Source organism: Thunnus thynnus, chromosome 6 (genome assembly GCF_963924715.1).
Source record: "Thunnus thynnus chromosome 6, fThuThy2.1, whole genome shotgun sequence".
NCBI classification, from domain to species: Eukaryota; Metazoa; Chordata; class Actinopteri; order Scombriformes; family Scombridae; genus Thunnus; species Thunnus thynnus.
This window is the reverse complement of record NC_089522.1, coordinates 1,013,259-1,157,437: the sequence shown is the minus strand read 5'-3', so window position 1 is coordinate 1,157,437 and position 144,179 is coordinate 1,013,259. Positions and strand designations below refer to the sequence as shown.

Sequence of the window (144,179 nt, the reverse complement as noted above, 5' to 3'; positions counted from 1 at the left end):
AGAATGGAGAACATCAGGCAAAGATAAGAAGAGGTTGACAGGAGGGAGAGAGATGAAGAAAAGTGAAAAGAAAAACGAGGTGGGGGTTGACAGAGAAACTCTGCCTTTGAACTTTTCAAGGTCAACTCCTTTCATCTCTGTGTCGAGCCACTGCAGTAGGTTTGGGTTCCAAACCCCCACAACTCCTCCGGTCAAGCATGCAGAGAGGGGGCCAGGTCCCAGTTTGGGAAGCGGGTCTGTTGATGCCCCGAGGCATAGAGTCTCCTTCACCACCGCTTCTAGCAGACAAGGGCCCTGCATTAATCATGCGCAATGTGATAGTCCCAGCCCGTCCCCCTGGATGATGGCCTCTAAACAGACTGTGAGAGAGGGGTCCCAGCACACCTGTACTGCTGTAGGTGGACGTGGGTTCAAACTCATTGGGCACAGTCAAAAGAAAAAGAAAAGGGACAAGAGCAGAGATGCAGCTGAAGCATGCTAACACTGGCTGAAAATGCAATGCAGTGCTGTCTAGCCAGTGGTTAGTCTGACCTTCTAAGTTCAAACCAGTCATACTAGCCTGTGGCTATGCTAACACTAACTAGCCTGGTGACAGGCCAATATCATGAATGCTATGGTCATGAATAATGCTTGGTCCCTACAGTAGACCCTGTCTGATGAAATATTTTCCTCTGAAAATGTAGGAATGGTACAAATATTAAGTTATAATTGTGAGATAATGAGTCAAATCAAATTTTGACTTTATAAGTCAAAATTGAGTTACAAAGCAGCGCCACAGTTATCACTGAGGACACTGAAGTCATGTTCTCAGTACTGTATGAGGTACTACAATTACACTGAAATTACATATGATGAGTTTCCCTGCCAGAACTGTCTCAGTCACTAAGCTAAAACAGTGAGCATAGTGAATATTACCAATTAAACTTTTTTTTATTCATTTATTTATTTATTTTACAGGGACACTGCACATCAATCGACATCACTGTAAATGTGCAAGTGTTAGCCAAAAGACTCATTTGCAACTAATTTGTCTCATGACCAGATGTTAGATTTAGCCATTAGCATGGTAGCATGCTGATCTTTGCATTCAGTTCAGAGCACTGCTGTGCCTAAGCACAGCCTCACAAAGCCACTCGCTGTAGACTCTTAGGAAGATATTTACTAAGGATTTGCAGCACTTTATGAGGCACTAAATAATTAACTTGGGTTTGTCCTTATTTACTAAAGATCTGCACCAAGGTTTTGTGCCAGTAAAATCAAGTGGCAGGGCTAAAAGTTACATGTTTGGGCTCATGCGATATGCATTTTAAGGCAATCCTGTTCAGAAGTACAAAACATGGGAGCAGAGGAGAGAGACTGAGATAGCGATGTAACCGACCTGCGCAGTGGTATTTGACATGTTTTTTTTTCTTCCTTCATGCAAATATTTTAAAAATTATTTGTATGAAACAAATATTCATAAAAAAATTTTTTAAAAAACACTATTTGTGCTTTGCCGAATAATGTATTTGTATTCCTAACTATTTGGGAGCAGTGGGCAGCTGCACTTCATTCTTCAGGGAGAAAGGTTGGTCTGTTGTGCTGGCTCTCTGTATGTACACTTATCTCGTGCACACAGATGAACCAAAACATGGGAACAAATTATATATATCGTGTGTACGAATTAATCAAAACGAGGGAATGCAATAAATCTTGTGTGCACACCACAGCACTTCGAGCGCTAGATGTTATGGCCTTGATATATATACTTTTTCTGTCTATGGCCTTTTTCAGGGCACACAAAAAATATTTGTTGTTTATATCAAGAAGTAAATCTTAGATGATTTTGGTTTTAGTGCATCTTTCTCTGCCGTGCCACACTCCACTGTTTTCAACAACAACACAAATACAATTTTAAAAAAAACAAATCAATAACTTATGTTCCACCCACTGTGTTGTAAATGTGTCAAAAACATGATTGGGTCTATTCTCATGGAAATATGAAGCTATTTTTTGATGAGAGGGGCTGAGCAAATGTTGGTCCTGAATAAACTTTTATGTAAGAGGAGTTCAGCTAATTTGGTCGCATATCAATTAATGTAATGTCATCATTTTTTAATGGTGAGCAACAAGAATTCATGATGCATCCTGCATTAATTCATGCATTAAATCAAGAGTCATTTATTAGTTAAGCTTTACCGAAGTATATGACTTGTACCCTTATTATAAAGTGTTGCGGAGATATGTAGATAGGTGATGATGTCACTGAAGCGAACAGTACTTAAGTTGGTCTGTATTTATCAAATGAGTAAAATTTTTACCAAAAATCTCCTACACTTATTTATTATTTATTACTTTTAACTGACAACATCATATGTTCAGCAGAGCAGTAGAGACAGCGAGTGCTCTGTCTGTGTGTCTGCACTGGAGGCGTTCAGGTGCAGTGCTGAGCATTGATCACCCACATTTTAGAAGCGCTAAGTGCTCAATACACAATGGTTGCAGTTAAATGAGTAATACAAAAAATACACTTCAGGTTGCGTAAACGTAACCCGAAGTGTATTTTTTGGCCGCAGAGTGTGCAGGCTGGAAAACCAAACAATGTAGTAAAACATGCAAAAACTGATTATTCTTTGTGGGTTCATCACTACATGTAAGCCCTTTCACACTACATGTTGTCATTTGATCAATTGTTAATATAAAAGACACTGATCATTGCACCTTTAAGAGAGAGCTTAGTTCACTTCCACTATTTTAGGACAGTACAACTGACAGCTTTCATGATCACAGTATCACTTTCTTTACTATTGTGCTTCAGGTACTGGCAGTAGTGAATACATGAAAAGTCTTCTACCCTCATAGTGGGACGGGTGTGTCCTCATCTCAGTTACAGTGTGGAGAACATTTGATTTCAACGCCTTTGCCTCAACCTCAGTGTCTCACTGTAGGTGGATGAGTGAGACTGTCCTCCTGTCCATAACTTTACTCATTTACTCATCAAGTGTTAATTGAAAGGCATCAGAAGAGCAGTGAGTGAGAGCCAACACATGTCCACCGCTGTTAGAGCCGGTCAACCTACCACAGCCACTCTCCTAGCCTACTGGCTGCATTCTCTGAACACTCAAACATTGATACTGCACTAAATCACCTACACACAGACAAAAAAGAAGCTGACACACACAGGATTCAGCCTGCTCCCTTAACAAACAGCAAGTACATGGCTGTACGTTCTACACACAGGCACAGTTTACTTCAACCAACACTCACACAGGCATCATCAGGACAACACACAGCACACATTAATGAGTTAACTAGGAGAAACACAACTCTGCATTAATAATTCTCCACACAACAAAGGCAGAGGGGCCCCTATGACAGACCCTGTGGTCGGAGTCCACTGTATGTGTGTGTATGTGTGTGTGTGTGTGTGTGTGTGTGTGTGTGTGTGTGTGTGTGTGTGTGTGTGTGTGGTGCAGGCATGTGTTTGCTCTATGCTACACTAATTATAGGCCCAGACACACACACACATACTTTGTCCAAGACATGTGAGCTACTTATCAATGAGGATACAGGGTTGTCAGTTTGACTGTCCCTCTGAACCACATTATTGGTCATAAAGTGAACAAAACAAGTCATATGCATGGTGTAGTATTGCTGGCAGTCATGTGTCTCGCTGTGTGACATGTTTTTTTTTTTCTGCATTGCTTTAAATAAAATTTTGAGTCTATGGAGTTAAAACATTATTTATCTTAAAGTTATAATCCCTACAATTTGACTGCTGATTAATTTAAAGATTGCATAAAGTTTTAAAATGTCAGTGTTGTATTTTCAGTTTGTTGCACAAAAACAACTAATGCAGCTTTAAATTAAATAAAGATAGAATGAAAAATATAGCAGCACCCTACATACACAGGGTAATGTTAAGTACTTTACATAAAAAAGACATGAAATGAATAAAATAGTGCACTGAAAACAATACAAAAAAGTCAAGAAAATGAAAAAGCATAAGAAACAAGACTGAAAATTAAACCAAAATGTTTACATATTACACGTGAATACATGTTACTTGAGCGAACTCCCTCATAGTCATTACAATACTTCAACCTGCTATAAAAGAGGAGGGAACTAATTCTCATAAAAGGCTGATATGATAAACTGGAAAAAGCTGCAGTCTTTGTCACATGGCACCTCCCAAAACCCACCATCCTTGTCGCCACCAACAAACTATGCAGGTAGTCTACGGGAGGACAACGGCTATCAGCTGTCCATTCATGCTGCTTATTCACTGAGCCATCAATATATTGTATGAGGGACTGACAATTACAGAGGGAACATGGTAGCAGGCTGTTGTGCAGGTACATTGAGCCTGCTGCTTTCCAGGAGGAACGTCTCACAAACAGAAAACAAAATCAATGCAATCTTCAAATTAGCTTCATCCTGTTTGCTCTTAAAGCAGTTGTGGATATAATGAGAGTCCTCTGAGTGGAGCCAATGTGAGCAGACTGAGGGCGAACATATACAAATTGAATTTAATCCCATTTGTTTCAGTGTGAATAATCAATGCAAACATGCAAGAAGTGGAATGTGAAAATATGAGCCATCTATTCATCTGTCTCATATTAAGGTCATCTTAGCGTAATGGACTGGGACCTGGATGCGTGTCTTTCATTTCATTTGCATGAATTCCCATTATGAGAAAAGATGGCCTGATTGCATGTGTATTTCTCAATTATCAAATCAATTAGTCAGTGAGGCATATGACCTGTTACTGATCCTAAGAGGACTTACTTAATGGCTCATAACACACTTGTGTGGAAATTAGCATAGTAGAATAACTGTTATGTTTCCAGTGAAGCAGGTTGTAATTTTTTATGAAACAAGGTGCTACCATTACTTTGGACAGATGTTTAACAGACAGGAGCATCAAATTAACATGCCTTGAGCTGTTTCTATGGTTTTCTTTGCCTTAGCAGTTTGGCTGTCTGGTTGATTAACTAAGCCAGATTTGGCAATAATGAACCATTGTTTCACATGAAACACAAATAGAATTAAAAAGGAGACCTGAACTTGACCTCCAAGGTAGATTGTTAGTTTTAGGGTTGACCCCTCTTTGGCAAGAAATTTACATGAACATGTTTGGAATACACATGTGCTTAGCATCTATGGTGTCACCTTTAGGCTTCTGCAGCCACTCTGTGCCAGAGAACCAGCCTTAATCGTTAAGATTGTTGCTAATGTAGGAGCGATTTGCTTGGGATGACCAGTGGCCAAGGACCTGAATGGTTTGGTCTGAGATGCCTAGTCTGGCTGCTGTGGACGCTGCGCTGATGCGAAATGAGTGGCTAGAATAGAGTTCCAGAGATGCGCCTGAAATGCATAAGATTTGGTGTAAGTGTTTCTGGAACCAGAATCGATTGGCCATTTTTCCTGTTTCAGTGAGAAAGAGTGGGTGTTGAGGTGATGCCTTAGCGGCATACCTGGAGCTGATGTATTTGGTCAGCGGCTCATATGGGCTGAGATAGGATTCAAGGCGGAGCATGAATATGAGTGAGTCAGTAGTGTGGATGGTTATGTCAGATAGACTAGGGTGACACGAAGAATTATAAACCGATGAAGTCGACTAGTTTGATGAAGAAGTTAATTCCTGTTAAGTAGGTCTGGATGGTGGAGGACTGGATTTTTTGGATGGAATGAGCATGGGTGATGAAATTGCAGATGGACATGACGTCCAGAGAGTGTGCTTGGGGCGAGACTGTTAAGGATGACTTCTTGTGAAGCGTTAGAGAGGTTTGCCAGCTGTGGAGCTAATTGAATATTGTGGCTGAAAATGGTGGGATAGGCATTGGGTGAAGATCCAATTCTTGGGCCAAAGGTTTGAATTTATGGAATAAGAAGCGAGACAATGAATCAACAATGTTATTGTGATGACCAGGAATGTGGGCTGCCTGGAGGATGAACTGGTGTTGAGCTGAGAACAAGGAGAGTCTGCGCAGGAACTGCATAATGGCTAAAGAACAACCTTTGTTTAGAATTTCGACTGCAGCATTGTCGGAGTGGATAAGTATGGACTTCCTAGACCATTCTTTTTTCCGTTGCGAGTGGCAACACTCAAACAATATCAAACAGGCCTATTCTACTTTATACCTGGCAGATGTATTGCTGGGGACTCAAGGGAGTATCAAGTATGAGGTTCTTTGGATGAACAGTTCTCGAGATATATATAAAAATACTTCATAAACAATGTTGATGAGGTACTTTACAATATGCGAAGGACAAACATACATACAGACAGACAGACAGAGATTCCTTGCTTTATATAGAGAGATAATTTTTTTTGCAACTGTCTTCTGAATTCTACAGGTTGTGTATTGTGTACTTCCCTCTGGTCTGAGACTCCAGTCAGACTTGAGTATAGTCACGTGACTTGATTCTCCACTTCAGCAGCGACAACTAATGACTCTGGCTGCCAGAGACTCATCGATTTCTCTTCCACTGCCCCAGAGGCTGCTGGTCCCTGTCCTTCAAATGATCCATGATGGGCCGGGGCCACTCTGCAGCCCGGAGTGGCCTGCTGTCACAGCCAATGCTCAGGGACTATCTGATGAATTCTCTTGTCGCTTTAATTATGCAACCATTCACTCACTGACTCACTCAGTCTCTCAGTGTGTCCAGGGTTTACAGTTAGAGGACAGCTCTGGGAGGAGATAAACACGAGGGCAACATCAGGCAGGAAATGTAATCCGTCAGGGTTACGGTTGGTTGGATTCCCAATACATAAGACTGATTTTGGTCATTTACACTAATCCATTGTAGCTGACTATGGATGTTTGTTCTTACTTTCAAAGCTAGAGAAAAAGTTTTCAATCAGGAGTCTGTCATATTGATAATGATGGACATTTGTCACAGATTTGCTTCCACTATGCTAGATAGAAAAGGACATGCTGAACTTTTTTCTTACCATTCATGCTCATGTGTTAATGAATTTAACCTTTCACTACTGACTGTTCCGTCCGTGGGATGCTAGCACTGTGTAGAATTTTAATTGACTACAAGTCCTATGAAAGGTTATATGAATATGAACATGTAATATATGTGAAATTGAATGAAACAGAAATAATCCAGGCATCCAATGCATGGCAGAGTATATAACTAAAACGTAAATATGCTGTCCTCTAACCTTCATAGCAGTCTAGCTGTCCAACAGTATAATAAGTCTTCGAAAAACCTGAAGTCCAAATTAATTGCAAGGTTCTAACAACCATAGTCCATTTCTTTCACCTCTTTTGTTTTTAAGGGTGAAAAACCCGATGAACAGCCAAACCTAGATCGAGTTGCGAAGAGGAGTACTCCCAACATGCATTTTGCTAGGAAACATCCAATCACTGAGCTTGAAATTCAGTTATGCACTTCTGACATCAGGTGGAAGCTAACAATTGGACTGCTGAGAAAAGCGGTTACACAATCTGGAGCTTAAACAAATTTTCTGGAGTCTGGGTCCCTTTTAATGAATTCAGCAACTTTGGTGACATATTTTGTCCATAACTGCAACACTGAAGCATTCTGAATTTGCTGACCGGCTTCTAGAGGCAACCACCATGCCAAACTGACAGAAAATCAATGAATAAACCTGTGTTAGAAGACTTGCATGTTTCTATATTGAGGAGCATTGAGGATATCATTACAAGAAAAATGTGAAGTGAGAATTTACAGTGGGGAAAATATACTTAAAGATCCAGCAGTTCCTCCCACTCCACAACGCTGTAGATTCTAAATATACAGGTCCTCATATTCCATAACAAGACAAAGAGTCTGCAGACATGCTAGCATCTCTGAGACTATACTTAGGCACAGCAGTGCTTTGAGCTAAATTCTAATGTCAGCATGCTAAGACGCTCACAGTGACAAAGTATTGTACAAATTAAAGTTTTGATCTGATGAAAAGTCAGAAGATCATTAAAGTGAAGACAGTTCATCCTGAGGGGAACCTGAATATGTATCAATATGTACCAAATTTTATGGCAGTCTATCCACATTAAGACATTTCACAAAAACCCAAAATGTCAAATTCTTGATGGTTCTAGAAGAAAAGTCAATGGATCACCAACGTCAGTAGGGTTCATCCTCTGGGGACCAGGAGTGTCTGTAGAAAATGTTATGGTAACCCATTAAATTGTTGTTGAGATATTTTGGTCTATTTCGGTTTGATCAAAAATGGTGGACCAACCAACCTTAGAGCGATGCCACTAGTGTGGCTAAAAACACCCTTCATTCATTGTACATGCTGACAGATCTGCCACAGTCATTTGAAATGGTCTAATCTGTAGAAATCAGATTAGTTTTCTGCCAGAAAGAAAAAAATGGGGCGAAATCTATAACTTTTTTTAACAGAGGCACTTTGTATTTAAAAATCTGCACCCATAAACAAATTCAATCCAAACACATTCTATCAAGATTCAAATCAGTAATCAGATATTGCCAAAGTAGTTGGACAGGCATCTAGACAAAAAACCTCACTGGATACACAGCTGTATCCATGCCTTCATTCTGATGCCAGCAGATATCTTTTCAACTGCATATTTCTCACTCCCCATTTCCAAACAGTGCATTTTTACAGTATCTCTCTATAGTCACACATGCTGCACACATACAGACAGACTGCGGAGTAGACAAAGGTGAGGGAATTTTTATGAAGAACTATTGACTTTGCTTACGGAACACAAACACAAACACAAACACAAAGACTCTATGACAGTAACATCAAAGTCTTTTTACAGGATGGATCAGTGTGACCAGCTTCAGAATGGGATTACAGGCACACTGCAGCTCCTCTGAGCCTGAAAGAGGGGACAAACCGGCTTCTATCAAAACACACTGATACTTGACTGTGAAATGCATTGTTGTAGAGATCACACCTGTCATTTAAAACATTTCAGCACAGCTTGCTACAGCCTTGCTACAGAGTCAGACAGCTAGACATAACAGTCCTCAATTAAAAACAACTGATGAAAAAAAGACTTTCATTAAATTACATACAGTATGTCTTTTAGAACTGACCTGAATTAACGATTTGACATTTTGGTCAGATTTCAAACATACCTTTAATAGGCTTGTCGTTATTTTTTTTTTTTTTTTTTTTTAAACTGCTGTGGTAAGAAAAAACTACTTGATTGATCTTGATAAAGATTTCTTCAAACAAGCATAAATATCAGTGTGCTACAAAACATTATTTGACATTAAAGCTAGTGAAAAAGACAATAAAACTTCAAGATAAATATGCAAGATAAAACTAGACTATCTGTCTTTTGAAGAAATAATTCAGCATCTTGTGATATAACTTTTAGGTTTTTTCCCAAGAGAGATGATATGATTGATATCAATCTCATGTCTGTGTGTTAAAGATGGAGCTGATTAGCCTAGCTTAGCATAAAGACTGGAATGAGAGGAAGCTAACAGCTAGCTTGGTGCTGTCCAAAGTTCAAAAGCACACTTAGCAACACCTCAGACACATTATATCTTGTTTGTTTAACCTGTACACAAACAGAAATGAAAAAAAAACAAAAACAGACAGCTTGTGGTTTATGGTGAGTTACATGCTACATTGCCCACCCAGCTCTTCTGTGTAGCGTCTCCAGCTACAGCACAGGTTGCCAGAGACGATTACTATACCTAGAAAACCACTGTGATTACAAGATTTAGGTAAGCTGCATATGGTCACTGCACCAAGCTGTTGTTTACCCAGAGCCAGCACATGAGAGCAACATGGTGTTTAATCAGCAAGCTTTAGAGGTGTGTTTTTGAACTTAAGACAGAGCTAGGCTAGCTGTAACCTGCTTCTAGTCCTTATGCTAAGCTAGGCTGACCACATCCTGAACACCATACAAAGCATATTTCCTAAAAAGTTACATTACTCGTGCTATTCAAAATCCCATACATGTTGGTACATTGCATTTTTCCATACCTTTGACACATATTACCATAAAATTGACACTTTAAAATACAAGAGCTGAAAGGATTTGACAGCTAAGTTAGTAATGTCTCTATAAAGTGATGTAAAGTGACTTACATTTGGGGAAGAGAATATGAGGTTTTCCATCTAAAGGTTAAATAACCAAACTTCTGCTCAAGAACATAATTATGTGAATACACTGAGCATTCAGATATTACATTCCACTGGATCTTTACTAGACCTTTAATGTATATTGAAAGGATTTACCTTGTGTGCCTGTCAGCAAAACTGACTGGTCTTCAGCAGGGAATAAGTCTTATGGTTGAGAGTTATTTTTTTATTTTAGAAGAACAATGTGAATTTTTGCAAATATCGTTCAAGCAAATTTCAAACCTACAGCACCATATCTGACATGGCTTATTATCACATATGATTCCACCTGGCAAGACAAAACAAAGCCCTGCAATAGTTGTGTTTCTGATTGCTAATGCTCTTGTGGATGTGTGTGTGTGGGCAGAAGCCGTGCACTGCAGGCTTGTGGTTGTACTGAAACTGGATGTTGGCAGTGCTCCAGGTGGATGGAGGCTGAGCGACGCCTCGGCGCGCTGAAATATTGATTCAGAAGCTGAAGCACCCGCGGGCTATGGGCTGCATTTGGACAATGCATGCAGAACAGTGTAAAAGTTCAATACTTGCATCTGTGCACAGTGTTACATGGCTGTAACATTTGACTGAAGAAATGTTTGGTTGAGTGCCACCCTCAAACTGCATTGACACAGACCACCTCCCTTTACATTTGCACTGTGTCGGGTCAAATTAAGGTGTGATTTTCCACTGACATCTTTATACACATTATTCATACAGAGCCATTCAGAGCTTTATTGTCAGCCATTTTCTCTAGCTTGATGCCTACACCTCAGCTCAGGGAGAAGCTAACATGTTACAGAAACAAGAGTCGGATACCAGGGTTTAGTAGCTCTGTTTTAACCTAATTACCTTTGTATCTAAAAGTGGAAAGTTCCCCTACTTATAAATTGTTGCCTGTTTTACTTAACCTCAAAGTCCAACTGCTACAGCAAACATACGTATGTGCTCTGTAAATCACTTGTCCTGTGTCTTTAAAAAAAAAATAAGAAACCAAAAGGAAGACATTTATATTTTAGATTTTCTGGTTTCATGGTGCCCCATAGTGATACAGTGCTGTTATTCATCTACGTAGATGGAGAACAAATCATTGTGTACTTAGATTGGTGTTCAATCATAGGCAGAGCAGACAGTTACACTGAGCCTGATAGCGTCCTGCTACACAACACGAGAGCCACAGACTCTGAACAACAACCCACATTAGCTTTCCTGCTAAAGTCTCCTTCTTATCTAACCTACAAACATGAACACACATCTTGTCCTGCACCTTAGCTTGTTGAACGAGCCACCAAACAAACAATCATTGGGGAAAAGTGCACCGCTAATGTCAGTGAGATGCTGCAGTGGTCCTTACTCCCTCACTGTCCATGACTTGTAGCTACAGTAGTTTGTTTACTTTGTCTCTCATTCCCTACAGTGGAACACCTGCATTCAGCCTTCCAACTGATGTCAGCCTTGTATGTCGTTAAATAAGCTATGCTGGTGGAACGAAAAAAGGCGTAGTCCAACCACGAAGGCTTAGTGCAGCATCTAGACAGTAGACTATACTGTGTGTGGACTAAAGTAATCCTCTTTTAAGAAGCCAAGTGTTAAGTATTGTAATTTGATGGTGCCCTTACTCCCTGTATTATGGTAGACTGATGTACTGCACTGTTGTATTGTGTAAGGCTTACGTAAAGACATGACGTCACCACGCTCCAGTTGAGCGCCAGTTGTTCCGTGTGTTAACTACGGTGATGAGACGACACCATGACTCTCCATACCAGCTTGCACTTTATTGTTAAATAGATATGCCAAGAGGCTAAAGATGACCCAAGTATGTTCTACTTATTATCCATATGCAGCAGAGGACTGCGCACTCCAGTAAAAACATTAACACCAAGAGTTTTGGAACATTCTGGATGTATGAACTTAATAATTGGCTTTGCAAGATGAAGTTGTATTTTATGTGAAATATTTTATGAAGATTTCATATTAGGGATGCACAATATTGATGCATGTTGAGTGAAGTGGAGCCTGCAGAGGAAGCACCGGGACCATCAAGGAGAAATAGTCTGTCGAGGAGCTGCTATGTTGCACAGATAGGAAAGACTTCAGCTGACAGGATGTACCACTCTATTTGGAAAAAAAACCTTCTTCTTTTTGGTTAATAACAGTGGTTGGCAACCAGCGTATCAGGTGCATTACTGCCACCTTCTGCTCCGGAGTGTGGACCAGAGATTAAATCCTACACATTAATCCTGTCTGTCTAATGACCTCAAAGAAAACTCTACTGCTCCACCCACTTGGCAGGTTCATTGAAGTTTTAACACTGAGCTCCTTTACTCCAGTCTTCCTAAGTTCTTCCTTCATATATTGTCTTTCTTGATCATACTTAGTACAATCTATGATTGCATGCATGATAGTCTCAGCCAGCTGGAAAAAAATATGCACATATATCGATATCGGCCACAATGAGTTGGAAATATTGGCATATCGGATATCGGCAAAAAAATCCAATATCATGCATCCCTATTTCATATACCATCACCCAGAAACTAACATTAGCAAAAGCAGAGCCCTGACCAACCAAAGTACACAGCGCCACTTTACAGAACTTCCAGCCAACTGTAAGGCTGTTCTCCAATGCAGCAGACATAACTTTAGTAGCAGCACATCAGAGCACTGTTTTACTTTACTCCAGACCATGCAGGCAACCTTCTATTTCTAATAAAGAATTCTAGCCAGTGGTGATCAATAAATTGCATTAAATTCATTTTGTTACTTTCATACAGGTGGAATACTATATCATGTTTCCAAATGATTGCAGCTAACCTTTTTTTAATAAAAAAGCTGGGTACTCTCACACACATTTCTCTTTCATTTATTTATTTGTCAATTAGTAACCTTCATAGAGGCAGGTTTCCAGTCTCTATGCTAAGCTAGGCTAACACCAGGTCTTGACTCCAGCTTTATTATCTCTACAGGTGTGTAGCCATAAAGATACTTGATTTCTCCAGGTTTTGTGATATCCTCCTGTGACCTCCATCCTGAAGCAATGGAGGTAAATGGAATTTCCTTTTTGGTGTCCACAGGATTGAAATATTTTATTTTAAATTTAATTTTGGAAAGTCAGCAGCAACATCTGTTTCCAAAGTCAAGGTCCCAATTTCTCCATAATCCACTGGACACAATCAATCTTCATAAGGACCATTTCTTTAGTATAAAGTGGGTCCATGCAATGAAACTATTGAGAGAATCATAAAAATTACATTCATACACAACTAGTTTGTATTAGCAAATATGTGTTTTTATCAACATAATGAGAAAATGCTTACACTGTATATCATAACTCATAGCATCTTATTGTAGTTCTGTGTAGTATGTTCTTTTACCCTTTTCAACTTTTCTTTTTTTCACTTTTAACCATTTCCACTGCATGCATCGTCTAGATTTCATTCTATCCTATGGATATGGCTTTTTCTTATCAGCAAGATGGTAGCGGAAACCTTGCTTATTCAAGGGAACAGCTGACTCCCGCTCCAAACAATGAGGGACACCAGCAGTGTTTACCCCATACCAGAAGAACTGAGCCGCAGATACCGAGGCTGCAGAGCCGTCACTAAGCTTAAGGCTAAGCTAAAGGCTAAGCTAATGGCAAAACAGTGGCGGTACAAGCCCTCTATTCTACTCTTGTCAGTAGTGACGGGGAACGTGAAGTTGCTGGCTAATAAGACCGATAAGCTGGCTGCCCTGGTGAGGAACCAGAAGATCTACAGGGAGTGAAGTTTACTGTGTTTCATGGAAACATGGCTAACCGGCAACTCTCCAGATGCTAATGTGAATTTACCTGGATTGTCTACTATGACAGTGGACAAGGACGCTAAATCAAGTGCCAAGCGCAAAGGAGAGGGACTAACTGTTAAGGCGACTATCTGCTGTCAGGACATCGAGCTGCTGGTGGTGAGTCTCCAACCATATTATATGCCCAGTTCCTGCACGCCATTGTTGTTTGTGTGTACATCACTCCACGGGCGCACACTTAGATGGTGTATGATGTCACCCACTCCACTACTGCAAGGCTACAAACACAACACCCTGAGGCCTTCATTGCCATTTCTGGAGACTTCAGTCACGCCACACTAGACTCTACCCTCTCTGCCTTTTATCAGTTTATGAATTGCCCCACCAGAAAGAGCAGGACAATAGAGCTCCTTTATGCCCCTTCAGTATGCTTTCAACCTGAGCCTGTGACTGGGGAGGGTCCCTGTACTGTAGAGGACATTGTGTCTCATCCCAGTTCCAAAGAAGGCACACCCTAGTGTGCTGTATGACTTCAGGCCAGTTGCCTGATGCCACATATACTGAAGACCTTGGAATGGCTGCTGTTCCATCTCCTTACACCGCTGGTCCGCCTTGCATTCAACCCAATGCAGTTTGCTTACCAGGAGAAGGTGGGTGTAGAAGACGTCATCCTCTATCTGCTACACGGGGCTTACTCTCAACTGGACAAGGGGAGTGGTACGGTGAGGATCACATTCTTTGTTTTTCCAGCACCATCAACGCCATCCAGCCCCTCCTACTGAGAGACAAGCTGACAGAGATGAGGGGTGGACTCACACCTGGTGACCTGGATCACAGACTATCTCACAGGGACACCACAGTATGTCAAGCTGAGGGATTGCTCTCCCCTGTTTTGTTCACCTTTTACACTTCTGACTTCAAGTACAACTCTTGGTCATGCCACATGCAGAACTTCTCAGATAACACTGCAATTGTGGGGTGTATTAGTGGTGGAGGGGGAGTACAGGAGCCTGGTGGGGGACTTTGTAACATAGTGCAGGTTGAACCATCTGCAGCTGAACACCTCCAAGACCAAAGAGGCAGTTATGGACTTGGCCCCATCTGCAAGTGGTCTAAATTGAGGGAGTTGATATGTAGGTATTCAGGACCTACAAGTACCTGGGGCTGCAGCTGCATGATAGACTGGACTGGTCAGCAAACACTGACACTCTTTACAGGAAGGGGCAGAACTGGCTCTATAACCTGAGGAGGCTTGGGATCTTCAACGTCTGTAGAAAAGTCCTGCTGATGTTTTACAGGGTCCATGGTTGTCAGCATTTTCTTCTATGCTCTGGTGTGCTGTGGAGGCAAGAAGAGGGACACTATGCGGCTGGACAGGCTAGTGAGGAGAGCTGGCTCTGTGGTTGGCACGGAGCTGGATTCTCTTATGTCAGCAACAGAGAGAGGGACCCGAAATAAACTGTTGTCCATCATGGACAATGCCCACCACCCTCTGCACAGCACATTCACTAGACAGAGGAGTGTGTTCAGTGGCAGACTGCTGTCTCAGTCCTGCTCAACAGACAGACTGAGTAAGTCTTTTGTCCCCCAGGCCATATGACTATTCAGCTCCTCCCAGCGATGGTGGGGTGAAATTGAAATTGACTATCAGGCGTGATGCTGCCTTTCCGTTGCGACCCACACTCACCTGCATTCTGTCATTAGGCTGCTGGACTATCAGTTACTGGCTATGTGAGCCCCACATACAATTTGTATTTGTTTATATCTTTATCTCCAATTTGTACTTTATATTATTTACAGTAATTATTGTTCTTGCACTGTTAATCATCTTGCATTCGCCCTACCTCCATTGGCTCATACTCTTTTTCTTTTATTATTCTTTTATTCTTGTGTGTATTGGTGTTGTATAAGCTATCTATCTATCTATCTATCTATATTGAAAAACATAAATGCTGATTTGCAACATATTTTTACTACTGATTAATCAGTTGTTTATTTTTACAGTGAATTAATCAGCTGTTTGGTGTAAAATCTTCCATATAATGTTCAAATAACTTGTTTTATCCAACTAGAGTGGTCTGTAATGTAACATTGTAACTACTCACACAGCTAGTACAGTAAACATGCTAGCAGATTAGCTTGTTAGTGGTAGTGCTAGCTCAGCTAACCCCCGCTGTTCAGGCTGTAGTGGTCCATCAGGAGTCTCCTGCAGTGAATGTCACACTCGCTGGACTAAATTGTTGTCAGTAAACATAATCTACACAGAAATTATATTTCTTCCAAACTGTATCTGGCAAAGCAAATATATAAAGGAATGTATAATTCCAATTCATTCACTTGTATTGGGGTGGAGGCAAAAATTGCAAAACCTGGACAAATAAAACCAAAAGTATCTGCATGGCTAAATACTATGGAGTTACAAAAGAAAATGTGCTTTTTACCAGTAGCTGCTCACCCACCTTAAAAATTAATTCAGTGTGAGTTTCAATGGAGAGTTTTTGTTTTCCAATGTCTAAATGATGTTTCAATTCCCCAAGAATATAATTATGTGGAAACAATTCAGATTGTGATTGAGATCAGAAGGAGCAGGGTTTGTCACACTAAATCAGACATACAGCGAGTGGAAGGTTAATTAGACAGAGTGTATTCATGTGCTTCTGCATGTCGGTGTATACAGACATATACACGTTCAGAGTCCCTATGTGTGTGTGTGTGTGTGACTGACACACTCTCACGAGGGCTCCAGAAATGTTTCTCCACCTCACTAGGAGAGCTGTGAGCGGAGAGCTGTGTCTTTCAATGGAAAGCCAGTGTGCCTTTGATTCATCTTTTAATAGGCCCCTGCAGCTCCAGCACCATGCTGCCTGTTTCTCTGCCTGTTTTTTGTTCCCCCTCCCACCCCCCACCCCTTCCCTTTCTTCCTTGCATCTAAACCAACGTGTACTTGAGTAGTGCTTTGAGTCCTGTGTGTGATGCATTCATTTCAAACTGTATAGCAAGGTCCTCCAAGTCTTGCTCCTGTGTGTTGGAGTTTGTACACCCCGTAAGAGATGTGGTATGCAAATGACAAGAGCACAGTAAAGTACTGGCAGGAGTCGCTGCGATGCCGCGGCGTCTTCATTTGCGGGCAAAACGAAGGTGCCGGCCCGCGCTCGTATTCTTCCATCTCCTCTGAGACAGCCAGAGACGGAGTGAGGAGAGGAGGGAGGCAGCCAGCCCATCATGTCCCACTCGTCCTACTTCTCCTTACGTCGCCCTTCCCCCTGTCCTCTCATCCTTGTTTTTTTTTTTCTCCCAGTGTGTTACGCCTACGCCAGTAGTGTGCTGTCTCTTCCTGCACAAGCTCCATGCTGTCTTCACTGCATGTAAACAAATGCACACATCCAAAGTACATTACAGGAGCTGTAGGCTACTGTATGTACACGTGACGGCAGCCCGCTGTGCAGCACAGTGCTGACGGGCACGTCATGCCAGTTCAGCCTCATCAGAGTGACACTGACATCCCAGCACCCTCCTCAATTGCTGTCAATGACATCCCCCACTCTGTACCCACTGGAGGCGATGTGGCACCCAGCACGGCCAGTCAACCCCCTTTCACTGGCTGCTGTCTAGTCATATTGCCTTGGCAGCACCTCCTCAGCCAACTCCCTCCCCAGGGGAGATGGCGAGATGCTCTAACCTTTGTTTAGGAATTAAGCACTGAAACTGAGCTGAAGCTGTTTTTTTATTTCCATTTTCTCTGCTTTGAAAGCTTTCTTTTTCTATTTCTTTTTTCTCTAGTTGTTCTGGATTTTTCTGCTGCACCCCCAGGTGATTCCCGGGTTTTTTTTTATATATATTTCTATTTGAAGTCTCCCATTTACAGGGTTTACTTGGATCACTGCGACAGCCGTGTCTCTGGGGAAATCCTACATATGCTAACCCTGCATGAAAAGAGGGGAGCGGCGAGGGGTGTGGAGGGCTGTTAGCTGCTCCTTCCTTGGAAGTTGACTAACCACGGTGAGCAACTCTGGCCTAGACGATATACTTCTTCTTATCCCGGCAGCTAGGTTTTTTTGTGTTATCCTGGATGAGCAGTAAGCCCTGCATGAGTCACCCACAGGTGCCCACAATCTTCACAAAATTCGTGCCCACACCAGCCTTGATGAAAGCTGCCCACTGCCAGAGGCGTCCTGTTAACTCTGTCATGTTCTGTGATGGCACAGCCCTACCAACATCCACGAAGCTTCTGCTGTACAACTCTTCAAATACTCACGTTCACATCCTTCACTGTTTTGAGCTGTTGTGGTAATAATTCATAAGCCAGAGACCCAAGACGCCTTCATACCAGGCACATCCTAAGTGGTTCATTACTTTTACACTGATTGCTATTGTTGTATGATCTGGTACATTTTGGTATGTTCGAGGTAAGTTTTGTCTAACATCAAGATGTCTGCATTCATCCCAGTGCAACAGAGCTTGACAGTAATAAGTTTCGACTGGAGAGGCTCAACAGGAACTGTTAGAGACATTCATACAAAAGAGAACTATCAGATATTTTGTATCATTTCATTTGCTAAGGATCACTAGGTCTGAAGTTTCATTGTGAAGGGCAATTAAAGGCTATTGGATTAGGATTAACTTTATTCTTATCCCAGAGGGTTTGCAGTGTGTGCACAAAACATACACAATAAAAAAAACATACACACTAAGAAAGATAGAAAAGTAGCAATCCAAGACATAGTCCACACATTGCATGCATCCTTCACAAAAACACAGCACCGTCCAGCAGTGCTCATCATGTACAAAGATTCAATGTGGGTACAGACTCCTCCTGTAGGATCATATCCTGTCTCTCTGTCAGTTAAAAGGCCAAGTAAAGCTGTATCATCAGCATTCACACGGATCAAAAGTCTGTTTGAATGCTAATGGGCGACAAGGACCAATAATGGCCACAGACAGCTCCTTCTTCTTCTTCTTCTTTGTTTTTGTGTCAATGCTATTAATGCTAATATTGATACTCAAAACAATGTGGTGGTTTCATCATTACTTTAGGGACTGATCCGCCCACCCCTAGTGGCGAGCACACTCTGATCATGCTTTAACTTGCTTAAAGAACACAGACAGTTTTATTGGAGCACGTGTCAAATTATGCTCGTACTCTATAGTTAAAGTTGGCATTTTCTGATATGTTTTCTTGCAATAATCTGCCGTTAACAATTAATTCTCTGTGATAGAGAAGAGCCGGGTTCTGCTTGAGGCTTCTTCCCGTTAAAGGGGAGTTTTTCTGGCACCAAGTGCTGCTCATGGAGGAATGTTGGGTCTCTGTAAATTAAAGAGTTCAGTCTAAACTTGCTCTATGTGGAAAGTGCCCTGAGATAACTTTTGGTATGATTTGGTGCTATATAAATAAAATTGAATTATATTGAATTGAATTGAATTGAATTGATCCGATCCGATCCGATCTGATTCAATTCGATTTGATATGAATATATTTGATATGAATTGATTTGATATGATATGATTTGATATGCTGCCACTGACTCTGCCAGACTCAAGTGTTGTCAATATGATACTGTCAGGTGAAACCAACCATTGAAAGCACCAAAATTTTATATTTGAAAAACCTGACAGCAGCACGTCTTTCCAGAAATCCTGAAAAGTTCTCCCAAGGCTGTGATTTTGTTTTTTGTTTGTTTGTTTGTTTTTGTTGTTTTTTTGTTTTGTTTTGTTTTGTTTTTTTGAGGGGAACACTAATTCACCAAATAAGTGAAACATTTTCATTTGACCTTGTCAGCACACTGCACCAATGCCAGCCATTAGTAAATGTGTGAGTCATGCTTTCAGCGCCCAGTGAAGAGTTGCTCCACCTGTGTTAAACTGACAGCTGGGTGTCAGGCAGCTCCGCTTGCTTCAATAGGAGGAGTTTGCCTGCAGTGCTGCATGAACAGAAGACATATTCACAACAGATTCATACTGTATATAAGTTTGACAACATGTTGGGATGACAATGGTCTTATGTTTAAAAAACATGCAGCCTTTGTTTTGCGTCTGATATGGTGCCGTTTGATTCATTTGTAGTCCCGCACTTTTGTGAATCACTTTTCAAACATGCACATGTATAAGGAGCGGCTGTGTCTTTTATTGTTAGAGGTCCAAGCAGCACAGCTCACTGACCCCACTGTTGCTGTCAGGATTCTTCCTCTTCTATAAACCTCCCACACTTTCCGGGCCACAGAGATGACCTTCTGAACGTCAAGGCTGACAATTGATTTTTACTGACATTATTTTGCTCAAGATGTATCCAGTGTGCACACTAGCTGTGCTCCAATTCCATACAACAACACAGTACTAACTCAGAGCAGGTCTTGAGCAGTGGTAGAAAATAACTAAGTGCATTTACTCAAGTACTGTACTTAAGTACAGTTTTGAGGTATTTGTTCTTTACTTGAGTATTTCCATGTGATGCTACTTTCTACATTTCAGAGGGAAATATTGTACTTTCTACTCCACTACATTTATTTGACAGCTTTAGTTACTTTTCAGATGAAGATTTGACACAATGGATAATATAACAAGCTTTTAAAATACAACACATTGTTAAAGATCAAACCAGTGGTTTCCAACCTTTTTGTCTTTTGACGTCTTACAAAAAGCAGTGTGTAGTCGGGGTCACATTTCACATGTCTATGAGTTGTTAACAGCTCCACCAAATAGTGATTTTTCCCTCTAAACTTCTCACATGCTTTCATTTCAATAAATGTTCAAATGATCCAATATTTCAGCAAAAATCAAAGATTAGAGAAAAAGTCCAAAAACTGAAAACAGATTTGTGTATCAGAACTTTGTTTTTTCTTCTTTCCTCTCCCATTAATCATCTCACCACCCCTCAGATTTATCTGCTGACCCTTTGGAGGGGCCCGACCCCTAGGTTGGGAACCACTGGACTAAACTAGCTAACTGTATATAAAGTAGTGTAAACTAGCTCCACCTCCAGCAGCTACAACAGTAACATGCTGCTCTAACACTGATGCTTCACTATTAATAATCTAATGATGTCATATATAATAATATATCAGTCAGAGGGACCAAACCACTACTTTTACTGCAATACTTTAACTACATCAAGCTCATAATACTTATGTACTTTTACTGCAATACTTTAACTACATCAAGCTCATAATACTTATGTACTTTTACTGCAATACTTTAACTACATCAAGCTCATAATACTTATGTACTTTTACTGTAGTAGGATTTTTCATGCAGGACTTTTACTTGTAATGAAGTATTTTTACATTGTTGTATTGGTACTTTTACTTAAGTAAAGTATCTGAGTACTTCTTCCATCACTGGTCTGGAGTATGGAGTGAAAAGTACTGAAGATGTCACTATGTGAACCAGATCCACTTGATTTTTGAGCATGCTCTTGATGGACACTTTTTTCCCACAATGCATTGCACAAAGAAATTTGAGATGCTGCATACATTTTATGCACACTCTATATGCACCATGGTTTTAATTGACACCTGTTGGCACAAGTCTTGCATTATTTTCTGTTAGTTTTATTTCTTGTATACTGGCTGCAGACAAGTATACAGTATAGTACATATGGTGCACACATAGTATGTAGAATTCTATATTCTCTTTATTTGGAGATCTGCAGGCATTAATTGGAAATCCTCATAGCCATTAGTCTAAATCCTGAAATGATACTTGGTATGGCATCACTTCTTTTTCTTACTTCACAGAGGATCAATTGGAAATCTTGCATGGTTTATCTGAATCTCTGTGTGTTTATTTGGTTTTGTCTACTGCGGATGCCGAAGATAAAGACAAATGTTTGGCTCAAAGAATATCAGCAAGAAAAGATAGTATTTCTAGATGACAGACAGTGGTGAAATAGTGTATTTCTACATGTTTACACCGACCATGTGCACACTAACTAGTGCATTTTAGCTTTGTTGAGCCTCAGATGTGCACGGTCTTACTCGGTCTGGTATGACCAGTAGTTTCTGGTGGTTAATGTTTGCTCATATTAGCAAACTTGATATTGCTGTGTGACTGAAGTTCCTGAGTCAGTTTATTGACTTTATGCCTCTCCTCTCTTTGTTCTAGTGCTACATGAACATGTCACAAATAAACATTTCAATGGTTTTATCACAAAATGAAAACATGCTTTGTTGTTTTCCTTCTGGTCCCATAGACATTTTTAACATTTTGACCTGCCTTAGCAAGGCAAGCACAGCTGTATTAATACAATTAATTAATGATGGATCAGGTGTCCCACTGAGCCATTCCACTGAACCGGCATGTACAATACCAGGATCCTGGAAATGGCTAACCCAAATGGAATGCAGTCATTATTAATGTTATCGGCTCATCTGTGCTTTTCCTTCTGTGAAAAAAGCCCACACCACTCGCTCTCAGTCAGGTCTGTCACCTAGTGGTATATAAAAGTAATTTTAGGACATATCAGTTATAAATGTTAATGTATTACAATGACATATATTTGTAAGAAAGTTGTGTTTTACTTGTGGTGGATGTACAGTAATTCACAACAACATCCAGTGATCCCATATTAATCAGGATTTAACTGTTCTCAGTGTTGAATCCAACTGTACGACAAACAGGCAAAAACAAGCATTTACATATCCCCTCCATCCATCCGTCCAGCTTTGGCTCTGGAACCAGGCTGATTTATCCTTGGCTTGGGAAACGCAGCTTATTGGCCACCATGCAGTGACATCCTGCAGGGCTGTCTGTGATGACAGCTGATGTGATCTGCAGAGCTGCTGGATTGACAGACAGAGTGCCTGAGATGCTGATCATTTTTGTCAAGCTGAGACGGTAAAATGCTGCACCAACCCATAAATATTGAACCTGCCTAGGGGCCAATGACCTGGCATTGGCTGATTGTGGCCTTTCTGGCAAGGCAAGTGGGTGTATGTGTGTTGGTGAGAGATGAGTCCATTAGGCTGCAGGGAAGTGTCCATTCAGAAGGAGAAAGGGGGGGAAAGGTCAAGCCTGCTGTATTTGGGGAGTTGTTTTCTAAGCGGAATAATGTAATAATAAACAGTATGCACACATACTTCACATTCATATTTGCCTTGTATTATACAAATGAGTTGCAAAAGTGCTGTGTATTGACAGCATACAATTACTTTTCTCAGCCATCAGTGTCTATCATGTCAACAAACAGACACATTCATCCATTAGACACAACACAACAGATATATTGTTTACTTTCCTGATGATGTGTGTCATCTACTGTTTTTATGGATTTACATATAGCTTCTGGAAAACTGCATACACAAATGAGTACTCTGATAACACCTAAAAGTCTTTTCCTAAAGTTTTTTAATCAATTAATTTCTTCATCCTCTAGTTTTTGAAACTATCAATGGAAAACATTTTGCACTGTAGCTACTAATTAGTTTTTGATATTTAATTGGCATTCATAAAATTGAGTAAAACAAGGCGAGGTAGTTTATTCGTGTGGCACCTTTCAAATGCAAGGCAGTTCACATAGTGCTTTACATAAGACACAAAAATGCATTAAGAAAAGATATAAACGACACACAAGGCAATAAAAGATATACATAGGATATAAATAGTAAAGTGCAAGATATTTATTAAACAGCCCTTCATTATATTTGAGATAAAACAGTATTAAACACAAAAGTCTCCGTTTAAAAGAAGTTTTGCTGAGACAGAAGTCCTTCGATTCTTGATATATTTTTAAGGGAACAGCAGACTGACCAGCAGTCCATCAGTATTAGTATCAGTGACAGAGATGTTATTTTAAAGAGAAAGTTTAACAGAAAAATTATAACCCAAACTGTCTGCTGTAAACATCCATCACAGTTTACAGAACTATTAACCATAACTGATAAAAATGATGAACAAAACTATGAAAATAAGAGCCAAACTGTAAACATGAGGTGTTTCGTCTCAGGATGGAAACGCTTGTGAAACAGCATTTTGTCAGCTTTTGTTTTTTCTTGTCTGCACCTGTTCGGCTGTCAACTTCACTGTGCCTAAATAAAGATGTATGTCAGTATCAATCAAGCAGCACAGAGCAATTTTGGTGTCAGAGATTACAGGAATTTGCACAGATGTCACCTTTTTTTGGATTTTACCAGGCAATGTGCACATAAACAAAACTTTTACAAGCATGTACAAATGCTTTATACAGATGATATGTTGGCCAGTTTGACCTTGATATAAATCCACCATGGAAGAAAAGTGAGATGCAACCTCTTTTTAATAAACTGCAGTCCAATCAGGGAAATGAACCAGAATGCAGATGACTAATTTCAATAATTCATAAGATCTTTATTGTTGACCCTGTCTATGAAATCAATTTATAGGGTCAAAACTCATAAATTACAGCCATTTGGAGATCCTCCCAAGGGAGTCATAGTCAAGGCCTTGATACTGGTGATGGTGGCGTGGGGGGTGGGGTGAAGAGGCGTTCATGGCAATGACAGCTAACAGCTAAGGCAGTTCAAATATCCTTCAGCTAGAATGATTGGATGATAGAGAAACCTGAGCAAAAGTCCCAGTGAAGTCATTGGATTCTAACAATCAATACGTGCCATGACAGAGTGAGGACTGTGAGGATTCTTCATGTATTATCATTGAACCAGTTGTTACATCAGTTAATGATTTTATTAGCATTTTATTAGGAAAAATTAAACAAATGTATTATTTCCTCCTAAACTGTTTTCCTGTCATCTGCTGAAGAGCGGGAAAGAAAAGAGCTGATATAAGATCATTCTGGGATCAGACTACATGACATTTGTCTTTACGTCCAGGTTCTGCTGATATGTTTAAATGTATATGTATATACATATATATATATATATATATATATATATATATATATATATATATATATATATATATATATATATATATACAGTACTGTTCAGTTCAAGTTTTGGACAGTAAAAGTAATGTGAGGATAGTTTGTTTAGTGTGTTACAGGTACTTGGCAGGTCGGTTGTTCCTGCATCTTGAAGAAGTTGCCACAGTTCCTCTTCAGCTGCTTCTGTCTCTTCATGTTAATCCCAGACTGACTCCATGATGTTGAGATCAGAGACCATCTGTTGCAGGACTCTTTGTTCTTCTTGTTGCTGAAGATAGTTCTTTATGACTCTGACTGGATGGTGCTCGTTTCCATGCTGCAGAATACATTTTGGACCAATCAGACGCCTCCCTGATGGTGTTGCATTATGCATAAGAATCTAAACATCTAAAGTGCCTAAAGATCTGCACAGCACTGTACATTCCCCTGAATGTGTGTGTGTGTGTGTGTGTGTGTGTGTGAGTGACTCAGATTGACTATATCAAATTTTTTTTATCAACTCTCATCTTCTCTGACATGGAGATTGGCAACTGGACACTCAGTGGACACTGTTTAGAGAGATTTTAGGAAAATCAAACTTAAATTATAAAAGTGAGGGGACGAAAGGGTTTTTTCCAGTGTTGTCAATGCACTGCATTAGCTTGGTGAGCTAACAGTCAATAATCAATGAAATAGATTAAGAATATACTGTAGCTGCAGGACCCAGCTTGGTGCTACCAGTTAGGTTCAGTTGGGTCAGGTCTCATGCTGCTACAGGTTCAGGTTGTAGTTTTAAGTCAGCAACAGGATGCATCAGGGGAACATATAGATAAAATTCATCAACATAGCAAGTGAGGATAATCACATAACACAGCTGATCATTCAAAAAGTCAAAACTGTGTTTACTAATAATGTATGAAGATTCAAATCCAATGTAAAGTTGATTCAACTCCATTTATCATGTTATTGTTGTATTGGATTATATTAAACAGTGGGGTGTCAATGCTATTTTGTCCACCCATAGATACAGTTTGTAACATTGGTGGAAAGTAACTAAGTGCATTTACTCAAGTACTGTAATTAAATACAATTTTGAGGTACTTGTACTTTACTTGAGTATTTCCATGTGATGCTACTTTATACTTCCACTCTTCCACTACTTTTGTATACCTTTTTTTTTTTACGTGTACTTTTACCATAGTAGTATTTTTTTCATGCAGGACTTTTACTTGTAATGGAGTATTTTTACATTGCTGTATTGGTACTTTTACTTAAGTAAAGGATCTGAATATTTTTTTCCATCACTGGTGTGTATACATATACATACAGTATGTCTCTAGACTCAAAACATGTAGGCATGGAAGACCTGGCAGCATGTTTGAAAATGCCCCATCCCACTGTTCATAAAAAAATCCTCAAAATGTACTAAATGAATTAAACATGACTTAGTAATTGACTGTACATTATAAAACAGCGGGAGACATGGAGGCAGAGTAAGACTGAGAGAGCTGCAGAGAGACTCCAGAGACTAATGAGCTAACTGCAGGGCGTTCTTCCTCATGTGACTGCTGTAATTGGGTCAGTCAATAGCCCTGTGTGGTGCTGCTGCTGGTTTAGAGGAGCTGAGAGCTGTCTGACAGACCGGCCCACACTGCACTGAGGATGTGGGCCACAGCAGCAGCCGGAGAGCTGCCTCCAACCAGTGTCTGCCCACTTACTGTACAAGTGAAGCCATGTTCAGACAGCAGAGGAGGGCTCTGAGGCTTGAGATAGACAACAAATCCTGAGTTATTCGATTAAAATAATTATTTAATATATATGATTAATAATATTAGCCTTTTTGTTAAGTGCACATTTCTTTTGGTTTTTTTTAGCTTTACTCATTTTGTGTTTTTAATGACATCTGTTCATATTCCTTTTAAGCATTGCATCAGAAATTAGTGTGAATGTACAACAGATGATTGTGGAAGTGCTGTCAGCAGATCTATGGATCTCACTTTCATTGATTTATTTATGAACTTTTTATTGCTGTTGGTTAAGTCATTGCATGAAAGTTCATTCCTGACCTTGGAAATAGTAGTTTTACAAAACATTCTAAGCTCAAGATCCGCTTACTAGCTTCTTCTGTGAGTTTTCAACAGTATCACACAGTCTTCATCAGCAGATTGAAAATGATGATGACTGTGTTGGTGATTACAGCTTACAAATGCAGTTAACATCTGTACAGTAGAATTTTGCTTTCTGACTCAAACAAAAAAAGGTCGTCAGGTCCTGGGCAGGATTGTGGCAGTTTGCTGCAAAGCCGATTTTGGGTTTGATTACTCAGAAATGTATCTCTCTTTCTGACTGTCTCAGTAGAGCTGCCAAGTGTCAGGAGCTATTTTGGACGCCCCTGGTTCTGAAAGTAAAAACCCCATTCATTTCTCCCATAGACAATGTTATTGGACTTTTTGAGTTTGAGCACTTCTATGGTTTGAATCAGCATGAAACTCTCCCAGTATAATCACCAGTACAAACGATGAAAAACTGTGTTAGAAAATATCTTGATCTTTGATAAAAAGTCAAAGGTACACGACTGTGGGCATGAAAACAACAGGGTAGAGGTTAATTAGGACTCTGAAAGGTCTCTGCAAGAAACATCCAATCACCAAGCTTGTGCACCACTAACAGTGGACAGAAGCTAAAGATTACAGTGTAGAGAAAACAGATTTTACAATCTGCAGCATGAATCAGTTCTGTTTCTATTTCTGTCCAATTTTTTGAGTGAATTCAGCAACTAATCCACCTTTAACTAGTGTCTGAGGCTCATGGGTATTGTATTGTATTTTTAATCTCCATCATGCCAAAAATAAAGTTGGAATCATTGAAACAACTGGTCATAACATAAACCAAATCCTTACATTTTCCTGTAGAGTCCTGTGCCTCTATGTTCAGTTACACTGAGGATATCGTTTAAGGAACATTTCAGTCGGTCCAAGTCTTAAAGACCCAACAGAACCGTGCAGGACTCTACTGTTCAGTCAATACATTGGGCGTTACTATGGTACCATGTTAAGACACCAAACTATAATAAACATGGGAAATATCTACCTGCTAAACATCAGCATGTGTTCTTCATGAGCATGTTAGCATTTAGCTCAGTGGTTCTCAAAGTGGAACAATGTCAACAACAATGTCACAAATCAACTTTCATGTATGTTGAGTTTTGTCTCTTTTACCTCTCTGTAGTATTTTGCATCTATAGCCTATTAAACATCAAAATACAACTACTAATGTGATTCAGACAGGTCTGTAACGTGTTAAGATTAATGTCAGAATATTATCAGCAGTGTCAGACACATATAGTTGAATGCAATCTGGGATTTTGCAAAAACATCAGTATTGATGCTTTGTTTGTCGTCCACAACTAGCTGTGTGTTTGATTTTTTCCTCTGAGTTTATTAAATACCTGTGCGCATTTATGTATGTGGCACAACAGCAGCAATTTATTGAAATCTCCTGACATGCCGACAGGATCGGTGAGGATCTAACAGTAACTAACGTTCTGTGTTTCTTCTACACATCCGACAAGTCAGCTGTTACACACAGATTCCAGGTTTATACAGTGAAATTGTTTGTGATAAAGCAGCCCTTCTCGGAATGAATCCCGAGACTTAAATGTTACCATCTCTCTCATGGATTCAGTTGCACCTCTTACCTAAAGAGGTCTACACCCTGGTCTAGTGAAAAGACACGTGCAGGCCTGCAGGAGACTGGAAGTTTTTTACCTCTCTTGACACAACGGTTTCTTGAAATACAGATTCGGATTCAGATTTTATTTATTCTAGAGCACATATTTGTGGTATGGAGTACAAACATAAAACAAAACAGCAGTACAATGGTAGACAACCAGAATAGATCTACAGCACAAACTTAAAGAGAGGCAGAACATTATTCAAAAATGCACCTAGTGTGTATACAATCCTTGGTTTATGTGTCTATAATAATAGAAGTTGAAACATAGATGGATGACTTACAAAATATTTTGGCTGGTACTTCTTTCTACTCTCAGTGACACTTGTGTTTTTACATTCAAACAGAACATGATATTCATCCCCCAGACAGTTGTTATCATATAAATTATAAAACTTTTTATTCCTTTCCAGACCTTTGTATCTTTCTGTTGCTTTAGGAATTCTGCTATTAGAAAACTTGGAAATTACAGATAGCCTGGCCTCCTGTTTTCACAAAGTAGATACTTTTCAAACTTGAAGTCTTCTGTAAATTCACATTATAAATCACATGATGATAGTCTGGAGCTCATAATGCCACTTCTGCAAAAAACTGATCTTTAGCTTCAACCATTTGATATTATCACACCTCTGATCCAACCAAACCACATTTATCTAATCCATGGTAATGCATATGTTTCAGTGATCTACAAGTTAAGTAAACAATACATTGCCCGGCTGAGCTTTGTTTCCTTCACCTTCACCAAAATCTCCCAGTAACCCAATAATTCTCTTTTTAATACCATTACATAGTGGGTATATTCCTAACTCCCCATATATCATATATCATACATGTTGACATTTTAACTTTTAATATATACTTGAGGAATTTCAGATGTAGCCTCTCTAAAATGGCTGTCTTCTCAAAGCCCCATACTTCACATGCATACAACATAATTGGTGTCACAAGCCTATCAAAAAGCTCCAGTCTAATATCTATTGGTAAGTGGGTGGGACTTTCTGGCACAGTACTAAACTGGTTTGAATCCTACTTAAAGGACAGGGACTACTATGTGTCTATAGGTAATTACACATCTGAGTGGACAAAAATGACATGCAGAGTTCCCCAAGGCTCCATTCTGGGGCCTCTTCTGTTCAACATCTACATGCTCCCACTGGCTCAGATTATGGAAAACAATGAAATATGTTACCACAGTTATGCAGATGACACACAAATTTACATAACCATATCGCCATGGGACTATGGTCCAATACAAGCACTAAGTAAGTGCACTGAACAAATCAATGATTGGATTTTTCTTCAATAAAAACAAAGGTAAAACTGGAGAAATTGTTTTTGGAGCCAAGGAAGAATGATTAAAAGTCAGCACTCAGCTTCAATCAATATTGTTAAAAACCACAAACCAAGCCAGAAATCTTGGTGTCATCATGGACTCAGACCTGAATTACAACAGCCACATTAAGACAATTACAAAGTCAGCCTACCATCACCTGAAGAATATATCAAGAATTAAAGGACTTATGTCTCAGCAGGATTTGGAAAAACTTGTCCATGCATTTATCTTCAGTAGACTTGACTACTGTAACACTGTCTTCACAGGTCTGCCCAAAAAATCGATTAGACAGCTGCAGCTGATTCAGAATGCTGCTGCTTGAGTTCTCACTAAGACTAAGAAGAACAATTAAAAGTCAGCACGCAGCTTCAAGACTAAGAACATGGATCGCAACACTCCAGTTCTCAGATCTTTACACTGGCTTTCTGTCTGTCAAATGATTTATTTTAAAATAGTGCTGTTGGTTTATAAAGCTCTGAATGTTTTAGGGCCAAAATACATTTCTGATCTGCTGCTATGTTATGAAACCATCCAGAGCTGAGAAGTCTTCAGCATTCAGTTTTTATGCACCACATATCTAGAACAAACTCCCAGAAAACTGCAGATCTGCTGCAACTCTCAGTTCTTTTAATCAAGGCTAAAGACTTTTCTGTTTGCTGCTGCCTTTTATTGAATCAAATTTGAGGCTTCTGATTAATATCTTACACTGCACTATAACTTTTATTTACTCTTGTTTATGTCTCATTCTATTTTAGCTTATTTTTATTTCCAATATAACACTTATATGTACATTTGTTTGTATTTAAATGTCTTTTTACATTACATTGTGTTGCTTGATGCTTTTTATGTTTTATGTAAAGCACTTTGAATTGCCTTGTTGTTGAAATGTGCTATACAAATAAACTTGCCTTGTCTAAATCAAATTTCCTATGTATAGACAGTAAAGCAAACATAGCTGTAGAGGCCTGTTTACAAAGTTCCTCGATAGCAATTTTAAATGAACTATTATAATTAAATACAATACCCAGATATTTAAAAAACTATGCACAATTTCTAACTCATCACCATCACAGAAGAATTGGTTCATCTTAACATCACTTTTGTTCTACTACTGTTTATGCTCAACTTCCATTTCCTACAAAAATTTGATCAATCACTTTTTGAAGTCCTTTTTTTGTTGTAGTCATAATGATAATGTTATCTGCATATATTAATACCATGAGTTCAATATAACTATATATCATGGCATCACCACAGCTTGCATTCTTTTTCTACCAAATATATCACAAGATCATTTATAAAAAATGCAAATAATAGTGGGGGTAGGGTTTCACTCTGTCTGATCCCAGTCGAGCTAACAAAAAATTCAGATTTGGCTCCTTTAACAAAAAGACAGGACTTCATGTGGTTAAATATATCCACAATGACATTAAACAATCTATTATCAGTATCTGCTTTCTGCAATTTAAACCAGAGTGCATCTCTCCATACTCTATCAAATGCTTTACTATAATCAATGAAAGAACAGAACAGGCTCCTTTTCTTAAAGCAAAACATTTCAACTCATGTCTAAGTACAAATACGGTATATGATCAACCATGGAGCCCATTTCAAAAACCTGCCTGGTTTTCCTTCAAAATACTACTATCTTCACAAAACTTGTACAACCTTACATTCAGTATATTAGTAAAAAGCTTGCCAAAACAAGTCAGAAGTATAATATGCTGATAGTTGTTACAATCCTCAATATCCCCACTCCTCTTATAGATTGGAACAATAAGACCAGTAACCCAATTTCTATGGATTATCCCTGAGCTTAGGATCATGTTGAACAATCTTTCTATGTAAAGCAAGGAATCTCATGTGTCTGTCTGTCTGTCTGTCTGTCTGTCTGTATGTATGTATGTATGTATGTATGTAGGTTTGTCCTTCGCATATCTCAAGAACCGATCATCTAATCTACTTCATACCTGTCAGGTGGATTGTTGGGGAATCAAGGAGGTGTCAATGTGTTAAGTTGTTTGGGTGAGTGCTTCTCAAGAAATATATTAAAAAAATAGGAGAAATACAGATAGCGCCACTCTGCCATTGCAACCCACATTGTGGTCAGAGGTGGGGTTACATCCTGAGTGTTAATGATTTGAAAAAGTTGAAGAGACTTAAGCTCTACTGTTGTACTGTGTAACGTTACTGTGAACGAAACTTGGCATGTACGTTTAAGACTTAGTGCTGGATGTCTCTGGCACGTTCAGAAATATATAAAGATACCTCATAAACAACGTTGCTTCTGCTCCTTCTTCTTCTTCACATGAATTGTAGTCTCCAGATATTCTGCGTGTGAGGTGTTTATGGTGCATCGGTAAAGTGTAGCATCCACCGATAGCCTGCATGTTAGGCGTTTAGGGGAAGGGCATTGTTCTCTCTAGGTATTGAGAAATCGGCCCATTCCAAACGGGCTGGTTTTGAACGGTCACTGCACTAGTTTAACATAAACATGTAAGAAGATGCGAGCTGTACTCCTATGTAATAATTCAAAGTTTTATCTATACAACAGCCTTACCACTCTTCAGTCTCACTATACCTTTCTGAAATTTCGTCCTCTGTAAAATCAGCATTTAGTGCCCCAGTAGCAAATATATGATCACTACTGACATCCTCTGTTAACTCATCCCTTTGGGGTTACCTATGCACCAGGCTTTTGAAGTGCTCATAGAAGTCTTTAAACTGGACAGGACATTCTTTATCCTTATTACTGTCAGCCAACATATTCCAGCAGAGCTTTGGGTTTTTTACCTGCATTTTCCTAAGCTCACTGTTAAATTTCTTTCTATGAGCTCTCCGTGCCTTAATCAATTCTCTTTTATATTCTTTACTTTTAGTCCTTAAGTTTTAATTAAACCATGCTGTTTTTTTCACATGCACAGTCTTATTCTTTTTCCACATCTTTCTAGGGAAAGTAACTCTCACACTGCAATCATTATTTTGCATATTTCATCAGTTCATCCGCGGACATAACATTCCAACTAAGTAAAAGATTATCTGAATTGCTTAACTGTATATTTTCTACATACTCCTCTCTTTTCCCCTTAGGATTAGGGTTAGGGTTAGTGCCATTTACCAATTTCTGTCCCTTCTTTTATAACAGAACCCCATTGTGCATTCATGATGAGTCACGGGTTGATCCTTGTAAACTTTATACAACACAACACCAATTCAATAATACAGTGCTTATCTGAGAGTCGTCAGAATCATGCACATATATTTTTTTACTCCGCCTAATATAAAGGGAATCCTATCATGCAGTCAGTCACAGTATTATCAGTTGAAGTAATTTTCCCTACATATTTATCTTCCCCACATCTGCCATTTAAAATACAAAGAGCAAGGTTTTTGCACATATCTAAAAGAGTTGTACCATAGCTGCCATAGTCTCTAGATGTATCCATTTTCTCCTCAATGGTATTTGAGCCAGTTCCAGTTGGCAGTGCACAAAGTTTCTCCAATATACATGGATTCAAGGATTCAAGGAGCTTTATTTGTCACATAGTTACTGTGCAAGAATATCCAAGGAATCAACTATAAAATAAGTAAATAGATAAAATAAATACAATAAAATTACTAGTGCAAGATGAAACTATATAAATATATATACTAATCTTTAAGTTAGGTAAAAACTATAAACAAATCTTACCAGTTTACAAAATCTACCAGTATTTACAGTTAAAGAGACGTGGTGTGCAAGTAAAAGTAAAAGTGTCAGTGGCAGTAACAAACAGTGTGTGCAGTTTTGCAAGAGTGTCCATGTGTGTGTGGAAGTTTTTGTTAAAGTGAAGTGTGTGTTGAGGCTCCGGATGGCCAGAGGATAGAAACTCCTCTTCAGTCTTTCAGTTTTGGCCATGTGACTGCAGAGGCGTCTGCCTGACCTCAGCAGTCTAAACAGTCCATTGTTGGGGTGTGAAGTGTCTCTTATGTTATTATGGGCTCTCAGCCTCACCCTCCTGGTGTAGGTGTCCTGCAGGGTGGGCAGAGGTGTTCTGGTGGTGCCTTCAGCTGAACGTACCACTCTGTGCAAGGTGCCATGGTTGCAGGCAGAACGATTCTCATACCAGGTGGTGATGCTGCCAGTCAGGACACGCTCCACAGCCAAGGAGTAGAAGGTCTTCAGAATGGAGGATGAGACCTTGAATTTCTGCAGCTGTCGGAGAAAGTAAAGTCTCTGTCTGGATTTTTTCAGTATGTGCTGGGTGTGAAGAGCCCAGGTGAGGTCCTCAGCAATGAGTACACCAAGGTATCTGAAGCTGGAGACCCTCTCCACAGATTCTCTGTTGATCTTTAGTGGGGTGTTTCTCCTGACCCACTGTCTCCTGAAGTTCACCACCATTTCCTTCGTCTTGCTAATGTTCAGGGTCAGGTTGTTGGACTGGCATCACTGTGCCAGGTCATCTACCTGGTTCAGGAAGGTCTGTTTGTTGTTGTTGGTGATCAGGCCTACCACAACTGTGCCATCTGTGAATTTGAGGATGGAGGCAGAGCTATCGGTACAGTCGTGGATATATATGTTATACAGCAGGGGGCTCAAGACACAGCCTTGGGGAGCACCTGTGCTGAGGGTTAGTGGGCCAGAAGTCAGTCCGCCCACCTGTGGCTGGTTGGTGAGGAAGTTGTAGACCGCATTGCACAGTGTGATGATCAGTCCTAGGGTCCTCATCTTTGTGGCCAGGGTGAGGGAGACTATGGTTCTGAATGCTGAGCTGTAGTCAATAAACAGCATTCTCACATAGTTCCTTCTCCCCTCATCCAAGTGGGTCAAAGTGGTGTGCAGGAGGTTGAAGATGGCATCATCTCTGCACATGTTGGGCAGGGGCAGGGATGCTGGGCAGGGATGAGCAAATTAAATCCTTCACCAACCTCTCAAAGCCACTGATGATGGGACCACCGGGTGATTGTCGTTTAGGCATGATGGGCTGTTGTTCTTTGGCACAGGGACAATTGATGGACCGCTTGAAGCATGAGGGAGCGACAGCTTAGGCCAAGGATGTGTTGAAAATGTTTGTGAACACAGGGGCTAGCTGATTAGCGCAGGATTTCAGGACCCAGCCAGTGATGCCATTGGGTTCAGCTGCTTTTCTGCTTTTTATACTCATCCACGTCCATTTTGTCTGTCATGCACTTCCATAACCCAGTCTTCTCTTTCTTTAGTGTGCGCATTCATGTCCCCACAGATGAGAAGATAGTTTGTATCAATGAGAGGTCAAGTCTTGTGTTAGTAGTATCTACTCTTGTGCGGCAGGATGTAAGCTGCAAGAAGCAGCAAGTCTTTCTCATAGTTCAGCGTATTACAGATGTTGATTTGTACACATACACCAGCATCACTATGGACTATTTTATGCACACACTTATCCCCAGTAGCAGTACTTACTGCGAGTATGACTCCAATTTGTAAGATTATGTCAGTTCTTGATAAACACTTGGAAGCCCATGTGATTAAATTTTTCAGTCTGGTATGTCTGTGTCATCTGTTTTTGTCTCACCGAAGCATAGGACCTCATATTTCTTACACATTTAAATGAAATCTGTGTAGTTTACTTCTCATGCCACACCCATTTGGGGTAATTATCCGCAGATCCTGACGCAGTGGGCTGAAAGCATGCTCTAACTGCTGCAAAAAAACGTCTTTGGCTTCAAGTTTACACATCATACTTATGTAAGTTAGATACTGGACCATGATTGGCTCCAAATTAATCTTGATGTCACAAATCATACTCGTATGTACACACCTTTAACTCAGATTGAAGGTGAGCACAGAGAAACTTTCCTCCTTCAGCAGAATGTGAAAACAATCTCTGCACATACATCATTCTGCACAGAGAAGAGAACAAGATCACAATGAAGGAACAAGAGGAAAAATATATTTCTGAGTGGGTGGGGACTTCTGATATTCATAATAGCAGAGTCTATGCCAGCTTCCTTTGTCTTTATTTTGGTTGGTCTGGAATTAAATTTTAGGTAGTGTTTGAAGGTTTTGAAGTCTGTAATTACCGTAGTCTTTCAGAGGGCTCCAGATACCCCGTTCACCAAACCAGAAAACAAACTCACTTCACCATTTACTGCTTATGCTTTACAGACCCTGCAGCAAACCTATACTGTACACACACGACTGTGTAACGTGGCTATGTGTGTGTGTGTGTGTGTGCGTGTTTGTGTGTTCACACACTAATGAATGTTTACATCAAATGCTGTCAGGCTGAGTGGGCGTTAACTTGAGACCTAGTGTACATTCTTTTCTAGTTAAGTGTTCGCAGATCTTCTTTTCCTCTTTTAGGTTTTCACAGTAATTATGGAGGTTTCTCCAGCAGATGCCCTAAAACCATATCTGTGTACATAAACCGGATGAGAGGGTGAAACAAGAAGAATGTTTAGTGTTGTGTTGGTATGCTGAAAACTGGCCTTTGTACTGCACTGAAACAACTTCATTTTACCTGAGAGGGGTTGCATGTATTCCACTTTTTAATCATCTTTATAGACTGAAATCACACTATGTATTTTTGCATTTTGGTTTATCTTAGTCTCAGTATGTTCAGCTGCTTTTGTTTGCTGTTTTTACTCTCTCAATGCTGTAATTAAGGATTCAAGCTTGTAAGGCCAAAACCGACTTGTTTTAGATTTGTTTCCTTTATCTTTTCAAACCATAACTAATCTGAGCCTCAGAATAGGCTACTCATCTGTATCTCTCTGAATCATATGACATCAAAAATTATACATCTGCCAGATGTTTTATAGTTGTTTTTTTTATCATAAACCCTGAGCTGACTGGTCTTGAATCTGTTTTTTTCCTTCCAAGTTCTTGACTTAAAATGATTCCGATGCACATACAGATTTTTACTTTTTCTTCTTGACTTTTTATCTCTCTGTATCAATTTATGATACAGAGAGATACAGTTTCAGGAAATCCTAAAATATCTACATTCATTTTTTGGGCCAAAAGTGTCACTGATAATATAGATCGATTGAATAGAAGCAAATGTGTCATCCCTTCTTCTGTGATGACTGTTGCTGATAAATAACTTACAAAATCTTCCCACAAAACATCCAGAATAGTTTAATTAAGGTGCTTCCTGCAATTTTCTACATGGAGATCAGTTTACTCATCATGAGGAGTATTACTCAACCTTTGAAACAGTTGTATAATGTTTCCTGTGGCTCTGAAGGAAGTCCCCCATGATGTCCCATTGATGTCATCAAGGTTATTTCAGCTTGGGCTAGGAGACCTCAACAACAGAAACCCTGTATTACAAACTGGGGGCGTGGAGAAGGAAAGATGTGGCAGGGTCAAACAAAAGATTCTATCAAGTTGCATTATGGGAAATGTAGGATCCAGCCTTTTTTAGGAGCTTGACCCATATAGGGACTAAAAGTTAGGATATCTCAACCTCTGCTGCACAGATATTGACCATTCTTCTTCAAATTGTCATTGCAAGTCAGCCAACTCTCTGGAACTGCAATCCTAAATTGTTGGAGTAGGCTTTGTAAAAAAAAACAACTGTATTTTTGTTTTTACAGTTTTTCTCAATTGCACACTATCACTGGGCCTATTAACTAAACGACCCAAACCGTGATGCCATCTACCAAAAGACCCATTTCCCAAAACTATGAACACTATTCCCCTGTTTTCATTCATGTCCTCATTTAAAAAGCACTGGCATTCAAGTCATCCCAGCTGGAACCCAGTTAACACACAATTCCCCAGGTGGACATACTAAGAGTCAAAATTGTTCACACACCAATCAAAACCTCAGGATAGATCGATAACAGGGCCATGGGTCAGTCCACTTGTTTTGGAACAATGGATCCACAAAGATCTGAGGAAGAACAAATATGATTTCTTTCTTTATGTACAAACTGTTTTTTCAGTTGTTTATATTGATAAATACATGGAAATTATTTTACTTTATACCATGGTCTGGCTGAATACTCTTTTCTGATTGGCTGGCAGGTGTGCGTTACAACCATTTATTGCACACGTAGTTCAGCTCAAGTTTAATCACTGTTCTAAATTCATCCGCTACCCAACCTGTAACCATAGCAACATTAAAGCATCAGCTGTGAAAGCTTACTAGTTATGAAGTTTTGAAGAATGAGACAGCAGAGGAAAAAGAAATGGAGAAGAAAAGAAAGAAACCAAGCGAAAAACGACACAAGGAACTGACACCTGAAGAGCTTAAAATGATAGATGATAGAAGGATGAGATTAATACAAAAAAGGCAACACAATGGGCGGTTAATATACTGACAGACTTTCTCTAACAAAAACAAAACAACACTGATTTGGAGACATACTCTGTAGTTATGCTTAATGACACCTTACATGAATATTTGATTGATTTCATTCAAAATGAGACAATATCAAAATAGCTGAATACAATTGGACAAAACTAGACAACGATGTGATATTACTTTGTAGCATTTTTGGGACATATTAAATCTTTTGGGTATTTGAATGCACCCAGATTTATCTCCTGGTTTCTGCTTATGATGTAAACAACACTTAACCTCAAGGTCTTGCAGGAAATCCTGGAAGTTTTTTAGGATTTGTGCCTCTGTGTAACACTTTCGCTCATCGCTGGGGCCAAGTGCGAGACAATGCAGTATGAGTCCACCTGAAAAACACATCAAGGAAAAGGAAAAATATTAGTCCAAGATTATATGACTTTGGTCAGAATTTCACATGTATAGCCCTTCTTTTACTAATCTAAAACATAAAACGATTTCAGTGGTATTAAGAGCTCAAACCTATTAGATTTAGAGCCACAGAGGAGCTAACATGCCTCTGGTTCAGGAGATCATGGAGGCTTACCTTATCATCATCACCAGCCACAAGGAGGCCACAGCAAAGCGCTCTGTTCCTTTCGATAATAGCAATTAGGCTTTAAAGTTGTAGTCCCTCACGAAGACCGGACCACCAGAATCCCTCTTCATATGGATACAACAGAAAAACAGATGTCATGTGCAGGGATCCCTCATTTATTTGTCAAATAAATTCTGAAACTTTTATGTGATTATTATTAATAATTATTTCAATGTAATCTTTTGGGAGACTCCTTCTGATTTTCTTATACATTTTATAGCCATTCAATATTACATCATTTTTGATGTTGTCAATGATGTACAAAATATTTTTGCATTCCAAAACTGTCAGATCTGGAAATCTTTTTCAGATTTCACGGACTTTCAAGGAACTTCATGGCTGTAGAACGCCGGGGAATCCAACTCACTTTGCTACATTTAGAGATGTGTATAAGTCAAATGCCGACAGTTCCTCTCTTCTCCTCCTCCTCTCCATCTGTATGCATTCATGTACCATTAATGCATGTTACTAACTTGGCTTCTTCCCCGGAGTTTTGTGCTTTCTCGTCTCACAGGAAAATCCAGAATCCCAGGAGATGTTGGCATGGTCCTGTGGGTGTCGTGCCTTGACACCTTCTCCGGCTATTATTGCTATTATTATTACTAGTCATATCTCTATTATTATTATCATTGTTATTGTTGTTATTGTTCATTATTATGCTTCTCTGTGTCTCTCTCCCCCCTCTCCCCCTCTCTCTTTCTCTCTCTACCCAACCAGCAGATGGCAGATGGCCGCCAACCTAGAGCCCGCTTCTACTTGAGGTTTCTTCCCGTTAAAGGGGAGTTTTTAATTGCCGCTGTTGCCAAGTGCTGCTCATGGGGGAATGTTGGGTCTCTGTAAATGTGAAAAGTGCCCTGAGATAGCTTTTGTTATGATTTGGCGCTATATAAATTGAATTTAATTGAATTGAATTGAGCTCCGGTCGGCCATCCCCACCACCTCCAATAACTGCCCAGTGCTCCCCCTGTCGGTCATCTCCTGCCTCGACAAACAGTCATCTGTAACAACAGGCCATATCATCCCAGGAGGCCTTGGCGGGGAGCTAATACTTGCAACCTACATCACATCAGCTGTCCCTAATCAAGGTGTAGTTGATACTCCTCTTGACTATCTAAATCGCAGAGGTCTTGGATTAATCCACATGAATGTGAGAAGCTTGGTACCAAAACTGGATTCCATTAGAATCTGGATCCAACAAACCAAACCAGAGACATTACTACTAACAGAAACTTGTTTGACTGATGAAATTAAGGATGATGTCATTGCACTTGATGGTTACAATACATATAGGGTGGACCGAACCACAAGAGGGGGAGGAGCTGTTATTTTTGTGAGAAACTCCTTTGCTGTTTCTGTGTTGAGCTCTGTGTCTCTGCCAAAAGTAGATCCTGTATGTAGATCCTAATAATAATATGGTGGTAATTTGGGTCTATCGCCCCCCCATCTGCTTATCAAAGTGCCTCAGATAAATTGGTAAATCTTATATCTGAGTATGAGGGTTCTGAAGTTTTGCTCATGGTTGACCTTAACCTTGACTGGTTAAGTTCTTCCACTGAGGGACTAAAAAATCACTGTATTGAATTAAATTTAACTCAGCTCATTTCTTCACCTACTCAGCCAGACACCAGAAATCCAGAAAAGTCAACCCTGATAGATATAATCCTAACAAACAAACCACATAGCCAGTGGTGTGTTTGCACTAGACTTAAGTGATTATTGTCCAATTTTCTGCATTAGAGATTCCAGACGAAAAAAGATTCCACTACATATTATTATAAAGAGAGACTAAAAATTTTGCTGAGCAGGCTCTCCTTTGTAATTTATTTCTCAGTGATATCACAAGGCTATGTGCTATTCCTGATCCTGAATTAGCCCTAAGCCATTTCACAGATGTTTTACCTCCTTAGCAAATAAACATGCCCCGTTATGAAATACAGGGTAAAAAATTGATTGAATCCTTGGTTCACACCTGAAATCTCAGAGATGTTAGGGTTAATGGATGTAGCAAGGGCAAAAGCATGAGGCTCAGTCATTTGTCAGAGCAGTTAGAAATGCTAAGTCATGTTATTTTGTTGATACCCTGCCTGATTGTAGTGGTAATCCTGCAAAACTCTGGAAAACAATTAAGTCGCTAAATCATGGTCATGCTTACTCCCTACCCAAACATCTTTCTCTAGATTCTGTCCTTGTCTCAGAGAAAGAACAATCTGTAATATTTTTAATAGTCATTTTATTTCTTCTGGTCACCTGTTTGAAAATCTAAATCTATCTACAATTGCCTCAACTGAAAATGGGCTCAGTTGCAATAAAAATACTGTTCTGGGGAAAGATTTTCCCCAGACCTTTTGAATACAAGACTCTTATTATTGGCTGCACCTATTATAGCTTATCCTTTGATTCATATTTTCAATCTAACATTTATATCTGAGAATATTCCTAAAGTGTGGAAGGTAGCACATGAACTGCCTCTGCATAAAGGCGGTGACACAACTGATCCAAACTGTCATGTTTAAGGTAGTAAATGATCTGCCTTCTGGATAAGAAGGAGTGTTGTATTGCCTTGTTCATTGATTTGTCAAAAGCATATAACACAGTGGATCATACTCTTATTTTGGATAGACTTAGATCAAATGGTTTTTGATCATCAAGTCATCAATCTGATTTTCTTGAAGTTACAAAAGGGATGCCACAGGTCTCAATACTGGGTCCTATTCTGTTCACATTGTACATAAATGACCTGGGCTCATTTGTTAGTAACAGCTCTATTCATTATTATGCTGATGACACAGTAATGTACTCATCGGCACCCTCTATTGACAAAGATTTGTCTAATTTAGAGGCTGATTTTTTGGCAATTCAAATTGTTATTCTCATACTGGCAGGAGACTGTAAGATGCTTTCACATTATTTAATTCATTAATTAATGCAGTTAACTTTTTAAAATAAAAAGGCTGTGGACCATTTATCTTATCTGCCAGTTCTATTTCATATTGTGTATCAGTGGACTAAGGACACCAGTGAATGGTTTGACACGCAGTATACTGGAGGAAGAGACTGAACATAGTCCCCCGCCTTTTTTATTCATTCAATCAAGAACTGATTCTGAATCGATTTGGACACCAACAAATCCGAAATGAATCAAATCATGAGATTCCCAAAAATTCCCACCCCTAGTAATTACATGCTCTTCACCAGATCTCACATGAAAAATCCACTAAGTATTACCATTAGTACAATATCTGGGGCACAAATTTTTTAAAAAGTCCCATGTTATAAGTACCTGGGTAGCTGGTTAGATGAAAAATGATCATTTAAAACTCATGTCGAGGAACTGACTAAAAAGCTTAAGTTCAAATTATGTTTTGTTTATAGAAATAAACAGTGCCTCTCTTTTAGCAGTAGGCTATACAGGCAACATTTTTATCAGTGCTTGACTATGAAGATGTAATGTACATACATTGATGCTGTGTATCACAATTCTCTTAGATTTATTACAGGTGACAGTTGTAGAACCCATCATTGTATCCTCTATGAGACAACGGGCTGGACATCACTCACCAATCAAAGGGAACAACACTGTCTTGTTTTTATTCATAAAGCCATCCTAAATAAACTACCATTTATTACTGTCATTTTTTTGTATTTTATATTCATCCTGTGTTTGTGTTATATTTATGCCTGGTATGAGATTGTTGATTTTACACTTTTTACATTTTTTGTTGTATGACTTATTTGGTTGTGTATTGGCAGGACGCCATTGTAAATGAGAGCATTGCTCTCAGTTTGTTTCCCTGGAGAAACTAAAGGCAAATAAATAAATAAATGTTTGGCCTGAGGGTGGCACTAGAGGAAAGGTCATGAGGTCACCACAATTAGGAGAAATTTTCCTATGAATGTGTTCACCAAATATACCAGTTAAATACATTCATAATATCTTGTGTGCAAAGCTGAGATTTTGGTTGAGAGCGGTACTTCATGAGAGGTCATGAGATCACCAAATTTCATGGCAATAGATTTGATGTCTCCTTGGAGCTAAGTATTGGACAGACAGGCAGACTGACCGACCGACACGGTGATCCCTTGACCCAGCCTGCCCAGGAGCTAAAAATAAATGAGCTGAACTTGCTCTCTAAGTTATGTTGAACAATATATCACAATCAAATTAAGAACAATTAAGAAGAAAATTAAAGACTAAGTCCCACCACATTAAAATGACATCTTAAATAAAATGTCAAAATTATATATGCTTTCAATGAATAACAGCAGAATTTAACCCTTTTCCTCTACTATTTTCCCACTGCTAGTTCTGTTTTAGTTATTGTTTCCATATTTTATTCTATTATTATTGTTTTGTTATGGGATTTCTTATTATTGTGAAGTGTCTTTAAGTTCCTTGAAAAGCATAATACAAATAAAATTGTATTATTATTGTATTAACAGCAGGGTAACTGACAACAGTTTGGCAAAGGATTCTTCTTCTCTGTATAATTAATGTGCACAGTGACTTTGAAAAGATTCAAATAAATGGTATTCAAGTGATCGCATTCACAGCCAGGATCTGCAGCGCCAAATGCAGTGAATCCATAATGTCCCTGAGACCATCATTTTGAGGATATAATAATATCGTCTTGATCAATAATGATCAGGTCACGTACATTATCTCTGGTAATGTTTTCTAGATTTCCAGTCAAAGGGAAACTGTAGCACCATTCTTGTGAAAACTTTGGTACTTACTTTGCCACCTTGCACATGGCTTACAGCAAATATTTCCCCCAACAACTGTGGAATGACGGTGAATAAAGTAATGAGCAAAAACAGACAATGCATCTTGTATGACTACAGTACAAGTATGTGTGTATACAGAACCATGCAACTGAAGAATACTGTTAATGTCAGAAACGCACCAGAACAGGCCATCGTCAAGGTCATTTATGAGTATTTTGGCATATTTCCCATGCCATTCTCTCCCTCAAACAGCTGAGTCTCTTTGCCAGCTATCATCTCTAGGAAAATGATGGAATAAAAAAAATTTAGGCTACCTGGCTGCACCATCTTCAAAGACAAGAAACATTTCACCACTCAAAAGGGGAAGACACTGAAGAAACCTTATGAATTTCTTTCTCTGATTCCCATGGCAAATTAGTGTGCTTTTTAATAAGCTACCATCACATGCACTTACAGAACCAGAACTGGAACAAGCCGCTACAGTCAGGCACAAACGTCCGTTTGTGTGTGTGCCTGTTCACGCAGCAAAGCTTAGCTTTACTTCTAAATCAACAAAACGTCTAATACAGCACCAACAACATATATGATCATTACTTACACTTAATGAATCTTGTAGGAATCCAGTAAAGTATAATGGGTAGTGAAGGCCCAGTGCCACTGTTTAGGGTCTCCGTGTCCGTCAACTGAACAACGTCAGGGGCGCTGAGCTGTCACTCAAAAACCAATAAAATATAAAGCCAATGGGGACACACGCCTGAAAAAACCTGCCCAGGCAAGGGGTTTGTATCAGAACCATAGACTGTAAAAAATATGGATGTTGTCACCGTGACGTCACTCATTGGTTTGTGGACTGCTGTTTTGAAGCCTCGGGTTTAGCGATTTGACCATCGCCATCTTGGATTTGACCGTCGCCATCTTGGATTTTTGGAGCCAGAAGTGGCCATATTTGGATGAGAGGGTGAAACTGACCCTAGCGCTAGCTGCTAGCTTGGTTAGTATGGTGCATTTACAGTCTATGGTAAACTATGATCAATTTTCGCTAGCGAGAAATAGGCCCAAAACCATTAAACAAAATGTACATGCCGGAAACACTTAACAGCTGACTCCTTAGAGGGTCAGAGGGTTTGGTCACAACCAAACGCTGAATAAGACTTTGTTAGGCAACTAAAATGTTACAGTTAACTTTCAGGAACTGAAAACACACTGTGAAATGGCGGCAGCTACACCTATACTCTGTGATTCCATGGGTTATGTCATGTTTACGTTACCTAACCAATGTTGGCGCCGTGGTAGCAACTTGTCAATCACAACATAGCTCTGCCCTAAAGCATACGCTGCTTTATCGTCTATTTTATTCTAAATGGGGCCATAATTTACACAATGAACACCATGTTGCATTGAAGAAGACTTGAAACTTTACTGAGGTAATAAATCAAGTGAGAAGTAGGGTCATTTTCTCATAGACTTCCACACAACCGGACTTCTTTTTGCAACCAGTGGAGTCGCCCCCTGTTGGCCATTAGAAAGAATGCAGGTTTAAGGTACTCCCGCATTGGCTTCATTTTTCAGACCAGAAGCTAGCCGCTTTATCAGAACTGCAACCAAAAAGTCAGGCAGCGTAAACGAGAGAGCTGACAGCGTAACTGCAAAGCCGACAGTGATGGCAAAAGCCTGATCAGTGAGAAAGAAGCAGAGGGAACTGTAAACAAAAGGACATATTATCAAAAAGTAAAAGACCGATAGTTTACACAATTACACAGATAATTTGTTTGCAAGTTTCACTTTTGAGATAACATTTTTTTATCTTTTTATTCTCTCTCAAATTCTTATTTTTGTTTGATATTTAAGAAGTTTTGTTTTATTATATTGACAGAAATCTGATCCCATACTTTTGCTTTACTTTTTAGCAGCATGGCAAGATACAGTATGTCCATGGTAATAGAGCTATGCTACATTTCATGGCCAGGTTACCATGATGTTTGAATACCTTTCACACAGTGATGGAATGTAACTAATTACATTTATGTATTATTATAGATTAAACCAGTGGTGCCCAGTCTCATTGGCTCATGAGATCAGTGTGCTCCCTGTCATGTTTCAGATGCCTCTGAGTTGTCAGCAGTTCCTCTCATTTTACCTCCAACCTTCTCACATGGTTTAATTTCAGTAACTATAGGAAAGAACCAGTATTTCACAAAAAAAAACAAAGATCAGGGAAAAAACTAATATAAATGTGTGTATCAGAACTTTGTATTTTCTTCTTTCCTCTCCCATTAATCATCTCACCCTTCAGATTTATCTGGTGACCTCTTGGAGGGGCCCGACCCCTCAGTTCACTGGACCACTGGACTAAACTAGCTAACTGTATATAAAGTAGTTCAAACTAGCTCCACTGGAGTATTTTTACATTATTGTATTGGTAATTTTACTTTAGTAACGGATCTGAGTACTTGTTCCACCAATGGTTTCATGGTCCTTAGTGGATGATTTATAGCAGAAATACAGTACAACATATTTATCCCTGTATTATGACCCATGAGATTAATCTGACGACCCCTTGGGGGGGGAACCAGTGTTGTAGATGATGTGTGTGTCTCTGACAAGATCCCCTTTTTCGACAACAAATATTTTAGCTGAACTGATGTTTACCAAACTGAATTCATGGGGGAGCTGAATTAGAAGGAAAAAAGCACATTGTCTGCAGTATTTGAAAGATAATTAGGGTTTATGTTGTTCACCAAACAGGCAGCAAAAATAAGAAACTGGGTCATTCAATCTGGACAAACAACTTTATTTCTGGTAATGCATCTATACACTGTACATTCAGTCACTGTAGTATATAAGCATAGCTATTTTCAAACATAATCTCATAAAGTCCTTTACTTTACAATATAGTCCGTGTCGTGAGAGAAGAGGAAGGGTGTTGTTGGAGGAGGGATGCAGAAAAAGGCGTGAAAAATGAGGGAAACAAGGGAGATAGATGAATAAGCCAAGCTCTTTTTTTCATACTGTATATGTGGCATTAATAAATGGGAAAGCTTACAGTTACCTCTTACATAAAAATATTTCTAGAATTGTAAGGTTTATATAGTATTAGCAGCAGCACAGGGCTAAAAAGATACATGAGGATGAAGGGGGGAAAACAATCTGCAAGGTGGCGTAGTCATGTGTGTGTGACCCATACTGCAGGTCTGCTATCTGATACTGAACATACTGTTAAAAATATATATGAACTGGTGAAAAAAGTCATTCAATATAAAGACTCTACAGTAAAAAAAGAAAAGAATTGGATTAACATGTTTATGTAGGGAATATTCTCTTACGCACTGCATTAACTGTTTTTGAAACATCTTAGTTAAAACACAAATTCAAAAAAAACAAAACAAACGAAAAAAACAAGACAGCTATTGTAAGAAAAGATTTCTTTTTGAAAAAGGAAACACCATGTACATATATTATACAATATTGTAAATGAAAAAAATATTTACATTTGTAAATTCTTATTCAAATCTTCACACTGGCTAGTATTTGTCTATTAATATGGACTGTTATTGCTGCTTTACTGTCCATTATTTAGCAAAATGATTCTCCTTTAGAAAACAAGACATTAAATTGCTTTTTTCTTTTTGCAAGGGAGAGTGAAGAGCCAATGTCGTTATTGTCTCCCTTCTTTTGTAGAAAACCATGAGTAAAGTAAACTACACATAGGCTATTAACTCTTTTGAGTGTAAAAACAACTACAAAATGTACCAATTTTAGGTCTGCCAAAGTTGCAGACACAGTGTCTTTCTCTGAGCAACATTAGTAATGTTGGATAAGAAACGGGCTTTTAACATAATGCCCTCTTTATTATCCTCGACATGCCCGCCTCGGGACAAATCAACAGACTGGGATTAAACAGTTAAGTCTTTATATACAACCCAAAGTAACAATTCACCGAAGCAAGTGGCTTTTCAAGATCTTCTATAAAAATTGTTTGAACATGCATATCATTGATTTCAAATGAAGAAAAAAAAAGCATTCATTCAGAAAAAAAAAAAAAGCCTTAAGCGTCTAGCATTTGTTCAATTGTTCTCTGCGTTGAAAAAGAAAACAGTTTGTAAACTGGTTGGTTTAAAGGAATACTGATAGAAAGAGCTGCTGAGCAAGGGAGGGGGCTTTTAATTTGAAACCTGCAATCAGGAAGTTGATGGGAGGCCCCGCCCCAACAGCTTCATCATCAGTTTTCCTACTCTGGAAACCTTTCGCCCACATCCAGGCACTTGAGGTTGTCCAGCATTGCATTTGAATTTTTTTTTTTCTTCTTTTTTTTTTTTTGATGTCTTGTTTTTTGCAAGTGTGAAGTTTTTTCTTAAGAACAATATACGGTTTGTTGCTTTTTTACTTACTTTTTCCTCTTCTAAATAAGACAAATTGCTTTATATTGCATAACACAATAAAACCCTTACATGTACAGTATCAATGCCCAATAACTGACTATATGAATGGCAAACTTTCTCAAATTTCATGCATAAAGAAAATATGAGTTTTCTATTGAAAAAAGTGAACATAACAGACAAGCAATAAAATATCTCCACGTTTAAAACAACATCAACAACCAAAGGAAAACTTGCATTAACACCATGTACATTCTGATTGCATTGTACCCACTGTGTGACGGCAGATTCCTGGCATCTGCCTTTCAGAATAAAATCAGATTTTATCCTTGCAAAGACGTGACTGTTTGTTCAGGCTCCTATGACAATTTACTGACTTATGAAGAAGTTTTGTCATACTCGTTACAACTCAACCTTGTGTTTGTGTGACATTTTGTGTCAATTATATTACAAAAAGGGGAGAATCCGTTGCCCAAAATGTTTCCAACAATCCCAGACTGCATCAGCAAGCAACAGGTAGAGCCTTTTTTCTTTCTGTTTATTTACAATACTTTGCCTTAAGAAAACAGAACAACAGTATTTATTCGAGATGCATATAATCAACAAAATACTTACTGGAATTATATGGTAGCATTCATGTATAAGATGATGTTTTTCAAAGTAAGATTGAGGACAATAGTGGGAGTACAATGCAGTAATAACAGTATTTTGTTACGACAAAGTGCGAGTCATTATTGTAAAGTAAAAAAAAAAAAAAAAACAACAACATATATTTATATTTACATACCTTAATTTAATTAAAATGAACATTTTTGTGGTTCTTGCCATGGGTGCCCCATACAGCCATAAAATTATAGATGATGATACTGATGTCAGTTGGAGTAAAAACCATGCTGGCGAGGCCACACTCACATCTGGAGTATTTTACCTTTAGAAGATAAACACTTCAGGGTTTTGACCCAAATGCTTAAAAACACATATGGCAACCAGTGTGTATGTGTAGTGTGAGCAACATTGTGACGGAGACTGTTGGATATTGTTATTGATCATCCGAAAACAAGTGCTCACTAAAAAAAAAAAAAAAAAAAAAAAAAAAAAAAAGGTGCCTTGAACACAGCATGTTTTTTTTTTCTCCAAATTCCCAATCCAAGATTTGATCCAAAGAGAGAAAAATATCAGTTTGAATACAAGCTTACCCTCCGCTTTCAGAAATTAGAAATAAATGATTTTACGAAAACGAGGTGAGGACAAAACGGGGCGCTTGAATTTTGAACGTGATGCTTTTCCACTCAGTGGACTGTGTGCTGGCTTCCCGCAAAACCGACAAAACCATGGTGGCACTGTGGAAAGTTCATTTGCTTGTTTTGTTCATCTTCTGATTCAATTGTATCTTTTTAAATTTTTCAAACTACAATAGCACAGAGGAACAAAGAAACTCTTTTTTTTTTCTTTACATATCGCTATGTAGTCTCTTAAATAGCTTATAATGTCTTCAAATCCTCCATCTTGGTCATGGTGAGGGACGGTGGTGGAGACTTCTTCGGGGAACTGTGGGTTAAGTGTGAGCCTGGCCCTCATGGATGCACCACTATAACATCTCTCAACAGCTGTATAACTGTATAATATAATATGATCGTTTTTTTAAGCATTTTTTATCACAGATGTCTGTCCAGAAGTCCAGCCTCATTTTCTTGTCAGAGAAAATGCAGGTACAAACACTCTTTGTGCTATACATCTGTTTTTCTTTCATTCTTGTGATCCAGTTTTTAGTTCTTTGAGTTTGGAAGGTGCTAGTCAGAGCTTGATTTAGTAACATGTTTCCTCGTTGCAGCCATCGCCAGGCTTTCTCTGAGGAAACCACTCACTGGACTTCTCATGGGTATGATGAGGACGTAGCTCCTGGATTTCTTCTCTCCGTCTCTGGTCTGAGGATGAGAGTCTTATTTGTCTTTCTGGAGGGTGAAGGTGATGGACAGTGGTGCGCTGTGGCCGGCCCAGGATGCCTGGATGAGTTTATGGTCTGAGTTGGGCAGAAGATGACGGGGGGGTCATGGCGACGGGGGGGGGGGGGGGGAGGGGGGAATGGTTGGGCGGAGAGGTCGGCTGCCAGGTTAGTTGTCAGCTGGCGTGTCCTTGGGTGTCCCCTCCTTGTCACTGTTGGATTTGGGCCAAAGTTGCTGCTGCAGCTCCTTCACAACTCTCTCCAGGTGCTCCCGGGCCTCCCGCTCCTGCAGCAGGTCGGCTCGGAGCTGCTCACGGTCGGCCTCTGCATGTTGCAGCTTCATCTGGAGGTCCTCGATCTGGAAAACACATGGCAGGAAACAGCTGAAATCATGCAGCAGAACAGATTTGACTACATCTGACTGTATGGAGAGCAGTGATGAACTATTGACCCTGTTATTAACAATTTGGTCATTTACAGACTGCTTATTGAAATATTTCATGCATATGCCTGTTCACACGCTCGTCTGTCCCATATGACCAGAACTCTGCATGGTGTTGAAGACTTTCCAGACAGACTACCTATCATTTTCACATTTTCACAAATGCTATCCAGTCACAAAAAAACCAACTAATTCCTGCTGCTGCATTCAGACGATCCATGAAATCATTCTTACAGCGGTGAAGTGTTGATGTGGTCTGAGTGTTTCTACAGAGTTTCATTCTTTGTTCCTGCATTGCTAAAGTTTCTTGGTTTTGTTTCCAAACCATGTAGGCTTAAAACCACTATCTAACCTGTGAAACGAGATGTATGTATACATTTTACCATTTCTGTAAGTGAATTTCCAAATTTGACAAATAAATGATCACATTCTGCACCATCGATCCATGTGGAAACTGATTCCATGGCAACGATAAAACTTAGTGTGAGTTTGTGTTCACTTTCTTCCTTCCTGAAAAATTGGAATGGGACTGTGTGACGTGAAAATTATCATTAAACTATTGTTTAAGTTTATACGGACAAGACTTCATCAATCAGAATATTTCCAGTCAAACTGTCTCACTGCGCTGGCAGATCAGCCTTCTAATTTCTACTCATTTTACTTTAATCATGTCAGTACGACTTCTTTCATACATACTGTTTGTTTTAAGCTGACGTCTGGAAACAACTGGCCTTTTCTCTAAGAAAAAAAATCAATCTTTCAGAGCGAAGATATTTCTGAAAGCTTCTGAAAAGTGCAGCAAAGCAAAATGAACGTCTAAAACGTCTTCTCTTAACAACAGCCTTCCAAAGACAGCTGCAGTCACTGCAGGGAGGCAGACACAGCTGGAGAGCATAACCTCCCTCTTGTTTTGTCTAATCTGCATTTCCCATGATGCCTGAGGGAAGTCAACGTCTCTTCCTGTTTCCTTTCAGAGGGGGACTTATCATACGTCTGTGCACTTTAGGCTACACCCATTTATTTTTGACTGGGGACGAGGAAATGTGGGGTTTTTTCTTGCCTTCTCCTCTGCTGACCTTGAGAGTGCTTGAGACAGTGAAACACTGCAATTACTCTGAGGGTGTTGACATAATCGTCTAGACTTTTCAACCATAGGACTGTTAGTGTCTGTCTACTTCATTTCTACACGCCTTATGTTTCTCTGATGTATCATCAAGCGATCATTAAACTTTCTATTTTAAAAGATTTTAATGCCAAAGCGTGACAAACTGACAGATCGACAAGTTCTTGAAACCTCACTCCAACAGCTATGGTGTCTGACTGACCTGTGCCGAGTATTTTGCGCGAAGACGTCCGGCCTCACAGCCTTTATCGCAGACCCTCAGCTGCCGGGCCTGCTCCAGCTCCCGCTTCAGGCGGATCCGCGACTCATTGGCTTCCTTCATCTTCTTCTCGCTCTCTGCTCGCAGGCGTTCAATTTCCTTCCTTAGGTTACGCTTGGCCTCGGTCGCCTCTCGCAGCTTTTCCTTCTTGGCAACCCGCAAGAACTCCAGCTCCTGGGAAGAGAGGATTGTAGAAGTCGGCATCAAAAGAGAGTGACTGTCCATCGTAGGTTTATATTTATGTAATTAATGACTGTTTCTGTCACTAAGAAAACTCAGCGTCCCGCGACACTTGTGCAAACGCTGTGAAAGCCAGTGGACGAGGCTGTCACATGACTGTTTTACTCTGTTTCTGAGCTGTTAACACTCAACAACAGTGACTTATTAAAGTAAGCTGAAGTGTCCATGCCAGTGTTTACATCCAGCCAAGTCAGGGGTTAGGGCAATGTGTGAGCTGACAGAAGTTAGGTTTCCTTCCTCTGAATCACTGAAAGAGTGCAAGAGTGTGTGTGTGTGCAGTGGAAACACGCCCATAGCCTTCTCATGGGAAACTAGCAGTTGGGACAAACATGTCTGTCATCAAGCTTTGTTGGTTCCTACAAAAAGAGTGAAAAGGAACGATCCCCATCACACCCTTTACTCTACAGAGGCTTTACATAAGAACTCCTTCAACAGCATCGGGGTCGGGGTTAAGTTCAACTCATCAGTGGGTTGTTTTAAAGTAAGACCACTGTACTTTTAGCTTTGCAGTTGTTGGTTGTGTTTGTGTTTCCTCTACACAGCTCCTCTCAACACTGATGGAAAGTGAAAGTGGAATGCTGTTGCACTGGAATCTCTCCTTTGCTCGGGATGCATTTTTTTGTGTTGCTCGCCCACACAGACTCCTTCGTCGGCATTTTCTTGTTCTCAGTCCAAAGCCAAAAATAAAAATGGAAGTCTGGCCTTTCCCTTTGCAGCAACATCCGCTCTCATTGTTATCACTTGCCAACTCATGCTAAACTTTGCGGACAGTGATAATGACTTTTAATCTAATCTCCACTTCTGTATTTTGATGCCTAAACTCGTCATTTTCTCAGTGGGCCAACTTTGAAAACTTTCTGTCTAGTCTGATTTCAAGAACATAGAGGCAAGCTTGTTTAGATTTCTCTAAATTCATCTTTGCTCACAGCCCAGATTCCCCTGTGTCCTCCAGCAGGCTGTTTCCAGAGCTATTTCAGTAAAATCTGCATTATTAATGAGCACCTACTCTGATTGGCTGGAGGTGTGGCCTGACGTTCACCCCCAGCCAATCAGAATACAAACTAATGAATAATGCAGCATCTTTACGTGGCGTAATGTCTGGAGATGTAAGACAGTATATAGTCTGATCCTGAATGAAGGGAAGAACCTGCTGTTGCACAGGTGAGACTTCAACAGGATGTTTCAGGACGGTGAGATTGTGTCTAAGTTTCCTCACAAAGTAAAAGTATTTTTTTCAAACGTAGCAGGAAGTCACTAGCTTGGCTTTAGCACAGATATATTATATTCCTTTAGCCGAGTAACAAGTTAAAAAGATAGCCTTGAACTGAAAGAAAAGGAGATATAATTGAGTAATTTGAAAGCACAGGAGGCCCCACCATCACCCTAATCCACCATCACCCTAATCCACAACACCAACCCTGTAAGGTTTGTATGAGCCACCTTGGGTTGGGGTATCCCATTCTCTCAGCCAATAGTGATACACTTCTATATTGTGCAAGCTCTAAATTGCAATCATATACAAAGTATATATGTATCTAGCATATCTGTTAGAATAAGAAAAGAAGCACATGATCACCAGGGTTACGTGACGGCTGTTCAGTGATATCAGTCTGAGTCAGTTTACAAATTGCAAGTCAAGATGCGACTCTTTCTGGTTTCTGAGTGATGACCATGGAAGTGAAAAACTGTATTAATAGTGTTTTGGGTCAAGTTAAGATCAGTTTAGTGACTTGATATGAGTGCAAGTTTCAAAGTCTACAACTCTGTGTGTTGGGTTTGGAGTTGTTAGGTATATTTTTAGGCTAGCGGTTCCCTTCTGCTTCCAGTCTTTGTGCTAAGCTAGGCTAATCACTACTACAACCACTATTACTCATTAACGCACATACTTGAAACTGATTCCAATGTTCTCTTTGTCTTTGAGATGACCAACACTTGGTACTAGTCTAACAATGATATGAGAAGAACCCTACCTGCTGGAGGCTGCGTTTGGCCTGCAGAGCCGATCCCAACTTCTCCTCTTGCTTCACTCTCATCTTAACAATCTCGTGCAGGAACTTCTCCTTTGACTCTTTGGAGTCGAGTCCACTGTCCAGTGCCTGCCTCAGACTCTCCAGCTCCGACTCCAGCCCCAGCTCAGGAGGGGTCACGGGAGTTGCAATGGGAGCGGCTGCGGGGGTGGCGCCCTCAGCCGACGTGACAGTGCAGATTGGCCCTTGGGCACCTGGCGAGCTCAGGTCCTTAGCTGAGCTGCTGGACGAGGTGAAAGATGGTGACGACAGGGAGGACAAGGACGAAGTGACTGTTGGGAGACAGCAGAGACACAAGAGAGGGTGAGGTTCCAGCAGTGGAAATTAACTGATTCCTTCTCAGTTGTCAAGATTTGGTTGATCTTGTCAAATCTAATTTTAGCGAACCAGTTTAGCCCCGTAACACATATTCTATTCATAGCTGGTTGCTGGTATTGGGTTCTTTGCTTACATTCATCACGGCTCTCCACTTCAATCTCCACCTCAGAGTCTTTGTCATCCTGAGGTGGTGGTGGCAGTGGCTTGCTGGCAGTGGAGGACGGAGGGCAGGGGCCCTCAGGTGCTGGGAGCTGGAGCTCCCCTGTGGCTCTTCTCTTGCGAGGCCTTGCGCTGGCGTTGGCGCCCTCACCTGGGGGTTCACCTCCACTTGGGTGGGAGGTGCTGGGCACCGATGGGGACATGGGACCCACCTTTCCCAGGGGCAGCGGTGTGAGGGCAACATTAGGGGCGACAGCGTTCTCCAGGCTCTTGTAGTTGTAGAAACTAGGAGGAAACCAGATATCTTAAGCCAGACTTAACTTATGCGGGTGTCTCGCAATAAACCTAAGTAAAGCTTACTTTAGTAACATGGTTATGAACTGAATGCTGCATAAACACAGCCAGTACCATATTGTATGGTTCAGTTTGAAAGCAGCCTATGCTGACAGGGGAAAGAAACATTCAAATAAAGAGCCTGCAGCTCTTTCCTCCCACTTTATGAGAAACTGGGCCAGATCAACTGTGATAAGGCGCAGGCTGCACTGGTAGCACCATGCCAAGTGGGTGCCCACTGTATGAGTGTGTGTCAAATGTGTGTGAATGGTGGAGTGTGGGAGGCTGTGGTACAGTCAGACTTGACCCCTGTGACACCAGCCCACCCAGACAAGTGAGAGAGCATGCTGGGAGCTCATCAGATCTAGCTGAACAAAATGGCTGTCATCTTTCACAGTAAAAGCTTCTCTTAGAACCACATATTTCGCCGTCTCAAGTTCATTTCTTTCAAAGCCAGTTAAGTGCTGTTGGTAAGAGTGTCTCCCATTTAGATCTGTGCTGGTCTCACCTGTCTCTCAGCAGGGCCAGGGGATGACTGGAGGGTTCCTTATCACCAGCAGAGATGTGTGGGGACCAAGGTCTAAATGCTGAGGGTCTCTGCCTGGGCTGGATGCAGTTAAGCCCCTGAGAAAAGAGCAATAACGTAAGATGTAAAGAAAATGCATTCAGTAGAGATATAGCCAGATGTGCAGTTATGGCTGCATATGGAACCAGTGATGCTATGATACTGGAGGTTCAGATGGTTTTACAACATGTCCCCTTCCTTTGAGAAACAATCATGGTCCAATATTCAACTCACACAAGTGTGATGTGGAAACATGAAGCAGGAGACATCTTCTGAGATGAAACATATATTTACATATTTATAGATTCTGGACTTTTTAATGAGGAAAGAGGAGTAGATGCCATTTTAAGGATTTTAATGTGGTAATTACACTTGTATACATTTTTCTGGAAAACCATGTCTGACACACATTATTGTTCTAAGAAGAGTATTTCTTTATGTCTTAATATAGGTATTAAGACATAAATACCATGATGTCACTGTCTTTGTGATGAAATATTTGTTTGGCCACTTTTTTTACACTGCTATTGCTAGAGAAATTAGATGTGCTTGATCGTTGAATTTCAGCATAAAAGAGGTTATTTTTGTCTCTGAGGAAATTACACCACGCCTGATAACCACCGTAGATGCTGTAGGGTGTTTCCACATCAAGTTTGCTTGATATTTTTCTTTTAATATTAGACAGTTTAGATGGAAGACAGGGCTCTATGACCTTTGGTGTAATCCAGAAAGGTGGCATAGAAATTTACGGTTATCCAATACAACTTCAATTATTTATTTCTGATTGTAAATATTCACTTATTAGCGTTACAATGTGCTTCAGGTTGCAGTACATGATTGCTTTTCGTTTAGACCGGTCCATTGATTAAAAGGCACGTCTGTCATCAAGTAAAGTGTTGTGTGACTTGAGCAGGGTGAGTGTGAAGATAAATTGTTGCAGGTATTCTGAGTATACAGCTAAGATGTTAGTAACTTTACCTCCATGGGAGATTTTTTTTTAGGGAATATCGATCTTCACATCCATCCATCATTACACTGTGGTTATATTCTGTTACAATACACTCTCAAACTTCACTCCATCTCAGTAAGTCAATCCGTTGAATCTACAGTTACACCCCCCCCCCCCCCCATCTCCCGTTCGTATGGCTTGCTAAATCTAAATTTAAGCGATACCCTCATCCAGAAACCTCTGTATAATATTACATGACATCTCATCTCATGCACCATGCATCATCATCATCATCAACATCTCCTCCCTGAGCTTAGCAACACTTACCTTATTGGAGTTGGACAGGGACTGTAGCCAGTCGTGCTGCTTCTCTTTGTCAGCCAGTGGGGATTGTGATGGGAAGTCTTCATGTTTGGACTTTTTGATTGGGATGGGATCTGACACCTGCAAGAAAAGGAGGACATTGTTTTGAGTTTGCAGGTTTAAATCTAGTTGATTTCCACTCAGGTAGAATGTTGGAATCATCTTTTTTAAATTTATTTCACAATCAGAAGAAAAGATCAGTAGTACTTCAGATGGGCTCAGATGGGCTCAAATGTGCAAACACATCAGTCAATTTCTCCACCGTGAAGTGAATGCACCACAGGTTGCCCACTTGGCAGCGAGCAAGAACTGTAACACTAAAATGTCAGTGAACTGAAAATGCACCCAACAGTGTCAGACATTCTAATAACTGTGTGTGTGTGTATAAGGCTGCCTGATAGGGGAGTGCCAGCGGAGGTTACTGATAACTGGAAGTGTGAGTGTGTTTAAATTTAGATGTGGTGTTGACTTTGTGTGTGTGAGTTGCTTCAGGGTTACCACACTATCAAAGTTGCCTGTGCACACCCACACACAGAGTCCAGACCATGGCAATGTGTCACACATGAGATCCAATATAGCTAGGTGTGTTTGCTCATGGGCAGCCAAGAGAGGAGGCAAGAGGTGACTGGGGCAGTGTGCAGTGTGTGTGTGTGTGTGTATGTGTTTATCTATCTGTCTGTCACACACAGATACACCCATAGAGACAGACAAGTAGGGGTTTGTTTCTCTTTCCCCCGTTAGGGTGGCTTTGTGGCTATGACCTCAGCCTATCCAAGCTGTGGCTGTCACTAGCTGCCACACACACACACACACACATACACACACACAAAGAATGAGTGCAATGCATTTTGTTGTTTAACAGTGTGTACAGATTTCCAAAAGATCAAATGCAACACGTTTTACACAACACGTACTACTTAGTATGGGTCTCATATAGACACATAATGCAGAATATAGATAATAACGAAATCTGGATTTAAGACACTGAAACACTGTCTCTCCAGGGACTGAAACTCTGACATCTTTAAGATTTATACATTATTTAAATTAAGTGATCATGCCAGAAATTTGAAATATTGTGATGTATACAATATGATGGTGATACAAAAGCACATTCTTTAAAATAAACCATCTGTGCTGTGAGCGACTCAGCACTGTTCAGGCTCAACTTATCATACATGTAGTATGTTTTTGTGTTTACATGTCATGTGTTGGAGTAGAGGTCACATATTTCTCTTCACTCATACAGTTCAACCTCTCTCTCCCTGCTTCACTTTGTGCTGCTCTCTCGCTCTCATTTTCTCTCAGCGAGGATCTCCCTCAGGAATCTACAGTGTTCTGCAGTGCAGGAGTGGACAGAACACACACACACACACACACACACACACTGACACACACTCACACCGCCCCCTGCGTGGTGTCAACAGGTGGTCATTTGTAATGGGGTTAGATACCTTCTCTCTCTCTCTGCCTCTCTAGACCATGTTGGCAGTGTGTCATGCTATGCCACATGTCTGTGTAATCAGAGCTGCTCTCACAGGAAAGTAGCGTGGCTAGACGAACAAATACCACTGAGGACGTGACAGCTGTCCTCCATCCACCCCCCCCCCACCCCAACCCCCCCCATCCTGTGTACAACTCCATGACTTTCAATGACTTTTCAACATGACCAAGAATGTCCTTTTCCTCCTGGTCTAATAGGACACCTCTACAAGTTTCAAAGTAGGAGAGAAAACTATTTCTGTGAACACATTTTTTGGTCCCTTTGAAGAAGTCTGAAAAAGATATTTATGGATTTCTAGTTGTTTCATTTTAAAGGAGGTAAAAACAGGAGACGAGACATCAGGACCTTGTTTGAAGAGCTATTATTCTACAAATAATCCCATCTGAGGAGGTATTTGCATATAGATACAGGCACCAAAGTGAAACCAAGTGTCTTGTTTTTGTCATGAACATGACAGTCTGTACCAAAGCGATACAGCCAATATCTGTTGTCATTGTTCTCATCATCGCCTTCACAGAGTGCAGAACTTAATGTGGCTACAGTACAAGTAAAATAAAGGATAAAAGAGCCTGTTGGATGTTTGTAGATTGTTTTTAGCTGGTTAAAAGACAGGATCATCACTACAACAGCTCGGAGGACTCCTGCCTGTGGTTGGTAGGTTTGTGGGTTATCGAGAGATGAAGAGATATGTCCTACATATCAGGGCAGTAAAGCAGGGCTAGAGGCTAGAGGCTAGTGCCTGCAGTTCAGCCCAGAGAGTGGCTGATTACACACATACACACATACACACACACACACACACACACACACACTGTGCTGCCTCTGGGCAAAGTCTCAGCGCCACGTGCCAGTCCTCGTCTCGTGGATTACCGGCTGCCAACGCCGTGGCTCTCCGTCAGGGTGAGATCCGGCCTTGGTAATCTTGGATGGAGGAAAGCGTCGGGAGGTCAACAATTGGCCGAGCTCGCAGGACTCAGCGGTGGGGGCTTCGGGGGGGGGGGGGGATCTGCAAGTCTAGATTACTGAGCAGTGGGCCTGCTAGACGTGAGGCAAACAGACAGCAATGGTGGGAATTTCTATTTTAAAAAAAGAGGCTTGATGATGTCTGTAGTGCTGGTTTTCAGATGAGATCCACTGCAAAACTTACAAATGATCCCATTGGAATCTTCCTATGTGGGCCCCTTGGAGTAAATATTAACAAATGGAGGTCCACGGCTGAGGGTGTGTGACATGAAAATGTAAGAAATCCTCCTCCAGTAGACACACACACACACACTCAGACCTTGAACGATGGGTGACTGAGACACTTCTATTAGAAAGTTGAGAGCACTCTCCTGATAAGCCTCTGACTTACAGCCTGTTGCAAATGACAGGGCAGGGCTGACTTCAAAGACACAAAAATATGTGTATATGTGTGTGTGTATGTGTGTGTGTGTGTGTGTGTGAGCGTGTGTGCATACATCCATGCACTTTGCAGCTCACCCCCTTTATGATACGGTGTGGATTACACAGCATAGACAGGATGTCACACCTTTAAGATAAGGCTTTCCGATTAGCTGAGGTGTGTGTTAGACATGCCCAGACTGCACTGTCTATGTACTCAGCTCCAACACCTCATACTGTGAACATGACACCTCACACACTAGTATTACACTGGTGTCTGTGGGGGTGACACTGACCTTCTATCAAAAGTCAGATATCGTTTTATTATTATCATTCATGCTTCCAGTGAAGAATCGCTCTGTGGGCTAGTTTGAGTGCAATTCTGAAAGAAACAGTATTATTTTGGCATGACATTAGCCTACTGGACCTTTGAAGCCCGGATCTGTCAGATGCTAATTTACAGCCCCTTACTTCACACATGGCAGCTAGGAATATCCCCTGCTCGGGAAACTCACAAAGCCTCAAGTCATGGGGCAGCATATGTGGAAATAGTGAGAGTGGCAGGCTCGTCTCAGCTGCCATAGGGGGGCCCCATGCAGGGGCTCGTGTGTGAGCACGTGTCTGGGCGAGTGGATGTGGGTGTATGTGTGTGTGTGAGAGAGAAAGAGAGAGAGAGACAGGATGGTTGGGGTGATAACAGTCTTCTCGGTTGAAGACTGTCTGTGTCTTTTGAAACCCTTGCAGTTTCAGAGCACTTCCTCTGTCTGCAAGCCTCTGGTGTTTGACACAGTGAGACAAAACACCATTAAAAGCTTTTTTTGAACAATGTAGAATAAATGATTTCTTTAGGTTTCTACCTTGGTGAAGCCATTTTTTGCGGCTCTAAATAAGTCTTTTTAAAACATGTGTTATGCCTCCACTGATGTGCAGCCTTTATGTTGGAAAAAAGCTTCATTTCTAAACGAGTCGTGTTCAAAACCTCCGAGTCTTTTATGCTACGAACCTTCAAATAAATTTGACCACAAACTCCCAGTTCAAGAGATATTTCCACAAGGAAGCCCATCTGAGGAGGAATCAGTGGATAGATGTAGTTTAAAGAAAACTTACATAACTGCTAGAAAGACAACTGGAGAAGTGAAACCTCTGCTTAAAATTGACTTTCACTGTCTTGACCTTTAGGCAATTAAATAATACATTTCTTCACTGTGCTGTGGACATTCTGAAATGTTCTCAAAGACCCCTAGTGGTCCCACTTCCAGGAAGCACTGCTGTAACAAAAAAAAAAAACCTAAAGGAATGCATGAAATGTTCCAAATCAGCAGCGCTTTTTGGAGGCACACTGGGTTCTTTATTCTGTTGTACCTATTTGAAGAAATCACAAGTGTTATTTCAGACAGCTAGTAAAGTGAGGAACCAAAGGTCACACTGGGCTACAAATGAGTCAGTCAGGAGCGAGTTCATGGAGAGGTTTTGTACAACTGATCAAACTTCATGTCAGTGAGATTAAGAGGCAGATTTATGTCAAACACGTCCAATTTAGTTGGTTGGCTTGTAAGCACATTTAGAGGAAAGGTTATTCTTGTTGGACTCTGATGGAAAGAAGCCATAAAGAGCCTGTGAGGAAGTCTTCTGAAAACTTGATCTCGGGGAATAAACTCAAAGCTGAGGTGAAAGTTGGGAAAGTTTTAATGTGAGCGCCACACAGAAAAAAACGGGAGTGTCGCTTAAGAAAACGGCCACCAAATCCTAGCAGCTTTAAATACAGCTGCTTGTGACAGACAGGCTTTTATGAGGTAACACACAATCTCTTTCTTGACACAATCTGTCATTTTCACCTCCCCCTCCACCCCTGTTTCATTTTCTGCCACTCCCCCCCCCCACCAACTTCTATTCGTCTATCTGTCTGAGTGCGTTTCCTGTGTCATAGATTACAGGATGTCCTCTACAAACAAGCTAGATTCCAGTCACAAGAAAAAGAAAGCAAGTAGAAGAAGTTCAACAGAAACTCCCAGACGCTGAGTACAGAGCTTACAGTATGATCTTAACAAACTAAATGTCATAAACCCAAATTATTGGCACAAGAATGAAAACCTGTCAATTTAAAGTCAATACTGTACCTATAAAATATACATTGACATTGTCTAAGTATGTTCTACACTTCAGTTTGGCCACCAAGAAGCAACATCTGATACACAGTACCAATGACTTCCAATCCCTGGTTGTTCTATGACTCAAATAAAAGAACATAATGGCTGAGTTATGTGTGATTCATTTGAAAAGTGCTTCAGAGGGTTGACCTTTTCACTAAAAAAATCTAAGTAACCTAAATTGAGGTCAGCGTTTTTTTGTAGGTTTCAGTTACATTTCCCGGTCGTCTGCCTCAACGGATGCAGTTCGGTCGGTCGTCATGGAGAATTTTAATTTCTAGAAAAATGGAGAATCTTTATGACAACTGACCATCCACTGAGGAAGACTGTGAAATGTGGTTGAAAGCTCTGGACAGATGGCTTTAAGTTAAAGGAGCCAGCGTTTGGTTTGTCCGTTCTGGGCTACTGTAGAAACATGGTGGTGCAACATGGTGGCCTCAGTGGAGGGGGCTCGTTCTAACGTAATGAAAACACTTTGATTCTTATTTTCAGGTGATTACACACTAATAAAAACATACTTATGAATATTATATTTCATTTCTGCCAAGTCTTTTCCGCTAGATGCCACTAAATTCTACACACTGCACCTTTAACTGGTTCAGGATGGTTTTGAAAAAATAAAAATCTGATCCTTTCAGTTTAACAGCGCACTGATATCTGATGTTGAGTTGTTATTGTTAATAATGTAAATGTAAATCTTGGGTATTCTTGAGAATTATCTCTGTTGCCGTTTCATTTAGCAAGTAATCATTCTTGCTTTGACCGCACAATGTGACTCACTGTCAAGACCGCATGACTATCAGAGACAAACGGTCTGTAGCGGTATGATGCTAAACAGGTTGCCTAACCCAACATCCCCCCAGAGTAGGCCGAGATGAAAGGGCCAACAACCTGTTTTCTTTGCTCTTTCTTCACTCAGGAGGGTGAACAGAGCCGCACCCTGCCTGTGACCTGACTTTGGCCTCCCTGCACGTCTTGCTAAGGGGCCCGTTGCGGTGGAAAGGGAGGGGCCCTTCCTGTAGACGAAGTGACAGCGTAGCTCACCTCATGTCGCCTTGGCCGCACATGCTGGGAAACAAACAGGTGTCAGACAACATGTACTTCTACTGTTTATGCAAAAAAACAACTTGGGACACTTCACTAGAACTCACTAGAGTCCCCCCCCCTCTCTCTCCGAGGGTTGAGCAGGTTTTATATCTGCTACAAGCTGAATTGTTATGAGCAGAGTTGGGAAGCTTTTATTTTGACTGGAGAGCTGAATTTCACCACCTGTCTATGCTAATTTCTAAGTCAGAATGCCACTTACTGCTCTCCTTCTGCCTGTGTGTGTGTGTGCAGTTCTGCACCCAGACAAACATAAAGGATAAAAATACAGTGAGCACCGAGGCTGCTCACTCGAGTGAGATTCCTCGACTGTGTGTTTGTGGGTTACACACACACACACACACACACACACACACACACACACACACACACACACACACACACACACACACACACACACACACACACGCAGAGCTCCAATTTTGGCAACTAGTTCATCCCACCATCGTCTCCTTGGCTGAGGAGTCACAGAGAACAATAGGGCCTCTGTCTTCCATGAAGTAAATAGCAAAAACACTTTACATAGTTATAGTGAAACTATTGCAGTGCTGCACTGCAAAGGATCAAATTAATCTTATTATTCAAGACTCTGGTTCTCAGTCTTGCTGAAGCGCAGTTCTGACTTCAAGATGAACTGGTTTGCTGACTAGACTTGAAATGACCTCATCTAATATTCACTTTGATATAGCGAGGAGTAATTTCTCCTGTGCTCAGCATATAAGTAACTGTGTTTATTCACTCCAAGTTTGGAATTATAAAGAGCAAGTATTGACTTGTTGAGCTTGCCGGAGAACAGACTGAGCACTCGAAGGTGAAGACACCTGCCAGGCAAAAACACACAGTGCTGTGTGCATGCATGCATATGTGTGTGTGTGTGTGTGTGTGTTTGTGAGCAGACAAATGGCAGATGTTCAGACTATCAGGTAGCTGTATAGAGAGAGGAGGCCCCAGCAGTACCTGCCTGTACCACCTCTCCTCACATAACCCATCATTTATCCCATTAGCAGGGAAGCTTCTCCTACATTCCCTGCTACTTGAAAGAAAAACAAAAAGACACTTTGTTTCCACATTCGTAGCCAAAAACAACTCATTTTGATACTGTTCTGCACAAAATATGCTAGCTCTCCTGTCACCTCTGAGTCTGTTTCCTGGAGGGACACTATAACGCTAGAAATCTGACATTTTAAAATTCCTTCTTATTTCAACATTTACATTTGAGATTTTTTTTTTCCCCAGAAAATGTTTTACGGCAGTGGGTCTGCTGTTTTTCCCGAGGTCTTCGCTTCCAGGAAAAGTCCAGAGAGGCTAGTAGACAGAACAGAAGAGAAACCTCCCTGAGCTGCTGTCACTGGCCGGGCTAAAGGTTAAACGCTTGCAGCAACTGATAAAAAACAACTGCCAGATAACCAAACTTGTTAAATATGTGATGAAATGTAGCTGATGAGCTTGTAAAAATATCTTTTGTTATTTTTTTGTGTCTTCAACTGAATAATATGCTCAGCATTTGAGCACTCCCAAAAATAATACTAAAAGATGCTAGCTTAGCAGACACCAACTCTTCAGTGGGGTGCTATGCTAGGCTATGCTACATGAAGCCAAGCTATGTTATGCTACACAGTGCTAAGCTAAAAAAAAAACAACTGCAAGATAACCAAACTATGCTAGGCTATGCTACACAGTGCTAAGCTAGGCTACTGATATCACAACAGAGAGCTCAAGAGGCTAAATTAGTCCCCTGGTCCCAAAAGGAAAGGAGGGCCAACATTCCCAGCCACATCTCTAAAACAGAGGTGGGGAGGACAGTGAGGCAAAGAAGGGAAGAAAAAAGGCAACAAGGGGTGGAAAAAAAAGAACAAAACGAGAGAAGCATAAACAGTTTGTGGCAAGGGACCAAGTATGAACAGAGAGCCACAGCCGGACACATAAACAGAAGATTTCACAGATAAAATTCTGCTTATCCAAAAGGGAATTAAGAAAAGCAGCCTTGTTTTCAGCTGGACCACCAGAAGTCTGTCTTAAAAGATACCATTAGCTGCTTCACAATCTTCACACCCTGGTGAGGACCATATAAAGGTTCTAACTTAAGTTCGAACATGGAAATCACCAAAGTGATTATTTCACATGACACCAGTGATACGCATGGAAAAACAGAGAGAGAAAGAATAATGAGAGGGAAGGCAACGAATGACTCCTCTTGTACCGCAGGCCTTCCCACTGCTGCCTGGAGGCCATGCAAAACAGCTTTAAATGCACACACACACACACACACACACACACTCAGAAATAGAGAAGGAAAGGGAAGAGATTGGGAGGTTTGGGAAGGGAGCAGGGTCTCCATTTCCTCTCGCCAAATTTGCTTTGGCAACTCTTTCCGTGGGAATGGTGAGAGACCGGCTCTCCTCAGCCGGAGAGAGCCAGGGATCGGCCCACCGAGGAGAAGGAGAGCGCAAAAAACGTAAGATGGAGATGGGGAGGGGGCAAGGGGGGGGGTAAGTAAATACAGCTGGACTTTTCCATCCCTTTCCCCTGATGCCAAGGCAAATCGTGAGCCCATCCGCTCCTTGGCTTTTGCTGTTTATGGAGGGATCAAATGCTAATGTTAACATGCTAGATAGATATAGTGCACAATGCAGTGTCATTACCAGCATGTGAAATGACTATTTAATATAAATTCTATTGTGAACTCTTAATTATTATTTGGAATTAAAATCTAATAGGGAAATTCTGCAGATCTGTTGTTTTATTTTTTTTTGGATCGATTCTATAATAAATGTGTGTCATCAATCCATCTTAATTACAGTAATCATATTAAAGGTGGATGACACTGATTGGCAGATATTAGATAAAGCATTGCTTTTAGACCAGACCACTTTTCAAATGGACAAATAAAACCAAGAGAAGAATTTAACGTCTGTTTTATGGTCTAAGACAACAAATGTTTTAGAGCCATCTAAAAGCAGGATAATTCAATTTGAACCATTTTTAAAGTTGTTCTAATCCCTGCTTATACACTAATGGACATTTCCATTGATCTGGGTGTGTGTGAGTATGTGTGCATGCACTTCACATTGTGTGTCCAGTCTCATATGAAGATGTCTTACGTGCTTATAATATTAGATTACAACCTAAACTTTTGGAATAATTGGTGCTGATGAACATACGTCTGTTCAGTCATACAGTCTCTTTCTCGTTGTGGTTGAAAATCAAAGGCTTGTAGCTCAGTTTATACAATTCTTGCAGTTTATAGTATTGAATATTTTTATAATTCGGGCTCTTGATTGACAAGGGCTGTGATGAGCCAGAACTTTGTTTGGCATCAGAACTGTGGAATGACAGAGGAGAGAAGAAAATTCCTGCTTTTACAGCCACTCATAAATGTTGCTTTCTGCTTGGAAGAAGGTTGTAGGGAGGCATGAGTGAGGAGGAATCTGCTGATGGCTCTTTTCCTTGCATCAGTGCAAAAAGCTGCCCCGTTTTAAAGCAGGCCAGATGTGCATTGTGGGTAACGAGGGGAGGAGCGGGTCTGTGTGTGTGTGTGTGTGTGTGTGTTCAGGACTGGGGAATGCAGGGCATAGGGCATATTTCTGCTTGGCGTGTAACGTGCCCTAAGGTTGAGGTTGCTTGTGAAAGGGTTAAGTCGCATGGCTGAGCAAATACATAAATAGCACTAGGGGGGGTGTGTGTGTGTGGGCATGGACGCTGCTGCCAGCTGGCGTGGATGGAGAGGGTGTGCATGCACACATACATACACACAAACTGGCAGTTTGATTTCCAAGTATAACTTACGGGGCACTGGAACAACCAGCAGGCATTTCGGGTCCCCCTGTCCAGACTGCAGCACATGCCTTAACATGTGACAAACACACACACACACACGTACTTTATCCTATATGTTTGCACAGTTTGAAATCACACTAACTTACACACAAATGCAAACACGCCAAAAAAAAGCAAACCCGCCCACTCCCACACATCAAAGGAGCTCACAGCAGCAGAGACGAGCTGCAGAGACGGGCCTCATCCCATCATGATAAATCACATCCCAACACCTAAAACAAACTCTCAACCCTTGTTAACTGCACTAAGATGGACACCCCCAAACAAAACACATGACTGGCTGCTCCCAGACGCCCTCCGTGCCGCAGATCCTTTGAACACACACAGGAAGTTTGGACTAATCTGACAGGATTAGGACATGTTCAGGTTCTCTGGAATTATGTCAAGTTACAATTTCTTGGCTTAAATGGCTGAAAGGTTCTGGGTAGACGGACCGGTGGCTAATAATGGTTTGCCAGACTGATACTGTGAGGGCGTCATGTGTCCTTGTGCTGGCAGTTTGCTGTGCATGGATCCTCCCTGTCAGAGAGGAGGATGAGGGGGGGATTTAAGCGAGGGCGGGGGCTTGCAGTCAAATCCCCTCTCATCTTACAGGCATCATTACGCCTGCTAAAGCCTCATCCCTCGAGCCCCTTACTACCAGGGACCGGGACAGACCACCAATTACAGTCTTAACCTCTCTCTCGCTCTCTCTGTCTCTATCTCACTGACACCTATAGCTGGAGGGGGGGTGGGGGTGGGGGGGGTTAAAGATGCTGGCTCATGGGAGAAATTGAAAGCCGCCACCATTACAGACATTATCCACTGGCTGGAGTAAGAAGCAGTGTTTCCCCTACATAGAGCCATCTGTGGTTCACCGCCAGTTTCACCATGGCGACAATGCATCATAAATAATGAAAATTCCATTATGAAAGCTTACATTTTTATTATATAGCTGTGCTGAGTGACGCTTGAATAAAAGAAATGGTGCTTTTGTCATAGATCATGTGGTGAAGAGTAGTTTGACAAATTAAAAGGTAAACCTCAGTCTCCAGTTCGGTCTCGGTCACTTTTTTTTTGTCTCATTATCCAGAACATGTCTCCGTCTTGGTGTTTTGCCTCGGCCTTGGCTAACAGTCTCGTCTGTTACTGTCTTTGGTCTCCACCAGAGTCCAGATGGCTTTTCTCACAGCTGTAATCACTGTTTTAGCAAATAAAGTTGCGTACATTTAGGCAAGTTTATGTTTCAAACTGTACTGAGTGATTTATATGAACAACAGTGAGACAACTGAATAGACACAGTCTGACCCTCTTGCCTCATATGGACTTGGTTCTGACTCATCTTGAAACTGCTTGGACTTGTCTCTGACTCAACATACCTGGTGTTGACTAAAACCCTCATGTTACCACAAATAAAGCCGAGACTTGAAAGACCTGGTTTCCAGTTCAGTTCATTCCTCCAGTATACAGCTACAGTATAAATGAAAAAGGCTCGTATGATGATGAGGTGCGCTGTGACTCAGTAGCTGTAAATGAATCCTTGATAACACAAACGAGACTCCGGCACTCGGGGCAGCGATGGTAATATGGTTTCCAGGATAATAGAAGGTGTGAATCTAACAATGTGTGAGTCCTTTTATAAGCACCTCAAACTCCCGTCCACAGGAGAGCCACGGTGGGCAACAGAGCTCATTGGCTCAGAATGAATGTATATGTGATTATCAGGTTGAGTCATGTGCGTCTGTGTTTACAGCTTGTGTTCACTGTAAACACAGTGAGTGGGTGAAGGAGAAAACATGTCGTATTTCTACTAGCGGGACTGTTTTGGCGCCGTAGCTGAGACTCTCCATCCAAACCTCTGCACGGCTGCTGCAGTGACAGTGACAAGAGTTGGCACTTGTTTCCATCCAGAGAAGTCACTACACTTTTCCCAGCAGCTCAACTCCATGCACTGGATGCATTTTTCAAAAGGCATGGTGTCAAATAGCAGAGCCCCGAGACGTGTGGGATCGAGCTTTTGGGGGCAGAATGTGGTGGGATTAGATGTGTTGGAGGGACTGACAGGGTTAAAGCTTTGGACACGTGTAATCTGGAGGGGAAACTAGTGGCTATAAGTGCTTGTGACCAACACTGCTGTTTCCAGGGTTGGATCTCTTTGTCTTTGTTTTTGATAGTTCCACCAAACTCAGTTCCTGAATACGTCTGAGAGGCGACCAGTCACTGCTCAGTCTCATCAGGCTTTATTGATCCTCAGTTAAATCATAAGTGTAGTAACAAAAACCGAACCTGTAAGATTTAGTCTGTACATGTATGTAGCTTCCAAAGCTGAAGTCTATGTATCCAAATCCTGTTTTATGGTCTAAATCCCTTAAAATAAAACTCTGGAGGAAATCCTGGATTCTCTTTTTGGAATACTTGCAATTAAATATAATTTTCAAACAACTTGTATCCAGCTTCTATCAGTACTGATAACATCAGTCATAGATAAATGTGAGTAAAGCTTACAAGCTCCCCTTTAGCTCGTTATTTAAAACTCCAACTGCTTGTCCAATGACTCACTGTACACAAAACAACTAGTCTTTCAGAGGCTTGTGTGCTCGGATGGCCAGGGGCTACACTCCTTTTCCTTCCTGTCTGTGGGGTAGGATCAGGTCAGGCTGTCAGCTGCTTCAGACACCATGACTAGCCACCACCACTCTCCTGACCAGGGCCTCGTCTGACAGGCCCTGCCACTCGGGCCTGCTGCTGGGTTTTTTTTCACCACCGAGCACACTGGGTTCTCACAAGCAGACAGCGGCTCCCTATATGCTGCATAAAAAGGCAGTTCTATCTATTGATGGCCTTGTTTGTTGTAGTTGGGCATTAAGTGGGTCAAGCACTGCTGCACTAATGCATTTGCAGACATGGCGGGTCAATATGAGAACCATGCTGAGTCCATCATCTAACATGGAGAAACAAGCTCTTACACATGCTGGCAGCTGAGATGCAAGCTGTGGTCTTCAAGTGTTATTATGTGGAGAGACAGAGAAAAACAAGGGGTGGGGGTGGGGGGTGAATAAGTGTGCTGTGTTAAATACAGCCTGGATGATAGCTGTATGTAAAGCTGTAGCGGCTGCCAGGAACATTAGAGGCTAACTATTGTGTTTGCTAGATACATCTAATCCTCACCATTGCCCTCGTATATTTCATGGCTTTTACAAGACTGTTTCTAACAACATCAAAGAGCTTCAGTGACTTGAGGGGAAACTCCATCAATTCAATATTGTACTCTCATAAAGCTGGGGGACTTTGAGTGAGACAAATTTGAAAAAAAATAAATTGTAAAATGTAGCAGAAGCTGACAGATTTTAATTGTGGTTTATTTTTTTGGGGTTAATATGGGGTCAAGCCACATGAACACTATGATACAACTTTCCGTTCAACGTTCAGAAAGCTCCCACCAGACTCAACTGTACTCTACTGTTTTCACAGGCTGAGTAGTGAAGCGTAAACTGATGCAAATGATGCTCTTCTTTCCTGCTTTGTTCATGTTGTATCAGTCTGGTTTTCACTAAAAACCACACATGACCTAATACTTCATAACCTGAAAGCAGAAAGAGAAGTGTTTGTTAAATGACCTGATATTTCACGACTTCTCTTAATAACGTATATAACAGGAATCCTGCAAAAATATAGCAGATTTATTGTGAGCATCCCTGCTTAGAGTGGCAGTAGTGCTACTGTAGCACAGACAGTCCTTCCACTTCCCTTCACATTTAGAGCACACCACAGTCGACAGTAAAGCAGCTGTCAGTGCAGCCGATGCCAGCCCTTGACCTGCCTGTGACAACCAGCTATCACTCAGTAAATACTGCAGTATCATCAGAGCAGACAGGAGTGGCTTCAGGATTAGCATTAACACTGTTCCCATCAGTTAAAAGCTCACACAATTAGAATATCTGTCAAGTGAAAACACCTGGCTGTGGCCAGAGATTGCTTTCCCTTCTCTCAGACAGGCTAATGGCATGGAGATGAGAGGGTTCATGATTTGATTTTTTTTCATATTACTACTGCTGGTTGACTTGCAGTAGGAAAAACTACATTTGCATTTAAACCCGAAGTGTTTTAACAGCATTTTACATCTCACTGCCAAACCACTGCAAAGAGGCAGAGAGGCTGAAGTTGCCCAAACATACAAGAATGTAAATGGAAGTTTGTCAGATGGGAAGTTAGCGATGGCAAAGTGAAAAAAGAGAGAAGTGTTTCAGTGAGAGACATTAGGTCATGTCCTCCTACGGCTAAGTGGAGCGTCTTGGGAACTTTTAAGCAAAGAGACACAAGCCATGTTCCTGTAATGCTACAGCAGGAAACTGTAGCTATTACAAGTCATTTACTAGCAGACTGGAGTTTCAGCTAACACTTGAAAGAATAATCCCATGGGGGACAGGGCAGAGAGCATGCTGAGCTCCATCCACCACGCTTTCCATAAAGGCATATCTGGGGGGGGAAAAAAACTGTCCAGAGTCCAAAGTCCCAAAACTGTCATGTGCATTTTCCTGAGGTGAGAGACTCCACCGAGACTCTTGACACACTCCACTAAGGTGAGAGAAAATGGCTGCCACTGCACATGTGCTGCATGTACTGAAGTCACATCTCAATGTCTGCAGGGCTCTGTCTGCTGGCTTATTCAGGGAGCAGAGGCATAATGGTCTGGGTTGTTAGTGAGCACTCCAGTTACGCTGTGATGGGAATGTTTTCGACAGCTTTCAGACACTTGGCACTAATGATGTTCTGCATGCCCCGTGGCCAGTTGGGAGTTTTTTTTTTTCTTCCCCTTCCAATCAGTGTGTTGAACAATTTTACCAGCAGCCCTGATAACTCGTAGAAACATGCTGCTGCTCTGGCTGCTATACAAGTTAAAATAGTAACGTGCTAAACAGACAGCAGATATTCTGTCCAAGTAGTTCTTTTGTTGTTTATTTTGGTGTATTTAAAGAATTTAAAGTATCCATATCTAAACATTTTTAAAAAACCTCCAGTGTATTTTGGCATTTTTGAGATATTTCATATTTTTCGGAGTCATTTCCCGACAATGTTGATTTGTCACACTGCTAAAAAAAATTTTGACAAATAACTTAATTTTATGCTCAAAGTTAAAAAATTTAAGCTGTTGCTAAAACAGAACAATGACATGTGACTATAGTAGAAATCATCTGTTGTTGTTTGCTGCAACAACAGATTAATGCTTAAAATATAAATCATTCATTTCAATGAAACTTTCTCCAACCAAAATCAGCACAGAACATCAGGTTTAATGTTGTTAAAGCGTCTGTGCTGATTTGTAAATGAATGTGGGTGATTGTTACAGTATCTAGCTGTACAGCTGTTTATACTGTATGAAAAACTTCTGCGTCAGTTCATTAAATCTCTGCAGCAGCTGAAGGCAGCAGGACTGATATGTTCATAAATCTACGGACACTGAGAAGCTGCGAGCCAGAGAACGGTGCTGTAACGCAGGCTATTCACTGTGTTTACCTTCATTAAATCACCTGATGTCACCAGGCGGCAGCAGTAGAACCACACACCTCTACACACATCAGACTGGTTGGTTATAACTCCATATTCTACCTTTTTATGAAGGAGACTAGCAGGTTAGCAGGGCTCATCAGCCTCTTTCCTACGTTCTTTTTAGCAAAAGTAGCATCTCATGTTTTATCCTTGAGACACATTATAATGTGAACGCTGTTGTGTAACATTAATTACTAAACTATGTGACCATGTACGAGGTGAGATACATGATACATGATATTGCTGAAATAGCGTCACTCTGATGTAATCATATAGACTTCACCAAATACATTTTTTAAATTTTTATAATTTTATTGTTATTATAGTAACTAACTGATAAAACTAGTCCATCTGTCTTTGGTTGCAGATTTGTGGTGATGTGTGTTCATGTTGTGAACCGTCCAGACATTTCCTGAAGAAAAGCTTTGTGTTTGTTGAGCTGTGGTTATCACCTTTAACTGTGATTGGCACAGCTGTTTCAGAGCTATGAGAGCAGTGATGTGATTGGCTGAGAGAGTTTTTATTAATCACCACACCAGCTGATCTATATTCACTCAGCCCTTTTGCACGTTTGCGCTGCTGCACATACATGAACCATAGTAGCAGGTGCGCATGGAGACGCCCACACAGTCCGTGTGCTGAGACCTGCTGTGCTGTGCTCAGCATTTATTATTCAAATTTCAACTTAGGGTGCAAAGTATTAAACTGAGATTGGAATGCAAGCTTTTGCGTCCACATAGAACTGAGCCTGAGGAGGATAGATGATCCATAAATAAAGAAACCATTGTCTGATTTCAGATATCTCTGTTACTGACATGTAACCTAGTCTATATACCTAATGCTGTATCGACAGGTTAGGCTATATATGTATATATGTATATATCACTTTATATCATTCTGACACATTGCCAGTGCACTAGAATGGCAATCTGGTTGCCATGGTAACGGATTACATCTGACTATTAACCACATCCCCATTCTCTGTTTGAGAAAGACCTTTAACTGTTAAGCAGGTAGTAACGCTGGTTGGAGTGGAGCTTTAACCCCCCACAATGTTAATGTTGATTCAGGGAATCCACACATGAAAATCAGAGTCTTAATAACCAAGACTTGATCCAGGACTAATCAAGTCAAGAAGGGTCCCAATCTATTGGTCTTTGTGTAAATATGTCTGAGTGGATCCAGTTCATTAACTCTATTTAGGCCTATTCAAGTAGACCAAATTTTGAACCTACTTTTCGAAGAGGGTCAGACTATCCTCAGGTCCCTTTTGGATCACATGGGTTTTTCGTTTTTGGTGGGATATTCACTGGTCTGTTTGAGTTTGGGTCCCTGAAGATCTTTATTCTGTGATTCTGCACTGTTTTCTTTGTCTGTTCACTTATGGAGACCACCGATGGTCATGCCAACTACCCAGTTCTATCTCCAAAAGCAGACCCTTCTCCCGAAAGGTCTACCAGACACAGATATTATACTGTATCAGTATCAAATTGTCCAGACGTCAGTCCAAAAGTAGATGACGCTATTGAAAATCCAGCAATAAATTTAATCTCTGCCATGTTGAAGCGTGGTAGTCTATGATAGGTGAAAGCCTAGTTAGAGCCAGTCGGACAGAGCGGACAGGGGGAACGAATCAATGAGCACCAGAGGTTCCCTGAGGGCCAGTGAAGAGGAGGGGAGGGTTATTGTAAATCAATTGTCAGCCAATTCATTTCCATTGATAGCATCAGAATAATGACATGGCGTAATAAAATGGTAATCAGGGCCTTTAGCTGTGGGCGGTGGAGGGTCGTTTGGCAGTCTGAGCTGCAGGGAAAGTGGCAGTGGCCCACATTCTCCGCTCCTGCATTGCTGAACATGTGTGCACTTATTCATGTGTGTGCATCGACAGTATTTGCTCGACAGAATGTGTCATATGTTTTTGTTGTGGCTGGATATGTGTGTGTCATAGGAGGGTGTGTATCTCACTGTGTGCAGTGTGCATGAGGAACATCTCACGTGCTGCATAGCCTCTGATTTAATCCCAGAGATATGCGACCCAACGACAGCGGCAGATGGCTCGGTGAGCAGATTAAAATCTCAGCAGCTAACCCCACGCCAACCCAAACAGACACACTTCAAGTCAGTAAGAGGAGCTGAGACAATTACCGCCATTTCCAAGCAGAGCCGTGGAGAAGGAGAGAAAAAAAGACACAGGAAAAAATGGCTTGTGTTTAGATGATTTTGTCTGGTTGTAAGGAACCACAGACACCCTGAACCCCTCCAATCAATGGCAGAGGGAAGCAATATTAAAACCACAGGTCACGAGCTGAGGTCAAATCTCATGAATCAGCATAAGTGGATGAGATATGGGTGTTATGAGGGAATGAGGGCAGGCAGTAATAGATGGAGATCTTGTGTGGTCAGAATGTGGGTGGCAAAGCAAACGACTGCTATAGCCTTGCTTTATTGTTGTGGTGAGTAATGAAATGTGGGGCAGATTAAGGTGAAGCCAGCTGACTAATAGCCCTTTTTCCACTGCAGGAACTTAACAACCCATAGCCAAAGCTTCCCATAACCGAGTTTTAGAGCCTTTTGACATTTTGGCACATCCGGCACTTCCTTTCCACTGTATTTCACACAACGGGACGTTTCAGATATGTGCCATTAAAGAGGCAAAAGCTGGACCAACTACATCATTTTTATGTGCCATTTGGTGGGTGAGTGAAGTAAGTATATGTGTGACAGAGACAAATGTAAGAAGGCATATTGTTTTTGATTCTCTTTCACATTTTTGTGAACACGAGATACAAGTTTATACACCAGTGCAGAATCCAGGTAACTGTTGGGAACCAGTTGATGGACCTATGTGGCGTCCAACACATCAAAGCACTTCAAAGTTTTTCAGTTTGTTCCACTGCATGCATCGTGAACTGCAAAATTCAGGGGCTCAGAGTACACTCCCTCCTGGAAGGTAAGCTAAGGTTTCTGACTCTGCACTGACAATGACAAGTGTCTGAAATGCCTAAAGCCCCCATCAGAAAAGACACTGGAACCGGAACCAAACAGGCCTCTTTCTTCTTTATGCCAGGCAAAATTCCCTGTGAATGCAAGAGGATAGGAAAACACTGACTACCATTCCACTGCCAGGCTCAGTGCCCTATTTCCACCCGTAAATCGCACACAACTGATGTGCCAGCCTCCCCAGAGCCAACTACCACCATCTTGGCAGTGATTTAAGAGAACAGGGTGATACCACTCAATGCCAGTCATCCCAGTTCACCCATGATCTGTGATTTCAACTTTGTAGCCTTACGTATAAGTATTGCTGCCCATCCAAACACCAAGGTCTTTCACATTATGAGACGCCACCATATATCAGCTGATTAAACTTTTACTCAGTCAACAATGTCCATTAGATTGTGTCTTTTGGCCTTGCCTGGGTGAACCTCCGAGTTAGCAACATAGTGTCTGTACATTGAAAATACTGACATTGTTGGACTTATCAGTTTGCAGATATTGAGAACTTGTTGGCAAAAAATTGTCAAATATTAAGGTGCTTTATACCAGTTAGCAAGCAGCTTTGACCCAAATACTTTACAAAGTCAAACCAAATGAGCAATAGGCTTTTCAAATTGGCAAAATTAAATTAAGTGGTAAACTGGAGAATGGGTCATGGAGGAAGTGTTGAATGTTACTGCTGTAGAAAGCAGTTTTATAAGAGCAAAAAGATTGCAGTCCCATTGAAGTCGTCCAAAGGGCAGGTTGGGCAGGGTGAAGTTGGGGTCGCGTTGTTCTTTGCTCCAACAAGAGAGGAAAGCGATGTCTGTTGCAGGAGTTCACCAAGAGGTGAGCAAGCAGACCCATGCCGTAAACAAGTCTGAAGTTTATAGCCACTATTTGGGTTTGTTGTTCCGCCGCATTCTGGACCTGATGGCTCACCGGGGGTGGTGGTGGGGGGGAGGGGGTACAAAGACCCAACAGAGATGAGCAAAGTGAAGATGCCATAAAAAACAAAGGGAAGTTTAGAAAAAACCATGTGGCTCACAGGGAGTCCAACTGGCCACTAAAATCTGGGGTCAACCAGAGAGCAGCCTCAGGTTGAACTCTTCAGGTCAGTCTTGCTGCCATCTTGGTTTTGGTTCTTGCTGTCAATCAAACATATGACTCTCTATAGTCTGATACAGTGTGTCGTTTCGTCTCCATCCACACACACACACTTCCAAACAAACAAGAGCAAGCACTGTGAGAGAACAACTCACTAGCTTCTAGAAAAGGAACAAAAAAAGAGAGACGATGGGACGGGAAAAGGGAAGACAAACAAATGACAGGATGTTGCAGTTATGTGTGTGTGTGTGTGTGTGTGTGTGTGTGTGTGTGTGTGTGTGTGTGTTTGGATGTGGGGGTAGCAGTTGCTCTTCTTTCCTCACTGGAATCTGTCTTAATTAAAAAGGATTGGTTTTACAGTAAGTGTGTGCCCGAGGGGAGCCGGCTGCACTGCAACCATACTCTGAAGCAAGGAAGCCATGAGGGGAACATGTGGGGTTGGACTTTTTCAAATACTGTTTTCCTTACACAAAGAGTACTGTACAGTGGGGATGTAATGTTACGTGTATTCGTCCCGAACCATCACGGTACGGATATTACGGTTCAGGGCATGCAGTCATACGAAGAATTTTGTTCCACCCAGAACATTTTGGCAGTGCACCACTTAGCTGTAGCATGCTCATGGATGTATGCTAGCCGGCTTAGCCAAGATAGGCTTGTTACTCTGTTGTGTCGCTGCAGTAACCACAACACTGACCAAGTGCAACACTATCATTAAAGAATGCTGTTATCTCTGTAGTGAAACTAAATCACGCCTCCTCCCTCCTCTCTGTGATAGTCGGCTTTGAGTGAAGTTGTTTAGAACATCAATAAACACATTTGATTTCTGATGTGGTCAGACAGCAAGTCGTAAGAACCAGTTGTGAAAGAGAAACATGTAGTTTAAGTATTGCAGTAAAAGTAGTGGTTTGGTCCATCTGACTGATATATTATTATATATGACATCATTAGATTATTAATAGTGAAGCATCAGTGTGAGAGCAGCATGTTACTGTTGTAGCTGCTGGAGGTGGAGCTAGTTTACACTACTTTATATACAGTTAGATCATAAATCATCATAAAACAGCAGTCAGCAGGTCTCCTGACTCCTTGCAAGAAACAGAAGGTTTGCTTTCCTTTTCCACTGCTGCACAAATGTTTCAGTAATAGACTATACTGCACTATACTCGTTCTCATTATTGTTTTTTGTTCTTAATATGGGCCTTGTTATTGTCCCCTCCGTCCCCCCAGATTAGCTTGAAATGGCATTTCAATCCTTTATATGTCCTGTACATATGGCAGAATTAACAATAAAGTTGACTTTGAAAAGTTTCCACTGCAGCAACTAAACTGTCAGTAATAGTTTCCACTGCAGCGACTAAACTGTGTCAGTAATAGTTTCCACTGCAGCGACTAAACTGTCAGTAATAGTTTCCACTGCAGCGACTACACTGTGTCAGTAATAGTTTCCACTGCAGCGACTAAAGTGTCAGTAATAGTTTCCACTGCAGCGACTAAAGTGTCAGTAATAGTTTCCACTGCAGCGACTAAAGTGTCAGTAATAGTTTCCACTGCAGCGACTAAAGTGTCAGTAATAGTTTCCACTGCAGCGACTAAACTGTCAGTAATAGTTTCCTCTGCAGCGACTAAACTGTGTCAGTAATAGTTTCCACTGCAGCGACTAAAGTGTCAGTAATAGTTTCCACTGCAGCGACTAAAGTGTCAGTAATAGTTTCCACTGCAGCGACTAAACTGTGTCAGTAATAGTTTCCACTGCAGCGACTAAAGTGTCAGTAATAGTTTCCACTGCAGCGACTAAAGTGTCAGTAATAGTTTCCTCTGCAGCGACTAAACTGTGTCAGTAATAGTTTCCACTGCAGCGATTAAACTGTGTCAGTAATAGTTTCCACTGCAGCGACTAAAGTGTCAGTAATAGTTTCCACTGCAGCGACTAAAGTGTCAGTAATAGTTTCCACTGCAGCGACTAAAGTGTCAGTAATAGTTTCCACTGCAGCGACTAAACTGTCAGTAATAGTTTCCACTGCAGCGACTAAACTGTCAGTAATAGTTTCCACTGCAGCGACTAAACTGTGTCAGTAATAGTTTCCACTGCAGCGACTACACTGTGTCAGTAATAATTTCCACTGCAGCGACTAAACTGTGTCAGTAATAGTTTCCACTGCAGCGACTAAAGTGTCAGTAATAGTTTCCACTGCAGCGACTAAACTGTGTCAGTAATAATTTCCACTGCAGCGACTAAACTGTGTCAGTAATAGTTTCCACTGCAGCGACTAAAGTGTGTCAGTAATAGTTTCCACTGCAGCGACTACACTGTGTCAGTAATAATTTCCACTGCAGCGACTAAACTGTGTCAGTAATAATTTCCACTGCAGCGACTAAAGTGTGTCAGTAATAGTTTCCACTGCAGCGACTACACTGCGTCAGTAATAGTTTCCACTGCAGCACTGTGGATGTTCACATTTTTCAAAATAAAGGACCAAAATATTATTTTTTTACCTTTCTTTTTTTCTGCTGCACCAAAATTGTACTGAACCATGACCCTAAAACTGAGTTACATACCAAATCGTGAATTTTGTGTAGTGTTACACTCAAATTGGTTCTTCATGTGTGAGTAATGGCAGAACCTTAATACAGTGGGGTGAAGAAGGGATTCTCAAACATCCCAGTGGGGCAAGAGATCCAAATTAGACTGAATCTTAGGAATCAATAGATGTTGATGTTATTTGCGTCTACATAGCCACTTGTCTGACTAAAGCACCCTTCAAGAACCCTGGTTTTCCAGGTGTGAAGCTCTATTAGCAGGTTATGAAAGTTAAATGAAGAGCCAGTTTGGAGGTTGAGTGTAAAACACATTAATGAACCTGGAAACGACTTGCTGTACGTTCTTTGGCCCTTGTTGTTGCCACAGTAAACTGGTAAAGCTAGCGTATACGTGAATGTGTGTGTGTGTGTACAGTGGGCCTGCCTCCAGCTTCTGTCTAAGGGGGCTGGAACATCAGATCGGCTGCTGTCTCATCAATCAAGGTTTGTTTGTTGCGATGTGTTAACTGCCATGCCTTCCTCAGAAGGTACACACTCACACACAGACACACCCTTGGGCCAGCAGCCATGCCCTTGTGACCAGTAGACAGCTCTGAAGCCACAGTCAATTAGTCTTAGAAAGCCCCTGGATTGTCTCCGGCCTGGAAATACCACATGACTGACCATCTGACTGACTGTTTTACTGACTGCCTCTCCAACTGAATGACCGTCTAACTGCTTAATGACAGATACACATATGGATGATTATTTGTAGGGATGCAACTAACAATTTTTTTATTATAAATTCTTTGTGTCAAACCAAAAGTCTAAAACCAGAAAATCCTCAAATTTGAGAAGACAGAACCTGAGTAAGTTTGTCATTTTAGTTTGATAAATGACCTAAATTATTAATCAATTATCAAAACTGTTATATTGACTTTCTGTGGACAGATTTATTGACCAATTTCCTAAACATTGTCTTTTAATTTCCTGAATGTCTTTTTTATCTGGAAAATGAAATCAATTGATAAAATATTGGAATGAAAAGCTAATATCAGCTTCATTTATCAGTGCAGACCAAAGTCAGCCCCGGCCTGCCGTGTCACCGGGGTCAAGACAGCTGTCCATGGACGTAGGAAACACTTGCAGCTCGTCGACAGTGAGTGATCAGGCAGCCAATCAGGCGGGAGAACCGGAGCCGTCACCTAGGCAACCAGTAAACCCACGGCTTTTGTGGAGAGGTGTAGACTAAACTGTTGATACAGAGTCAAAGCAGACCCCGGTGTGACTGATCCTCTACGACCTGAGTCTCATACACACACACGCACACACACACACACACACACACACACACACACACACACACACACACACACACACACAAGGAGCCCACACCAGAGAGCAGGGATCACTGTGACCTGCCAGAAACAAGCTGTACACTGTTGTTGTTTTTTGGTCAGAGTGACATCTGTTTGCTCTTGGAATTGGCTAGATTGTCAGTGTGTGTGTATGCATGTGCATGAAAATCTGTGTGTGTGCATGTGTGCGTGACCACGTGCGTGGAAGCGTGCTGACTGCACACACACACACACACACAGACACACACCAGCAGCAGCAGCAGCATGGGTAGAAGGGCAAAGAGACTGCGCGTGACTCACCTCGCCTGTTTGTAGACAGGCAGCACTAGCCATGAGAAGTGTGAACGTGTGTGTGTGCGTGTGTGTGTGTGTGTATGCACCAACATGCATTTCTCTGCCTCTGTGTGCCAATATGTGCTGACTACCTTACTTTTGGACTCACTAACTGTGTCTCCACTGTGCCAACATACACACAAAAAGCTGTGTGTGTTGGCACAGTGTGTGTGTGTGTGTGTGTGTGTGTGGGAGTCCGTTCTAAATTCCTTTACTGCAGGTGAGCTACATACCACGAGCTAAGCTGTAGATAGATGGACCGATAACAGACGAGTACGTACAGGCATGAGATGCACACACACACACACACACACACACACACACACACACACACACACACACACACACACACACACACACACACAGATGTGGAATGATGAACAAAGAGAGATTCGATGCAGCTGCGTATACAGCAGACTGACAAAAAAAAAAAACAAGAGTGCTTTGATTTAGTCTAAACATTTGGTTTTGCACACCTGCACACACACACACACACACACTTCCCCTCTCACACACACACACACACACTCACTCACACACCAATCAAGGAAATGGCAGAGTAGTAGCAGCAGTCTCGCACTCACAGCTGACCTTTCACTCACTTCAATCTGTTAAATAAAATGCAGCCCATCAATCCGAGCTCTGACAGTGCTAACATACCTCATCTCTCACTCACACACACACACACGCACAAGCACACACACAGAGACACACACTATCAATCACATGTCAGCGTGTGCTAATGCACCTCATCTTTCATTCATGGAGAGGAAACGGCATGAATAAGCAACAGCTCTGTTCATGCTGAAATGTGGGATTAGCAGTGTTAAGTGAATGGACTTCAGGTAGGAGAGTTACAGCTGAGCGTCACTTCCAGGGTTATATGCTTGATGCTACAGTCGATGGTCAGAGCTGCTATTTCCAATGACCTGAGCCTCCGTACGGAGAGCAATCAATCCTTTATGTGATTTTAATTTAACATAAGAAACCAACAACAAAGACTTTGATCTGAATTCATAAATGTGAGAATAATTAGAGTGAAGAGAATAACTGTGAGCAAACATTAGATGGTTTGTACCTGACGGGACACATTCCAGTCACAACCAAAGAAACCAAGGTCTTATATGACAGCAGACAGAAAATTAGTCAATCACAATTTTCATAATTAATCATTTAAGTTGTTAAACATTTGCTGTTTTTGTACATTTAAAAACTTTGACTAACACTGCTGGAACAGAATCCAGACTGCAAACTAATCATCAATTATAATATAAATCTGTGTGAGCTGTGGTCGTCTTTACCTCCACTTCCATTATTTTCAGGACAGCTCATTGTGCAGTTGCTATTTGCAAACTTTATAAGCAGCTATAATGAGCAAATAAAAAAAATGAAATGGAATTCATCTAATTCATCCTCTCCATTAGGTGAATAATTCAAATTTTGCATAATGTACTATTGAGTCTGAGTGCAGCGGTCCATGTTAATGTCTGTCTGTCTGTCTGTCTGTCTGTGCTGCTGGTCTGTCTGTCTGTCTGTCTGTCTGTCTGTCTGTCTGTCTGTCTGTCTGTCTGTCTGTGCTGCTGGTCTGTCTGTCTGTCTGTCTGTCTGTGCTGCTGGTCTGTCTGTCTGTCTGTCTGTCTGTCTGTGCTGCTGGTCTGTCTGTCTGTCTGTCTGTGCTGGCGTCAGTGTTTCAGTCTGCTGCACATATATACGTTGTGTCTGTCGTGTCTTGCTCTCTGTGATTCCACACCCTCCGAATTCTTGGAATCGAGTTTCCCTCTCGTTACCCCGCCGTCGCCCCCCCCTCCCTCCCTCCCTCCCTCCCTCCCTCCCCATCCCTGCACATGCTTTTTTTTTTTTTTTTTTTTTTTTTTTTTATTCCTTGTACTACTCAGAGTCTGGCATGGCCTGTGTTTTTCACCATAGAAACCGACATAACAGACCAACACAGCCAAGCTTGGGCTCAGCAAACAGAGACCAAATAAAATCCATCATTCAGTCGGTGTGTGTGCGAAAGCCCTTTTTTCTTTTCCCCCTCTCTCTCTCTCTCTCTCTCTCTCCATGAGGCACTCACGCCTTATTTTAGAGCAGTTCCAGCAGGACGAGGAGGGTGGGGGGGCTCGAACAAAGTTTTGAACATAGACGTCATTCGGCAAGTCGCCTGCTGAAGGCAATAAGCATTTCAACGTGCAGGAATAATAATCCAACAACACATGAAGAAAGCTTACAAATGCTTCCAAAACATTAGAAACCTGCAAACGGAATAATTATCCAGATAATAATAATAACATCTTCAGAAGATTCCTGTAATATTTGCTTTTTATGATAATGTTATGCATGACTACATCACCTGGTGAGACATAACATTATACGCTGCAACATTTATGATGTAATCTGATGACTCTACTCGTCATCAAATTATCAAGAGCAGCTGCTACAGTCAGTGATTTTGTACAAATCTCTTGTTCAAACAACAAACTCGCTTTATAACAGCAGCGCTGCAACTTCCCAGCACATAAACGCATCGAAAACCTACCAATTTGATCCCATTCTTATGATGTAATCCCCTAAAATGTCGGATATTTGTTTTAGTTATGTAAGCTCTCGGCCCCTCCAAACCCTCCACTGGCTCTGCCAGATGGAACGAATGACGAATCTCAGACGTTTGGCGTTTCCTGGCCTGAGAAGCAGGGGAGGGCTGACTTCCAAGCCATTTCCTAAGACGCAAACTGTTCAATGAAACCCACACATATCAGAGAGTGTCTGAATCTGTGGAAAACAACAGCAGATAAAAGAGGCGACTGCGCACATTGTGGTGCCGCTGTGCCTTCTTTTCTTCCTCGCTGCGAGTCGGGAAGCACATGTGGTAATGCCATCAAATGATTTCAGATTATTGTAAACTGCTGCAGGTTTCCCAAAGCTAACTGTAAGACATTTTAAGAGCTCATTAATGCTGGATGGGACTAAATTTAAGACCAATTTGAGAACAAATTAAAAGAATAAATAAAAAAACAAAGCTGGTAAAATATGGCTTTCTGGCAACGTACGTGCGGGCAAATGTTTCTGAGATTTCTGGCATCAACAGACGGACGACGGAGCAGCAGAGTAAGTAGCTGCTGGTCACTAGGCAGCATGTACTACAGAAACATATCATTACATGCTGAAAAATAAGATCATTAACTCGTTGAAAAAACTTTAAGACTTTTCAAGGAAGCATGAATGCCCCGGAACATTTGAAGATTTACTGCAACTTTCTGAGCTTTAGGAATGTCGGACAACCTTCACTTCTACTGCCAAGTCTCACAAATAATGTGCTTCTCATTTTCTTACACATTCACATACATCTAGTACACACACACACACACAGAGAGTAACTGTCAGCTGACACTGGCCAGCGCCAGGCCAATCGGCCGGCCGTCTGTCACTCTGGACAATCAGTCCCACTGCCCTTAGCCAACCCCACGGCCCTCTGGGATATCTGGGCTGGGAGAGAGGGAGAAGAGAAAAGGGAAAGGGAGGGAGGGCGAGCGCCGATGGTGGCTATGGGAAAAGTGTACGTGACACACAGACAAGAGCCAGAGAGACAGACTCTGGCTGAAGACGTCACAGACTCTCTATCAGCTGTCTCTGGACTCTGTCAGCTGTCTGTTAGCGTCTCTCTTTCCCTCTCTTTACATATCCTTTAACCTCGATCGCTCAAGTGCTGTCTCTTTGTTCTGTCTGTCTCTGTCAATTCAAAACCTTGTATGACAAAGACCGTGCACTATTTACTATGAAACCAGCCTGCAAACATGATGTTTGTATGGAGAATAGGCTATATCTTTTAGCTACTGCTTCTACTGTATATACTGAATTGTAACAAACATCCAATCTGGACTCAGGGCATCACCCTTCAATGATCCGACGCGTCTTCCACTTAACTACATGCTCTTAGTTTTTCTTTTTCTCTTATCCAGACGCTTCCCACCCTCCTCATTTCCCCATCCCTTGCATCCATGACACAGTTACATAATTGCATTTGGTAAACTATGTGACACTCCCCCACCTCCTCCTCCTCCCCTTGACTCCCTCCAATCTCACATCACACTCATCTGTTATGTCTGAAGCTGAGGAGACGAGATTCCCAGACAGACTTATCACAGTCTGTTTTGTTACTGCGCTGTGGAACACACAGTTACTTTCATCTGTTCCTTCAAAAGAGAAAAAAAAAAATTCCTCCCAATCAAAGATTGAATTTGCGGGGCCGTCGTTTCAATGCTGAGAAACTCCAGATAAAGTCATCCGGCTGTAATCTCCGTTTTATCAGTTAAGCACAATACTGCACAACTCTTCGTATCGGTTGCATGTGTGTTTGTGTGCAGTTTCCCTTCTGTGAGCTCATTGTTTTTAGGCACATGAGGCTCTATCAGAGCGGGAGGACTTGGCCGGCCTTCTGCTATGGGAACAAATGTTGGTGACACAATGTAAGACTTCACAGACAGTGACAACGTTAAATAGCCCACGCCAGGAAGGATGGTACACTGGAGGACCAAATGGGTTTAAGAAGCACATTTGTTGAGTAGTTGAGTTTGGGGCGAGCGATGATATTAAAGTCAACACCACAAGACGAGCAATTTAAATGTACGATGCAGTCTTGAGTTTTTTTAAGGGGCAACCATCTAACGGCCATTAGAGGAACTGCAGCTTAAAGCTAAAATGATTTGACTCCATGTGGCCGTGAGGGTCAACGTAACATCAGTTTTATCTGCAAGGGTCCATACTGACAATGAGTTCTTGTCAATAATAAATCAATGATCCCAGGTATTCAGTACCTACTGCTTTTGAAGGTTTGGTGTTGGGTGCAAATACTTTGGATTTTGGATATTACTGCTGTTGTGCACTCAGGCAGCAAGTCTTGTCATTTTTTTAGACTTCATGTGCTAACTGTTCCTGACCTCTTCTTATTCAGTTGGACATGGGGCCTGGAAGTTGCAGCAATGGCGCCAAATATTCAAGCTTTGGGGGGCTAATTTGCCCACTGGGACACCTCTAAAGGTCATGAACATAGGGGAAAAAGCTTAAGTTGGAGAGCAGAAAGGCAGAACATCTGTCTTTCTCTTAGAGGACGAGGGAAATAAAAGTGTTGTGTCCAGAGTCCAGAATGTACCAGTTGGAACTGGCAGGCCTGGAGATTTTCCACTGGCTGTACTTCCCTGAGAGGTCTCCCTCTTTCCTTTCTGTGCCTCTCTCTCTCTCTCAAACTCTCTTTGTCTCGTCGTTGTACAGTCTCATCGTTTTATCTTCCCCAACGTGTGACGATAAGCCTTTCATATACACGCTGAACCAATCAGAGTATGTAGATAGTGGGAAAAGAGAATGGGATGTATGAAGGCAATGTGGTAACAAAAAAAAGGAAACGGCCATTTCCTTCACTTCCCCGTTCCCCTTTATTTTGTCCTGTCATGTGGGAGGGAGATTACAGTTCCATAGCAGAGAGGAGAAAGTAAGAAGACAAAAAAAAAAAAAAGAAAACAGAGGCGGAAAACATAACAATGAAAAGAGAAAGGGGGAAGGAGAAGAAAGACACAAGAAAAATAAAAAATGCATCAAGAGCTGAGGCAGGCAGGAAGCTGCCCGTGGGCTTAAGTGCAGGGAAATTAACATCAAACTGTCTTTAGCTTGGATACTCACCACAAACAAGGGCCCAGCCTCTCCCCTGCATCGCTACGGCCTATAAAAAATACATTTAAGGGAAGGGAAACTCACACGTCTCGCCGCTGCCGCCGAGGTGAAACCACGCACCGGTTTAAACTTCACAGAGAATATGTTAATACAAGGGCCAAAGTTTACCTCCATGGAGCAGGAACAGGCAGGCGCGCTCTCCACAGCAAATAGATGTGGTGAATTAGAGGGAAACTGAGGTGCTAATGGTCCAAGACTAATAAGGGCACTTGAGTCAATTAGGAGGAGTACAACTATCATCCCTCAACCGGCTTCATCCCTCCATTTGTCTAGTTTTATGTTCACTCCCCTGCAAAGCCAACAGCTCTTAGTTATTTAACTGGATTAGTCATGAAAAATGACTTGCAACACTTGCAGTGTGTAGGACTGTGTTTCAGCGATAAAGAATGAACAAGTGCCTGCATGCGTGTGTGATCATATCAAAAAAGCCGTGTTGGAGAACTATCAACCGCTGCCATCACACTGTAGAATCTCTGTATTTGACGCTTTGCTTGCAACCACTATATGACCACACGCACTGAACCTATGTTTGTGCAACCACAGCTGGATGTGCAAGTGAGTTATTGTGTGTGTGTGTGTGCGTGGGACTAAGTCCCCCAACGTGATCTGACCCAATCCCTCCTAGGCACTGGGAGGAGGAGGCGGAGGAGGGGGGGGGGGGGGGGGCTGGGGGCTTAAGTAGGCAACCCAACACTGGCGAGTCTGCCCTGGCCGTAGTGAGCAGTGACGCCGATCGATTTCATTGTGTAGATTAGATTTGGGGAGTGCACTGGGCTGGAGTTGATGGTGCTTTGAGTGGGGGGGGGGGGATTGCAATCATCAGGCGCCTCGTTGGTCTTTTGGAGTCTGCCTGGGCCAACACACACGCAGAAGCCGGGGGGAGGTGGGCGGGAGGGGGCAGATATCAAGGCTGGCTGGGGGTGCAGTTAGGCAGCTGTTAGCGTTTCAGAAAAGATTAGCACCAGGTTCAACTGTAAACAATGAGCTCATTCTCTCTGCTAGAGCACCGCACAACACACCACATCTGTTTTGGAACAAGCAGTCTTATTCAAGGCCCACACTGAGGTAATCCACACCCCCCTTGTAAAATCAAACTGGGAAAAGCACTGGAGAGGACCTTCAAGTCATGTAATGTCCTGCAACGCTGTGAGTGATATTTCTAACATGACTATCATGTATGTACCTAACATTCATGAAGACGACGTATGGAAGGACTACCTGTTTAGTTGGAGAGAAGAGGATGATGGGAACTGTAGGTAACTTCAGATGTTTTAATTACATCATATTGGAAAGAGAGTAAAACAAGCTTCCTACCAGGAAATACAATTAGAAATACAGTTTCCTCTACTTCCTAAAATCCCCAACGAGGTATCACCGAAACATTCACACAAGCAAACTTCAAATATCACCTTGACTGCTTGAAACGAGTTTGAAGCTTCCAAATGCCATTGGTGGCATTTTTTAAATTCATTAAAAACTGTGTGCAACATTGAAATGTGTGTTCAACATTAACTATTTTCCAAAGCACATCATGCTTTTACTTAGGTACAAACTTAAACCTTGCTGGAGACGCAACAAGTCCTACAAGGTTTTACATCAAGATACATTGTTTGTAACCACAATCACTCATTTTCAGAACTATTCATACTGGTGTTTTCGGATGTGACACTACTATGGTTCAGGTTTGGTCAGTAACTATAAAGATAGATCAGGGTTCAGTTTTCAACTACTTCCAAGGTCAGAGACCTTTCCACGGTCGTGGTTAAACAAAGATCTGCTTTGTTAGGAAGTTAGTGAACGGCCGTGGTCATGGTTAAAAGATACCGACGTTGACTGTTGGTGGGTAGCAAAGTCACATGCCTCCACTAGCACAAACACACGAGGCCCAGACCCTGAGTGGGCCCCTCTCCTGCAGCACTGAGCAGACTTTTAACATCTTTCATAGTGAGGATACTCAGCATCATTTCAAACACACAACAAAATAGATACTTTACAACAGCTTGAGTTTCTAAACTAAGTCTAAGTGTTGCAGAGACCAGTGTTACTGGTTCAGCTCGCACAACGGCTTGTTTTGGTGAAAATGAGTTTGTAGCTCATTGTCTACTTTACTACAGCAGGAAAGAGGCAAAATCAAACGCTCATTTCGATTGATTTTTGATTTAGAATTGACATCGTGACATCTCTACTCATTAGTAATGTATCCTTCATGTCCATCACTGCCTTAACAACCAGGTTGTTTCTTTCTCCTGGTTGGCTCTTTGTGGCTCTTTGCTGGTTAAAATATCATTTTTATTGTAGCCTGCTTTTTATTATTAAAATATTCTATATTTATGACTCTTTTATGAAAGCCTATTTTTCTCTGTCTGTATATTTCAAGTAGTTTGGTCCATATTACAAAGACAAATTCCCTGTAAGAAAAAAACATTTATGATTCTGACCTCAGCATATAGGCTACAGGCTGACTGACTTATATAAAATCTACTGGAGAAATAACTTTAACACAATTAGCTGCTGTCTAAGCTAAGTTATAACAACCATCTCTCCTTCCTGTTAACTGTGACTGACTGCATCCGTCATGGTTGAGAGGACTCTGTTCCAAATTAAGATGCTACTTCTGCAAGTTTGGCAGTAAATTCAGCAGATTTGTGCTCATTGTGCCGTCTTGCACTACTATTTCTGTTTCGTTTTTGAAGCGGCTCTGTTTTCAGACTGTCGTGATGTCACTGAGTTGTACTGATTTGAATTTTCCACCAAACGTGACCGACATACATAACAAAGAAAACTATGAAGAGCAGAGATTTATTTTTAAATGTTTATTGTATTTTCATGCCAATGTTGGCTCTGAAAATAGTCAAAATCATAATGTGAAACCTATTTAATGCAATTTTTTAAAAAAAAACTTTTTTTTAAAATTCTCATAATAGTTGTTGACAGGCGGGGGCGGGGCCTGTTTGGACTTTACCTCTTCCCTTACATCACATGTCGTTTTCAAGCGTTTCAACAAACAACTGATGGGTTTTTGGGTGAACCATCACAGTCAACAATATGTCAACTATCATGTTTGCCAAGCTTCAGTCTGAGCAAATCAGCTAAAAATATCCACTTTTAGAAACGATCATCAGCGCTGTGAAGGTGATTAACTCAAACTAAATCACTTCTACGCTCCTATAAGTCACTCTTGCAAATCTTCTATGATGTGAATGAACTCTGAACACAACTCTTCCATCCCAAAGGTGCATTGTGCAGAAATGTAATACTCTTGTGTACAGCTACATAAAGGAGCCCAGCTTTCACTATAGGGACGAGTATGGACGACAAAGCCTTGCAGGGATACAGTGGCTGACTCAGAGACAATAGGCACATCTATAGCTAGCTACCGTATATAGGTCAACCTTTAAGTCTCCTATAGCAGTGTAGAGCGTGAGGAGCAGGCAGCAAAGACAGCTGCAGCAACCACTGGACTTGTTCACTAGTAAATACAGGAGATGTGGATGTTAACATTCATATGTGCATCTGAGTGTCTGTACCTTTCAACTTTTTCATAAAAACAACAGACAGAGAGAGGAGCGAGCACGATGACGCTGGTGGAGCCTGAAAATAGAAAACCAGTGTAAAATCCACTTCTTTCTCCTCACAGTTTTAAGTCCTGTGGTCCTGTGTGTGTGTGTGTGTGTGTGTGTGTGTGTGTGTGTGTGTGTGTGTGTGTGTGTGCGCGGGGCTGGCATGAGGGTCAAACAGACAAGAGGAGCAGGTGGCACCCAGGTGGGTGCTGCCGGGTTGGTGGGTGAGGATCGGTGGGCTCTGCCCTTTCACGATCCACGTGCCATCTGCCTCGGCCGGCAGTGACTGCATCCTGGTGACAAAGCGGGAGCAGAGGGACGGAGGAAGAGAAGTGCTCCGCCATGTTAGAAAACCTACGGATCGTTTGCTCATTTTCAGCAGCTCTGACTGACTGACTTGGCTCTGGTTCCTCTTCTAAAGCACACTGGTATTATACTGGTGTGATATGAAGCCAGCAGTGCCTATATTAATGGTGGCAATAAATTTGGTCTGCAAAACCTTGATTTGAGTCCAGCTCTCTAGTTTTAACTTAAAAAAAAAAAAAAAACCTTACATCTGTTTTTCAGCATGAAGTGAAACAGAAGGATTGGTCCTGTCTCCATAGAGACTTGATGTCACACTCTGCCAATTTAATTTGGCAAACCAATTTATGGAATAGTTAATTGCAACACTGCTCTATTTAACAGTCAAATGAGCTCTGGAAGATGTCCCCGGTCTTGTGACCTTAGAAATGTCATATATTTTAATCAGAGCTGGGAAGCATCTCGAGCAATAGTTCACCCTCCTCACTGTCCTTTATGACTAATTTACATTTTTTGTGGAGTTTTGACAAACATTTTTTCTTCAAACTCGCTTCTGCAGCTTTTCATCTTCATATCAAAACATCATGAATGGGGGGGGGTCGTGATGTCCGACATGTTTATGAGCGTCTGCTACACCTGGCTTTCTGCTTATAAAAAGGGAGACTGGCAGGAATAAAACGGGGGGCTTGTTGCAGTGCTTAAATCCGTCTCAGCTTTCTCTATCTTCCTCCCATCGAACGTGGGGGGGGAGGCGAGGGGGAGGCGAGGGGGGGGGTCATATGAGCTATTTACGAGGAAGGTCACACTGAGAGGGCATGGCAAGGAGCCAGCAGTCTCTCTCCTCCTCCTCCTCCTCCCTTCCCATGTCTTTCTTTCATCCTCTCCTCTAGTAACTCTCTCAATGCTAAAACTGACACTTTCATTCTGGGACTGAACTTGCAGGTAGTGGATGTTTCTGCAGCAGTATTCAGTATCTTTTTACTGAACAGTGGTCACTGGTCATGAAATCTACCTGAAATGAATCTTTTGACCCTGATCTGAAACACGTCTGTAGAAATACATGAATTCATTTTCAAGTAAAAGAATCTGGATCCTGAGGGGAGCCGGCTGAGACCTGCAGCTACACACCTACCTGACCCCATTAGCCTGAACACAACCAGTCAGGTCTTTGGTACTGGGAACAGTGTGGACCCTGAAGACCTCTACGATGAAGCTAGAAGAGGTTCAACACAAGTCTTTCATTCTATAAGAATCAAGATGTTTTGTGTTTTCATATCACGACGTCCTGACTGAAACACAGAGAGCCTTGTTTTCTTCTTCAGTTTTTTGTATTCTTGAAAGCATCATGGATGGAAGGATGGAGGGATGGAGGGATGGAGGGATGGAGGGATGGATGGAAGGAAGGATGGAGGGAGTCTCTGGTCAGAAGCTCAATAATAACTTTTAGCAGTCTAGCCGGTAGGCTGGAGGCCCAGACTGCAGCTGTTCCATCCTCCCGCCTTCCCTCCCTCCCCTCCACACTAATACCCGCCTCTCTCTGTCCCTCTCACTGCGGTCGCTCGACAGCACTAATGTACACTGCAGGCTCTCTCTCTCTCTCTCTCTCTCTCTCTCTCTCTCTCGGAGTGGCAGGCACGGAGCTGCACAGCTCTTCCACCTCCCTCTCACACCAGTTTAATTAGTGCAACCCACAAACTGGAAACAGGGGTGTGTGCTCTACACATATTGGAGGCCAATGAATGTGCTTTAATTAAAGCTCCAATATCATCTACTTCTAATAGGAACAGTTTGATCAATATTACTGATCAATGCTACTCTTGTTGTAGCTCTTAACCTGCACTGAGAGTTTATCCATATTACAAAATGAGAGAGAAAATGTCTTTTTTTTGTTGTTTTTTTTTGTTTTTTTTTGAACCCACCCCCACTCACACACTTGAAAACTGAAGAGAGCACTCCAGCAGGAGTAGGCAGCAGCAGGAGCAGAAGAGGGTTAGATTGGGTGTGAAATACGTTCTGCGACTTTCAAACAAGGAAAAAGCGCCATGGCATCGCTGGCGGTGCGGGCGAGCGAGAGCACCTAGTGGAGGGCTCTCCCTTTGATGTTTAATTTAGAGAGAGGAGTGGGGAGGGGGGGAGGGGGGGAGGAGGCTGAAAGGGTGGATGGAGGGAAAGATGGTGGAAGTGTTGAGTGTGCTGAAACTCCACTGTTTTCCATCAAAGGCTTTGGGTTTCCTCTCCTTTTCATTTATTCACCAACAGTGATAAAGACGACTACAGGCTGAGAGAAAAGGCAGGGGGACGGTGGATGAGGAGAGAGGAGAGAAGAAGAGAAGAAGGACGGAGGGAGGAAGAGGAGGAGAGTGAAATGAGGTTTGTCGAGGAGGTTCTGGTGGAGGGTCGAGCCAAATCTGCCTTGTGGCAGCAGTTTTATCAACCATTTCCTCTCGTGCCCTCTCTTCCTCTGTCTTTATCTCTCCTCCTTCTCCCCCATCCCTCCTTCTCACTCTGTCCCTCCTCCTCCTCCCCCTCTCCATCTCTTCTTCCCCTCTCCTCTGCTGGGGAGTCCTTCCTCCTTTCTGCTCACTGAGTGAAAAGTGGAGCTGTGTGCCAGGCGGAGGAAGCAATTAAAAATTAATGGAAGCTGAGTGATAGAGAAACCTGCAAGGGCGTGCCGCCCGCCACACACACACACACACACACACACACACACACACACACACACACACAGTTTCCCTCCTCTTTTCCTGTGTTCACTGTCTCCCCTTTCCTCAATCTCTCTTCACCTCTCTCTGCTTCAGTGTGTCAGCTGGGATGAGATGGAAACCTGGACGCCGTCTCACGCTGCTGATGGAGGCTTTTTGGTTTTTTACAGCTGAAATATGACATGAAAGTCTTGCATATTTTTGTCATGATAAATACAAAGTTTCATATCATGTGTGATGTGGAGAGCTTCTGGTTAGTGTTCTCAGACTCAAAGAGTCACTTTCTTCTAGTTTGCATTTTACCCACAAGTGTAGACAAAACAACATCAAATATGGCGGATGTGAACAAACTAAACGGTTGTTGCATCTGCTTCCAATCGTGGCTTGTTAACTTGAACTTGTCAACTTTTTCCAAACAGCTTTGTTGAACATTCCCCAAAACACTGTCATGTATCCAATCACAGCTTCTCAGAGGTCATCAGGTTGTTGGTTTAGTCAACATCTACATGTTTCTTCATCTAGCATGTGACACACAGTGAGACACTGGTGGTTACTGGTGCATCAGACATGAAGGTGGACACGTCTCCCAGGATGCATCATGTGTTCCTTGTTGATGTGTTGAGTTATTACAGGTTTAGATTTTCATTCTTTTATCACAAGATTGCTTTTCAATACTTGTTAACTAAAACACATCAATAGAGCCAAACCACCTCATCTCTCTCTCAGGTCCTGTTTGTCCTCAGCAAAGGACGTGACCTCTCACCCCTGTCCTGGGATAGCCCCTCCTATCTCCCCAACACACACACACACACACACACGTCCTCAGGGTGCAGCGGCCACGCCATCAGCATTCATTTGCATTCTGAAGAGGAGGATGTAGACCATGCTACGCCACACACACACCAAGGACCACCCTGACCCTTGACCTTCCATGCCCTCCTCTCCCTCCCCCCCCCCAGGTCTCCCACATCCAACAGATATTTCTCAGAGGTGGACGACTGGGCCTTTGTTGTAAGCGGAGGCAGCAGTGAGAAGAACATCGAGCTCTCAACATTCCTGCTTCATCAAATAAAAACAAAAATAGTGCTGCTACAGAGCAGCAGACACGACCTTTTCCACTGTTGAGACTGAACTTTTGACTTTATTACAGTCGAGTGTGTTTGAACCGGAGTGGACGGTGGTTACTGAGCACAAAGCAGAACATGACAATCAATGGTAACCGTTGGCAGACGTTTCTCTCTGCAAAGCTTCTGTGGCTTGTTGACACAAACTGAAAGTTGGTGGCGGGTACACTTGTGAAAAAAAAGCTGTAAGACATGGGCTTGAACAAAGCAAAAAAGCCTTACTGTGTGCACACACGCTTTCCAATTTGTAGGTCGCATCATGCACCGCTGCTACGTGGAAGATAGCAGAAGCAATGTGGTTACACCCTCCTCCATCTCACACAGGCCTGTGGCGGGAGGCCATTTTGGTTAAACCCACGTCGGTCTGAGCTGGGGGTTTCACTACCGCACCCTTCCTCCCCACGCTGCAGCTCTTCCCTCCCAAAACTACCAGACAAATCTCAGTTTACAAGCTTTGAACGCAGCTCACATGTGTGTGAGCGCGGCTGCTGCCGCTGTAGAGTGATGCAGGTGTAACATGACTGACCTGGACAGACTGTGTGTGGAAGCTAACATTGTGTGTAAGGCAGCGGTGTAGTGTGTTATCAAGGTGGACAGCCCCTGCAACATGTAACATGGTGTTGTGACTGCAGCCATGGCAACAACAGAGAAGAGGTCCTGGGATAGAGAGTGTGGTCTGTAATAAATGACACTCACCTATAGATGGAGAGCAGCAGCAGCAGCAGGAACACAGCACAGAGTCATGGGAAAAAAGAGAGAAAGAAGAGAAAAGTTAGTCAAATAATCATCACGCAACTACTTGCACAATAAAGACTCGGTTCACCAACTGGTCGTTTAGGTGGGGTTCTTAAAAAAATGAGGAATAATAGCTTCATTTCACTTTAGTTGAGATTATTCCCAGAGTCACTGTTCTCATGGTTAGTTTCACTTTCATCATGAGTGTTTCCCCACAGAGAGAGTTGATGTTTGTGCATTCGGGGGCTGAGTTTTCTCTGTTAGATAGAAAATGTGATCTAGGAGGAGTTTTATCTGAGTTTCTGTTAATCAGCACACACACACACACACACACACACACACACACACACGTGAAAGGTGTTTTTCCTCCTTTCTTTTCATTCTCCTATCTCAAGATGGTCGGCTGCCTCTCTCAGTAGTGGTTTTATATTTTTCCTGTGCTTGGCTTAAGTGACACGGTGGTGGGGGCCTGTGAAATTCCAGACAGCCTCATTAAAGCGCAGTAATTGCTTTGCGAACAGCAGCTCATAAAAAGGCCCCGCTGCCCCATCTCGTCCTATTAAAAGGCAAGGAGGTAGGGGCGTATGGGATGCAGGACAAGGGGGGACCCCAACTGTGGAAGTGTTGGTGGAGGAGGCTGAGGAGAAGGAGGGGATGGGGGGGGGTGGTTTGGGGTGATAATGTCTCAAATGATCATCTTTCCATCTTTTAATGTCACAACATGCTGAGGTTTGATCATCAGGTTATTGTTACTGGACTCATCCACATCAGATTCACATGGTGATCTCCACTGCAGAAACACTTTCAACACCCCGCCGAGAACCCACACACGCAGATACCTACACATGTGTGAGCAGTAATGATTAATCATGCATGCAGAGTGCAGGCACCCACACAGATTAGCTACTAACATACAAAACGCAATACATACAACTAAATCTACCATGACTTTATCTTCTCAGTGGAGAGGTTGTGACCCCCCCAGCACAATATGCCCCACTTCTTTCTTTCTTTCTTTTTTTCTGGATTTGTGTCTCACAGATCCCAGTGATATAGCTCTCTCTGCACATAGCCAGAGGCCTGTAGGCAAAAAAAAAGATGCCTTCTCCTTCATTGCACTGCCTAATGAGGTAATAAGGGTGAAACTTCACCAAATGTGTTTGTTTTTCACACCCAGGCCCTGCTAATTGCCTTCTCCTGCAACCCCACAGTTTGCATAATGATGCCAGTTGACAAACCACTCTTCCCATGCTAATGATGACTAAAACCATGTCAATACCATGTCGGAGAAATTTGGAAATGCATATTTTTCTTCTCACAGCACTTTTCAAAAATGTTCTCTAGGGTGGGAAAACTATTTAGTTTGAAAAAAAGTAGTGTGTGTTGTAGTCTGGAGACTTTACTGTTGTAGTAAGTGAAAGTAACCCACTCTGTTTCCTTTGCAGTAAGTGTTACGCTTTATTTTCACACTACAGCCGGGTCACTATTCTTTTACAAAGAGGTGTGATAAAAAATGTGTAGATTAAAGAAACAAAGCAAAATAAGGGTGGTGGTTGATATTTTGAGGTGGAGAAATCCCTCAGTAGGTTTCACTTTCACATGGTGATTAATCACTTAAGAAGATTGCACCCTCCCCCTCCCTGTTGCCCCCTCCCATCCCCTACACAGATGCTCATAACAGGATTGGTCTGGCTAATGTCTCCCCGCTTAACATATTTCAGTCCCGGCTGAAAAGTGGCACGTTTTCATCTGAAAAGGCAGATGAATCGCAAAGACAAAAGACAGATGATAGTTCTTGACTTTCTCTTCTCTTGGGGGGGCGGTGAGGTCTTCCCCCCCCCCCCCCCCTCATTTGCTTGGCTTTTCCCTCTGCATAGCTTCCTCTGTATAGTCAGAGCTAGCTAGCAGGGGGTCCCCACTTTCTCTGCAACTAAAGGGATTAGCTGTAATTGGGACAAAAGCACTGTCCTCCAGCTTTCTTCGTGCTGGGCCTCCCTCTTCAGCTGGCCGCCGACTACAGTCAGCTCCTCTGCAGGCATCTTATCATTTCTGACGAGTCAAATTTGTTCTGCTTGGAGAACTTTTGAATTCCAGTTGCAGGAGAAAAAAAAAATACTCCAAGAAGCTCAGAGACTCCACGTTAGCGCTGGACGGTGTGAGCAAAAACTTCTATCACAGTATTTTTTAAGATTCAGATGGTTTCACAGTATATCACAGTATGTTTTATTCTACAGTCAGTTCACATGAATCCCTTCAAAAGTTTGTTTCTGAGTCTGAATGAAAGCAAACAGGAACTAGCCGCCTGATGATCTATATCTGCTTCTAAGCCTCCACCCAGATATTCCTCCACACACGCCGCTGTGTTTACATGTACGAGGCCGACGTTCACCACAGTTAGACTGTAAGGAAACTAACAACTAGAAGAAGACAACAGACAGTCAACATGCAGTAACGTTTACCTCAGAGAAACTAGTCCTGCAGTTCTGCACCTGTTGCTGCCAGACTCTAAAATCTAGAAGAAGTGTCCACAGACGAGAGTAATCCCAGCTACGCTAGCTGCTGAGCTGTACCCAGCATGCCCTTCACCACTGTCATTTTGTAAAATGTACAATTATTAGTGTTACAAATTGTTTTTATGTCACTAATTGTTGGGCTTCCCTTCACCGTAGCGCTCTTCATGGCAATTCTATATTTTGTTGCCTATTGAAGAGTTGCAGCAGTTTTATCAGCTGTGCACTAGTATGGCCGTATATGTTCACTACTACAACATTACTCCACATATAGACAAAAAAGCACAAATCTAAAGCGCCCTAACAAACGTTTCAACACTCTCTCAAAGCTAAACATCGTTGTGTGGAAATAATCACTGACTGGTTTTGTGTTTGAGGTTAAGAACACATGTCAGACTGGGGAACCATTTCATTTATCTGTGACCTTTCCACTGGCCTGCCTGTTATTTCTGCCGTGTCTAGTTCTGGTGGCGCTGAGAATGCTCACATGTTTCCTTTCTCACTCTCTTATCTGACATGTCTGCGAGGCCTCGCCGCTTATGAAAGTGATGCCACCGAGACTGGTGTAGAAGACTGGAGAAGTGTCAGAAAAGCGGAAAAAGATGTGAGTTGTCGAGTGCAGGGAACGCCCGTTTCTGCATGTTATCTATTTTGAGTCTCTTCACTGCCATCAGCTGAGTAAAAAAGAAACTGGATGTGTATCGAATATTGCAGCCACATCCTCCATGTAACCTTCAGCATGCTTTCTACTGCAAGAGATCAATAAATGATGAAGGAGGGTCGGGCGTTTGGCAGGTTACTACAGTTGTGAAGATGCTTAGGTCAGTTGTGATGACAACCCACTGACACAATTGTTGCAGCTCTTAGCACAGTGCTTCTTGATGCAATCCGCTCCACATGTGTACACAAAGAAAAAAAAAATCCAGAAACTCTATGCTGTAACAAATCAAACAGATGCCAAAGCCGAACTTCCGACCTCATCCTGTTCCAAGGATGAATTAAACTGCAGTGGTTGGGTAAAAGGTGAGGAGCGAGGGGTAAAACAGAAGTCCAACGTCTTCTAAACTCACCCCCAGAGAGCCCCATTAAACAGTACAAAAGTCAGGCTTGCTGGGTTGACTTTATGGCTGCCAGATGGCATGAGAGCGTCCAGGGCTGCCTGTGAACTAGCCTCCACCCCTGTAAAACAGTGACCAGTTGACCCTGGAGCCATATAAACCTGGCGTCTAAGACAACAAGGCTCCAACCGCAGAGACGCGTCACTCCACAGTCAAATCACCTGAGTAGGCCGGCTTGTTGTTTAAACGTGTTCTCTTCTGGTAGGTGACTTCCTGTCCTCTCTACAGAGTTCTCCCCCTGAGGGTTTTCAGTTTTTCACGTTTTTCAGTTCACTTTTTGCAGCGGGCAAAATAGAGACGTTCACAGTGAGCCGTTGTTCTGCTTTAGCTGCAACATGGGACATTTAGTCTGCAATGTCAGGCAGCTCGTGAAACAGCGCTGTGATCGTGCAATAGTGCCGACGCACGCTGCACCTTTTTAGGAACCTTGACACCAGCTGATGAAGAAGTGTATTCCACACACTTGTGTTACAGGACTCATTTCTAGGTGTCGCAGAGGGTTCGCGACCCTTCCTGACCTCACTGCAAAACAGCCAAAGCCACCTCTTGACTGATTTTACGGTCTGGTCCACTGTAAAAATAGAAAAAAAGGAAAGGGGGTGTTGCTGGGGGGGGCGACTGCGTCTGGCCTTTAGAAATGCAGGCTCACTCTACAAACACTATCTTGAGAAGTAATCAAGGGAGGGACACTTAAAGGCTTAATTGCACCAAATGTCCTTTAATGACCAGAAGTCACAGCCCTTCTTTACATCCTTGGTTTTAACGGTTACAGAGCCTGGGCCACACAGAGGTCACACAGGGGTCAGGGTGAGAGAGCAGCCAGTACTTGGCTAGGGGCTGGTTAAAACTCAGAGCCTTAGAAAGAAGCTGTTGTGGCTGTTGAGAAGGGTGTTTGTTCTCCAGGAGGAGGTGTGGAGGCCAAAATATTCAAGGCCAAGTGTACGTAGTAGTGTTTACAAAATGGATTCCTTCACAGGGTGAGCAAATGAGGAAACTGTGGTTTGAGGACGGTGTCAGGTCCTGCTGTTGGGTAAGATATGATACGGCTACAAGGAGTCTAGCATCAATAAAGGTGACGGGGGGTCAACGTCAACCCCCACTGACCACAAGACAAACTGAAACTGGAAGCAGGAGGAACCTTTTTGTCGATGAGAGCTGCTTTGTGGCGTCACATTCTCTTTTGTCCATCCTGTTCTCCCCATTTCCCTCCTTTCCTTTCACATCTGGAAAGCAGGACTGGTTTCCCTGCCATTCCCCATGCACGCATGCACACACACACACACACACACACACACACTTACGTCATGTAGATCGCGCTGCCTGATGGGAACCATATGAGCTGAGAAAGGAACATTGGAGGAAGGGGGTGTTGTCACCAGCACACACAAGAACGCGAATAAACTCACTTTTTCCGGGACTTTTTTTCTCTCATCGTACAAGGCTGCTGCTGCTTTAACGCGGCCGGAAATCACATGTTTTCCTCGCTGACTGCGATGTAATCAAACCCTCTGAAACAGGTAGATCATTCAGTGAAAGACTAAATGTTTCAATGAGGAATCATCTGTTCTTCTACAGGAACGACTCAGCGTCTACCAACGGTGGGACTGAACTTTATTACCTTTAATAAAAAGGTCATATCTGCGTTCTCTATTCATCTGTAAGTGACTAGTTTGAAGAGGAAGGGCTTGTTGGCTCTGCATGTGGACTTGTTTTCCTTCAAAACAGCACAGGGGGGATGTTGAGGAACTCTTCTTGGCGTTGGTGCCTCCCCACCATCCACTGGATAACTTTTTCCATAGCTGCACCAAAACAAACCCCCCTTGTGCTGCTCTCCTGTGTTTGGTTGTTTTCCAGTACCACTATCATCACTACTTCTCCAGATGCCACATGGCTGCCAGGGAGGAAGGAGAGAGTACGAGTGGAAGTGGTCTATGTAGGGGATCTGGATAGAGGAGGCTGCTGAACGCTGGAACTGATCTGTTATTGATATTTCTGTTGCGATCAAGAAGCAATTTGACTTCTTAGATTTTATTTTCACACTTGGTCTCGTGTCAAAACTCTCAACTGAATCTTCTTTGTTGTTCTTTTCTCAGCCTCTTAGCAATCTTGCACACATATGTATATATGTGCTTTACACTCAGCACTGTAACACCATATTGGTGCCACCTGCCACCTGGAAAAAGCTGAGAGAGCTTTAAATGATCAGTCATGCAAACACACACACACACACACACACACACACACACGGCCTCGCACACATTCCCACTCTCACATACATCAGCCGTAAGCATCTAAATGCATCCAAACAAGACTGAGAGGTAAACAACAGCCCCCACTCTTAGAATAGTGAGAACAAAACAGCAAAAACAGGAATCCGATTAAAGCAGCGAGCAGGGTGAGGTGGCGCTGGAAATGAAGTGCGCGTACTTTGCAGTTGGTATATAAGCCCTTTCGTGCTGAGGGGCGATTACCTAGTTTGCAGCGCTGGTAATCTGAAAAGCAGCTTGGATGGAGTTTTTAAAGACGCAGCAGTGGTGGCAGCCTGTCCTCTCTCCCCCAGACCGGCATGGGCCGGCCTCACAGGCCTGCTAAAATAGCCACATGTAGGTGCAACACACCAAATTTACAGATCCAGTGTGGGTACAAAGTGCTTCATGAAGTAGGTCAGCCAATAGAGATCACCTGATGAGCTTCCTACAATAAAATGCATCAGTGCTATTCATTCTCTCAGTCAACTAAAGGATCATAATGTGAAAAAATAATATAATGACCTTGAATGGGAATGATAGAAACAGGGATAATGGTGCACACTTTGAACAATCTCTCCTTGAAGGCATTCATAGTGCTCACACACAAGAAATCATAGTGTGAAGAATGAAAAAAGAAAGATTGTTGAAGTTCAAAGCATAGCTCATGTTCACGCCTCCACACACTCAGCCAATCACTGATAGATGTTATTGTCAGTTGTGTGTTTTGGAAAGTTAAAGATTCCATAGTTGGAAAAAGGTTTTTTCTGATACGAGCTCTTTATTTGAAGCATACTGAGGTTTATAAGGCTCCATGTGTGTGACGCTGGGCCAATAGATGATATCCTTTAACTCATTCAATGACTTGAAGATTGTACATCTGGATTTCCGAGTTCTTAGAGCTTTAAAGTTGGCAGAGTTTTCCAACAGCTACCTGTTGCTGCCCTCTGCGTCCTCCTGCATGTCAATGTGTATGATGTAACCTTTAAAAATCCATAAATCACCAAAACACTCCTCAATATTCAGCCTGTTGTTGTTGTGCATCATAGAGAAGAAAATGATTTTACAGGCTGGTACATATACAGTATATCTACAGCCTTACATAAGACTCACAAACAACAGTGCTGCTCGTCACTCTGTCTGTGTCCAAACCACAAGAACAGAAAGGAAAGAAAGTGAGAGAAAGGGGGGATTAGAGGAAGGGATAGAGGCCGAGGCCCACATCTGGGTAATTGGGGATGACAGGCCTTGGATCATCCCTCCCAACAACAGGACCTCTGAAAGATGGAGGGGGGGGGGGGGGGGTGACAAGTGGGCGAGGGCCGCCCCGACCCTGTGGAGTTTGTAATGAGGCACAGAACAGTGGCTGTTAATGTATTAATGTATGATTTAAATCAACTTGTTTGTTTGAACACACTGTATGTTATGTTGTGTAAGGGTGTGTGTGTGTGTGTGTGTGTGTATGTGTGTGAGGACCAGGGCTGGGTCTACATGCTAGCAAGAGCATCGGCAGCATCGTTTATGTCTCCAGGTATCATCATCGTGCCACTCCTGTCGTCTCAGTGAGAGTGTGTGTGTGTCCGCTGCAGGATAGCGCACACACACACACACACACACACACACACACACACACACACACACACACACACACACACACACACACACATGAATGCCATCTTTCCACCTGCCCAGTGAAACATACATTGTAGTATACTATTCAGGCTCTCCTCATGCTGGCAGGCTTCCAGCAGCAGGTTGGCAGGTTAAACTGGACCCTCAAGTCTCCTCAGAGCAGAAAGCATTCGGCATGAACGTTTCCTTTCCATGAATAGCTGTTTTTATCATGTCGGTACACCACGGTTTCATATCTAAAATGGAAAAAGATGATTTCCTCTTTTAATCCTTCAACTTTAGCCCAGATATGTAAATTTTCATTGAACAGCACAGAGGCAGACAGTGCCACTCTCATTTTGTCTGCCGTAAAGCCGCTGTGAAATTGTTCAGTTCAGTTCTACTGAGGTAAGCATGCTGGGAGCCTGTGGGACCCTGTGTGTGGGAGTGTGTGTGTGTGTGTGTGTGTGTGTTGAAGTGAACTGTGCAGCATGGGCGGTGAGGCACACTGTAATGTGAGGAAAAAAAAGGGAGAGAGAAAAAGAGAGAGAGCAAGAGAAGAATGGATGAGAGGGAAGGGGAGAGAGCGAGCGAGCAAGAGGGATGGATGGATGGGAAAGAGAAAGAGAGAAAGAGAACAGAGAGACGCTCTGGTCAGGCACGCGATGCTTGGCTGGAATCAGGTCAGGCCCACATGAGGCCTCCCTCACACACACACACACACACACACACACACACACACACACACACACACACACACACACACACTCACACTCAAAAAAAAAAAAAAAAAAAGGGGTTTCATACAGCAGCAGAAAACACTTCTGCAGGGTTGTACAACATCACATGGTGCTGCAAAGAACCATTTAAAGGAACAGTTCCACACTTTCATTAATACCTTGTTTATCGTCTCAGATCCAGTAATGAACCTCAGGACTTCATGAGTTCTGACCAAAACATGTCAGTACCATCAAATATTAAAATATATCTGGTCACATCCTCAGGGTCGTCTTAGAGTTGAGACTATATTTTATTTGGGTATCGTTCCTCCTTCATCAGTATATAATATATTGAGCTGGATCATTTTGTCAAATGACAAAAAGGGTTGAAATGGTTAAAACTGTCAATTAATTGTGGATGAAATAGTGAAAAATTCTCATAAAGAGCATGAAAATGAAGAAAACAGGCATATCTCTGATATGATGATCTGTCTCTGATGCTCCTTTTTATATCCACTTCTCGAACCAACAGTGAAGAACTCACTTTCTTCAGTGTTGAGTAGAGAGCTGTGAGAGTGTGGAGCTCCATTATTCACCACGTTAGCTTTCATACAACACACACACACACACACAGACTTTACTCTTTGGATGTTTTTGTAGCCTCTAAATTAAATATAAATGACTTTATTAGTATTGAAATGACAAATGACCCACAGTGTGCAGTGTTTTGGGGGTGTTTATCTACACAGAGAGTCTGCTCCATGTGTTCAACTGAGACGTAGTCAGCGCTGAGGAAATGTGACACTCCAGCGTGAAGCTAAAAGTAGATGACACCCTGCTCTTACGCACAAACCCCAACATATATAGAGACAGTACTACAACCCCAAACATGTTTGAAAGTGGATCCCGGCGTGCACCTTAAGGCCCTCCACACCACCACCTCTTGACTTCTGCACAGGCTAATTGCTGGCCCTGCCGCTCTCAGGTCCTCTGACAAGAATGTGTCATGCTAACCGCTAACCTAACCAGCTACTGCGTTAATTAAAGCCACCTTCAGGAACTCAACCCTCACCCCTCCCAGCCCCCCACCCCCCCACCCCCACCCCCCACGCACCTCCGTCTTGCTTTTTGATGGACAGCTGACACCGAGCTGCTGTCTCAGCTTACCGGAAACACAAGCTGGCAGGCTGATCGGCAACCAGAGAGCGGCTAGCGGCTCGGGCTAGACTCATCCACATGATAATAAATTATCATGTGGATAAATAATAAATTACCACCAAGAGCAACTAGGTACTAGAGCAAAGGTTGCATTTAAAAGTTCAACTTTTTAAACTATAATGATTTCATTTTTAAGCCTCCGCTGCAGCATTTTTGTTGATATTTGTGTAATGTGGCTTTTTTTATGAAGTTATCACCTTGGTAATTTTTTTTGACATTTTATAGACTAAATAGTTGTTAATCAAGAATAAAAATGAAGAGACTGAAGCTAGAAACAACATGTCTCCTGCTGAACTACAATGTGTTTACTGTTTCATCCATCTTAGATGTGCTAACGTTAGCTTGCGTTAGCCACAATAAGCTACACCGAGTTAAGACTGCAGACTGCATGCACCTAACTGAGAACAGGTGTGTTTGTTACTTTTCACTTGTAAGACATCATTGTGTCGTTTTCTGCTATCAAAAGTTACATAATCTCACTTTAATTTCCAATAAAAAAGATTAATTACAGCATTTGTTGAAATGTAGCACTTTTTGCTAGCAGTGTCACTATTTCAGCTGCAGTAATATTACTATATTAGTAGTATAATACAGCCTATTAACACAGCGGTCGCTTTCGTTGAATCATCTCAAACCTTTTTCATGTGGTTTGTATTTATTCCCTGATTTGTTTACTTCATTATTAGTCATCATCTGCTGCTAATATGACAGATTGTTGAGAAAGTCAGTCATCACTGGATGGAATTTATCTCACTCTTTCATTTTCTCATTTTTCAAAGTGACAAAAAGTACAGACATCAGAGCTGGTTCTCTGCTGGAGCAGATGAATTAACTGATTTTATGAGCTCCAACCAATAGGATTACAGCTCTGAGAGATTAATGAGTATTATTTTGAAAAAAAAGGTTTTAAACCCATGGAAAAACAAAAACATGCAGACAAATGGAAGGTAAATGCTGAGGTTTGTGTGTTGCTGCAGTGGAAAAACTCTACCATGTGCATGTGTGTGTATGTCTGTGTGCGTGAGTCATGTTAGCACGCAGCAGCAGCAGTAGCGGTGGCAGCGGCGGCACCCAAGCCCCGCCCACCAGCCAGCCAGCCAGGAAGCAGTCTTGTCCATTCCGATTTAGTCCAGGAAGACTGCATTTGCTTAGCAACCACATTACCGCTCCAATCACAGCAGCAGCATTTGGGATAATGTAGGGCCAGAGCGCTGTGCTGTGCAGTGTGGAGGCGGTGCATTAGACTCACAGGCGCGCATACACACACACACACACACACACACACACACACACACACACACACACACACTAGTCTGCTGCCTCTCTCACTTAATGCTGCAGATCTCTCCAAGCATGAAAGGAAGAGGGAGAGTAGTTTTTTCACACAAGACTGCCTTGCCTTAATACTCCAGCTACTGCCTAGCCCACTTTGACAGAGAGAGATAGCGATAGAGAGAGAGAGAGAGAGAGAGAGAGAGAGAGAGAGAGAGAGAGAGAGAGACTGTCTGGCACCTTGAAACACACACTAAAGTAAATCCATTATCACTTTTCCCCTCCCTCTCTCTACACCACAGAGGTGTCTGTCTGCGGCCCCCCATCAAACTAATAAGACTGAAATAGAAATTTCCATGGTAGCTGCTGCTGCTGGCTGTGCCCTGTAGCATTGACCCACACACACACACACAAATATACACACACACACACACACACACACACACCACACAACATATTTTAAGCCTGCCTCTCTAAGACCTCAGTGCTATTTCTATAATGAACTGCTGGTCACTGAACTTCAGGTTGAGCCAAATTAACACTGTGAATGGGACTTTGTACAGCGTGCCCTGCACGCAGCCAGCAGTCAACAATGAGGTGGCCCACGCTCTCTGTGTGTGTGTGTGTTTGTGTGTGTGTGTGTGTGTGTGTGTGTGTGTGTGTGTGTGGCAGGTACTGAAGCATATCTCTGATGCTGTAAAGCTGAGAGTTTAGGGTGGGATACTGGTTGGCTGTGCTATCAAGGGCAGAAAACAACATTCATGCGGCTGCCAACTGTGTTTTTACTATCACAGACGGCTGCTGAGGCCTCAAGACGAGGTTCAAAGTTCATTAGCACTACTGTATGGAGACACACAGACGCACACTGAGCAAATAAAGGCCTGTCAGAGCAGGGTTAACGGAGACATAGCAGATTGTAGATTGTGTCTGGCTATCTGTTTATGACTGTCAGAGGCGCTGATAGTCATGAGTTGTTATTTCATGAAAAACACTATCCCTGTTTGTCACCGTCTCGCCTTTAAACCTTATTTGCAAAGGAGCACAATTACCTGAGAAGCTCATGTGATGGAGGAATTTCACTTCCCGCTCACTCAGGAAAAACAAAGTCCTGGTTTCAACTCAAGTTTCAGACCAAATCCAAAAAATTATTGCTGAATACAACAAAATGTAAGAGCTGCTTTCCTTCCCAAGCAACTGCCAATTAATACACAGATGAACATCTTGAGTTGCACAAAAATACTTTCAAATTCTAAAAAGTAATTCTAAAGCAGACTTCGGTCTGAAAGAAGTGTAAAGAAAAAAAACCAAAATGCATCTATAAATAATAGAGATTCTGATTCACAACAGAATATTTTTGGAAAAATGTAACATGTACATGTAATTTGTAGGGATGAGCAGTCACAATGTTTCCATACTAGCACCGTTACCATAACGGTCGCTCGCTACAAACACCAAAAAGAATGTTTGAACACCTTATTCTGAAGAATATGAACATGAACGTCCAAACAAAAGTAGCCATACAAGAACCTCTAATAACAATGAGCACATACTGATCATTCTGTCATCAGAAACTGTACATGACAGCAGGTCTGAAGTGTATACTTGATGAATCCATCAGTTCATGAGCAAAAGTTTTGATAACTGACTAATTGTTTAAACCTCTGGTCAGGCAACATTACTAAACTTTGGCATTTCCATCTTCCTTTTTCTTTTTTTCTCCGTTTTATTACATGGTGAACTGCACAGCTTTGGGGTTTGAACAAAATAAACAATATGACCACAGCCTCTGAGAAACTAGTTACTATTCTCTGACACTGTACACAGACTAAACAATGAATCAATGAACCAAGAAAAGTTGACAGATCCAACAATGAAAATAATTGTTATTTGCAGTCTGACTCGATATTGGATGCGACACACTAATTCTGGTCTGTACCAAAAGAGTTTTGCGGTTTAATATCCTGCCCTTCTAATTTGTGGTGGAATTTATAGATGATTGCAATTTTTTACAAGATTAAGAACAAAGTTGACTTGTACAGTTATGATCCCATGCAGAGAGGGCTTTGGCTGCTATTTGAGCGTTCTTACTGTAAAACGCTTGCAAAGACAAACATGAGCGTTTGCACGGTGATCATGGCTCGCTACACCAGGAAGAGGAATGAGGGGAAGCTGACCACGTGGGGTCTTTTCAGCTCAAATGGAAAACTTCCTTCCTCTGTTTTTCTGTGGCTTATTCACCAGGTTTTATTTGTAACCTCCGATTCTGGCAGCTCCTCCACTTGGATGCAGCGTGTAGGGCTGCAGGCAGCCCCCCCTCCGGCCCCCCTGGCCGGGACACTGCTGTTGGTTTTGTTTTTGGAGGTGTTTTTTTGCTGCTCGGGGTATATCTTTGTGAGGGCAGAGCACAAAGAGGCCCTTTGGTTCAGCGCAGGGTGCTGGGCAGCCTCAAAATCAAGCCGGCTGGCCAGCACATACTGGCGCTTTCCACTCCGGAGCCGGACATTTTGTTCCACTGTTGAACTCTGGGAGAGGCTGAGCGAGTGAAAGAGAGACATAGGAGAAAGAGAGAGTGAGAGGCTTCACTCTGGAGCCAAATCACATGGTTTCCAGTGGTAAGGGAGGAGGGCTGGAACTGAGGGAAGAGGGTCTGGAGTTTGGTTTGACACATATAGGTTTTGGAAGGCTGATCCTGTGGACAGAGGCTTCCTTTAGCCAGTATTTACTATTATTCAATATTAAATATCTTTCGATTCAACTTTGCGCTGGTAGCTGAATGGTTACAGTACACATAACCACAAAGTCCCTGCTTCAACTTCCCTTGTTTCTTGTCTGCATATCTACTATCAGCTGTTCATTAGAGGTAAAACATAGCTTTAAAATGAATTTTTATAAGATAACTACCTTGTTTCCCCATTGCTATCACTGTACTCAGAGTATGTTTGGGTACTAATTATACCATTGGCCTTCATTTCCTCCTCAAGATAGGGTTGCTGTTTAAAACCTGTCTGCTCGTCTGTTTTTAATACTCTACTTACTTCTCTTTAGGCCCCACGTTGTCTGATATCAGACTTCAAAATCAGACCTCAAAACGTCTGACTGTCTTTTATGCTTTCATGGAAGCAAACAGAGATCAGAGCCCCGTGCGTTAGTTTAGTCTTTGTCATGTGATGAGAAAAAAAAGGCGATATGGCAACAATCAAAAATGCTACCAAATAGTAAAATACACTTAAGACACTGCATGTTAGTAGGATCATGACTAGAAAAAATGTAGACATTCAGGACATTGTGTCAAGAGTGCTAAAGACGCTTCCGACAGCAGGGCGGAGGCGCCACAGGAAGCTGGTGTGGTGTTGAAACCAGAAGTCTAAGTTGCTGCCACGGCTCTGCGGTAGAAGTTCAGACTGACAGTCTGCAGGGTTGTTGTGGCTGGGAGGCGACAGATCGCTCACCCTGGCTGTACTAAGAAAAAGGGAAGTAGGAGGGATTGCAGTGCAGCAGGTTAACATGTGACACTCTATGGGTTCACTTGTTCAGTTGTGTGTACATGTGCTGTGTTTTTCATTTCGTAAAAAAGGCCCATCCCTGTGCTTCTGGCTGTTGTCCACTGACTGTCACCCCACACTGGTCACATGATGATGGGGGAGGGGGCTTCCATTGGAGCAAACTCTGGTATCAGCAACCTCTCTGACCCCCAGTGATGAACTGTAGGCCAGGCAAGGAACAACAGGATTCCCCCAGTATAGAAAACATTTACACAACCACAGAGATGGTGCCTGACTGAGGTTTCTGAGTCAAACCGACGTATGAACTCAATCATGGTTTCAGTGGAAAGGTTTTGAGTTCAAAATTTCTTTTCAGTTAACTCTTGACCTGCAGTTAAGTTTTGGTTTTTGCTTTTTGGGACCAAAACGGTCAAATATCAGATCTCAATCATGACTTGACAACCTCAATCCAAAAAAGTAAAAGTATTAGTATAGTTTCTAATGTTCTCACTCAAAAAAAAAAAATCATAATTGCAACACAAAATTACAGACAAGTTAAGACAAAATTGCACAAAAGCAGAGTTCAGTCAAAGCATCAGACTGACAGGAAAGAAAGTAGAAGTTGGGTCATTTCCTGTCTTCTATTTCATCCCTCTCCCTCTCCCAGCCAGGTTGGTTCCTCCTCTGGTGGAGGGAAGGCTAATGGACACATTAGCTGCCAGCTTGTCCCTCTGCGGTGATTAGGTGGCTGTGAGGTCATCCCTTCACTTCTGCTTCCATCCACATCAGGGATCTATCATTTCATTACTGCCATGGGTAGGAGGGGGAATGGCCGAGGCTTTGGTCTATCCGTCCATCAGTTCATCCATCTATCCATTTCACTACGGCTCCTTATAAGTGTCAAAATCAAACCATGGAGCAGAAATTAACAAATGCTGGGAAGACTCGTGGACTCAAGTGGAGAGATTTTACTGGGCGATTTAGAATGGAATTAAACTGTCTGCAGAGAGAAGATAACAGGGGCGACATTGAAACCAATGACTGCTAATAGTCATTCCTTTACATCGTCTAATTGGTATCATTTTAACTTCATTTCATTGTGGTGAAATTAAATAATTCTTTGGGACAACATGGAACTCCCTTAGAGACTTCTGGACTGCCTCAGAAGCCCCTTAGTGTCTCCTTAAAGGGGCCACTTTGCCGATTTTCAAACGAATATAGCGCTATGGATTCAGACAACACATGGAGGAGAAAGCGACCACGGGAGCTACATTACAGTGTCAGCTGAGAGATAGGCGCTGCAGCATGACCGGTTACCTGCCCAGTGAGGATGGTCAGAAAGAATGGAGACAGACTGAAAACTCTGCGCTTCAACAAACTTTGTGGCACTTTGGTAAACCTGACTTTGTTTTTGTGGGGGTAGGAGTAGAAGCTTCACCAGGGACATCAGGTTGGCACCCTCCTTCCTTGGTGTTTCATTGATAGGCCCATGACACATCCAGAGGGCTCACCTGGTGTCCCAGGTGCACCCACCCTCCGCTTTTACCCCTCCTGCTGGCTGATGGTCATCTTGCCACCCAGTTCTTGTTGTTTCTTTTCAGCCTGAGCCAATTCCTGCTTTGTTCGGCAGCCTCTGCCAGTGACTTTATATCCTGTCAGAGGGCCTGTACTCGGACCCCCATCTGTTTCAGTACCCTGTTGGTTGACATGGCCACAAAACCTCCACAGGGAGCACCTGTGTCCTCCAGCCGTGCTGCAGTTCAGTTGCTAGATCGGAGTACTTCAGCATTTTGCGTTTGTACGCTTCACCAACTGCATCCTCCCATGGGGAGGATCAGATCCGGCCTGAGACTGGTTGTAATGATCTCCAGTGGGAAGGTGATCTGGTCTAGATCAACCTTCATCTTCTAATCCCGGTCTGTATCCAGTAGGCTTGATTCTTCTCTTGCATTTGACCTCTTTGGTACCTGTCCTGCTGGTACAAAGGCCATGGTGTTTCAGAAGCCAGGGAGTGGCTTCTTACAGCACTAGTGCCAGTTGCTGAAGGACCTGGTTGTGCCTCCAGGTGTAGCATCCTTGGGTGAGGCTGGTCTTGCAGCCGATGAGTATGTGCCCAAGGGTTGCTGGTGTTTGGCAAAGGGAACATGATGGGTCTTGTTCACTCTGCCTCCTCCTGCTGCTGTATCTCTTTTACCAACAGCTTTCTCTTCTGGGCAGGTGTTACTCTGTGCCATGTGGGTCTATTTGTGCCTGGCCCAAAGATGCCTCTTCTATGCTGCACTTGGCCCACAAGAGCGGATTTCGCCTACTGCACCACCTCGGATGGGTTCTACTTTCTGCCTTCTGCCGCTCTGAGAGCTGCCGTCCATATTGTGGTGTCCTGAGTTTCTGTCAGAATGATGACCAGTCTTACCTTGGAGCGTTTGTCTTCCCCATACAAGCTGATACTGCTGAGGCACTCTGGGAGTCTGAGCCATTCCTTGACAAATGTGCTGACTGTTCTCTCCAGCTTCTCGACTTTGGTGATCAGAACCTCATAGATTGTCAGAAGCCACATCAGGCAGGGGAGCAATCCAAACTGCAGGCACCGAAGTTTCAACTTACCTGGAATCAGGGTCTTGTGTATGTTATTATATTATATATCAGACTTTAACTCTGAATACTGAACAGCACATCAGCGACTGTGTTAACGTTGTCTGTAACTTGCAGCTGCAATCTGGTCCGACTCTGTCGTCATCGTCCAAAACAGAGAAAAGAAAAAACGTTTGCTTGCAGTTTTTAACCCCTTCATCTACAATTGTTTCCCAAAACAAGCTCAAATGGAGACTGCAGTCTCAGTAAGTTTGCATTGATCCACTGACTCCACACTGGTACAATAATATAAAACATATAACGCTGCTAACCAACACTGCTCACCTTCTGCATTACACAAACACACCACAACCACAGTGACTGATAGGAGGGGATGCACGCAATGCATCCTGGTACATGTAGGCACAGGCGGCACAGCTCCGTGAGCAGGAAAACTCAGCTTTCTCAGTCAATATAGCACATTCTGAGGAATTTCCACAGTGAAAGTTTCCACAGTGTAAATGTTAAAAGATGGTAACTGACTGATTCAACACCATTCATCTGATTGACTGACAGCTCCTCATTGGATCATTCCAAGGACAACCAGCCCTTCTTCCTTCATTTTAAAGCTTCAAAATAAAAATCTGATCTTGCTGTTGAAACTTGTTCTGAATAAAAGCCCTTCTTACATGCATAAAGTGTGAAATCACACCCCGTCTTTGTGTGTGTGTGTGTGTGTGTGTGTGTGTGTGTATGTGAAAGAGAGAGAGAAAAGGAGAAAGAATGTGTGTCCGTGCATTCTCAGCTGTGGGTGTGTGTCTGCTGGACCTGAGATGTATTGATTGCTGCAGGAAGTGGAATCTGATGTTTCACAGCGCTTCCTGAGTTGGATGGCTTTGCCACCGACGGTGAAAGCAGTGAGAGGCGGGGGTCCGGTGGGGTGGAGGAGGGGGGTTTGAAACAGGGGAAGTAAATGGTTCAAGAAAACATGAAAGGTTGAGAGAAAGAGAGAAGGAGAGAAACAGCAAAAAGACAGAGACATAACACCTCCGGCCCTGTCCTTGAGTCGAGACTAAACACCGGCTGCCATCTCAGCTTCCTCTCAGAACAAACACTGACCCTGCTCTGTGGAAAATCAAGCAATCCCCCATCATTCTCCTCTGTCTCAGGCCTCGTGTCTTCTACCACAATATGTTCAGATAGTGTCTAAATCTGGATAAGGGGGACCACAGTTTACGCCTCCAGCTGCATCTGGGCCAACCAGATATGATTGGATCTAACCTCTCTGCTCACATTCGATTATATCTTTGAGAGATGTAACCACTTCTAAAGATACCTGGTGATGCTGCCAGCGAGGAGGATGTGGCAGATATTTTATACCACACCTCGACTACCATCCTCCTGACTTTGTTGCAGATTTCCAGACTCTGCCAATCAACTCTCACCCACTGAGACTGGGAGATTTGTTGTTATACGGCAAATTCTATTATTTTGAATGTTTGTTGTGGTTCTAATGTCCAGATTGTGGAAACTGTGTTACGACGTGCACATAAAGGTTATTTTCAGTCTAGTCTAATGTAGATGATAACTGGCTACATTAGCTGTCTGAGGCACAGCACTCCCATAAACTGTGAATAATGTTGTTTGTTCAGGGGAAAAAAATCCTGATTAAAATCATAAAATTGGCCCCAAGCTTGACAAAATTAAAAAAAATGGATGCATTGAGTAAACTGGCATATCAGCACATTAAAACAGTTTCACACTTACTTAACAAAGAACAGCAATCAAAGAGAGAGATGCCACATCAAACAGGTGCAATATCTTAATAAAAACAACTGTCTGGTTATTAATCATATTAAAATAGATGAAAAGAGTGAAATCTGATGGTGGAATCAGTCTCAGTCCTAGAAAGTAGTCCTGTGGCAGACGTGCTTCGTCTTTGCGATAACGCTGGTGGGAAAAGTGTGACTGCTATGCAAACCACAAGTGCACACACACACACACACACACACACACACACACACAGATATACAGACGCACACATACGTCTGTCTTACTTTAATCCTCTGCAGAGCCATGCAGACAACCAGTAGCCATGCCTGGAGAGATGGAATAGAGGAAGGAGTGGGAGGAGGGAGGGAGGGAGGGGAGGAGGGAGGGAGGGGGAGGAGGGAGGGGGAGTGGAGGTGGTGTGGCAAGGTTCAGCTGCAGCCCTGACCTCTGCGTGCATGTGTATGCATGTGTGTGTGTGTGTGAGAGATAATTAAACAGGGCAGACAGATGAGCCCACTGAGAAGGCTAGAGGTCATATGGGATAAGTCAGCTTGTCCACCCCCCCCCCCTCCACACACACACACACACACACACACGCACGCACGCTGACAGCAAGACGTATATAAATGGCAGTAGGCTTTATATAAACAGATGTCCTACTGCTCAAGATAGCCTTGGCAGTGTTTCTTTGAAGGAAGACGCAGAGAATAACGCCTTTGTGCTGGCTGTGGGTTGGAGGCGGTTACACACTCCACACATTACCTTGTCTTAGAGATCTACAATTACATTAATTATAAGCCAAGGGCTTCAAGAGGTCTATTGTCTGTTCTGTAGGAGTAGAACGAGTGTATGTGTACATGTGTGTGCCTGGATGAGTGTGTGTGTATAGGAAGAATGCCTGAGTATGTGCAGAAATGTGTTTAGATCTTCTCTGTGTCTGCACGTGTGTGTGCTTTACAATAAGAGATGAGCAGCGTGGGTGATGGGGGGGAAGGGCGTGGGATGTAAAATCAATGGGTTGACTTGAAGGGGGGGTTGTATAAAGCAGAGGAGCAAGTCTGGGCCTGGGCCTGATGGAGGCTTCCTGAACCTGAGAAGCAGGCGTCCGTGCCAGGAGGAGGGATCCCCTTTCAGCATATTGTTTTATTTAGCATCTGCATGGCCGCTTCATTTGCCAGAGTGCGGCTGGGACGGATTAATTCAGGAGATTGGTGACTTGGAGGGGAGGAATGGCGCGGCCAGTCTGGAGGAAGGATGTTAACCACATTATAAGCCTTTGTTTCCAACACTTCATTCCTGAGGAGTAAACTGAGCCTACAGGGGCCCTACCCCTTTACTCCCTCTACCAAGAGGCCCCGGTCTGCTCAAACACACACACACACACACACACACACACACCTTCAACCTCGACTTCCTGACAAGCTGCAGCTGAGGTGTGGCCACAGTTCACCAACTTTGTTTCTGTTTCTAACCGAGCAGCCTAAATGAAAGCCGTCTAGTTCTGCTCTGCCAGTCTAAACTTTTCTCTCCCCCAGCTGGGTTTAACCCTGCTCTCAAGTCAAAGCAGCTGCACTCACCAACTGGAACCAGCCTAAACCTGCCCCTTCACTGACTGGTTTCACTTCAAACCCAGTGATCTCACCCTCCAAACAGTCACACACACCGACTCCACAACAGACTCTACAGACCAAATCCTCTTTCAGATGTATCTTTCATTTGTGGTCCACCAGGCTTCACAGCGCTTCTTACAAACTACGTTAGTGATAAACTTAGAAAGGTTATAATGGTTAGTCAAAGTTCAGGACAAAGTTGCTTTGTTGGATCAATAGGGCAGGTCAGTCCTGCTCCTGATTAATCCAGTTTAAGATTAACCCATGCAGCCTTAACATAACTACCAGCAGCTAGACGGAGCTGTGAGTCACAGCACACAGAGGTGTTTGTAGATTACACTGCCAGGAAGATACACCTATTCCAAGAAAAGAAACAGTCGGAGTGGAACAGCTCATTCATAACTTTCTTTCCTGCCTCATTAAACCATCTAAAGACTCGACAGAAAACACACTGCTTGCAGCTTCTGGTGTGTTCCTCTCAATAGGATTCAGTTTTAATATTGAACATTTTGAAGGCATGTCACTAATCCTCAACAACTCTTCTATCCTGCTGGTAGAGAGTAATTCACCAAGTGTGCTGTGAAGTAGAAGTTTAAGGTGGATTCAGATTCAAAGTTATTTCTATTTATTTTGAGTAAAAGTAAAAACGTGTGAGATTGTTGGTTTCAGGAAGTTACAAAACTTGTCATTGGGAAGGTTTCAGATGTTGTTAAACCATCTAATAAATATTAATAAGAAGCAGATATGATGCTTCATGGCTGCTTCACCTCTTAGTTTGTTTGAGAGAGACAACAGCAGCCATGAAAGATGAGCAGAGACACAAGAGGGAGGACGGTGATGGAGGAGGGGCAGACAAACAATGAGCCCTGGTCCATGACTCAGGCTCTTTGGGAGCACCCATCACCCAATGGTGGTGGAGGTGGTGGTGGTGGTGGTGGTGGTGGAGGTGGAGGTGGTGGTGGTGGTGGAGGTGGTGGTGGTGAAGGTGGTGGTGGTGGAGGTGGTGGTGGAGGTGGTGGAGGGTTATCACCTCTATCTGTCTTACAATAACAGACCCACAGCTGATACCCACCACAAAAGAGGTGACAATTGTTAGTCAGTGGACAGATATCCCCCCAACCACCACCACCACCACCACCACCACCCTGTCATCTCTCCTTCCACATGGCCGAGGCCATGCCAGTGTGCCCCGCCCCCCCACCCCCCAACCCCCCAAAGGCTTGTTTTGTGAGCTGACACACCATTATTTTAACTGGGCCAGTGGAGTATTAATGCCCCCTCACACACTACATTTGTGCTCAGGAGAGAAAGGGTGCGAGCTAGTTGAACTGGGTTTAATACTCAGTGAGGAACAGACCTACTGGAAGCACAGGGACTCCCCCTGTGAGTCAAACTGAATGTACAGTGTAAACATGGTCAGTGAATTTCCTTGATTGGTGTTTTGCACGGCGGTGGTGAGGAGAAGCCAGATAGTAAAAACACTGTTGGCTGAGGTTAATCCTCTTTTTCTAGCCAACACTTTTTTTAGCCCTGTAGATTAAAGCACAGCACTGCTGTGACTGGTTGAATTCTATATAATGGGAATCAGAATTTATCATTTCAGCTAAATGTTTTTGACAAGAATCATGAACCCAGACGTTTCTTTTGTCATGGCTTCCCCAAAGCAGAGATGGGATTTTTCAGAGTAAAGGACAGTGAAGGACATGTGAAGGAAATTAGCTTTGTCGACGGTGTTATTCTGCACCAACAGAGCCACCGTGTCCAAGAACTATAAAAATTGAGCTCTGCTGCTTCTTTAAAATAAAAATCAATATTTCTCATTACTATCACCATTCCATCCACTAGACAGAGGTTTGGAGGAGGAATCAGTTTAATCAGATATAAGATTAGCAGCGTTTATTATTAAAACGTATCTCCTCGTCCCTCCCAAACTTTGAGATGATCAAGGAGAAAACAGTCCAGCCGTAGATTGTTGTCCAGACAGTCTGAGATGGACCGCTGGTTTGTGACATGCCACTGTGGGAGGATATTGTGGGCCATGCCTGGTGGATGTTGTGTTACACACCACCGGTGCAGCTGACAAGTCTGCGTGTGTATGTGTGTGTGTGTGCGCATGTGCATGTTTGCACGCGATTCTGTCTGCTACTGTATTCATTATAAGACTCAGGAGGCATTGCGGGGGTGGGATCCGGGTGTTGTGTGGATGTCTGTGCTCGTGCATGTGTGTGTGTGGTTGGGGGTGGGGGAGCATCACTGTGGGAGACAGGCAGATGGGGATGGAAATGAGTAGGCAGTGAGCTCATGCTAATCTCCTCCTACAGCTCCTACAGCTGATCCAGGCACAAAACACACACACACACACACACACGACTGCAAATCACACACTAGACGAGCCCCGTGCACTATCACACACCAAATGAGGCAGAGGATGCCTTTGCTACTGTATTCAAATGTTCCCATGTGCCTCACATGAATCATTTTTGGTATGCCCAAAATCTTTCTATGAAATCTAAAATGCATCCAAGTATATTTATTTCATTACATCACAAGAGCAGTGAATGTTCATTTGTTGGATACTGTGTGTGTGTGTGTGTGTGTGTGTGTGTGTGTGTGTGTGTGTGTGTGTCAGACAGCCATCTGCCCTGTGGGAGTTGCTCAGCAGCACGCGATTGGCCGACTGCACTTAAAGAGAGGTGAGGGGTGAGGTGGGTCACCTCTTTATTTGGGGAGGGAAAGGTCATGTGATGCTTGTTGCAACTCCAGAGGCCAAAACTGCTGTCAGATGAATGTTCCTGGGCTGACGCAGCACAAAGTAACCCCCACCCCCACCCCCTGATCCCATCTCACAATGAAAGCTGCCCCCGCCGTGTTTCCCGGTTTTAAACCCAACATCTTCCACATCAACCTGTGCAGGCAATTCACAGTTAGAGCGCGAGGAAATCTCTTGGAAGGTAATGTGAGCGATTTTAAAAGTCGATTGCTTTTTCTTAGGGCGGCTAAAGATGCTGATAGCAGAATAAGAGAAGAGATTGAGACAATAGGACGACTGGTACTCTCCTAGGCAAAGCATGTCCTCTATGCATATCAGATGTGATGCCTCTCAAGCGTCACAGCAGTCAAACGCTGTATCTTTCTCAACACTTCATGTAGATGGCATCTGACTGTTAGCCCTGTGATAGCGGGATACGAGCCACCACGTCAAAACAAACAGATAACACAACTGCTGTCAGTTATGACTTGGATGTTTATCATGCGTGCAATCGGTACACAACGGTGCCCCGTCCTGCCCAACACTGTAAACTAACCCACTGACTACAGTTTGGGTGGTTTGCAGGTAAGAAGTTAAGCAGTTAAGTCTTTCACCTGGACCCATGTTTTCATGTTACTTTGAAATGTTGTTTCAAAAATTGTTTAAACCTTTCAAAACATTTAACTTCGACACCTTTATACCTGCAAATCACTAAAAGAAGAAATGACTCAATGGTCATTTAGATGGACGGATGTATTCCCGGTGAGGAAGCCATCGGGTGGGTTAGAGGAGGCTAACGGTTAGCGGATGGTGCTTGAAGACGTGTAGTGTAGTTCAGGCAATAGTCGGGTTTACAGCACCATGTGTGTCGATTAATATTTCAAAGAGCCTCTCATTAAATAAACACGCCAGACCTTCCCGCCTACGGTAACCTATCATCAATATTGAATGCCCACAAAAAAATTGACAGTGTCGTTCACAAGCCGTCAGCCAGCCGAGTCATCAGATTGCACCATCGGACCGAGGAAGAGCTTCTTTTTCACGCAACGACTGGAGGAGGTCACCAGGTTCTTCCTTCTGTGACGCTTTTACAATAATCCTGATGAGAGATGCTCGACGTCCTTCTAAGACTTAAGAATAGCCGCTATGAGCTGCTTGTTAGTTTCACGCGTTGTCAGGAGGTTATTAATATTCTGACAGATATTTCACCTAGCAGGAGGAAAGACTTTACCTCCAAGCATGCTCCTCAACACACGTTTGCGTGCACCACTTTCTCAGACAGCTTGCATGCATGGTTGTCTATTACAACGTCAGCATGCACCATCATCTCTGAATGGATGGGCGGGTAGGTGGCCCCAGAGAGCCTTGTTTTCCTGCCTCTTCTCTCCTGACTGTGTGCAGCCTGCAGTCCCTGGCAGGTATATTAATGCACCGTTCAGTTCTCCCTGCCCAGGCTCTTCATAAAGCACTCCACTGGCCGCTCTGTCCATTTGTCACATGAAGACGCTGCTGATGGGTGGGGACGCCAGCAGGCCAGGAGAGGCGTGGGATGTGAGCGCAGCAGAGGGGGTGTAGGACAGACAACGGCCAGCAACAAGGGCTTGAACTTCTCCTTTTCTTGTTCTCCTCAGTCATTCTCTTCTCCTCAATGAAACTTCTGCTATTTGTCTAAATAGCTGTGATGTGGAGGTTTACAGGGTGGCTTGAGAAGAAAGGTGTGTAGAGTTGATGATCGGCCAGTCAAGTGAAGTCAGAATCTCACCACAAATAACCACCAACACACACACTGCTTTCATCTCATCTGCACAATCCAGCAGCAACTTGGAAAATCCCCTTTTGTTTGCAGAACTTTAAAAGGCTTTGAAATAAACAGCTACTGGCTGTATGAAAAGAATCACTGCACTTCATTCATTTTCCGATACGACTTCAATGGCAGCCTTTAGAAAAAAAAAAAATTCCAGACAACACAAGAAGCTATATAACCTGTGCTGCTCTGCCACTCTCTCTCTCCTCTCTCTCTCTTTATCACGAGTGCTTCCTGTGCACAGTTGTGGTGGAAAGACAGACGTTTAACTGCAGATCAAAACCATCACGCCGACTTTTCATCTCGCGACACAAAGTTGACAGTGATCAGCGTCGGTCGCCCTGCCTTCAACGGTTTTGTTTTTTTCCAGGACAGGAAAAAAGAGCAAAATAAAAGTTGTTTTTTTACAGTTGATTTCCTGCAGAGAGGAAGGAAAACGTGCAGCATATGTGGAAAATAATTAGCAAAACTTTCAGCACACAAACTTAACTACTAGTTAAACAGCCTCATTTTAATTGACTTTCATTTGCATACTGTTCAGGCTCAGAGAGATTACAGCCAAAATCATTAAATAAGCTGTTTTTCTTTCTTTTTTCTCAGAGTGTAATCCATGTCTTCAGGTTTATCTCAACAATACAACATTTGATGTATTTCAGCCAACTAGCCGCTGAAGTCTACTGTCTGTGTCCGTCTGTCACTCTGCTGTAATTGAGCTTGAGAAGTGATGGAGTTTTCAGTCACACTTGACATGAAGACACTTGAATGTCAATATGTCATTGATCTCTCTGACCCTCAGTCAGGCCTCGCAGCATGGACTGACTGTCCTCCATTAGAGACCCAGACTGGCAGCCCAGCCAGGCAACAGAACTCATTACACAGGCCTAATTGAATTGGTGGCTTCCTCCTTCTCAAAGCACAGAGGACAAATTCTAAATTCTACTATTTGACAGGCAAGAAAACAGAAAATGCTGCATCAAATCTTTTAAAAATACTCGTCATACCTCTTTAATCAGGACAAAATGAAGCTCCGCTACAGACTTCTGCAACTGTCACGTTCTGCCAAACAGCCATAAAAAGAGAATGGATATATTCCCTCAGCAGCCATTGAAATGCACAGCTACCAGCTGTTGTCCTGTCCACCGTGTGGACATGGCTGGCTGTCAGCAGGCTTAGCCACACTGCGCCTTGCATATGAAACAGGACATGGGCCTATATCCCCTTGGGGAGTTCACTTCCTCTGAGCCCCTACCACCACCACCACCACTGCCCCACCTCCCTCCTGAAACAAGCGGCCCCTTCAGCTGGAGGCCAGATATCCTGAGGAGCAGTAGGGGCTTCTGGGGGGGGGGGGGGGGGGGGGGGGGGGGGGGTGGATGTAAAAGGGGAAGTTTTAGCTCCTGCACATTAGAGAATGGCAGCCACATATTTGTGGTGATGTTTTGGAACCAAATATTAAAACCCTGCAATCGCTCCATATTCAAACCTTCATAGTTCGGTGTTGTAACACTAAAACACTCATTTCAGCTTCTTCTACACTGAGTCACAGGACAAAGCATGGAAACAGCCTGCAGGAACATGCTGGCTGTCAGCACACTAACATAGCATATGTGCAGCATAAACACTAAATTGTTTCTACCTCGTTTTATTGTCCTAATTTGATTCTTCATACACGTCTGTCTCTAAACAAATCACTTCCCGCCACTTCAGAATGAAAATGGATCTTTGGATGAGGAGGAAATCTGGCCTTCCTTGTTTTTGACAGTGAGCAGCTCAGTCATGGTTGACTGTTATGACATGCATGAGTAGGGACGTGTTTCATACAAGCCCATTCAAAAGTGTTTTCACTTGTTGGAGTCTGTGAAGGAGTGGCAGGTCTGGAATGTACACTGCTATTGGCTGATAAATGAGCGTTCATCTGTTAAAAAACAAAACAACGTTCCATGACTTCAACAATGACAAAACTGAGACTGAGCAGGATTCTCCTCATTTAGGAAGGTACCAAAAAAGACTGAGTCTGATGTAAACTTCAGAGTTTCCAGCTTGTCTACCGTCTGCCCCCAACGCTCTCTCTCATATCTCTCTTTTACAGAGACGCACTGTGCAGAAATCACATCATCTTGAGGGCAAATTATAAAGTTAGCAACATACTAAATCTGCAGCCACAATCCTTATCTAAACATCCTGATGCGGAAAGCCACTGATTATGTGTGCCACCCACATGTGTAAGTGTGTACCAGCCAGAAACCAGAAGACTCGCAGCCAAAAGACTGGCATGAGCAGCTCAGAGCAGAGTCCCACACCCAGCATACAAACTCATTTGAACTATTCAATACTTCACTGCATTTGCCTCCTTGCTGTTTACAATCAGCACTGTGACTCACATCCTCCAAGATAAGAAAGGAAAATACATTTTCACTGAAAATTCACACGTCTTCCACCAGTGCAGGCGAGAAGTGAGAAGCTGTTTTTACTTTAACCGTCTGTAATTCAGACATGAGCATGTGTGTGCGTCTCAGAAGGAAGCTCTAAAAAGAGTGTCTGCAAGGAGGGAAGTGCTGCAATATCACTTCCTGTGTCTGTCTGCATGCGAGACTACTGCTAACACTTTTGTAACTCCCTCATTAATATTCACAGAGCCGCCCGGTTCCTCTGCCGACAGCACGTTAGACGATCACGTCTTCTGGTGTGCTGAAAGGTAGAAGTCTAGCACTTTGCCTCACATCCTCCAAGAACATTTGCAAGTCTCTCGGCTCTGCTGAAATGTGCTGACAAAGGGGAGCTCTGTTGCCATAAGTTTAGCAATATTCCTCAACTCATACCCAGCATGGATTCCCTCATTAGCCTTTCTTGAAACAGAGTACTTGAGGAAAAAAAATGGAGGAGTCAAATTAAGAAGCAGGGCAAAGGCTCAAATGAGCCTTGGGCTTAACACTTTGGGGCCCCCGTCGGCACTTATAAAAATAGAAGAGGCCCCTGAAAGTGGGGGTCCTTGAGGTGTGCCCACTCGAGTCTGAATGAAAGTGTGTGCCAAGAGTGGGTATTCACCATGCATGGCAGGACTTTGGCACTCTTCAGGACTTCAAGGGTCTCCCTGATTTCTCTTTCTTTGGCAGATCTGGTCTGAAAGAAGCCTCCATGGAGGACTGGAGGCGAGCTGCTTGTAAACACTTTTGCAGTTGCTTTCTGTGCCTCATCAACATGTCTGCTGCCCCCACTAGTCCACTCTGGTTTCAATCATATTGGAGTAAAAAGTAGGTAAGAGGGGGAGGATGAGTGTGTGTGTGTGTGTCAGAGGTGGGTCGCTGGCCTGGGGTAGGTGGATGTTTGGAGGGATGGGTGGTGGGGGTGGGGGGGGGATGGGTCCGATGTTTGCTGAATGCTCTCCTTTGTTGGGATCATATTATGTTTCCACCACAATACTTCTAAACCCTGCTTCATCAACTCCATTCATGTGTAACAGTTCATGCAAATGGCTGCACTAGCCTTTTTTTTTTTTCTCGGGGTTGGGTGGGGGGTGGGATTCTTTTTTATCAGTCTCCCACCCAACTACCCTCTCTGCAAACTCCTGCCAGACCTCAGATTATAATCCCTTCATACAGTCAGTTAGCAGCGAGACGCAGAGCTGAGGAAAGCACGGAAAACCAGATTCAATGTTTCAACGTCTTCATTTGGTCAGAAAGTCTCGTATCTGATCACAGAAACCACAGGAAACATGCAGAGCCACAACCTGCGTCGATGTTCTTCTGATTATACTAACTTTTTAGAATTATCTCGAGTAAAAAGAGAATCAGAGGATGTGGATAAAATCAGAGAGAAAACATGAAAACCCTTCAACGCTGATAGTAGTGCCGATTAAAGCCACAGGAAGCCAGGCCGATGTTACATACATTTAATGAAACACAGTCGGCTCCACACGCACACACACACACACAACATACTGGACAATTTCACCTAAATAACAATGATCCCACCGCTGACTGATGGGAACACACACACACACAAAGTACAACCAGAGACATGCATGTATCCAACTAAAGAAAGTGTGTGAGTGTGTGGGAGGAAATACCATTTCATCTGAGGAAGAGAAGAAGAAGAATTATTTCCTCGCTTGCCCCTAAATTCATGTAGAATCTACACAGTCCTCCTAACTGTTGTTTACTGTTTCCCAGTGAGCCATTTGTTGGTAAATGAGATTGTATTTACAGTACAGGCCAATAAAAGTGAGCCTGAGGGGTGTTTCACAGACAAATAATGGCTTTATTGCCACTAGAGGTGTTTTATTGTCACTGTCTTATGAAGCCTAATTAGTAACAATCTGGCAATGATGACCAAATACTGAAAGGTCACTGACCGCCTAGAAAGTCCAGCTGAATTTTGGAAACATTTCTGTGGCGAGAACGAACCCTTTCATGCATCCTCTAACTGGGACAATTTCCACCAGGAAGCTTCTCAAGGACAACTGGGATTCCCAGGACCACAGGTTGGCAACCACAACTGTTAGAGCAACATTTACAGTCCATCCAGGAGTTGGAACAAGTGGACTGCAGATACATTTAACATTCCCCTAAACCGAGCAGCTCACTACAGAGAATGAGTCTGCTGGATAGAAATGCATTTCAGCAGGTCAATTATCGCTTTTCATAAAACTGATTATTAATAGGCAACTTCAGAGCAAGCTCCCTGCAGTTTGCAATAACAAAAATAAGAGTCGTGCACATGAGCTGCAAAGCGTCAAGAAACTGAGCAGGAAAATACATTAAAAAAAAGAAACAATCAAAAGTCAGCTGCAATGCAAGTAATGTAGTAATTGTATAATGTATATGATGAAATAAAAACAAACCAAAAAGTGCTCGAACAGCAATGCATACAGAATATGAATCAGAGCTCCATGTTGAGGCGAAGCATGAGGTCCAACTCACCCTGGATGATGCTTTCCTCTTGTACTTGTTGGCGAAGTCAAATTTCTCCTTGATCTCGTCCAGGAGCAGCTCCAGACGGCTCTTCTCCTCTTTCCCCGTGTAATCCTGGCCCAGGAGGATGTACGCCCTCCAGTTAGCCGAGTCGAAGCCCCAGTGGCAAGTCCTGTTCTCCTGCGCCTTGTGACTGTGCACCACGAACTTGTGGGTCGGGTACATGAGTCTGCAGTCCATGCACTGGATGCACGCTGCGTTGGGGCTGGTGTACAACTCCGGCACGAACAAGCCCTTGCACTTGCCGAAGCACTCGTGGTAGATTTTGAAGCTCCTCTCTGTGAGCTCCAGCTCCAGCGAGCCTCCGCTCAGCTCCTTCTTGCAGCGCGGCGGGTAGGCGCCTCCGTAGATGAGGGCGTTGCACAGCCGCTCGGCGTCCGTCTTGGTGATGAGGCCGCAGGACGGCGCCGAGAAGGGCAGGATCCCCATGACTTTGAGGATCTCCAGCTGGTCCGCCGTGCACCGGGAGCAGTAGATGTGCAGCTCGTCGCACACCGAGTTGATCTGCTGCAGGCTGAAGTCCCGCAGCACTGTGTTGAGAATCTGCGGGAGGCACAGTCGCTTCTCCCCGCCGACCACGAAGCATGAGATGGTCTCGCCCTCCAGGACCGTCTCGCACCTCTCCGTGGAGCGGTCCGACGGGATGAACAGCGGGCCCGGCATCACCGGCGGCGGCAGATGCTGCAGAACCGGCTCGGGCTCCTTACCGTCCTTCTTGAAGAGGAGCTCATGTTGCCACCGGGCAGAGAAAGCCGCCGGTCCGCCCAGAGAGCTCATAGAGCTGAGGTGAAACTGCTTGAGAGTTTGTTGCAGTCCCGGATGAGGCTGGAAGCTCTGCCGACTTACAGTCTCCATGTTTTTCCTGCAACTTTAGAAGCGAAAACCCCTCTTGTCGTCGATCGGGAATCACGAGTCTCTATCCGTTCCTGAACCTGGTAAATCCACGGTGTCCCAGAAATGACCAAAATTGCGAAGCGCTTCATCAAACATCCAGTAAAAAGTCCCAGACGGCGAGTTTACAGTTGTGTGCCTGTGGCTACTGAGTGAACACCGGCCAGTCGCTCCCTGCAGCGGGTCGCCGACTGTCCATATCTGAAAGACGGCTCTCCAAACTCCAGAAAAAACGAAAAGTTCCGTTTGTTGAATTCCAGAAAGAAGTAGGCGAAAACAAAACAAAAGCGGGAGTTGTGAGTCGATACAGCTCGATTAAAAAAAAATCCTTATTTGCGGCTCTTTCCGCTGTCGAGGACTGCCGCAATCCACTCCGTCTGCCCCCGCAGTTCACTCTGACTGTATGGAGATGAGAAGTCTGAGAGCCAGCCTGCTCTCTCTCTCTCTCTCTCTCTCTCTCTCTCTCTCTCTCTCTCTCTCTCTCTCTCTCTCTCTCTCTCTCTCTCCCTCTCTCTCCCTCCCTCTCTCTCTCTCTCTCTCGCCCCCTCCCTCTGTGTTTGTGTGTCTGGCTCAGTCATTGAATCCCAGCCAGGAATGTGAGTGACTCTGCAGGCAGGCAGGGCTCTTCCAGGAACAAGCCGTCACCCCTCCACTGCCCTGCAGAGAGCAGAGAAGGAGAAAAAGAAGAGAAGTGAGGAGGGAAGACGGATGCTGCGTTCAGGTCATATGGGAAAAAGTACAAATCTTTCTGACAGTACATTCTGCCGCGGTACTTGTACTTTATAGTATTTCCATGTTATTCTACGTTATCATTTCTATTACAGTAACATTTCTGACTCCGATACATTTTATTGAGAGTTTTACTACTTATATTGCAAATTCAAATTTTACAGCATATAAAATATGATGCGTTATTGTATAGAAAGTAAAATTAAAATCTACCACCTCATTGCTACACTTAAAGACTTTCACGTTACAGCCTAATAACACATTATATTTGCAGGTATGAAGCCTAATAATATGAAAGTAGGCTATAAAAGGGGCCAGTCTTTTAGATTTGATATCTAGTATGTTACTAGTATGTGCAAAATATTGAGTGAATACAAGTCTTTTTGTGTGTAATTGACTATTTTGCCATTACTTCTTTTTACTGTGTTTTATGAATGCAGATTTGCTGTTTCATTTATTTACTTTTGGGCTACTGGACCTTTAATTTTGAATACAGGACTCTCACTTCTAATATGTATGTAATATGTGTTTTACATTTGAGTATTTGTTTTTAAATCATCCAAATTCTGCTGTTGAAAGTGTTTATTGGTACTGAAACAGTAGTTTTAGTAAAGCAAAACAAAAAAAAACATAATTTTTTGTTCACATGAAGCATTTTTAGGGTCAACATCGTCTATTTGATATGCACGTTTCTCCTATTTTAGCTTTTCTGACACTGACATGCATTTTTTCACGTTCTCAATTTCAGAAATCTGGACATTTATCAGTTAAAACCTAAACAGAAAGTTCCCGTGGTACCTGAATGTAGCAGAAGAATAGAGCATTTATGTGAAGAATGAAAGAAAAAAAGCTCTAAAAGGATGGCTGGTGTTTTGCGAGACGACAAATTGCACGACTGACTGCGGTTTATTTATTTTCCCTTCTGCCTGAATGTGTTAAAATTGTTTGGCAAGGAGCGCGAATAAACAAGTTTCATGTGTTGGCGACCTTGAGAGACAATCTTGCTAAAGAAATGACGACAGAAGATTTTTTGGGGGGGCGGTCGACGCACCAGTACAACCAACAACAATAAGAGAGGAAATGATTGCAGCCTTTATATTTAAAATGCTTTGTGTATTCTTTACATTCTATTTCTTTTGTTACCCATATCTTCTGTTTACTCAAAGTTTTATTTTATTTTAACAAAATATGTAGACCCAGATTTAAACATACAGTATGCACAAACAGATGCATTGTTCCAAAGATGAATTCTACTGTCACCATTAGATGAGATGTACGTTCATAAGATCACGCTTGACTTTTCATGTTTCTGTTGAAGGATCAGCGATGAGGTTTTTTAGGAGTGTAAAAGCCCTCTAGAGGGCTGGCACAAGTTGTTCTAAGGCTGCAAACAGAAAAACTCTAGTTTGACACATGTTGTGTGATCAGAAGTTATCAGCAGTTACAGTAAAGGGGAAGCAATATGTTTTTGGTTAATAATAAAAACCAAGTGAGTGGACCTCAGGAGGTCAGGTGTCCAGAGCAAGTTCAACTCCAGCACTGATGAAGAAGCAGTTTTCTGTTCCTGTGGCGTCCCCTAGCCAAACACTGCTGTAACTGCAACATGATGGCAGGGGCCAAGACCTGGAAGGATCCTCCACTGCAGCCCAGCGTAGACACTGGCCTGCCTGTACATTCATGTACATGAATGTACATACATGAAAATACTGTATTGAGTTATTTATTCATTTATTAATGAAATAATTGATGAATGACAGCAACATGATAAAAATGTATCATCAATAAGTGTAAATCAGTATCAGACTTTATTGTCAACTGGAATTTGCTGTGGCCCACATGGAGCTTTCAGCCTCATCTCAAGGTCTTCATCAGTAGATGGAGTGCTGAAAACTGTGAGATCCTAAAAGTGAATTTATTTTTGTCAAACAAAATTCAACAGTACTGTCCCCAAGAGCGCTGGCAAGGTGGTGGTGAGTGTGTGTGTGTGTGTGTGTGTGTGTGTGTGTGTGTGTGTGTGTGGGTGGGTGACTGAACATTTGGTTTAAAGTTAGAGCCTTTGGACACAAAATCAATTATCACAATATTTTTGAATAAATGATAGACAGTTGTTTTTGCACAATACATTTTTGAGAAAAGATGGTCAGTCATGTGCACATGATGACCAACTGAGCCGTAGCTTCACTGTTCATTTCACTAAGAACAGAAAGTTGTATCCATTTATTAGACCAGGAGTAGAAAATATTTATGCTGCGTTGTAATATTATTAGAAACAAAGTCAAAGACACTATATGGCTTCATAGTTCCAGGCAAATGTATTAAATGCCACCAGGATTTTAAAAAAAAGAAAAAAAAATTACATTTCCATCGACCTTTCTAAATTAATATATTACAGCAAAAAAGTTTGTATTAAAGTTACAGACAGTTATTGTTGCAGAGAGAAAAGCCACAAAGGAACATCCAGATCAGACCTGTGTACACCACATGTATCTGACAACCTGCGTTAAAGCCAGAGAAGAAAAGCTCCAGCACATAATAATAAAACCATTAATTGTCTTCACATTTCTGTTTTCTGTACGGATTAAACACAAGGAATACGTCATGTTAATAAGTGAGCTTTAGATGTGTTGGTAGGTGTAGCCTATTTTTTAAATGTATTTTTGAACTTTTTTTGCCTTTAACCAGGCTAGCTGTTTCCCCCTGCCTCTGGTCTTTATGCTAAGCTAGGCTAACCACATGCTGACTGCAGCTCACTATCCATTTTCAGAAAGAAAGCAAATAAATCAATACAGATACACTATGAACTATGAGCCTTTAATGCAACAGTTTACATGAACTACATCACATACATCAATGGCGGAAGACTCCAAATGGATCAGACCTGTTTTTTAATGTGTTTTCTAATAACTACCCAGTGTATTAGGTCTACTGTACACTATGGGTGGTCTTATCAGTCTGGCATGAAGCCATCCCACCAGCCAGCACTGAGCTCTGGCAGCTACAGGCTGGATGTGAGCCTACAGTACTACACTGACATGCTGTATCACTGTCTGTGTGTGTACATTAAGTGGTAATGGACACAATTGAGGTACAAAGCTTGTGTTTCCTTCAGACCTCTCATCCTATCAAGGCCAAAACTCCCAGACATTAAGGAGTGCATGCCAAGCCTCTCATATTCTGATTGCCAGCATGCAATGTTTCTTTTTTGTTTTGTTTTCTTTGCCTTGAGCTGTGCTCATCATTTACTTGAATATATCAATTGTGACCTTTCCCTCTCCCTGAGCTTTCAGCTTTTTTCTCTTGTATCCAATGATGACCATCTACTACAGCTTGATGCGTGTTTTTGGAGAGCTGTAGCGTCTGGTGTAGGATGCACACTATCTGCTGCTCATGGTGAACATGAAGGTGTTGCTGGATGGTGATGGTCATGACTCTAAGTCTTCTCCTCCCTCTCTATAATTGCATTTTTCTTGTTTTGCAAAGATGCTTAATCACTTCATGGCACTTCAATTGCAAGCAGGAGCTGTTTAGAGAAACCCTTCCCTGTTGTTATATTCAAGGAAGGTATGACATTCAGGGATTTTAAATTTCAAAGAACAAGAAAAAAGGCATCTTAAGAAACTACCAAAATCACATGATCCTTCCTACAATGTTAACTTAGTGTTTATTACACAATTTTCCAACAACAAAGCTCATGTAGTTAGATGAAATGTATCATACAAATGGGGATAGATATGTAGACTGTCAAACGTACACATACAAAGTGATGAATTGTTGTGTGAAGAATAAAAAAGCAAGCATGAGAGGTTCAAATCCAGCCTTCTTCCAGACCAGATCGAAAGCTGGCCAAAACATAACCTTGACAATGTTTAAATAAATTACCTACCAAATTATCTGAGTTTGAATCGTGTTTACAGCAGCAACAACATTGGACTGAAGACATTCAGGAGGTGTGTGATCATAATTACAACATACCAGATGGGAATTTCCAACTTCTCACTTTGAATGGATTTCAGTACAGATTCAGTTTCTCAACTAGAACGGTTCCAAAAATAAACCTGGCTGCATCATCGCTAATAGTAAACAAGATAGAGCGTGTTAATTAGAGAGCTTTCGAGGTGTTGGTAGGTGTAATTTTTTACTTTGAAGATCTTGATTCCAGCTTCATACGTAATGCAAACACATATCGACATCTCATTCCCAGAAAGAAACGGAATGAGCAAATTTACCAAGATGTTGAATTATTCCCTCAATAAATTAGATTTCAAAATAACCAAATTGTCCCTGATCCAAGCTTTACACAACAAAATGTCATGAATTTAGGTATCAGAACTCTAAAAGCTACATAGTTTAGCTCCACGTACAGGTATGCTCCAATCAATACAGCCTAAAAACAAAGGTTCATCTTTACAACAGCAACATCAAGTCCATCTCAATGTACAGTTCTGAATGCTTGTGGGAGGCCAAAGCTGATATGAAAGGGTCACAACCTTTATCATACAGAAAAGCCAAAAGCAAGAACATCATGTTGTGGTTGCAACTGTGATAATAAGCCATGTACTTCCAATGAAGGCAGATCATACCCCAAAGGCTGCAATGAGATGGACTCCTCCAGGTGAAAGACAACCTGGAAGACCTGACATGACCAGGGACAGAACTGTAATGGACGAACTAGCCGAGATGAACCTGGCTTGGGTGGAGGCTCAACATGTTGCCAAGAATTGTGAAATGATGGAGGGAGCTTACTGTGGCTTTATGTCATAAAGAGGAAAAAGAGGATCAAAGGTGAGTTGTGCTACATAAGAAGTAGTTTTTATGACGTGTTGTCCAACCATGCTGAGAGTGAAGGAGAGGGGGGAGACAATAATTGTTAAGTACGAGGATAACAGCGTTCATTTTTAAGCCTCTCATAGTGTGTTACTACTGGTTTCTGAAGCTATTTGAACGTCTGAAGAGCAGTTTCGATGAAGCATACTGGCAGCTTAAGTAAGTAACTGGTATGGCTCAAAGAATAGCAAAAATTTCAATATGTTGCTTGTTAATTGTTATTTAAAGGACCAGTTTGTAGGATTGGTTGCCCTCTTTAGAGCCAGTGTTTGGTTTGTATCTCCTGGGCTACTGTAGAAACATGGCGGTGTAACATGGCGGGCTCGGTGGAAGAGGACCCGCTCCCTATAAAGGGCTCATTGTAAGGTAATGAAAATACAACAATTCTTATTTTCAGGTGATTATACACTAATTAAAACATACCTGAGAATATTATATTCATTATTAATTTACATTCTGCTAGATGCCACTAAATTCTACCTACTCAACAGCAAAAGCAGTTAGTTACATTACATGTTAGTTTACTTTAGTAACTTATCTCTGTAAAAGTGTCATGTTCCATTCATGTTCCTGTGTTTAACACATGTAGGAAAACGAGGAGAAACTTCCTACAGTTTGGAGGTATTTACTGATCATTAACAGCTAGCTTAACGTTAGCCCCGTCCTCTCCGTGAAGCCACACTGTTCTCACGCCAAGTCCTTCCTGAATGTAGCCTTACCGGTGCGCGACGTTAGCACGCCAGCGAAGAAGACAACATGTAAATAAGACACGGACCCTAAATTCTTTTAAAACAGGCCTAAAAACCTTTCTATTCAGGAAGGCTTTTTCATCTTAAATCTTACTATTTTCTTCATGTTGTGTGTTTGTTTTTAATGCTGTAGCACTCAGAGATTCAATATGAATGAAAAGTGTGATACAAATCAAATGTATTATTATCATTATTATGTTTGTTTGCCATTTAGTGCAGAGCAGGTAGTGTACAGTGGATTTATCAAAACTTTTCCACCAAAAACTGCTTCCTGCTGTGGCTGAATGTGACGCAATGAGAACTGTGAGAGTGAACAAAACAGAGCTGAAACTCACTATAAAGCTCCATAAAGCTGAAGGGAGCTGCAGCCAGGTGATGATTCTGTGTAGGTTCATCACTACACGTGATGCCTCTCTCGTTACACATTGTTATTTGATACATTGTTGAAAAATAGAAATATTGATTAGTGCCGCTTTGAATGTTAGCACGCAGTACCAGAACAACACACCAGGGAGACCTGGAGGTTTTGTGTGTATGTTCTCATCTCTCCATGGAGAAGTTGAGAATTGTTATGACCTCCCAAACACTATATTTCTTTAACTTAAATGGTTAAGGCTGCTGCCACCTCACTTTTATTCTCCTCATCATCCTTGCCGTCACCATGACAGCAGAACACAACACAGCATCACGTGGGATGAATGACATAACGTTTCTTTCCAGGCGCCGAGTTGCTTTTTCCCAGAGTAGCACTATGTACCGCAGGCCTGGCCCACTGCTCTGCTTTTGTGTTTCTCCCCTTCTGTGGTTGAGGTAGAAAAAACAGATTGGCCAATGTCAGCAATTCAGCAGCAGTCCTTCTGGAATACTCATCTTATGGGGCACTGTTTCCAAAAAAATGCTCTCACCTTATTTCAAAGTGGCAGGGTTTTCCCATAGTGCAGTTTTCCTTTTTTTTTTCTCTTTTTTTAAAATAATTCTCTCTTCTTTCCTTTCTTTTCTGTTCCTTCCGTTCAGTCCAGCTTTCCCTTGTCTTTTTCCATTGCATAATTGTAGCCGCTCTCCGTTGGTCCCTCTCTTCTGTCCAAAAGCTTAGAGGGCTCAGAAAGTCCCACCATTATTATGACTTCAACTTTCCACTTTATGTGTGTCCTAGCAGAGGGAACAAAGTATTATCATTACAGTTAGCGTCCTTGTATGATGTAACCTTCTTTAGTGTGCACTGAGAACAAATCCTTATGAAAGAGTGGCAGAAGATCTTGTGTATTTGTAGATTTAAAGTGAGAGTTGATGAGTAGGTGCTATAAGGGCCGGTTGTGGCTCAGGAGGTAGAGCGGGTCGTCCACTAATCACAGGGTCGGCGGTTCAATCCCCAACTCCTCCAGTCTGCATGTCGAAGTGTCCTTGGGCAAGATGCAGAGCCCCAAATTGCTCCCGATGGTTGCGCCAGCAGCCTGCGTGGTAGCTTGCGGTGGCTATCAGTGTGTGAGTGAGTGAGTGTGTGGACGGGTGAGCGAGCAGCAGAAACATTGTAAAGCGCTTTGGATAACAGCGCTACATAAGCAGCCATTTATCATATTCAAACAACGGGCCAGAAAAGGCTCCTGATCATGTTGTCTCAGCTTTAAAGTCAAAACCAAATTGCATTTTGAGAGAATATTGCACTTTGATGAACTTCCAGCTGATGTGACTTCTAGAGGCGGCTGAGCAGACATTGTTTTGGTTAATTTATGTTCTTTCATTTAGTGATTTTAATTGTTGAATTGTTGTGCACAGTGCTATTGCTAATTGATTGTTTTGTGGAGGAAAACGGTGGAAAAAATAATTAATGAAGCAGCAGATTCTGGTTTGTTTACATCACATTTCCACTTCTAACGCTTTTTACTTTATTTGTGGGGCAAAGACCCTCGAAAAAATGGTACAATTGTAACTTCAGTTCACAGGTCCACTCACTCTTTCAACTGCATCTTCATGTTTTCATCAGCAAACGGTGTCATCACTCGGAGTGGATGAATCCTGCCCTGACTTAAAGAATAGGTTCACTGTTTTCAAGCACATTACTCACATGCCCATATGTGGGTCCTGTTTATACTGGCCCTTCAGGAGACAACTTATCCTCAAGATCCTTCAATGTAAGAGATGGGGGACAAAATCCACAGCAAAACTGCATCCTAAAGTTGAACCAAAGTTAATATATATATACTGTAGCTTCAGTGGTCTCTGTTAGACAAATCAAGAGAATATCTGCCCAAGTCACAGTGTTTTTAGTACAAGTTCCTCCTGTGTGTTGTGACAGACGGTGCAGTAACAGTAACAGCACCACTGCAGAGGCAGTAACACCAAGTTTGGTACTAAAAACTCTGTAACTTTGGAAAATACCTACTTGATTTGTCAAACACAGACTGCTGAAGCCTCATTATCTTCAGTTGAACTTAAGAAAGCATTTTTGCACATATGTATCATTTACTATATAAAAGACCTTAAAGCGTGAAAGGTTTGCAATTCAGAAGTTAAATAACCTTAACAATTTAAAATATGCAAAAATACCATCAATAATTACAAAGAAAACCACAAAAACAAAATTCTGTATAAGTGCTAAAGATTTACCAGCCTCAAACTCAGGGAATGCACTGCTGATTCAATGATGTTCAACAATGTTCAGAGGCTTCTGGTGAAGTCTAAACTGTATACATTGAGTAGAGAGATGGAGGGTTTGGCCAGTAATTTATAGTAGATGCAGCCTGAAATATTCTCTCTACTGCACTTGTTTCAGCAGCGGCCTGAACCAAACTGTGATAGAGAAGGTTAGCACATTTTCTACAAGAGATGTGTAAAAGTAGACCATAGCTTTCCTTGAAATGCCAAATTTTTCACATGATTGGTTGATTATTGTCATGGTGCTGCTTGATTGGATTGACCTTACTACAAGGCAACTGATCCAGGCCAGCTGCTGTGATGATGAACACTGACAAATCCAGAGAGAACAACCATCACAACACCTGGACAGTCAGCGTCAATCAATAATGATGTCACGTCCAGTCCAGATCAACACAATGTTACAGCTGTGGGTGTTATTGTTTGACACCACATATGACTGGGATTGCTGCTCTCAGTTTTATTTAATTCATTTGTTTATTAGTTTGAACAAATTTTATATTCAAATCAACATTTTTAAACTTCTCAGATTTTCCATATCAAACAATGCAGTTTCTGTATCTGAATGTATCAACAAAAAAAGCTGTTAACACTCCTGTAAGCTTTACAAGATCTATTTAATTATTTCTTTTTCTTTTATTACAACCTTTAGTCCCCCTGACGTGTTTATAGTGTGTTTGGATGCCAGTGGACATTTCCATAAATAACAATATAATACAGAGCGAGAGAGAGAGAGAGAGAGAGAGAGAGAGAGAGAGAGAGAGAGAGAGAGAGAGAGAGAGAGACGTGCTCGGATTGGACAGAATCAAGTGACGTCAGGTTTCAGGAACGAGGAAGTCGAGGCGCGAAATTTCGAAGCTGTTTTGAAAAGTGATTTAAACGAAATGGCTGAAAATTACTCAAAGTCAAGACTGAAAAGAAAGAAATCTTGTGTTACAGAGTACGAGCCGGAAATATCCTCCCGGGCACCACCGAGGAAGAGTCCTCCAACTCTGCCGCCGGCTGACTGTAACGTTACCGTTACCGTTACCGCTGAGGCTGACCGGTGGGTGGCTGCTCTCTGTCTGTCAGCTTTAACGTCAAGTTTCTGGATAAAAACGTGTCATGACCTCATTGTGACTTTATGTAAACATGGAGTCCTTTAGCGGCTCGTGAATCTGATAGAGAGAGAAAACAAAACGCCAAACCAGGAAACGAACCACTGTTAAAACCTAAACATCTGACTGTTTACTTGTTTATCTGCTGTAGCACGTGCTAGCACACAACTGAAGACCTTTCACCAACAACACGGAACAAGTACAACATTCAGCATATATGTATCTAATAATACAAACCTCAATTTGTAGAATTGCTTCACATTAGCATCTTTGGTTAAAGGAAGAATATAACTGATTGAGAGGACAAACTATAAACTTAAAACGAGACATTTTAATGATATAAAAGCAGGTTTATGGAGTTATTGCGCATTCAAGCCTTTTTATCAAAGCAAATGTGATCGATTTCCTGATGGTTACAGAAACATTAAAGTGTCAGATATTAGAGTGAGGTTGAGGACTGTTGGGAGACAAAATACTGTTACAGGAGGACTGATTTTAAGATAAATTCTCATTTCACCACCCAAATGCTTCTCTAGTGACAAGGAAAGCTACATGATACTTAGATAGAATCTGAAAAAGAAAAAATAGAGAGAACAAATAAACTCAAAGAACAAATAAAATAAAGGAGACAAATGGTCAACACAACTTTAGCACACTGTACAGAGTACAGGAATCTATTTTAACTTTTAGTTTTAGTTTAACTAATAGTTTCGTATTAATGTTTTTAAGCAAATTATATTCTCACCTGTTTTTTACATTTTGTAACAGAATTGAATCAACTGATCTGACATAGTGCCAACAAAAACTGAACATGATCAGCTTAACAAAGGTAGGATGTATTGTAGGGCTGTTGCATTAGATTACACAGGTGCACCTAATAAAGTCATTAATTAATGTAACACTTAATCCAAACTGGGATTTTGCCATCTGTTAAACAACCAGAGACTGTTAAGTTAATTAAAGATAAAATTACTTTGAGAGTTTTCAGGAGAATTTCGGCTGTTCTCTTCTGGGAGAAACAGTCAAATGATAATAGTCACATGTGGAGCAGCCACACACTAAACTGATCACAGAAGATTTGACTGAATCTGTGATAGAGGGCAGTTAATTTATATTAAGATTCACCAAAGTCTCATTCTTGTTTCTAAAAATGCAAGTACATTATAGCCTTTACTATTTTAATATAAGCAGGATGGAAGGAACTTTTGTTATTTACACAAGGAGACACTCAGTATGGAGTCATAGGAGTGCCATAAAAAAGAATAAACCTGTTAAAGAATAAGAAAATAAAGGCGGGAATATAAAGACATTTGAACATGGGGATCTATGTGGATTGATTCACTTTTGGAGCCTCAAGTGGCCATTTGAGGAACTGCAGGTTTTGGTTCTTCTGCATTGGCTTCATTTTGCTGCTTGGCGATGATGCATCAGCTGGTTTTGTCCCTTTTCATAGAAAGGATCCCTGATTGACTTTCACACAGCTCTGTAGATACAGATTGAATTGGCTTGTGAGCTGTTTTGTGTATTTTTCTCAGTAACATCAGTGGTAGCAGATGCTAACAGGCTAAGCTAATAGTGTGTCAGTGGCGTTAGCAGCAGTCTGGATGGAGGAGCTGCTAACCAGCCTGACACAGCTGCAGCCCCAAAAAGAAGTAAAACTACAACTATGGGTCCATGTAACGCTTCTCAGTTCATGTTTACATATAAAAAATGACGTTCATGTGACCATCTTGCCATTTTAGCACAGGCTTTACTTGACAGCTTCCCACCCTGAACATGACGTCAGCCTGGGCAGGAAGGCCCGCCCAAAGCCAGTTGATTGACAGCTTGATCCTTAAAGGAATAAAACAAAAGGAATAAATAAAAAATTTAAAAAATATATGGAAAAACAGTCATATGCAAAAAATATATAGATATATATGTTTTTAAAAATACATAAAGAAATAAATGAACAAATAAATGTGAAAATTATAATTATTCTTTTCTATTTTGTTATTTGTCTTTATATTTCCACATTTATTGTCTTCTTTTACAGATTTATTATTTTTTATGGCACTCCTATCACTCCATAACTAAGAGCAGTTTCATTAATAATATGATTGACAGACTAAAACATGTAAACACATTAATGAAGGCAAGAAAAACAAACAAACATAACCGTATCCTGTTCTCCTTCAATGGGTTTTTATAGTCTCCTGCACATCTGGAAACTCTTGATAAACTTTACAAAAATCAGTTAAAATTCAGCACATCTCTTGTGATGTGTCATATATAATAGAGATAAGGCAGGCGGGAGTTTCATTAGTGAAGGAAACAGACTGAACATCGGCTGTTGTGTGAATCAGACTGTATTTAATGACTGTTTTACAGGTCAGTGGCTCCTGCAGCAGTGTGGTGGAACAGAGAGCAGCTGCCTGCTGTGGAGACTCTGTACGCGTTGACGCTGAAGTCTGCTCTGCAGCACCTGGAGAACCAGCACTGGGACCTGGTTCCTGATCTCCCAGTTCCATCTACAGCGGTACGTCACCACTGAGTGTTCCTCCTCGTGACACCGTTCCTGTAGCGAATGTGATGAAACTGGTGACAAGACTGACATCAGAGAGACTCACATCAACACAGGAACTTCCTAATGTTCAAAGCTCTGATGTTCAAAATGTTCTTGCCGTGTGTTTGCATAGACTGTGTAGGGATACGTGCTGCATGCTTCAGTCTGAGTCGTGTAGAAGAAATCTGAAATGAATTTTTTAGGCATCTTGTAGACAAGGTCAAAAACAAATATAGCTTCTAATCCATATTCTGTAGATATTATTTACCTCAGCTGGAGGGAAAAGCAGGGCTGTTTCCTCCATCTTTACCTCTTGTCTGGATATATTTGGCATTATGTTCATTTCATAGTCATGTATTTCTCAGCACTCTGCTGCTCTCAGTGTTTTTAGTTGCTTCAGTTTTGACATTTTTTGGATTGCAGTTGTCAATAAAAGTTGTCCAGTGGCTAAATGGCCATAAACCATTTAGCATGGAAGAGGAACAGATATGATACGTCACAGTAAGAATGATAAAATGAACGATGGCTGAATTCCATTTAGCTTCCTCAGTTTCATGTTACTGCTGTTGTGCTATTACGCTGGGGCCGTATTATCCAGCTTCTGAGAGCAGGAAATCCCTCCTAAGTGGCCAAAGATTCTCAGACTGATGTGTTTCTTGCTTTTAGGGCTGGAAGTAACAACATTTTATCTTGACGTAGTAAATCATAACTATCTCAGGAAATGTTTAGGAGCTCCAGAGGTGTCATAACCAGGCAGAGATATTCTGTGAGAGGAGAGATGTGGGAACACTTGATGACGATGTCCTGACATTGATACACTTTACTGTAATGGGGAACGTGCCAGTGCAACAGAGATGGTTCTGTAACAACCAACAGTTTCAGCCGTCATAAATCAAACTCTGACAGAACTTGTACACCTCATAAAGCTGATCCGCAGGAGGAGGGTCCTCGCTGAGAGCAGACTGATATGAACACCATCACATCCCTCTGGCTGGATGTCAGCTGCATCATGAAGATAACAAATGTTTTAATGGGGTCTTATATCTTATTATTTTACAATAATAAGATCTACAATCATAGAGAGATGTTCACATTGTTAAGGTGCGTTTCCCAACACCAGTGTTTCCTCTGTAGTTGCACAAGGCTGGCGAGACACCAGGCCAACAAGAAGCTCTGCTAGGCCAAAAAAAAAAATTAATGCTAAAAATAACACCAAATAATCACAAAGAGTCAACCTCGGTGTCGTTGCCTGGGAAACTCTTGGCAACGTAGCTCCTTTTAAGGAATAGGGCAGTGCGTAAGATGCATGTGCAGTGAGTGTGTGGTTGAGTGAGTGTGAGAGGGCGAGCAGCAGGAAAGTGACGTGAATGTGAGCCGAGCAGAGGAAAAGATGTGCTGAAAGGTGTCAGTGTGTCAGTAAACGTACAGCACAGACTACAGTGTGTCAGCTTCTCAAGACCAGGAAACCCCCCTAAAGGCCCCCCCGCCACCCCAAAGCAGTCAACCTAGAAGACTGATCACTATATAGAAATAACACTTTCCCCTCATGTCATAGAGTAGTTTGCAACATGTGCCTGTGCAAGATGTGTCAATATTATAGGCAGGCTATTGTAGATGCATATTTGTAAATATCATTTCATAATCTAATTTTAGCATCATATTTTTGCATACATAGCCTTAAAAAGTATTTACATATACATAAAACGTACACTGAAAAATACTTGCTATTATCTGCACTTTCAATTTTATCACTGATATTTCAGACCGTCAGAAAACGATGACACGTCATCATAGTTTTAGTGACATCACACTGTCCCCCCCCCCACTATTAGGCACACACATTACGCACTGTCCTATTCCTTAAAGGAGCTACGCCACCAAGCGTTTCCCAGGCAACGACACAGAGATTGACTCCCAAACACTGTTGATTTCTGAATGGATGGATATTTGATGTTATCTTTGGTATTAAAAACATTTTTTTGGGTCTGGGGGGGGTTCTTGTTGTACTGTTATAGAGGAAACACTGATTAACATTGAAGAGTTTTCAAAATCTTCTTGCAGAGACCTGAAACTTGCTTTAGATCACTTTTTATTTTTGTCAGTGCACAGGACACTTTACTCTACCCGATCCAGGATTCATTGTGAAATACACTTCCTGTCTTATTGATGAAACACAATTTAAGTTGTATTACAACTGTCATCAGCTGTCTCCAGCAGGATAAAATATTTGCCACCTTTTGTCTTTTTTTGGTTGTTTAAACGGTCTTTAATTCTGTTTTTCTTGTGATGTCACTTCAGAGAGACACATCACAACAGGTAGATGAACAGCAGTGGTGTGACCTCAATGAAGAGGTTCCTCCCTTTCCTGAACCAAACCAGCCAGATCCACTCAGTCTCAACTCCAGCCAGCAGACCCGGCAGGGAGAGTCATCCTCAGCCGGTCCCTCCAGTGTCAGAGAAGAAGAGGGAAGAAGAGCGGGAGAACATGAAGAAGAGGAGAAGGAGAAGAGAGAAACCAGACTGGTCAACAAACAGCCTCTCACAAACCAGGTGAAGGTCTTCGACAGCAGAGCTCCTCCACAGGAGGAGGGCCGAAATGAGGAGGAGGTGATGGAGGATGAAGAGGAGGAGGAGGATGTGCAGAGGAGTGGCAGAGGAGATGAAGGAGTAGCAGCAGGAGGACGACTGCAGACCTGCCCCATGTGCCTGCTGGTGTTCCCTGCTGGGTGAGGATGGAAGAATATCGATAACAAGAGATTTAAAGAGCACAAAACAAATTCTTACGCTGCTCAGTCTGCAAGTCTGCCAGGCAACATGACATCAGGGTCACGTCTTCACACCAGATCCTGGTCTCTGTCTTCATGTGGTGGTTCCCAGTGTTTGTATTGACAGTAGAAGGTCTGACAGGACGACCCTTCATATCCAGGTCAAATCCAACAGGTGACGTTCTGCTCTCAGGAGATTCAGACTGTCGTAAGTGAACGCGAGCAGCTTTGATAATTACGAGCGTGGAAGTCTCTGTCGCTGGCTCAGACGTAGTTACATAAATCCTCTTGCATGCTCAGACCATCTGTCGCGCTCATGATTCTGTCCTCGCTCGCGTACAAATCTAATTGTCTTCTTACAAGTCCTGTGAGCTCTTAAAACCGAGTAGCTCTTGAATTTGTTTTGTGCTTTCAAATCTTTTGTTGTTGTCAATGTACATCTTCAATACACTAAAACCTGAGTAACATAAATACTCTTAACATTACAGTGAAATATTCACTGTGCTCCTCTGTCATTTATTATCAGATTATTGATCAAATAGGCCTGTATGTTGGTGTTTCCATCTGTAAGATTAACAAAACCGTTTTTGACTAATTACATTTTCACACTGAACTGATGAAAAAGAAATAGAAGGAAAAGCATCTTGTCATGTGAAACAAACTCAGAGATCCACGAGAACGTCACTCCTGACGAGCTTTAAACTCCAGCAGGAGCAGCGAGTTCACTGGAAAACAAGTCAGACTGTCGTTCAGAAACAATTTATACAACTTATTTTTTCCTTCAGCAGACGCTTTTATCCAAAGCGACGTAGATCTGAGAGCTGATACGACACAAGCAGGAAACACATCATCTGCATCCTGGGGTCACAAGAGAGTGAAGTCAGCATTAACTGGCATGTTGTAACCACTTAGTCACTTTTTTAAGCTGTAGTCCATTAAGGTTGTTCATGTTGTGTATATTTAGCACTCGCTAGCAAAGCTAACTGAACCCTTCAACTGCCTCTATTGGTCACATGATCATCACCCTGCACGTTGTAGAGTCTTTCAGGTTCAAACTGTGTCTTGATTAACAGCCAAACACTTTAAGAACGTCTACCAGCAGCCAAATATGAAGCTGTTGTACTTCTTTAGTTGGTGATGATGATGATGGCTGACTGACATCACAAACCTTCTGCAAACATGTGACAAGACAAGACTCAGTTTCTCCTTGCTTGCTGTAGGACTGGATTATGATAATGTCCAATAAATTAACCTCAAATAAACAAATCAGGTTAAGAAGGTGAAAACTATTTATTATGGTCAACAAATGTCTTCAGGTTGAAGGATAATGTGCAGCAGTGTGGCTCACTGACACGTGTTTAATAGTTTACAGACAACAGTGGAGGTCTACAGCACAGAGGAAGAAGATACACACACAATCCTTGTTAGTACATCAGTTCATTGATGGTTTGGATCCAAACATGAGATTTGTTGACAACGATTAAAATACAGAAAATCAGCAGTCAGATCCTTTCAACTCATCCAGAAGGTCAGAAAGTCAGTTTAGTGCTGATGTGAATGAACAACAGCAGCAGCAGGACTCCGTCTGTATCTGAACTAACCTCCATCAACTAATATCTGCATATGAATGAAGAATCTGTTGGCAACGGGACAAGATTTTGCTACCGGAAACGTTCTGGTTTCTGTTTGTAGTCCGTTTGTAGTCCAAGTAGTATTGACCAACAGCGTCTAGTTTAGGGCTGGGTAATGTGGAGAGCTCAGATAATCTCATGATTTTATACTACAATGGGGGAAGAAAGGATCTGTTAGTTACTGCTCATCCATACAAATAGTTCGTATTGTTGCACAGATTAGGTTTAATAAAGTAGGAAACTCTGAAAGAACTCATTTTAATGTGTAGAGATTGATCTCCTCATGTCAGATCTCTTACAACCACAGTAATCATCTGACCAACATACCCTCGCTACATTCTCAATATTCAAATACTGTAAATATCCAGAGAAACAGGATGTGAAACACCAAAGACCAACATGCAGTAGATACTCTGTATTTAAATAATGTCATGTACATGACATTTGGATGATTGTATGACAGTAATGACAGTTTTCAGTGTATGCAAGGTCAGCACTGACTTTATGTGTTTGTTTGTCACACACTGAGTGGATCTCTGTTCCTGTCTCTCCAGGTTCACACAGATGGACTGTGACAGCCACCTGGCCCAGTGTCTCTCCGAGATGAACGTGGACATAACCTGGTGAGTCGGCAGAACGCTGGCCGCCGTCCAGGAGATACAAGCAGCCCAGAAGCCGCCACGCTGGTGCAAGACGCTCACTATTCACTGAGCTTCTGACAGCACACACAGGCGTCCAGTGGGTGAGGGTCTCTCACACAGTCAAGACGTGATGACAGGGTCAGGGTTGGTGTGTTCCACACAGTGAATTAGATAAAAGTTTGGTTTCATTTCGCCAGATCAACCAAACCAAATGTGTCTCTACTGGAGCCTTTGATTCCAGCTGGTGGAGAGGATCTCGACACTAAAGTGAAAACCCAACCTGCCTCATCCTCCAGATGAGAGACCGAAATGGAACTGAGTCACATCCTCCTCACAAAGCCAGCAGCTGCTTTCACAAAAACCTATTAGACCAGCCGTTTTGGACATTTTTTCTTTTTGATATTTCAGTTTCACAGAAATAATGACAAACTACTTTCAGGCCTAAACAGTTGCCAAACCTGCACCGAGGCCTGGACATGATCACAACTCAGTGGAGTTATATTATCATCATTATTAAAGTCAATGATTTCAAGCTAAAATGAGCAAAGTTAGTGTTTTTTCAACAGTGTTAACAGTTCATGGCATTGGGCATCAAGTTGATCACTATTTTTCCAATAATGATCATTGTTAATTGAAGTGTTTTTTTGCACTCTTGGAAAAGAGTTTGAACTTACTAGACAGCTTTGTTCAGCTGGATGTTTTCACACCTGACCTGCTGGGTTTGTGGTCTGACGGCAAACGGTTCAGCTTTTGAACTCTTGATTGTGAAGTGATCTTATAATCCCCCATCTGCATAAGGAATTATTATAAAGAGCACTGGTATGATAACAATGATGCTTATAATCAGTTATTTCTTTGAAAGCTCTTTGGCTGTGACGGCCCCTGTCTGACCTGTCTCAGGAGTGTTGATGCTGGTGTGCTAATGTGTTTATCATATTTTTGTCTATAAAGGGAGACCTGGGAGAGTGTGGGTGTGGCAGGAGCACCTGTACGTAATGCTGCCATAAAGGATAAAAGGCTCCCAGCGTTGTTCGGTCTCTCTAACCTCGACTCTCTCACCGGCCAGCAGCCGCCTTTTGTTTTGTTTGATTCTGGTTTTGTTTTTACTTCACAACACTTTACACTTCATTACTCACACACCCACACTTACATGACTGATGTTACTGACCAACACACTCTATATTTGCAAATTACTGCTTCAGTTGTTCACTTTGTTATAATAAATATCTTTACTTTATTGCCATCCATTGTGTCCATTCCTATATTTGTCATGGCCTAGGAGCCTGGTTATGACATCAAAGAACATAAACATACTCATGAGAAACTGTCAATTTAATTTTCCCTCGTGGGTCCATGTAGAGCTGAAGATGCAGGATGACATCACCAAAACTGTCCAATGAATGAGGGTCTGTCCCAACCGCCATGCTTGTGGTATTTACAACTAGTCAAGAGGCTACTTGTGTGATGTATTTCCTGTTATTGTCACAATGCTTAAGTACCTGTTAAGACCTCAGAGTGCCGCGGTTCATCAGAGCTCGTTAGCAGGACCTCCCGTCACTAGAGATCACTATATACTAGATCACTAT

The 144,179-nt window shown here is 42.2% G+C and overlaps 2 protein-coding genes across 2 annotated transcripts; one reads left to right on the top strand and one right to left on the bottom strand.

Annotated features, from left to right (window-relative positions):
- Nucleotides 1–46,152: 46,152 nt before the first annotated feature.
- Nucleotides 46,153–125,350, bottom strand: skia (v-ski avian sarcoma viral oncogene homolog a). Its single transcript, XM_067591199.1, has 7 exons — nucleotides 124,019–125,350; nucleotides 56,438–56,554; nucleotides 55,105–55,220; nucleotides 54,238–54,548; nucleotides 53,730–54,058; nucleotides 51,463–51,693; nucleotides 46,153–50,053 (listed from the first exon to the last, which is right to left on the bottom strand). The coding sequence occupies exons 1-7, from the start codon at nucleotides 124,922–124,924 to the stop codon at nucleotides 49,865–49,867; spliced, it is 2,199 nt and encodes a 732-aa protein (XP_067447300.1). The 5' UTR covers nucleotides 124,925–125,350; the 3' UTR covers nucleotides 46,153–49,864.
- A 9,358-nt stretch (nucleotides 125,351–134,708) lies between these two features.
- si:ch73-70k4.1 (uncharacterized) lies at nucleotides 134,709–143,836 on the top strand. Its single transcript, XM_067591198.1, has 4 exons — nucleotides 134,709–134,959; nucleotides 137,382–137,529; nucleotides 139,855–140,282; nucleotides 142,507–143,836. The coding sequence occupies exons 1-4, from the start codon at nucleotides 134,799–134,801 to the stop codon at nucleotides 142,577–142,579; spliced, it is 810 nt and encodes a 269-aa protein (XP_067447299.1). The 5' UTR covers nucleotides 134,709–134,798; the 3' UTR covers nucleotides 142,580–143,836.
- The last annotated feature ends 343 nt before the right edge of the window (nucleotides 143,837–144,179 follow it).

What these genes read in the sequence shown, in the direction of transcription:
- skia (XM_067591199.1), bottom strand. Translation starts at nt 124,924, where the DNA reads ATGGAGACTGTAAGTCGGCAGAGCTTCCAGCCTCATCCGGGACTGCAA. An exon ending in AGAGGAAAGCATCATCCAGG is followed by an intron (nt 56,555 to 124,018) that starts GTGAGTTGGACC and finishes CTTTTCTTGCAG; the next exon opens with GTGTCAGATCCCATCCCAAT. An exon ending in GCGCAAAATACTCGGCACAG is followed by an intron (nt 50,054 to 51,462) that starts GTCAGTCAGACA and finishes TGTGTTTTCCAG; the next exon opens with ATCGAGGACCTCCAGATGAA.
- si:ch73-70k4.1 (XM_067591198.1), top strand. Translation starts at nt 134,799, where the DNA reads ATGGCTGAAAATTACTCAAAGTCAAGACTGAAAAGAAAGAAATCTTGT. An exon ending in TCCCAGTTCCATCTACAGCG is followed by an intron (nt 137,530 to 139,854) that starts GTACGTCACCAC and finishes ATGTCACTTCAG; the next exon opens with AGAGACACATCACAACAGGT. An exon ending in CTGCTGGTGTTCCCTGCTGG is followed by an intron (nt 140,283 to 142,506) that starts GTGAGGATGGAA and finishes CTGTCTCTCCAG; the next exon opens with GTTCACACAGATGGACTGTG.